This window comes from Pelmatolapia mariae, linkage group LG23, assembly GCF_036321145.2.
Source record: "Pelmatolapia mariae isolate MD_Pm_ZW linkage group LG23, Pm_UMD_F_2, whole genome shotgun sequence".
NCBI classification, from domain to species: Eukaryota; Metazoa; Chordata; class Actinopteri; order Cichliformes; family Cichlidae; genus Pelmatolapia; species Pelmatolapia mariae.
Window position 1 is genome coordinate 22743590 of NC_086246.1, and position 144179 is coordinate 22887768.

General features: G+C 40.5%; 1 protein-coding gene across 1 annotated transcript; it reads left to right on the plus strand.

Moving 5' to 3' along the window:
- The first annotated feature begins 71409 nt into the window (after positions 1-71409).
- On the plus strand, positions 71410-113215 carry prox1a (prospero homeobox 1a). Its single transcript, XM_063466909.1, has 7 exons — positions 71410-72239; positions 75254-75675; positions 75858-76481; positions 76840-78063; positions 82189-82296; positions 93004-93198; positions 111098-113215. Exons 2-7 carry the CDS (start codon positions 75325-75327, stop codon positions 111281-111283), a joined length of 2688 nt encoding a protein of 895 aa, XP_063322979.1. The 5' UTR covers positions 71410-72239; positions 75254-75324; the 3' UTR covers positions 111284-113215.
- Positions 113216-144179: the final 30964 nt, after the last annotated feature.

Here is a 144179-nt window from a genome sequence, read left to right on the forward strand (position 1 = left end):
TGTTCGACTCCAGCCTTGAGACCGCAGCTGGCGCCGAAGGGGAATCCGCATGAAGTGATGGTGGTTTTTACTTTAGTGCGAACAACTCATATGAATTTCAAAGCTGTTCTTAACACTCCGACACTGGTCTCTCAATCTCCCGTTGGAGAGCCGTGAGCTTCTCCATGATGTTATCAAACTTACGCTCCGTGATGTTGTCATTCTTGTGCTCAAAGAGCCGATTCTGAGAACTCACGACCGCAGTGAGCTTCTCCAAGATGTGATCCAATTTGCGCTCAGAGGTGTTTTTCTGAGTATTCACGGCAGCCTTAAGCTTCTCCAAGATCTTATCCGTGCTGCACTCAATGAGCCCATTTTGAGAACTCACGCCTCGTCCCATCATTTCAATCCCAGCGGGCAGCCTTGTGGGGGTTTGAACAGCCGGTTCCGCTTTCTTAATTCTTCGATAAGTCAGGGCCAAGCCAGCTCTGATCAGCAAGAACCCTGTTTTCATGGTTCTGATTAGGTAGATATCTTCAGCACTCACACTCACCCGAGCCCAGACTTCTCGTTGAGAAAAGGGTGTCAATTGCATTCAGGGACCAGATTGATCAAATCCATAATTCCTCTTTTAGGTTTTAGAGAACAGACTGTGAGAGAGTGTTCCAGGGAAAGTAATACAAAAAACACGAGACTAGACAAGACACAAGAGGCTAAGCAGGGAAGATAAGGGAGAGGAGGAGGAGGAGAGGAGAAAAGTGCGACCGCCTTCGTCAAGAGCAAGTAAGAACTACATCAATACTCTGTTATCAAAACTAAATGTGACTTTTTTTAATGAAAATAATTGTTCTTAACTAATAAGTTAATCTATTCAATGTCAATATGTACCTAAATAATGAGTTCATACTTAAAACGCACTTTTCTAATTGATTTGAGCACTTTATCAGAAAAACATTCAGAAAAGCGCCTTTTTTAGATTTTTCCTAACATTTGCACACACAAATGTGTGCACACACACCTGAAGTTGCCCCGATCGTAGTCACACTACGATCGGGGCAACTTCAGGTTCAGTATCTTGCCCAAGGACAGACTAAAGGAGCAAGGGATGGAACCAGCAACCTTTCGATTAGTAGACCTGTCCCTCACATATGTTTATGTACACGATAAAATAATGTCTGCTCATCACCCAGTATCCATTTTACATCCTTAACTCCGGCCTCACACCTCTTTTACTATCTGTCGTGTAAATCATAGTCGTAACTGTGCAATAATGAGTTGAGTATGTGGGCAGGGGTGAACACTGTGTATGTGCGCTGTGTGTTTATATGTGTTTGTGTGCGTGTGTAGTTTTGCATTTGAATGGACTCTGAAGAGCCCCAGTGTGTTTCCCTAGCACTCTGCATAAACATAGCTAGTGTTTTTATAGACACCTTTCACACCTCCTCAAGTGTATCAGTGTCCATGCAGGTGTGTGTTCAGGGACATTATCGGTGGTGAAAATAACAAGGATATGGGCTGTTTTCACAATCGGAGATGGTAACATGAATTGTCTTTTGTTTTCATTCCCAGCCGAGGTGAATCTGATACAGAGTAAAAGAAAGGATGAACCTGAAAACCCCCAAAGAAAAAAATCTTAATCTATGATTAATAAAAAATTGTTATAATTTCATCAAAATCTAACATTGAGTGATTGTTGAGATAGAAAATCTAAAAAAAAAAGTCTCATGGCAAAGACCAAAATCAGCAATCTTAAAATTTTCTTAACATTTTCTGACATGTCTACCCTGAGGCACCTCACCCCAAGCCTGCTAGTTGCGGCTGATGATATTTATCTTTAAATATGCATTGTGATTGTTAGGAGACATGACTCAAACCGGAGTAAGTAATTTACTTTGCTGGGGAGCAGCAGACAGGTGAACAGGGGGGCTGAACAAGCAGCTACCAACCGTTGGCCTGAATAATTAATCTAACACACAAGTGCCAAAAACTCCAGGTCCTCAAGTGGCCACTTGAGACTGGTACATAGACTCCTGTGTAAAAATATCCAACTTTGCAGTACAAATAAACATGTTTACAGCCCGTTATATAAAGTCAGTGTTTCATTTCTGATGAGTGAAAGCCCAACATTTTGTTAGTTTCGCACTAGCATTACTTTGCATTTGCTAATAACGTAGCACTCCACCCTTTTGGTCACTTTTCTTTCCTAGCTCCAGTTTGCCTGCGATGGTGATAGACAGGCTAACAGATGAGGTCACAGATGTGGTTTGGACACAAAGTTAGAGAAAGACAAGGCTGAGATGGTTTGGACATCGACAGAAACAGGAGGAAAAGAGGAGTTTCAGAGGAGGTTCGTGGATGTAGTGAACAAAGACATGCTGAGGTTTGGTGTGACACAGGAGGATACTAGGAATAGAATGAGATGGACAACAGCACATTTTGACTGCCTTGTTGTCTGCTGCCTATTACTGTGAAGTTGGGAGATGACTAAAAAATGTAAAGGTTTAGCAAGAGGCTAGGAAGAGTGAGAGAAAGGACCTAGCAAAAGCATAGAAGACACCAGAGAAAATGATTTTCGAGAAGATGTGTAAAAGAAAAAATAGGGGAAAGGCAGAGGAACAACAGTGTCAGGGGGCTGGATCTGTAATCCAGCATTTTAAGTTTATTTTGTATTTTTGACATCTGTTATGTTGGAGTTCTTGTGTTATTATTTAGTTAGGGTTTAGTTGAGCTAAGTGCTTGCATCTCCCTTATCTGTTCTCACGTGTCTCTCTTTGCGTCCTGTGTCTCCCCAGTAACACAGTCACACAGAGCAAAGAATGAGAAAAAATAGGATAAATAAGGAGAAAATGTAAAAAGAAAAACAACAACACTCAAAACAAAACAAAACAAAACAAGAAGGGCAACACCAGGAGACCCAAAACAGAACGCAACAGAGAGAGAAGGAGCATGTGCTGATTCAGTTATCTCAGCCTCTCAGTGTTAGCTGATAGAATTGAAGTGTTTAGCATTTATGTTAATCATTCACACAGGCACCGGATTATCACTCGGCTCTGCCAAGAGTCCCCTCTCCCCCACCCTCTCCTCTGGCACTACTTTGCTCGTCACCTTTTCCACAGATACACCTGGGTATCTCTCCGTTTGTTTACTTCACCCTATTTCTCGTTTTTTCCATGCCTTCCCTCAATCTTCCCTATTTTTCTCCAGTCTTTCCTCCATGCTTTCCTTATTTTAAAAACTGTCCCTCTGTTATAATGATTTACACTCTACAAGACGCTTCTCTACAAGTCGAACGCAACAGCAAGAGTTTTACATCTGATGGACGCTCGCGCATGTAGGGATTGGCTCAATTCAGGCTAATAATAGACGATTGGCCATCGTGGGTGGTGAGCTGAGGAAAGCCCATGCGAGGAGTTGAAAAAATGAATATATTAGAGGGGGAGAAAGAGTAAGCTCAGCCGCTGTTTTCAGTCCAAGAGGATCCAGTTCAAGCTCTGAGGTTATCTCACTCATCCATAGTGGCCACTGTGCAAATATTTTACCCAAAGATTTCATGGCAACACATAAGGGTGGGGGGTGGGGTGTTAACTGTTTCAGGGAGGCAGTTCTGGACCAGCTGGCTCCCGACTCCTTCCAGGGAATTATAGTTTTGCATGTGTGTGTCGTAATTGTTGTTGTTGGTGGCTCTGTTTTAACTACATGTGACTGAAGTCCTGCACATGTTCTGTTCTTATCATTATTAAATCATTAGTGATCAAAATGGTTTCACAAACTTCTATGCATATATTAAAAAGAAGAACCAACAGTGAGTCTCAGTCCCACAGGCCTAGAGACCAGTTGGCAACCACCCTGAGTCTGCTTGGCAAGTGGTAGTTGGAGGTTGCTTCCAGGGACTGTTACAATGATTGCTAAACCCTCATTCACATGGGGCAAGAGACAGTGATCCTCTGACAACCAACAGCTACTGAAGAAAAGTCTGTATTGTGCGACTGGTTGGCAAGTGGTTCTTGGAGGTTGCTGGCAATTGCTAGAGTGAACTCAGTCACTAAGTATACAGTGCTGCACTGAAAACCTCATTGCAATTGCTTTGAATTGCTAGCAGATTGTCACGGGCACCACTAGCTTGCATGGAAGACAGCAACACGTCTGCAAAGTGCTCAGCAAGCAGGAGAGGAACTGTAAAAAGTGCAATATAAACTAGCTCTTTCATACAAACTACAGGTGGCCAAAGAAATCAGCCAAAGACATTTTGCTTTTAAAACTAAACAATTAAGAACACTTCTAGCTAAAACCAACTGACTAATGCAGTAACCAGGAGCTGAAAATAGTCCTGAAAAATGCACTACATAATTCTGTTTTTCAACAATGAAAAACGGCAAAAGCTGATTGACTATCAGTAACCTGATTTACTCAATACACCTATTGTTGTTGATTTATACACACACACACACACATATATATATATATATATGTATATATATATAGTTTTCTACTTTATTTAAAACAGAGGAGCTTCAAGCTTCATCAAATTTATCTTTCAGAGATACAAGAGGACTACTTGCTTGCACTATGATCACATGTAAAAGGGCATATACCAAGTAGTCTTTAGTAACCTTTAGGCTCAGATTCAGCTTATATTCAAGCAATGATGTGCTATTAAATCCATACATGCAGTATTCATAGAGAAGACAACTGTCAGCAAATGCAGATTGAGGAAAGACGACAGCACATCTTTCTTCAGTTACAACACTTCCACTGGCAACATAGAGGTATGGTATGGGCACACACACACACACACACACACATACACATACATACACACACACACACACACACACAGAGGAGGATATATATGCAGACATAAAGGGTATTTATAAATATGTGGATAACGAAGTTGCCTTGTGATTGGAGGGGAATGATTTGTCATGGGATCAGCAGATGCACCACGCGCACTTACAAACACAAATTTTTGCTTATTATTCTTCTTTCATCGCCCTCGGGCTGTTTGTGTCTTCTGCAAGGCAGCGTTTCCTTAAACGTCAGCTGTAATAGCTTTGAATGATGTCTGTGCATGCTTGAAACACAAAAAACAAACCTTGACCCATTAGTGTCCATTTGGATTAAACGCGTTTGTCTCCTGCTCTGAGATTTTTGTTTCTCTCAAAGCTCAACCTTCACACGCAAACATATTGGAGACAGACAAGCACTGGCATAGCCAGTGCACATGAGCGCAGACAGCTGACACATATTTATACAGAAATATATTGAAAAGAATGAAATAAAGGAAAAGTCTATGTGATAATTACTAAGATAGTCTTGCTGAGATCATGGATTATAATTTAAAAGAAGAAAAAGTGTTACTACAGGAATATTCTCTGGGGAATCCTTGTTCCTACTCTAGAGTGTACAGCGAGATCAGCACCATGGACAGCGCCTGTCCCAACTTGTGTCTCTCAGCTTTACATCACTTATGATAAGACTGTATCAAAGCCAGGCCAAGATAACCCAGTTTAAGATTTATGCACCTTACAGCAAAGTGTTTTAAACCTGTTAACTGACCTTTTTTCCTCACTGTATATACACACACACTTGTCATTTTATGAGGCACTTCACGCTAGTACCTCGTTGGACCCTCTTTTGCTTTTTTAACTGTACTACTCATGAGTACAGTGAACTCGTTGTTATGCTCAAGGAAACAGTTTGAGATGATCTGAACCTCAGGGTGCACTGTGGTCATAAAGGGATGGACAGTAACAATCCTCAGGTAAGCTGTGATGTTTAAATGATACTCAGTTGGTACTAAAGGGTCAAGAAAATATCCTCCCACTCTGTTACACCACCATCAACAGCTTGAACTGTTGATACAAAACAAGATGGATCCATGCTTTCATGTTGCTTATGCCAGATTCTGACCCTGCCATCTGCATTTCACAGGAAAAATTAAGAAGTGGCACCTGGTGTGGTCTTCTGCTGCTATAGCATTCAGCATATGTTGTGCATTCAGAGATTCTCTTCTGCATACTTTGGTTGTGATGTGTGGTTATTTGAGCTACTGCTGATTTCCCATCAGCTTAGCTTTTTGAGACCATTCTCTATAAACCCTCACACAAGATACTTGTATGGGAAAATTGCAGTAGATGAGCAGTTTCTGAAACACTCAGAGCAACAACCATACCACGTTCAAAGCCTTTATTCACCATTCTGACGCTCAGTGTGAACTCCCACGGCCCGTCTTGAATATGGCAGAAAATCATGCCTAAATGGATTGAGTTGCTGCTATATGATTGGGTGATTAGATATTAGGATATTAGGTATACCTAATTTGTGACACAGTCCTGAAGAAATCACAGAAACAGACAAAACACCACTCTAAGTTTCAGCCTTGTTTACTTTTGGGTCTCATTCTGTTTCATTTTTCATTCCACAGAATTAAAAAGACACAGAAGTCAAGTTTTTGTGAAAGCTGCCTGGCAACAGCAGAGTCTTTAACTTTTATCCATCACTTAAATCATTCATCAGTTCCACAGTTTTTTCCTCAATTTCCCCAATCCATGGAAGGCTCTAGGTTTAACAGACTATTGGTGAATCCAATACATGTATTTACCAACAGTATTTCACGAAAGAGGCATAAAGCTTTATTCTCTAACTCTTGTTCCTTCTGCCAGACCAGCTATGTTACATTAGGATGTTAAATGTTAAAAGATCAGCTTACAGATACACTGTAAACCCGGATAAGTTCAATACACTTAAATCGTTTGAGGAAACCGATTCCCTTCAAATGATTTGAGTAATCAACCCAAAACAAAAAATTAACTGATTTAGTCAAGTAAACTTAAAAGTAAAATTGTCACAATTTACTATATTGAGTCATCGCTACCTAAAGTGTTTAAGTATTCAATATTTCAAAAATAATTTGTTTAAGTACAGTTAACTTAATACTAATAGAAAAAACTAATTTGTTTAAGTGGTGCTAATATTACAAAACTCACTTTTTTGCGTAGTGTTTAATTAAAAGCGTCTTTTAATTAAATGTATTATTATTACTAAAACTTAATATGTCAAGGCAAACACACTCAAAACCAAAGACCACTAAAGTGTTTCTTGTTTTTTTTGTTACTTTATTTATAACAAAACAAGACTTTTGTTTTCCTTTGAACAGTATTCCAATTTTTACACATGGCGCTTCTAAGAAGACATTTCTTTCAGAAACAAACACAATATTTCAGTTGTTCCTAGCCACTTTTTGACAAGAATTTATTTGTGGTCTCTGAGGTAGTTTTTTTTGAACAGTAAGTTTTTTGTTTGCACAATTGGACTTCCAATAAAACATTTTCTTTAAAACAATCCTTTTAAACAGATAAAACTGTGTATCACAAGTAAAGAACTTTGGTGCGACACTCTGGGTAACAAGTTGTAACAGTAAAACTTATTTTCACAAATATTTTAACTTGGAAAAATAAAAACTATGAAATAAGGAATGACCCCAGCGAGACAATGAAATTAAAGGAATAGTTCACTGATTTTACATAATAAGATATGTTCTTACCTTAGCTTTGACGAGTTGATGTGTACCAGTCTTGTCTTTGTGCGTGCCCTCAGTCATGCAAATGGAGCAAAGCCTCTCACATATATTCCAAATACCTCCACTTTTTGCTCCTTTTAGAAGCTACCGAGCTCCCCCACGTTTTCCCTATTTATGTAAAATTACATGAAAAGTGACACTCTCCAAGTTTAGTTTAACTAAATTTAACGTGTGGATTTTCTAAGCCGATAAGAAGGGGTACTATATTACAAGGTGTAATAACACTGTAGGAGCACTTCTTCATCCCCCCAGTAACTCAGTCTATGCTCCAGAGTGCACTAGGGTTACTGCGCACTTGTAATATAGTGCCCCTTTTTATCGGCTCAAAAAATCTATACGTTAAATTTAGTGAAACTAAACTTAGATAGTGTAACTTTTCATGTAATTTTACATAAATAGGGAAAACGTGGAGGAGCTCGGTAGCTTCTAAAAGGAGCAAAAAGTGGAGGAAGTTGGAATATATGGGAGAGCCTTTCTCTCGCACAAAGACAAGACAGGTATGCATCAACTCTTCAAAGCTAAGGTAAGAACATATCTCAGTATGTAAAATCAGTGAACTACTCCTTTAAGCCCTGGTTTTGCCATCCACTAAAAACAAAAAAAGACAATTACAAACACAATAATGACTTCCTGAACTTGAGAAAAAGCTGCTCAATGAAGAGTGAACATTCAATGTATCTATGCACACATTGAAAGCTCATTTTTTAGCCTTTGGAGTTTTGGAGGAGGATCGTTTCGTCCCAGATTCAGCATAATCTGCTGGATAAACAGGAATGTATTCTTCATGCACTTTGGGTACTCCAAATGGAGTGCATAAGTCAGTCCAAACAGGAGACACATTGCCAAAGGAAGACTGCAGATGGAATCCATTACCACATTGCCCTCTAGAAGGATCCCCAGCTGGGAGGGGTTCAGTTCTTGCTCTGGACTTCCGTTTTCACCATTGAAGATGATTCCTATTGGGATTTCAAGGTCACCATCAGCAGCATTCTACAGAGGGGGGGAAAAAACTGTGAGTTAACCTGTTGGTGGAGAGTAACACAAGTATAAAAGGTCAAAGTATTGTATTTCTATAAATGCTCTTTATTATTTAACTACAAGTTAATTGTTCAAATAAAAAAATAAAAAACAGGAAAATTTCCACAATGGAACCGCGCGGTTTGGATGGACGAGGAAGATGCTAGAACCATTACGCATGAGCAGGGGTTAAGGCTGTGAGGGTTACAACCTTAAAACATTTATAATAAATACTTTTCACTACTTTGCGGATTTCACTTATTGCGGGTTGTTTTTGGGACGTAACCCCCGCGGTAAACGAGGGTTCACTGTAGATTGAATTAGCGTGCACATTTGCGTAATGTAACATGCAACTATTTTTGCTTAAAGTTGAAATACAAAGATTTAACTCACCAGTTTGCGTGGAGGTTTGAGGAAAAGTACTCCCTATCGACTGTAGACTGAAACAAACATGTCCAATCCCAGGCAAAACCACCAAAAACGACTTGTCTTAATTTTTTCTGACAAACAAGTCCAGACGTGTCTTCGGTTCCAGTGCCGGGAAAAATATGGGAGGGGCAACAAAAACTTAAAAATAGTGAAAGTGCTTTCAACTAAACATAATCAGTAAACATCAAATTTACTTTTATTATTTGAGTGTTGAGTTTAAAACTTATTCTCTTATAAAAAATTGAACTTAAACTATTTATTAGAATAAACTTAAAATAGAAAGGACCATGTTAAATGTATTCATTTTAGTGCATCACATGCAAAACAATATAGGTTAAGTGCAAAAAGCTTCCACCAATGAGTTCTGTCTGACACAGTTATATGATTTTAGTTTTACAAAGAAAATTAATTACCATCAGTGATTATAGCTAAACCATTTGAATGCAAATAACTTTTGGGATTACAGTGTACTTAAAGGATTAAGAAATGCAGAATCAGACACAGCAGAATGATAAACGGAAAAGATTTGCTCTCTTGCCATTAATAACTGCCCCATGGGTCACTTCATCCAAACTTCCTTTACTCTGGCCTGGACCAAGTTCTGATTGAACAATAAAATCTTGGACTCCTGTTCATTTGACACAGCTGCCTATTGTTCTGACATCTGGGTAACACCACCACACTGCTCTAACATCGTCGCATGGGAAATAAAATAGATGTTTTACATGTAGATAAATAACTGTTAGGCATGTTGGAAAATAAAAGGTGAACATGCCCGACATGCTTTTGTATCACGGTGCGAAACTCAACTGAGCAGTCGGTCCATTACAATAGAAAGTTTAAGTATGATCAAAGCAGCTGAGACGATTTTTGGGTTCTTTTTTTGCCTTTGATTTCCTGTTTTGGTAAACACAAACATGCTGTGACAGTGATGTATTGGCTTTTTCTCTGTGTGCAATATCTACAGTTTTCTCTCTCAGCCTGCTATCTCCCTCTGTCTTGGCATCTTTTCCCTCCCTCCCTCCCCTGTTCCTCCATCTTTCTGCCCACCACCCTATTTCATCTCTCTCTCCCCTCTCCTCAGTCGCCGTATGTCTCTCGCCCTCCTTGCTGATAGTGGCAGACTACAGCAGGGGCCTGGTGCGAGGTCACAGGCAGCCTTCTTGTAGCATATGGACTTGTTTCCTTCCAAGAAAACCCTGGCCAGATGAGACCACACACACACACATGCGCACGCACACACAATAACAAGCAGACTGACAGCACAGAGAATTCTAAGAAAGAAATACAACATAAAAGAAAAAAAAACCCTCCATGCAGACACAACTATGCACTACTTTAAATACACAAACACTGACACACTCGCAGTTTAAGTGTGTGAGATTAAAGAATCTGATCGTGTTTCTCATCTTCTCTTTGACCCGAGGGTTCAATCTACTTGACTTGCCGTAATCTTAGTGTTAAGACACAAATACACACACACACACACACACATTCCAGTAATCCATCGAAGACCGGCTGAAGAAGTGTCCGTAAACACACGCTCACAATTAATCGTGCACATAAGTGGAAATATGGGGTCATCTATTAATCTGGCACAGAAATCACTGACTTCTTAAAACATGCTGAGCATTTTTGATGCACATGGACACACACAAATGGCACACACACATATGCACACACCCCAACAGAGCCTTGGTAATCTTAAATACATGTCTCGAACATGCACAGAAATTAAATGGTATCGAATAATCTTTAGCAGACTTCACTGTGAGGTCTTGGACACACACACACGCTCGACCATATGTAGAAGTATACACAGATACAGTATAAACACACACACACACACACACACACACACAGAGCGAGAGAGAGCTGGTAATCTTCCAGCCAGCTGAAGTGTAATCAAGAAGGAGACAGCCATATGTCTGAGGGTGCTGAGCCTTGGCCTCGCTCTCTCGCAGTCTTTCAGTTTTCCTTTTCAGTCTCCGTTTCTCTACTTTTGTTTTTCAGCATTCAACTTTTGATCCTTTTTGTTTGCTTCCTCCTTTTTCCTATCAGTTTCTGCCACAAATAGTGGAGACAGCACAAGGTTGAGCCACCTCAAACCACTTTAGCTCTGTTTTAGGACTGAATAAATCCAGAATATGGATAGAATATGGTTAAAAACATGAAAGTCAAGCTGTATTCATACACTGGGTTAGTTCTGTGAGTCATTCAGTCATGTTATATTTTTAGAAATTCCTTCACTTCCTTCATGATCTTAGCTGTCCTTTTACTCGTCATCTTTTATGAACTCTGTCATGAATATCATCTGTTTTTCCAATTAAAAGGTGATTTGGTTTGCATTAATGTATGTAGCAGGCTGTGAGTGCCTCTGCACGTGTGCATGTGTGTGTCTGAGTGTGCATGTGTGTCCTGGTCCCCTGTGTGGGGACAGCTGGTGTGTCAGTGACCCTGGCTAGAAGGAAGCCTCATGCTTCTTCTTGTCTTCCTTTCCAGAATTCCCGAGGCCATTTTGGGTCCTTGCAGCCTTCAAGTGCCAGTTCTTGTGACGGCGAGGGTGCTGCTGTTTATGGATTTAGAAATATAAAACATATACATACATAAACCAATGTTTAAATAGTCCCTGATTGTAAAGATTAAGTCCAATTTCATAAAAGCAAAAAGCCAAAATGATTTTCTGCCTTCTCCTTCGCGCTATCCCTCAATCCCCTCGTCCATCTCACTTTCTTATCATCTATTCTTTTAGCCTTTTCTTAATCCTCCACCCGGCCGCTCCCCTGTCTGATGAAATGACCATATCTAATCCTCTGTTCCCCTTGGGAGAGTTGTAACTGTATTAAGACAGCAAATCCACGTCCTTACAAGTACTACAGATGTCTTTCTTTATTATCCCCTCTTTCTCTTTCGATCACTGTCTCTCCCTCTGTCTCGTCACATCTTTCTCTTAAACCTTCTAAATCTGCTCTTCATAATCTGAATTATTTTTTTTCCTGAGCTCCAAAAATGGTACACGTATAATCTCACATTATGTTTTTGTGGATTTATTTGTGTGTGTGTGTGTGTGTTTCTGCTTTATAATTCCTTACTGTCTAAAGTTTAGCAATGGTGAAAACCCAAAGCACAGACGGGCTGCTTGTTTGGATATTTACACACACACACACACACACACACACACACACACACACACACACACACACACACATATATATTTACCTCTGTACCTCTCTCTCTACATATATATATATATAGTTAGCGAGAGATAAATTCCCCACCCACCCTGGCAGTCTTTATCCCTCAAGCTCGGGTCCTGGGAGCTTGAGTGTCCTGTGCAGTATTTCTGCTGTTCCCAGGACTGCGCTCTTCTGGACAGGGATCTCAGATGTTGTTCCTGAGATCTGCTAGAGCCACTTGCCCAGTGTGGGGTCTCTGCCTTGAGTGCTCCGATTACCACTGGGACCACTGTTACTTTGGTACTTCGCCAGCTTCTCGTGTTCCTTTTTTCCTATTGTTCTTGTCTTGCTGTCACTCGGTGTAGCTACATCTATCACTATGCCCGTCTTCCTCTGCTTGTCCATCACTATTATGTCTGGCTGGTTAGCCATCACCACTAAGTAACCAGTGTTGGCTTTTTTCACGCATGAATTTTGACTGAAAGTGAAATCAAAGTAAAAGATGGACTGTGAATTACAGTAAATATTTGAAAAAGATGCAGAGAATTGTGGGAAAGACAGACACTTATAGAAACTTGAGAAAACAAGGTTGACAACTGGCTTAATACTTGTCAAGTGTAAAAACCTGACATCTCAAAAGTACACAGTAGCGCTTTGGGTCAGCTTCTGTTGTTTAAACATGCTGTAGGCTATATATAAAATAGACATGACAGTTAACACAAAAAGGTTCAGACATTTTTCATAGTCTGTGTTTCAGGAATATTTTTTTCTTTTCCAGACAAATAATTTATTTAGCACTACTCAGTGGGCTAAATACTGAACTTAAAGGATAGAATCAAAATATCGACCCTATCACACTAGTATCGATCCAATAGCAATACCAGCGCTTGTATTGATACTATCGATGTTTATGCTATTACCTAAAGTTCAACCACAACAACATATTCCACATTTCCCAATGCAAAACACTAAAAATAATCCTTTTCCTCAGGCTGAGGATCTACAACGTGACTCCAGCTGCTGACACATAACGTACATCTTTATTATCCCCTTTTGTCTCTCTTCCCCCACCAGGATCACAGCAGCTACGTGCAGATGTGTCTTTTCTTCTTCATTACACAGCATACACTCAGTCTAGTGGACAGTGAGCGCGAGCGTGTGTTTCTTCTGGAGTCCTTCCAGGTGTCTCAGTGATGCCCTGCTGATCGGACAAGCAGAAGAAAAGCTCAGTGTTTTTCTGCTCCATCGGCTGCAGCCGCTGCTTCACTCCTGTAAGCAGGTGCCAAAGATGCAAAGTGAGAAGACCGCTGACTGGTGCAGCTTGTGTTTTGTGCCCCTATTCTCATTGTGTCGGCATATTAAGATTTAGTCTTATCAGGTAACAGTCAGTCTTTATATATAATTATCTATAGAGTCTTTATCAGTGTACACATTACACTATCCTGATTTAAATTTTATTAGTTAAAACAGAAAAAGAGTTAAGCTGGTAGCTTTCTAGATTTTAACAAATAAAAAGAGATTCAAAGGCACGAGCAGGGATATGTGAAAAAGAAGAAAGACGTAAAGGAAACAATAAGACAAAGCAGTTTAAAGCAGCTAGAAAAAGAGTGACGAGGTTGGACTGGAAAATATATTCATATTCAAATATATTTCATATAAATAGATATTGATATAAATCATGATATAAATCAAATCATTATTACTGTCAAGCTTAAAGGTTCCTTTTTACTTAATAAGTGAGATGTGAAGATATTTTGGTTTAAATTTCACCTGTTTTTTTTTTTCAGAAGTTTGACATGATAAAAGAAACATTATACAAGTGTATTTTTAATAAATAAAATAAGCACAACTTAACAAACTTATTAGACCATTTGTCATAAATACAAGAAAACAAATATTTTAGAAATTTGTCAGAAACATATTTAAAACTAAAAATGACTAAATTTACTGGAGTGAACTTTGAGCCGGCAGAAACTGATCAAGTGTAACATTCAAACACTAAAACAATTTTTTTTCTGTTCAGGAATGCAGATAAATAACTGTAATTTGGCATTTTAATCATAAAATAATGATGATTTATTTCCTGCATTTGGTCATAAAAAATTCACATATAAAAATAATCATATTTTACCGTAAAACATATCATTTTGATTAAAGAGTGTGTTCATACTGATGGATTAACCATCGCAGAAACATAAACCTTGGGTTTGTTAAACACAGAATAATAACCTACAGTCTTAATTCCGATCAGTCAAAAGCTTCAAGTTTCACAGAGAAACACAAACAAAATGAGTTATTCATTCAGTTTCAAGTAAAGAAAGTAAGTATTAAAATCAGCAAAGAAAACCAAAAACTCTGCTTTGAGGTCTGCTTTATGGTCCAAGGCCAAAAAACAAACAAATCCACCACCACAACCAAAAAAAAAAATGCTGTGTATGTTTTTTGTAAAATATCTCCTTGCTACCAAATTCTTTGCACACTTCTTTCAACAATGTCCTCGTCTTTTGAGCATTGGGTTTTGTCAACAAAGTAAAATGTGGGGCAAACATTGTACCTGTGTGGGACAAAAGTGGGACATTTTGTCTACTGAAGATGTACTCAGAAAATTCCACACCTAACTTAAAAATAAAAATGCTGTTCTAGTAGTCACATGTGATTTTGCCGTTTGCTGTCTCCTGAGAAATCTCAGCCCATTCTTTTTTGGCAAATGTCTCAAGCTCTTCCAGATTTGATGGTCTTGGACCTTGGTCTTCAGTTCTTCCCACAGGTTTTCAGTGGGATTTGAGTCAGGATTTTGTACAGGGCAGTCAGTAACATTTGCTTTGGTCTCCTATATGTAGTTCTTCACCAGTAGTGATGTATATTTTGGGTCACTGTCGTGCTGGAAGATGACAAGTGCCGACTCAGAACCAGTTTTATTGTTGACTGTTTGAGGTTTTATTTCTAAATCTTCATATTTCCTTCTGTCTTCATGATTCCTTCCACCTTGACGAGATTCCCATTTCCAGATCCACCGAAGCATCCTCACAGCATAATACTGCCACTACTGTGCTTCACTGTGAGGACGCTGTTTTTTTGGTTGTACGCCTCTACCTTCTTTCTAAAAACCTAAGCATTGTCTCTGTGGCCACAGAGCTCTAGTTTAATTTTATCTTACCAAAGGACATGCTTTTACTATGCATACTCTTTCTCCAGGTTGGCTTTAGCAAATTTGATTCTGGCTTGAAGATGTCTCTTCTACAAAGTGGAGTTTTTTCTGATCTGCCACCTTGCAGTTTATTCCTGACTCGAGTTATTCACTCATGTGAAGTTATTCACTCATGAACGAGTTATTCACTCATGTCTTTGCAGTTGCTCTGGGGTCTTTAGACACATCTCTCACTTGTTTTCTTTCCAGAGTCTTTCAACTCTTTTGCTCGTGCCATCAGCCTCAGACTTTTATGTACAGTATGCAAAAAACTCTGATTTTAACACGATTTTCAGATTAATGATGTGAGTAAAGGATATAATCTGGACATATATCTCATCTTAACAGATATACTAGAATTTAAACAGATAATCTGACAACTTTCTGTCATTGCTTTCACCTTCTTGTCCTTTGGAAATACCAACAAACACAGAAAAACGATGTTACTATTGACAAAGGAAATGTCCTTGAGAAAGCCCTTTATGGACAAAAACATGATCTGATCTGCTCCAGCAGAGCACACAGGTTACAGTTAGATATAAATACATATTAGGATTTCAGCTGGCTATTTCTAAGATGTAGGGTGGGTAATCAGGCTTTTCAGATCAATTGAACATCAAACACAGCTCAGTGTGTGAATTTGATCCTGTAAACGCACACGCGCGCACACACAGCTGCTGGTCAATCGAAGGCAGAAAAGACATAAACACAAAAGACCGACAGGTGTCTTCTGTTTGGGTTTTAAGACAGCATTACTAGCTCAGACCTACAGAACTCCTGTCCACAATAAGACTGTGTGTCTTCCATGCAGACACATGGAAGTCAAGAGATAATGCAGATAACATATCTATAGTCTATTTTTTATTACTTACCCACTGTGCCGAGGGCATGGCTATTTTAAGGGCGTTTTCACACCTATAGTTCATTTACACTGGCCCGAATCGGTTGATGACTTTATAAACTTGTAGCTTTTCCTCCTGATTTGGTTTGATTTCACACAGAGAAAAATCAAAGTGAACCTCTACAAACCACACGAAAACGGAGAAAACCGAGAATTAACGTTCATTTCACAGCTAGTTGATAGCCCGTACAGACCTTTGTACATCTATAGTGTCTTCCTGCATTGAGAATATAGAGCATACGTGGCAACGGGATGTTTTTTAGCCCATACTTACAACGTACATCTGGAAGTTGGTTCGGATTATGGTCCGCTTATGTTCACAAGATAAATAGAGTGGTCTGGAGTTTGTTTGGGACCGTATCATGACCACCTCCAGCAGTGGGTCTCAGTGCGGTTGTTTTGGTCTGCACCTGAGTGTGATTACTGTGTTCACACCTGCACAAAACGAACTGGAGTTCGATTTAAAGTTCCACAGTCACCTCATTCTCTAATTTGAGTCAGTGAATTACGTTTCCACCATGACTGAGGTTTTAGTAAGTTGTTTTAAGTATGGCCATTCCAGAAGACTGCGCTCCAGTTTTTACGAGTAAAATTTTAGTTTTTTATTTAACACTAAGGAGCAGGTACATAGGTTTGTGAGTTGGGCCCATACCCTAACCAGGCTTGTTAGAATTAATTTATAACTTTGTACTTCACCCTCACACTTGGTCACTTCTACTACAGAAAAACAACATGATGTCTATGCTAGAACCTTGAATTGTGGAGTGCAGAAATCAATGGATCATGCCATATCTTTTATATACAGTCTATGGTTCAGTCACAGAACTCTATGATTTATACATGCAAGAGAAATCACTTTATTTATGAGGAATTCATAATTTGGACATCAAAATGGGAAATGCTTACTGTCTGTAGGATTACACCTCTGTATTGGGCTGACAGTATGTTGTATCCACTTACAGATGATTTGATACCTTGATTATTAAAGCTGCCCTCACAAGAAAATCCTGGGAACAGGCAGAAAACTGGGCAATAGGCATGTAAATCAACTCTATTAAACACAATTCAAACTCTTCAAATCCAGCTTGAAATACAAATGTGTGCATACTGATTGTTATTTTGTGATGTAAATAAAATGACCTACCTGCTCATAAAGATTAAGACAAGTAGTAATTATCAGGTAAGAGGTTTAAATCAGGTTTGATAAGTGAAATCCCTCTGTGGACCTCTACATTACACAATGAACAGCTGCAGTGTCTGACCTTGTAAAAATAATAAAGTGAACACAAAGATGCAAGTGTCTGTCATACTGTATGCATCCTATGTAGTCCATCTTTATTAGATGTAGTAGATTTCATTCATGGTCCCGTTTTTCATTCTTTGGGTGATAAAAGGGTTAATAAACTAGCAACTGCAATTGAAACCAGCAGAGCTTTAAACATCCAATATTTCCATCTGAAGAATCATCACAATATACACTTGAAAGTACCTAAGTTTTGTGTCAATGACATCATGTCTACTACTTTATGACATACAACATATATCACATAACAAAAAACCCCACTGAAATGCAAAAACATGAGAAAAAAAGAAGCTAGATTAATCTACTCTCTTATTTCACGGGGTCACCATGACAGGTAGCTCTGCATGGTTGGAAGTCCTTCCTAGCAAAACCCAGGGGATTTGTGATTCTGGTTGAAATCTAACCAGTGATGTTTCTGACCCAGCTTTTTGAGTTCTTGTGTTTTTGTTTTTTTTATATTATGGTTTATGTTTTGAGTCCTTTGTTGTACTGTGTTTGTTATTTCCCTAGGTTTCAGTTATGGTTATCATAGGTTTATTTCTTAGGTTTTGTAATATGGCTTCCCTGTGTTCCATGTTGTGTCTACTGTGCCTTTCTGTACCATGTTTCAGATTCCTATGTTCTGTCTCTCCAGTTGCTGTTAAGTTTACATGTCTAGAGTTCAGTCAGTGTGTTTCCTGTTTTACTTTGAAGGTCCGTGTCTCATGTCAGTGTTTCTAGTTTTGCTTCCCTTGTCTCTCCAGCCTGATTACTCCCAGCTGTGCTCTCCTTCTGTGTCTCATTCCCTCGTTATCCCTCTGTGTATTTAAGCCCTGTGTCGTAGTCTCCCTCATGGCTGTGTTTCCCTGTGTGTCAGTTTATCCATGTCCCAGTTTAGTTTTGTTATATTTTTTTGTGCCATTCTGCAATAAAGCAGCTTTTTGAGTTTAATTCCTGCGTGGTGAGTTTTGCGTTTGGGTCCTTCTCCTGCCTGCACACAGCCGAAACATGACAGTTTCCCAAGTCAAGCAAATGGGTTAACCACAATACAATAAAGGCACAAAAACATTAGAAATAAACATTTTTTTTTATTATTTATTTAATCACTGGTATTCAATTTGACTGCATCCAAGATCATCAGTCTTTGAGCTCGTTTCCTTCTTCATCTTCCTCCACTGCTGCTCTGTTTCCTTTACCATTTTCTGGAGCCCTTCAGTGGCCCTCTGTAGTACGCTCTGTAGTAGATGTACTCTACTCTTTGCATGGGCCTGGGCATTGTGGCCTTCCTTCATCCACAGTGTTGCAGAGATCAAGCTTCACACACGGAACATTTTAAAATATTTAATGTAAAAAAGTCATTTTCATGGGCTAATCAGGGCCTCTAAGACTGACTCAGACTTGTTCAATGACAGTGGCCAAACGTTGGAAGTGAACATTTTCCAAATGGTGTCTGTGCTCTTCTTTAAAGATGGGGAAGAAGCTCAGTGATTGGGCACAGAGTTGAGCTCCACAGTGAATGGACTCAGGTAGGGTATTTTGGGCATGCCTAAATGGGAGGAAGCCCTGGACCAGAAACAGGACACACTGGAGAGATTATGTCTCTTGGCTGGCTTGGGAATGACTTGGTGCCTCCCCAGAAGAGCTTGAAACGTTATAAGTTAAGCAGAATGCAGACCCAAATGCACACTGTAAGACAGACTTTAAGAACAGAAAAGGCAACTTTACTTAGGTTGTGTCAGTAAATCCACAAGGCAGGAAGAAACTGAGTTCAATATTCACAACTATAACATGAGGAAACACAAGACAGATAAACAGCATGACTAAACTGAGGGTTTAACTACACACGTAGGCTACTAAGGGAGACGGAAAACACCAGGGAACACAGCTAAACCTAATCATGGAAAACAAGACAGAGGAAGCAAAACTAAATACAATGCACACAAGACAAGAGAATAAAACCGGGAATAACTAAACAAAGGGAATATCTAATATGACAACAGGAACTTGTCATATTATGTATCCATGATGTATGGATGGATATTGAAATACTTCTAAGGAAATGTTCCATTTAGGGTGTGGTAGTTCAGCATCGCACCTCTACAGAAAAACTGCAAGGAGACACTTCACAAAAGGGTTTTCATGTGACATGGAATGAAGAGAATGGGCAGTGTATGTCCTGTGATATATACAAAGAACAAAGTAAAACACAAAGAGGCATTAAGGGAGATTTTGACAGAGACATACCGACTGCTAAAAGATGCAACACACTTGTGCAGTTCAGGGGTCTTTCACACATATATGCTGTGTTTAGGCAGCAATCAAAATGGTCCTCTTTGGGCTCTCGCACTCTGGGGCCTCTGGATGTCCGGGGCCTGGATCTCCTCCATGCCTGCTTCATGCAGTGGGGGACGGGGCTATGGCTCCCCACACCCTCTAGCAGATCGTTACATGGAGAAACCTTTTGAATACAAGCACGCTCATCCACACAGGTGTGCACACAGCTGTACACATGGGTGTTCACAGACACAAACTACACCTTTCTTGACTGCTACCTCAAAGCACATTGTGTGCTGTCGGTCCTGCGTGCTGCACAATAACATTCAGTATTTAGTTTCTACTGTTATTTGCTGTTAGCTAGATTATTGCGATGGTGTTGTGTTTATTATGTTGCTTTTTTGCTTGTTTTCTCTTCTGTTTTTTCTGCTCTCAACAGGTGATCCAGGTGATTTTTTTTCAAGTGCCTTTTCTCACTGTCCCTCTTTCCCTCTGTTTTTCTTTCCCTCTCTCTCTCTCTTTCTTTCTTTCTTTCTTCCCTATCCCCCAGTCATGTCTGTCCCACAGTTTGGATTTGGGAGACCTTCTTTACTTTCAAAATCAGGCTAAAAACAATCTGTTTGGATATAGAATATAGTTAGGGCTTGATCAGGTGACCCTGAATCTTCCCTTATTATACTTTAATAGGTTTATTCTGCTGCAAGCTTCTCATGAAGCAGTTTTTCTTCTTCACTCACTTGTGTTTATACACTTGCCTGCATTTAATCATTACTTCCACAGTGTGTCTTTTGTCTGTCTCCCTCCCCTCACACCCAGCCGGCTGCCCCTACCTGAGCTTGAGTCTGCAGGATGTTTCTTCCTGTTAAAAGGAAATTTCTTTCTTCCCATTGTTGCTAAATGCTTGTTCATAGTGGGGGCATCTGTTTGTTGGGGTTTTCTTTGTATTATGGTATTACTACCTTACACTAGGAAAGAACTTTGAGGTGACTGTTGATGTGAATTTTATATAAATAAAGTTAAATTGAATTGCCAATCAACTTAACTGAGCATCCTATGACTGTGGGAGTAAGCTGGAGTACCTGGAAAAACCCTAGCAGACCTGAGGGGAACATGCAAACCCCACACAGAAAGGTCCCAGCTGGGCTGTGGATTCAAACCTAGGACCTTCTTGCTGTGAGCCTGCACCTAACCACTGTACCACTGTGCTGCCCTATATTACATTTGACAAAAGCCCACATAAAATCTACATAGGCTGTCAATTATTAATGTAGACAGCAGCAGCTTTCAGTTTCAGTGTACAGTGTGCTGCTGTGCACTCACTGCTCAGTGTTTCAACTTTATACACAACTGAATTTAGCAAAAATCCCTTTGAGTATGATAAAGTCAGTAAAGAATTAATTCAACAACATGTGCTTTAAGTTATATAAGAACAAAAAATGGATGCACTTGCAGCATTTTCAGTAAAGTGACGTCTTCCTTAACAGGACGGTTGACTGTCATTCTTATTTTACAGCAGGAGCTAAGAGAATTCAGCCATATTTATACTTTAATCATTATACTGCATTGCACTTACCTTAGGAAAAGATTTTAAAACACTGCCACATAGAGAAATCTAGGACATAACTAACAAGGCGTGTCTTTTTCCATTTTTAATTTGAGGATCTTGTGCGTCAATGCTTGCGAACAAAGGAAACTCCTGGTGAGTTGCCAGGAGGTCTACTCAGAAATGCTGAACTCTTGTTATCCTTTGGCCCAACGTCAAATATGAATTTGTCTTTTTCTTTTGGCAATTCGGCCTAAATGCCAAATGTGCCGACTGGCTATTTGGGTTAGTATTCCAATTTAAAATCCTGAAATTGTTAGACAGATGTGTTTTGTTTTTGTTTTTTTTGTTAAAAATGATTTCCAAGTGGATACCTTTGGAAAGCCAGTTTAATGCCATTAGGGACACACAGGCTTGGTGATTTCCTCACACAAGATGCATATAATGGGTGTTGACAGATTTACTCTTCCTGATGTTTAACAAAGTAAAAGGATGCACGCCACACCTACAGTGCGCTGGTGCGATTGCATGAATTGCACAAATCTACTTGTAGGCCGCAAGTCAACTGTCGTGATTTCAACACAGGAAATACTGGGTTTGTCTTAAAACCTGCATTAAGGACAGTAAGCCCCTGTGGATAACACAGGGTAGTGTTTTATAGAGGTATTGTTCTGGACAGTTCAGATGAAGTTCAGGATGTACCGTTAGGATGACTGCGTGCACTTTCAACTGCTGACTGGGATAAGTGAACAGAGCGAGAGTTTTTGAAAACATGTGAAAGTCCCAGCTAAACCTCAAGTTTTACCCAACCTAATGTTATATTTCTCAACATAGAAATGACTGCACAGCATACATTACATGTACAAAACACGTCCTAACAGTCGGTCTACTTGCAAACTTTCCTGTTTGGGCAAGACAGGAGGTGTAACAACTTTTACTTCCTGGGTCAGAGGTTGGGGGTAGGTGATCGGCCTGCAGCTGCATCCGTCAGGATATGGCAAACTGTGATCTCGTGCTATGGTGGGTGTGTTTTTGAAACCTCAACTAGAAGCCATAAGACATTGTGATTGAGCCCATATGGAAAAGATATATATAAATCTTATAAAGTTTGTATCTGTCTTGTGTGAAACTCGTATGAAAAGCATACAAGAGTGAAAACAGATATAAGATCCCTTGAAAAATTATATAAATGAAACGTGTATGTTTTTGGATACTTCCTAAAACAATATATGAAAGTAATGAGAAAGTGGACACTTTCATGAGTAAATCATATAAGCCCTATATGATTCACTATATGAAGCAAGCCAAATCTGATGCAAGTCTTTTATAAATTTTTTCTATTTCTTTTCCATATGGAAAATCCAGACAACACACACACACACACACACACACACACACACACACACACACACACACACACACACACACACATAAAATGAAGCTCATTTAGATGCAGTCAAGCACATAACAGGAGAAGTTCTTGCTCTTTAAATGTGGCTGTGTGTATGATGTGAAGTCTTTTGTGCGTCTGTGTTGTGCTTGTTCGTGACAGAATTCATGCACTTTAATGTGTGCATATTGTCATGTAACTCACTGGGGTAGTGTGGAGGAATACACATGAGTTACCACACACACACACACACACAATTTACCATTGATTGAAGCAACTCAATACACTCACAGACAGTGCCGGCTTGAAGCAGGAGGACAGAGCCTGTGGCAAGGTGATTGAGAGAGCACTCTGTGTGTGTGTCCATGTGTGTGCTCGGCAGGCAAGAACAACTGGTGACATCCGCAGATGAGCGGCAGTCTACATACAGTACCTGTCTTTCTTTTCTTTGTCTTCCCACAGCTATATATCGATATTTATTACACACATCTATCTATCCGGCCATTTATCTATTGCCCTTCTCCTTTCTCTCTCTCAGATGTGTCGGGGTCTTTAGTAGTGTGATCCAGAATCGCCTGCCGCATGCTCTTTGGGCTTCAAACACACAAGGTGAGATCAGCACACATGAAACGATCATAGAGAGGGACAAAAAGATGGTGGGAGGGATGGAGGGACAGAGAAAGGCAGGTGGGAGGGAGAGGATGTGGGGAAGGGAAAAATCATAGGGAGTCTGACAGCAGGAAAGGATGAAAGTGGAGAGAGGGATGAAGGAAGAGAGAGAGACATTTATTTCCATTTTAATTTCTTTTGTATTGTAGATAATGTTGAAAATAAAAGTGCTCGTTTTAAAGTCACAAATTAAAGAAGTTTTTGGAACAAGCACAGGACATTAGCTCTGTTACAGGGAGATTAGATTTTTCTGTTAGATTTCCAAGCTATTCAGCTGAGTGTGTGCTTAATTAGAAATTTGAAGCAGGAGACTCATGATCTAACTCTCTTTAGAGAGTTTAGTGTGTTTCTTAGAAAGAAGAATTTACAAGGGCTTAATTAAGTTTAACCTCCTCAAAGACCCTGACAGCCATCCCTGAATCAGGTTTAGATCTCAGCCCTACCAACATAGGATATTTTTAAGACTGATACCAATACCGATACTTGGTGATTTAAAACTGTGAAATATCGGCTGATATTTTTCTTCTGTCAGACACATAAAAATTAACTCAAAATGTGCGCCCTCTGGTGGACAAACTGTTTAAAATCATTATTCATAGCGTGGTTAAAGGGTATCCCCCCCACCCCCCTCCTTCTCGTCTTTATGTTTTATATTTTCAACTATGGGCTATTAAAGATTGCAGACAACCATATATCGGCAAATAGCTCATATCAATTGATATATCGGTCGATATATTGACCGATATATTGTTCAAACTCGCTGAGTTACTGAGGTTAAATAAAAGTCACGCAATGTTTAGTTAAATGCACAAATTAGATCTATTATTACTGCATTCAAGTGCTGGTTAGCTGGTTGAAAATTAGCTTAACTACAAACCAAATCTTGAAGAAGTTACAAAAAAATAAGAGAGGTTTTTTGTTTTTTGCTGAAGGCTACAATTCTGAAGAATATCTAACTATAGGTGTAGCATGAGTAGCAGGTTGGCAGACAGGCAGCAGCTCCGGTGCTCTGATTTTCTTCAGGTCAAGCTTAAGACAATAAAAAACAAGTCATATGTCATCTGTTTCTGTGAAGACACAGTTCAGATGGCTTTTATCTTCCATTTAAATGCAGTTCGATCAGTGCTGAAGTGCAAATACACATGTAAACACAGCAGTAATCCTTAAACCATGTCGAGTGAGTGTTTTTCCATCCTTCTGTTTTTACCCACATTTTCAACTGAAGCATAACAAACAACTTAAACTTAAACTGCTTAAAAAATCAGATACTATAAAAGTAGAACTTCAAATTAACATCTGTAGGACTAATCATTTTGATCACTTCTTTTTACACCGTCACACACAGAAGAAGAATTGCTGTTGTTGTTTACCTGAGTCACGCAAGGTTTGGGGGGGATTTTTACATGTCTGAGAAGCTGCTGTTCACACCAGGATTGTTGTTTTTGGTAATGACAGTTTCTCTGCCTGGCTCACAGCAGTCGTGGCCATAGCAAAGCTCTGGGCAAAGGGAAGTGAAGGGCACCGCTAGCTCAAGGCAAAGCCCAGTAGGTACCATAACTCACACAGAACAGACACAACACACACACAGGCATCTGGTAACTTTTACACTCACTGCTGCTTTGCTGTTCTTTAATTCTTAATTGTCCATGTTTTATAGAGCATATTAATTGCTATTTTAGCATCTTAAATGCTCCTTTGTTTGAACACAAAAGACATCAGAGGTGTGGATGCCGTTTAGAAAGGTCATACCATCTATTTCGCATTGAATTTTCCAGTTGTTAAATGCAGTCACTGTAGCCCTGGAGTAAAATATGCTCAAAAGCACTGCGTCTAATCATGACTTCTTTTGAAATCTGTGTTATCCAAAAGTTAGCCAAATATCGGCTACAATTTTAAATGAGCAATGTAATGCTAATAGTTGCACATTTCCTGCTGTGCTCGTTGCATGACCTGTCTGAGAGCCAACCTTTGGCTCTCAGACAGACGACCTCATATTTGAGTCTAGAATATTTTTGAATACTTTTGTTCTTGGGTTTGTTGCAGTTTCTTTGAGCATTACACAGTCGAATCTTTGGGTGGATTTGCTGGGATGTCCACTTTTGTGAAGATTGGCAGCTGTCTTGAATGTTTTCCACTTGTGAATGATCTTTTTCTCTGTAGAATGATGGTGTTCATTGGCATTGAATGAATGACTGCTCCAGACCAGCAAATTACCCGAGGAAGGTGGTCACACTTGCTGTTTACCAGTTAATCGAGTGCATTTCATTAGCAGCACCTGGCTACTACTTAACCCTGTAAATTCCTATGGAAGCAGCAATGGTGTACTTAGTTCTTCACACACTGCTCCTGCATTTAGGCTTATTTTTTATTAAATAAATAATGACATGGTGTGATATATCATGTTTTGTTTTAAGGCCTGGTAAAGACCTGATTATTTTGATTATGTATTGATAAAACTCAGTAAAAACTGAAAGAAAGTGCAATTTCTTTGTATCCTGACTGTAAATGCCATATTAGGTGGACGCCGCAGTCACAGGCATAAACAATTATAAGCATTTATTTATAGAAAAATTATGTTAATCCCTCTTAAGAACATTTTACTGTTTGGGACTTTTTTTTAATTGTGCAAAAAGTAATATGTAAAGAAATATTTTTTCTCAGGCTAGCCATATAGCATATTAAAGCCTTTTGGATTTTGCTAAATAGAGTAAAATGATCAAAACTGAGATAATGTACAAGCTGCTCCTTTAAGGAACACAAACCGATCGAGCCACGTGTTTACTGCTTGTCATTTCTGTTCTGGATCGGGTCCTCAATGCTGCTGATAAGAGATTATTATTCTAATGCTAACAGCATTGCTAGCCTTCCGAGGTTCACGGTGTCAGCGTTCCTCACGTGAACCGAGACACTCTGCGAAATGTCAGCCTCCGCCTCCTGGGTGGATGTGTGTGTACATACGTGTGTTGAAGAGAGATGACTTGAGATAAAGGAGAGTCGCCCGCAAGTGCGTAAAGAGGCACACAAGCGACGCGCACATGCACACTCCCACACACATGCACGTCTGCAAGCTTTAAAACCCAGCTCAGATATTAATTAAAGTTCATTGCTTCAGTAATTAGCAGGGCAGGATAATACCAATAAGTGACTTATTGCCCCCCCCAGGTTCAGCTCTCCCTCGAACTTTAATTGAATGAGTGACATTAAAACTTCAGTGGCCATTTGGCAAGGTTGACTAAACAGTCGTAAACAGCAAAGGAAACACTTCAAGCATGAAGGAAAGGCTTCTTAGAAACCAAAAGGTGCCCTATTCCTTTAGCTCTGTGGAATCCATAATCAATAATGAGTACGCTTAAACGTTATATACTGAGATTTACATACTATGCAATATGTTGCCAGTTTGGTAAATGGTAAACAGACTGGTACTTATATACCCGTTTTCTGTTCTAAGGTGTAACTGTGAAGTGGGCTTTTTATTACAAGCTTCAATCATATAAGTGCTTTTTTCCTACACCAGCACTTTATTTAACATTCACATTCACACTCACATGGATGCATCAGAAGCAACTTAGGGTTCAGTATCTTTTCCCAAGTTCTTTTTTTCTTCTGGATGAATGCTTCTGGTCCCAAAATGTAAAACAACTAGGTTTAAAAATAGCTTTGTCGTAGCAGCAATTACTCAGATGAACAAATGATACTTTTGACCATTAGTGAGGGGCGATATTAGGCCCAAGTTTTAGTTATTGTTTCAGTATTTTGTATTATGTGCAAATGTTGTCTGTTGTGGCTTTGTTGAGAGTGAGCATGTGATGATGGATGACCCATGACTGCAGCACAAATCTGCCTACAGGTACAAATAAAGTATCCTGAACCAGGGAATCAGTCTCCGACCTTGTCGATGCTAGATGACCCGTGGTCCCTCCTCATCCACAACCACCCGAGCAGCTGTGCCGAGTTAAGAACAGAAAACTTAGAGGATTTTTAAAGCCCAGGTTTTGCTCTCAGAGACAAATCATTGCTATTCTCTAAGTAAAAATTGGGTCTGGTGTAACTGACAGCATTAAATAGAAGCTAACTGCAAGAATTGGGAGCATGCAGATTTACTGCCATGGCGCGGCTTACCGGGACCCTTGATGGAAGTGAAGCCATGGTAAATCAACTTTGTTTAATCTATATTTTCCCTGCAGTGACAAGTTAATATGTCTGCTGTGAAAAAAGCTCTTTTGGATTGCATAATGTTCTACAAGGCTATATAATAAACTATTATAGGCGCTCCCACCAGGTGAAGAAAAAGAAATGTCTGGCAAATTATAGCACTTGACCAGAGGCAAGTGAAATCAGCTCTCCTGGCCCTGCCATTTAAAAAAAATGTATTTATTAACACATTATATCTAAAGCTTGTGTTTCACATCAAGTCTTTCAGTCTTTCAACACACTCCAGTAATAAGAATTGAGAATATACCGCAAATGCTGAACTAATAGAGTCTTAAAGACTTCAAAGTCTTCATAACATTTTTAAATCACCCTTTTATTAAAATGTTTATTTTAATCATAGTTTATCTTCAATTCTTTTCTTTGCATTTCCTCTCATTCTCTCTCTCTCTTAGCGTCAAGCCAATCAATCATCATCCATTTTGTGGCTCTCCTGTCACAACCTCAAATCCTATACATCCCCCTCCCACACACACAGAGATATGCACAGATAGACGCGCATGCTGTATGTCCTCATATACACGTATACAAAGGCATGCACACAATCACACGCGCACAGAACACACTGTTTCTGCTGCGCCTTTGTGCTCCTTTAACCTTGAGGTCTGCAAGCGCCCCACTGAGATAATCTCTCAGACTGCCTTCATTACTGTTATAGGACATAGACACACACACACACACAGACACACACACACAGACAAGCATCAAGGAAAAGCACATACGTTTAAGTCCCACCACATCTACTACACACTTGCGGACCCACACGCAGGTAAAAGAGGTGGAGCATTTAAAATCCCTTTTTTCTCACTATTGACTTGAATCAGCATTAGGCTCATCAGATAGTCAGGCCAGTGTTGGGTGTCTGTGTGTGTGTGCGTGCGTGCGTGTGTGCGTTATTGGCTGTCCTCCGCCTAACTGGCTAGACGGACACAGCCTCCAGGAATGTCAAACCTCCAACCTGCATTTTGATGTGGGCACCCGCAGTCACTTGTACACCATCGCCCACCACGTGCTACTGTGTGTGTGTGTGTGTGTGTGTGTGTGGTATACTCTCTGACTGACAGGCCCTGGGCATCACAATAACCAGACAGGTAGAGTAACAGTGTATAGCAAGGGAACTTTTAATAACACATCATTATGTGTATGTGTATGTGTGTGTGTGTGTGTGTGTGTGTGTGTTGTTTATTGTTGGTGAGTCCTAGAAAAAAACTATTTCTTGTATTTTTTTGTCAGAATGTATTTTTTTATATTTTTATAATACCGTCATGATTCACCTGTAACTTGTGTTTTCCACCCTTGTGTGAACATACTGAGAGAAGTGGGATTTGTTTGCATCTGTGTGTGTGTGTGTGTGTGTGTGTGTGTGTGTGTGTGTGCGCCCTTTAAGTACCAGTGACAGTAGCTTGGCATGCGATCTACGCTGCCACTCAGTCACCTGCCGCTCCACCTATCTCTTTTATTTGCACTTTTCCTCGCCTTTCATCCTTTGGTTCACTCTGTGACAGAACCTGTAGTTTTTGAGAAAGTTTTGAATGTTTTATTCTTTTATCTTTTCGCTCATTATTCAGTATCAAAAATCACAATGAAAGACGCAAACGGGTTACGGCCTAGTCATTTAAAATTGGAGAGCGGAATTAATACCAAGGCTGTAAAGGCTTTCTTTAATGCACTCCAATCCTTTAAAACTCTCTTAACCCTAGAGAATACGTTCTGATTTTCTTTCCTCAGATGGCAAATATTTCAATAGGAGAAATAATGACTTTGTTTAAGAAAGATCAAATGTGACTGGCTTTCATGCTGGGAGAAATAGTCAGCGGCACTATGGAAACAAGTGTGTCTAAATAAATTAAAATATTGTAGAAAAAAATCTTTTTCTTTACTAATTCAATTCAAAAAGATAAACACTCAAGTATTCTGCATTCATTACATGTGAAGTAAAATATTTCAACCATTATTTTTGTTGAATTTTCATGATTATGGTTTATAGCTCTCGAAAAACAGAAATCCAGCATCTTAAACTGTTAGAAGATTTGCAGTGAATACACTTCTGAAAAGTATGCTCAATGTTTTTTACATTTGCATGGCATGGAGGCGATCAGGTTGTGGCGGTGCTGAGGTGCTGAAGGTGTAACCTTCAGTTTGTCTGTGTTTTGGGTCAGTGTTTCTCATCTTAATCTTGATAATAGGAGTTCTGTGGTTTTCTGGTCAGATGTGCTGGATGGCCAATCAATCACAGGAACATCATGGTCAGCAAACATCTTATTAATAATAAATTTTACTTGCTGGCACCTTTTTAAAACGCTCAAGGTCATCTTATAACACAAAACAAAAAGAACAGTATTAAAAAGAGCGGAACAATAAGAATGTAAAACACACAGAACACATAAAACTGGATGATTACAGCTGATATGGACATGAAGACCTTCAGAGATGAGGTGCAGTACAGCTAAAAACACAGAGATGTGAACAAAGTCTCAAAGACCAAATCAATGAGAGTTTTAAAGATGAGAAGCAAAATCTCAGACTGAGTATGTTGAAGAATAGGGAGCCGGTGAAACTGGATGAGAATTGGGGTAATATGGTCAATAGACTTGGTGCAGGTGAGTTGTGGACGATTTGGAGCCAACTGAGGAGTTGAGGAGACCAGAGAGAATGGCATTACAGTAATCCAGATGAGAGGTGGATTCAGGGCATGTACTAGGATTTCTGTGCTGATTGAGTGTCATCAATCCAATTAAACTTTTCAATGAAATTGTATTTATATAGCACCAAATCACAACAACAGTTGCCCCAAGGTACTTTATACTGTAAGATAAAAACCCAACAATAATACAGAGAAAACCCCAACAATGAGATGACCCTTTAGAAGCAAGTGCCTTGAGGACAGTGGGAAGACAAAACCTCATTTTAACAGGAAGAAAGCTCCAGCAGAACGAGGCTCGGGGAGGGGCGGCATCTGCTACGACCGTCTGGAGGTTAGGGGAGGAAGACTAAATTAGGGGGAAGAGAGGGTTAGGAATGGAAAGTATTCCCACTTCAGGTCACTTATGTGTAAACTGGCATTGCGCACACAACTTTGAATAAACTTTCACCGGCGAAGAAGACATCTTGTGTCCACATGAGTATTTGTAGTCACAGAATCTGATTTTTTTTATGAGGGGGGATGATTGGATTTCCAGACTGACCTATTTTTAATTAAATTTTTTTTAAATAAAAAAATCACACCTTTTTTGTTATCTGTGAAAATGGATATAATTTATGGCTATAATTTATTTCATTTAATTTCTTTTTCTTCTGGTCTTTGTTTAGTTTCCCACACCACCTGTCCCTGATTATCCAGCCAGTTTTCCCAGTACATATACCTTCCTTTTAGCAGACTGTCTTCTTACCCTGTGTAGTGACGCTTTCCAGTCATTTGATTTGTTTCTAGTTCAGATCTCAGACACTATATAGACAAAAGTACTGGGCCATACCTTTTAATCTCTCAATTCAACTGTTTTCAGTCCCATGGCCACAGGTGTATACAATCAATCACCCAGCCATGCAGTCTGCCTTTACAAACATTTGTGAAAGAATGGGTTCAAAAGAGCTCACTGAATTTGAGGTACTGTAATAGGATCGGATTTCTTCCCTCCTAGATATTCCATTACAGTGGTAAGTGATATTATTGCCAAGTGGAAGCATTTAACAACTATAGCAGCTCAGCACCAAAGTGGCAGACCATGTAAAGCTACAGAGCTGGGTCGCTGAGTGCTGAGTCATATGTATTTAGTGAATATGTAGTAATATCACATGTTGTGAATACATTTCTAGAGTTCCAGTAGAGTTTTAAACCTCCTCTTCCATTAACATCAGCATAAAAACTGTGCACCAGGAGCTTCGTGGCATAGAGTTCATGGCCGAGCAGCTCATGTAGGTGTAATGTTGCAGGCGCCCTGGTACCATTGTCACAAAGTGTATTTCCAGTCAGTGCTCCTTGTAATGGTCTCCTTTTACCCTGATTTTGGACACTTGCCAGTTTTGTTCACCTCTCTAACATATTTCAGGTGTATTTTTTTTTTAAGGCTTTTTAAGGCTTATATTAAAGCCTTAAGAGTTTTTGGTGTTTTGTTTCTGATGTCCTGCTTTTGGTTCCTTTGCCTTTGCTGTTCATCACATTACCCATCTTTATATAAAACCACCACATAGGTGACTCCCGGCCTATTTTTTAACCTTGTATGTTGAATTTTGTGCTCTTCTCCATAAAAGTGAGGGTTTTCAAGAAAATAATATGACTTTAAAATAACCAAAAAAGTTCATGTTATTGCGAGGTGTGTCATCGAACAAATATTCCTGGAACAAACAAAATTGTTTAAAGTAATTCAGATACTTAGGGGCAATGCTAATTATTTACTTAAAATTTGGTTTGAAACTTTGTGCTACCTTTACAAACTCAATTTACTTATAAATTTAAGATAAAAATAAGTGATTGCAAGAGAAAGAGTTCACATTATGACAAATATTTCAAAAGGAACAAAAGACAAGGGATTGAAACCCAGACAGTCACAGCTGGACTGCTGGTGATACAGAAATTCATGGGGAGAAGAGTGCGCCGTGAGCTTGGAGCCACTGTTAAGTTTTTCTTTAATTAATTTGTATTTCTCAAGTTTGAGTAAAGACCCTTTTTATCTGTTTAGCCACTGGAAAAAAACTAAAAAACTAAATCAAACTTTCTCACCTTCAGCTGCAGAACACCAACTTGCGCAGAGGCTTCCAAATAATCATTCTCCACCTTCAGAACAGCATTTAAAGCACATAAATGAATCTCCCATAAACAAAAACATATAAAATCGAGGCTGAGCGAGCCGAAGCAGTTCACCGTACGTGCATTTAGCCACAAAACGCCAATCTTTTCTCAATGCCCCGATGGCATCCTTGGAAAGATTTAATTTTCCCTCAAGTGCCTGCCTCCCATCTCTTAGAAAAGTATGCTGTCGCTTCTCCACAAGGTTTCCTCACTCGGAGGATACATCTCTCTTCAGTCTGAGTTCAAGTGTCTAATCTTCTGCGTCTCAAGGTCAGCATTTGTATGCACTCTTAAGGGTCTTGATTCAAACAAATGAGACAAGAAAATTAATCGGAGGCAATGCATGAAGTGTTGAGTGTGTGTGTGTAGAGGTATGAATGCAAATTACTATGTGTGTGTCCAACTGGAGTCGGTAGAGGGAGAGCTCAGCTGCTCGGGTCCTGGGCCCAACGGGACTGAACGAGGGATGAAAGCGAAGATAAAAGACAGCGAGAGAAAAGGTGAAAGAGGGAGACCGTGCACTGTGCAGAGCGGAACATTGTTCTCTTGATCACAGTCAGAAGGTTTCGTGTAAGTGTGTGTTTTTGTGTCTCTGCGCTATACCGTTTGCGTGCACGCCCGCTCATAAATATATGGCTGTTTGAGTCGATGCCTGCGTTTCATTGTGTTTAAGACTTTTTTCAATAGAAATCACATGAACGTTAAAATTTCTTAAAGTTTACTCTAAAAAATTTGCAAGGAAAAAAAACTACAAGGAAACCTCCTACCTTATTGTCAGTTCTATGTTCATTCTTAAATAGAGAGCTGGGTGGTGAAAGACAGTAGGAGGGGAACATTTTATCCCTGCCATCTATCCATCCCACCCTCACTCCCCTCCTCTTTTTTTATCCTCTTTTCCCTCACATCTATTATTCACCCCATTTGGCAGCCAGGCACACACCTAAATAAACCTCTAGCCATGTCATCTCTCCCTCCCTTCATCATGTTCACCTTTCATCAGCTCCACTCTTCTCTGTCTCCATCTACCTTCTGTAGAGGTCCATTCATTGAGAGATACACATATTTATATTTAATTTTAAACAGGCATCGGGTGAACACATAGGACAGAGGAATTTGGTAAGGTCTGACTCCTGATCTGCAGATTTCAGGAATGTGATCAAATATTTGCCTTAGCAGAGAGAGGTCAAAGGATATCTTTATATATATGGTGTTGCTCTGAATAAAATTACTAGACAGAGCATAAGTAGCATAAATAGCATAAGTAGAAGCTCGTGCTGCTAAACAAAAAGAAAAGAAAGAAAAAAAGTCTGTGTCCATTGTTTGGAGACATTTTTGGCTTTAGTCACGAGGACCTCAAACAAAAAGAAAACCACAAGACAAATAGTTTAGTGACAAAAAGTAATACGACCAATCTCCAAAATAAAGAATTTTATGCTTTAATAATGAATAAAATATGCATTAGTAAATTCATTTACGAATTCATCTTTTAATTCTTTTATTTATTTAAACATTACTAAAGTCATTTATTATTAAATTATTTCATTAAAAATAAAAACACAATTTATAAATCAATATTTCAAAATGGATAATTAATCTGTTAATAAACATCAAAATCAAAAATGGATTTCACAAAAAAAGAATTTAACTCTCAATAAAAAACTTATTTCAAAAACCAGTTCAAATTCCTTAAAAAAAGAGAAACAAGTAAATGGATTCAAAAATCAAAGATTTATTTCTGACATTTAAAATGATGATTCCACTCTTCATTTTCAAATCCATTTCCTCATTGTGTTTCCCTTTCCTGTTAGCTCAGAGATTAACTATTATATTAGCATATGGATTAGTTTTGGTATTAACTACTGGATTAGCTAACCCATTTCGCAATTCCGAGACGCTCCCGGTCCTAGAAAAAGCAATGAAAGGAGCTTCTGATTGGTTATAGAGATACATGGTAGCTGTCTGGATTTTTCTACACTGTTGTTTGTGGCGATAGCATTGCATTGCTAAGAAGTGTGTGTGCTTGTACAAAGGCCATTCAGCCTCCATATATGGACCAGAACAATATACATGCGTAAAATAATTACTCATCAATTGTAATCAAGGTAAAATGTTAGTTTGTTGATTAATAATGTTTATTAATGGTGATTTTAAGGTCATTTGCTCATTTTTGTTTTACCCTCACTCCCAACAGATCACAGCAAATGGTTGTCTGTCCCTGAGCCTGGTTCTATTGCAGCTTTCTTCCTGTTAAAAGGGAGTTTTTCCTTCCCTCTCCTGACTAATAATCATCTACTAATCAGAAGGTTGGTGGTTCAAACCCTGGCTGGTACAATTTGTATGCCAGTGTCCTTGGGCAAGACACTGAACTCAGAGTTGCTCTCAATGTGTTTATTGGATTGTGAGAGTTAAACAGAAAAAGCTTAGATGTAGATAAAAGTGCTTACATGAATGGCTGAAGGAGACATGTTGTAGAGTAGAAAAGCACTACATAAAAACCGGTCCATTTACCTCTGATTGTTGAGGTTTTCTCTCTAGCGTAAGGTCTTTACAATATAAAGTGCCTTGTGGCGACTGTTGTTGTGATTTACACACCGACAGAAAATATCAGGATCTTTCTCTAACACTGTCTTGGCAATAGAGCTGCACCCAAATATCTGGTCAATCTTATATTTATTTCTTGGGTAGATATTTGTTTTTTTATTAATTGGCCACCTCACTGCTACCAACAACTCAATTTTTGCTGGAGTTAGCAGCTTTTTGTTCCCACTCAGTATCACCTACAGAAAAAAAAGAATCTACATCTGCCACCACCCTTCCATGTTAATATCAAAAAAATCTGTAATTAGAATTTATAACAAAAAAACTACCAAGCGCCAAAATTAGTTTCTGAACACTTTCTACAATAAACACTGAAACCTGGCTTGAAAAACATTATGATAACCCACAAAATCAGGGTTAAAAGTCACCTGCTTCAGGGTGCAGGTTTAGCTTACTGCGTTGAGGCAACCACACGCCATAGGGATGGTGGTTGCCTCCGGGTTTGAATCCGACCCACAGCCCTTTGCCGCATGTCTTCCCCTGTCTCTGTCTGTCCCTGCTTTCCTGTTCTCTCTTCACTGTGTCTATCAAATAAAGCTGAAACAGGCCACACAAATATATATATATATATATATATATATATATATATATACATATATTTATATATATATGTATATATATATACATATATATATATGTATATATATATATACATATATATATATACATATATTTATATATATATGTATATATATATACATATATATATATGTATATATATATACATATATATATATATATATATATATATATATATATATGTATATATGTGTATATATATATATATACATATATATTAGGGGTGCAACGATACACAAAATTCACGGTTCGGTTCGGTTCGGTTCGATACTTTGGTGTCACGGTTTGATATTTTTTCGATACAAAAAAATGTTCATGCTTTTTTAATTTGTCATTTATTAAAATTATAAATATATATTTTAACTCAAAAGTACAGTTTTTAAATTTAATGTTGCTGAAACTACAAAGTAATAAAAACATAAATATCTGATGGAGAAATCCCTCATCTTTGGAAAAGAGAGTTTATTACAGAGAAATGGCTCTTTCCAAAATAAAAGCTATACTATACGCTTCTTCTGGGGTATACTCTCAGCAGCATATTAAACATATCAGGTCCCCATAAGGAGAATCATGTGCTAACGGCTGTCTAAATGACTCGGGTAAAGTTTGTAGCATGCGTGCTTGTTGTTTTTGTCTGCTTCCACTTGTCTTTGCACTAGGATGATGTCGGCGTAAATGTGCAGTCATATTCATTGTGTTCCCACTAGTGCTGTCAGCGTTAATCTGAAATGACGTTAACGCCACAACACGGCAAATCTCCGTTAACGAGCTACCGCGGATCGCCCCGTGCGTGGGGCTGGACGCCGTCAACACGTTAACGAGCAAACTGCGCTAACGCAGTAGTTCCCACCGATGTAATTGAGCATTGCGTGGCACATCCGACATACTGTTTTACTTTTGTCCATGACGCGCTTACCTTCAGGGTCATACTTCACATGAAGACCAAAATAGTTCCAAAGGCCAGATCTGAATGAGGGTGGGGGAGGTTCAATTTGCCATGTTGCAACGAGCTAAGCTTCTGTCTTGCTAGCTTGCGCTGCGCTCAGTGGATCTGCGCTCGACAGTGCAGCCTAGGCGGAGTAGTCGAACGCAGATCCACTGAGCTCTCAACACAGACAGCATCGTCAGAAGAAAAGTTGATAAAATAAATTAAAAATTTTGTATTGTTCGATACACATGTGTACCAAACCGAAAGCACTGTATCGAACGGTTCAATATCGATACGAGTATCGTTGCACCCCTAATATATATATGTGTATATATATATATATATATATTTATATACATATATATATGTATATTAAGAAAACATCTGGTGGACTCTCTAATTTGTCAAATTCCTTAAATATTGCACTACGTTTTACGTGAAAATTACCTTTAACTATGTCTTTTTCTTCTATCAGTTGAAGAAGACATTTCCTAAATAATAGAGAACATTTTGCAAAGACACTTGTATCTGTACCATTTCATGCTACATTTAAAGTTCTGCTTCCTGCATTCATTTGCTAATCTTTTCTATAAAATATATCTTCATTTTATTTATTTGGTCAGTATTACAAATGTAAACCAAAATTTCACCCACAAATTGGCTTCATATCCACAGCACAAGGATGTACAAGTGAACACACAGCATGAATGGAGAGTCAGCCCAACAAATGAGAAACTGAATCGAGACTGAACACAAATCCTGTTCTTGACCTGTAGAAAAAGCCCTGCCTGTACGTGCACATGGCCTAGAAAGATGCATGACAGCACAAAGGAATTACATTACAATTTAAACACTTGTTGTCTACCTCTCTCAGCTGCCACTTGTGGTTGGAGCTGAGCTGAAAATCGTCTGTGACATTACCTATTAAAAATGTGTGGGCATGTGACACTAGGTTTTCCCACATGTGCCAATTCCAGATGGCCTCAAAGAGACAACAGGTGATGCCAACATCACACACGCATACAAAGTGATGACCCACCCCTGAGAGCCCTCTAACCAGGCTTTATGCAGAGATCAAAAAACAAAGTATAAAAGAAGAAATCAGAACTGATGTCAGTGAAGGCTCAACAGTAAGAGAGAGAGAGAGGAAACAACCTGTCTTACAATGAGAGGAAAGATATGTGTGAGCGCATCAAAGCAATGTCAAGAGTGCCTGTGTGCTCATGCACATGTGCTCACATCAGAAAGACAAAGATTCAAATCACACCCTCCTTCACTTCATACCCCACTTTCACAGTTACACGCCACTGGACAAACTCCCTTAAACTTAATGCCGTGTACAACTACAAGACAACGAATTCCACCACTTCACCAGTAACGAACTTAACATGTGGTTATTTCCTCCTGGAAGTTTTGACTGGTTTTAATAAACAAGGTAACTCGACGCTTTAATGTAACTTTAAAAACACAAAGCTAGCACACATTTGAAAGGCTCAAAGAAGTGTTTGCACTTATTAATAAAATCTCTTAGCGGGAATCTGTGGGCACAAACGAATCGTCATTAAAAATCTCTTTTCACAGATATCCCCGTAAAAGCACATGTGTAAATGATCAGATTAATGATGCGTGCATTTTGCTGCTTTAGCTCCAGTCCTGTTGTTTGCTCACACTTTATTTAAAGGCACTTCATGAGCGTATACTTGAGGCTTTTCCTAACATGACTTACCAAACTGTCTGCTCTGGAAGAAGACAGAAGTCATTATTCTTTACTTTCTGTGATTAAAGACAAAAAAAGCATTTTACAGTTTGTCCTATTGATAAAGACCCTCCGCCACAGCCATTCATACTACACCACAGTAATAAATAAATAATTAAATTACAGAATTTTTTTTTTTAATTTTTTTAATACGTTTTTTTTTTACAATGTGTCCACGGTAAAATAAATAAACTAATAAAACAGGACACTTTTTGGAATTTAACAAAAAGTTTTTGCTTTATAATTACAGGCAATGAGCTACCAGAAGCTTTTCTGTAATTTTACACATTTATTTCTTACAGTTTAAGTGCAAAGAGTCACTTTTTTTTAAATTAAATAAAAACGGCATTTATTTTAAATAACGTAAAGTTCTTTTTCATATTTTAAGATATCACAGGGAGTAAATGTGCAGCTAAACTTCTTTACACCAGCGAAAGGCAAAGTGGGCTGTATGTGCCCACTGAATGAGTTTTGAGATCTCTGTACTAAGTACAGGAGCCAGGAAGTTCATGTTTTCTCTGCGAAAGTCTTTAAATCCTAAACCATGAAATAATTTTCATATGTGGTTATTAAACCTTCTGACAAATAAAAAGGCTAATAATAATAATTAAATATTAATATGCATATATGAGTTTTTATTTATATCATATTTGCTATATCTGGCTTTTTTTGCAATGAATTGCTTAAAATGTATTGTGCAATTTGTTTAGGTTTGTCATTGGGAAAAAAGTCACAAAGATGATGTATTAGTCTGAAAAAACTCACAAAAATTCATGTATCAAATATGATACATTAGCTGTTTAGGGGTTACATTTATGCAGGCTGTACAATGATGCACAAAACTGTTCCTTTTCATTGGGGAGTTGCATAAGTTATGTGAATATACAATTAAACTTTCCTCGCCTTTCCTACTTGCATCTCTGGTGGGGGGACTGTGATGAGAGGAGACAAGGAAAGGAATCACATAAGGACTCAAGCATGTGATTCAGCACCAATGCACCAACATCTTAGATGATTGATTTTCAATATAAATTATACACGGTACTTTGATTACATTAAAGAGCTACAGTTTATTGTTCTAAATTGTTTATATTTAAAAAAAAAAAAAAAAGCTGTTATTGAAGTAAGTTCAGTTTTGAAGTTATTCAGGTGATCATCGTCTCATTTTTTTTAAGTTCCTGCCTGTGTTGCTAGGTGACATATGCAAAAACACTGTTCTCTGTGATCAGTCAGTAGTTTCGCTGCCACATCAAGCACATTCCTAAACAAGCACAAAGTACAAAGAAGAAAATAAAGACGGAGACAGAACTTTAAGCCACAGCAACACTAAAGGAACTCAGTTGCCAGGTTGACTCTTTTGTCCATCAGGACACTCTGAGCGAGCTGATGAAAGAAAAAGATCAACTTGAAGATCAGCTGGTTTCCTCTCAGTTCAAACAACACGTTTCATTGTAGACATATTGCTGCAAGAGGAAGATCAAAGCGCTGGAAACTGAGCTAAAATAAGCGCACCATGACCTGAACAACTCTCAAAACAAAGAAACAAGTCTTACCTTAACACTGGAAATGGAAAAGCAGAAACTGAAGCACCCAACAAGACTCGTGAAGAAGTGCAAGGCCAAACTGCAGTCCAGTGCAGACCGACCTGAGGACGCTGAAGAAGAGGTCCTGACTTTGAAAAAGGGCATAGTTGATTAAACAAGGGACTTTAACGATGAAGGCCATGACGTTGTGGATAAAAGCACCACCCTGCAGACTCACAATGGCCAGGGTGCAGAGAGTTAGAAGCTAAACTTCCAACTTCCAAAGCTTTAGATGCAGTTTCTCTGGCAGGCCGTCAGCCTGAAGAGCATTGAGAAGGAGAAAAGAACTCCATGTTACTGAACCCACGGAGACAAGGAGCAGCAGACTGACTGGTAATGTTGCCTAAGAGCTGCAGATCAACAAGGATCAAAAGGATGTGAAGGTGGAGGCCGCCAGTAACCAGAACAACAAGAGTCCTGTGTTTGAAATCTTCAATGCTGACAAGGCCCTCACAATAAATAACCAAGCAAGGACCAGAGCAGTGGAGACTGAACTTCACCTAAGCTGGTGTCAAGGCTGCTCTGTTAAAAAATATGTCATCTGAACGAAAACCCAAAGGTGAATGTGGACTTCTGGGTGGAGCTGGAGAAAGCACGGCCATCCATGGTTCAACTGGAGCACCTAAACCAGGCGGACACTGAAGCAAAGGAGCAGCTGCAGCTTCATCAGTCGGTGCAAAGAAGAGTGTTTCTCTATGAAGAGGCACCGAAGGACTCCAGCAAATGGCAAAGGAAACAGAGCAGCAGTGGAGCAAAACAAGGAAGACAATCAATTTGTGAGATTGTTTTCCATCTTACTTCTTTTGATAATCGATAATCTCATGTCACAAAATCTGCGTGTATTCAACATGTACAGCATGTACTGTAACTACAACTGAGGAAAAATGTGGGTACTCTGAGTGTGTCCACAATTTGAATTTTGTTAGAATTTAGGCTTTAGTTCTACCGCAGTCAACGAATAGACGGTGCCATGTGAAAACAAAAGTTAGTGTCATTAATTTGCACCTTGAAAAACACTTAAATTCATTACACAAAAAGATCACTGACACAAATAGAATTTTTCTTTTACTTTTGTGTCTGTTCAGTCATTTTACTTAATAACAAATCTCATTTCTAGATTTTTATAAGTTGTTAAATATCCAAAACTGTCTCCCCACTAAGAGAGATTTATTATGATGATTTAAGATTTATTAGTCTTACATTTTTACTTCCTTGCTGTTTAGCGATGGCAGCTCCTATTTCAGAATCACTAATCTATTTGCAGCCTTGTTGGCACTCTTGCACTCCCGTGCTCGGGTTACATCACATCAGACTGGTTAACAGTGATGATCAAAAATCACATTCTCCAAATTACAAATGTTTAGTACAACCATTAAACACTAATCCACAGTTACATAGAAAAAAATAAATGAAATCATAAAATTTACAAAACGTATATCTATTTTTAAATATTTAAAATCCAACCGTGGAGCGAACTCGCTTGTCTTTTACCGTCCTTCTGTTTTCTGAGGGGGAAAAAATGGTCAACATAAGTTGCTCCTCACTAGGCCACGTAGATAAACGACTTTGCTTTTTAAGGTGCACGTTGACCTTTCTGAGCTGGAAAAGCAGAGCAAATACTAAATGACACAGCTAATTGTTTCACCCCAGAGTCCATTCTGCCTCTCTCACTCCTCTTTACTTCGACCAGTACCTTCCATCATTTCTTCTAATTTCTCTCAATTATTTTCTCCTTATGCTCTCTCCCATGAGGACGTGTTTGTGTGTGTATGTGTGTTTGGTTGACCTTCCTGAACTGTATGGCCATTAATGGAGATTAGATAAAGTTGTCTCTTGCCTGACTCATTGGCATGCATTAAGCAGAGTACAATAATAACATACACACACACACATTCAAAAACACACGCAGGCAGAGTTACACAAGAAGAACGTCTTAAATCGAGGATATAGGACCAAATTAAAGGTAAAAGCGCTCTTGGTCTCCTTCTTTTGTGAGACATCATCTGTTTTTCAAAAAGCCGTGTTCGGCGTCCTTTTCCCTCCCTCTAATGGATTTTTGATTTTTCCAGAGCATGCAACACAATTAGCTTGTCTTTCTTTTTTATTAATGACACATTTACTGTTTTCTTTCCCCCCGCTGTTGTTTATTCTTACACTAAATTGAGGAGCGAAGAGGTCTTAAAAGTGCATGGCGTGTCTGTGTGTATGAGTGTAAGTGTGCAGTAGTGTTATTTATTTGAACTAGCCTGTGGCTTCATTGTTCTTGTTTATTTTTATTTTTGTGAAACCTATGAAATTATCAGCGTTTATGTTAAATAAGAAGACACTATTCCTAAAGTTATTTTTTAATTTAAAAGATTTCATTGATTTCGGCGCGTGGGTTCGGCACCTTATTCACATTCACTTCCATTTTCTTTACCATTATATGTGCTTAGAGTGATGGGGCTGAAGCCAAAGCGATCACGTCTACAACTGTGTAGATGCTGACTCTTCCTATCTTGACATGATGAAAGTACATCGCAGTTACAGAATATAATGCAATCACAGTCATACTGAAGGATGTGTCATAAAGAGAGAAGCTAATTAACAATTCCAAGGACAAGTGATCTGAGCTCACCTTGCAGTGACACATCTGATATCTACATACAAATAGCGAGACCTTCCTCCCACTCAAAAGCATGACCAATATAAGGGAAACGTGCTAATACAGCAAAGTTTAAATATGAAAATACTATGTTTCAATTAGTGTGACGAGGTCAATCTCTCAAAGCTAAGTTTGTCTTAATCAGAGCTAATATAAGGAGACTCATAAAGCAGAGGTTAGAGGGGATCGTCCTTATTTCCTCTCACATAAATATCCTACACAATGGTGAATGCTCATATTGAACACTGCCTAGTTAAAGTTTTCACAATGATTAGGTCAGTGTAGGTGTGAGTTTTACTACTCTTAGATTTGTATGGATTTGTCAATGAGTGTGAATATCCCTAATATAGTGAGATTTACATGCTTTTAAAGCCTTCAAACCTTTAAGAAGGGCATCTGATCTGAAGAATGTTGGCTTAAAGTTGGCTTACCTGTTTGCTTTGTGTGTATACAGTGTGTGTGTTAGAGAGGACAAAGGTCTAAAAACGTCTAAAAGCCTAAAGAGATCCTTCTGAGATCAAGTTACAGCGCAAAAATCTCGACCACCCCTTTGATATTTTGCCAGGAAAACTGGAAATTGATTGATTGAAACCTGCAAACATACAAGGAAATACAGAAGGGAAAGGCAAAAATAACTGAATGAAACTCTTGCCAATCAGATAATATTGCATGGTGGATCAAAATCTCACAGTACTTTTCTGCATCAATTTTATCAAGATCTCTAACACCACTGGCTTAAATGTAGTTCAAACCATGACAGAGCCTCCACTGTGTTTTACAGATGGCTGTAGGCGCTCTCTGTTGTATCTCTCTCCTGACCTCCTCCATCCATAGTGATGATGATTTGAACCAGAAATTTTAAATTTGGATTCATCTCTCCACCAGACATGTTGCCACTTACTCAGTCCAGTTCTTGTGTAATGTTCATACCTCAGCCTTTTCTCCCTGTTTCCCTTACTTAAAAACGGCTTCTTGACAGCCACCCTTTCATTGGGACCATTTCTGCTCTGGTTTCTGAGGAACAGCAGATGGATCATCTGTCACGGTCGATAGCAGGGACTCAAGCGCAGAGCAGGTTGACGTTTCCAAACACAGTTTATTTACAACACCAGTGCAGAATATATACAGTGAGGGGGAAAATCCAGAGTTCCAAAGGTCCAAGGGGAAGCTCTCTCACACTCGTTCTCGTCTTCATGCCCAAACTCACACACGTTCGCACAGCACGAAGGTCACAGGTCCGGGGAGGAAAACTATCGCACAGGAGAGGGAAATTACTCACAAGTCACAAAACACTTAAGCACAGATCCACGGGAGCTGAGAGGATCACTAACGTGTCTCGCACAATCATCCAGCGACGAGAGGATCTGCGTCCCAGCCTCAAATAGTGGACAGGTAATGACAGCTAATCGCGAACAGGTGTGTGGGCCAGTGAGCTCCGCCCAAGCAGAGAGGAGAGAGAGGGAGAGAAAGAAGACAAAACACATGTAGCCTTGCAGGGCCGGCTGGGAAGACACGGGGACCATGACATCAACTACACTGGTCCATACCTTGATTGAGGTGCTGTTTTTATGAGTGGCTTAATAAACAAAAAACATTCCTGTGAAAATGTTCGGGTACAAGGACTGGATTGAAAATGAGCAAAAAAGCAGCCAATGTCCAAAGCAAAACTTGTTCAACACCAGTTTAGAAAAAAATATAAAGAAATGAATGGTGACTCAAGACTTTTGCACAGTACTTGAGACTGTTTTGAAGCTGAGGAAATCCCTTCAAGCTCATACTGGTGCCATGACTGATACGGTCTTTAGTAGCAAGTATAGCTTAATCTTTTAAAAATGTGAAGGAATGTTTTGACATAAAGCAGAAACCCAAGTAATTCACATGATGAAATTAAGTATTTTACTTATTAATGGGGTCATCATCCAAGGATATTACTGCTAATGCTAATGTTGTGTAGCTGTAATAATGAAGTAAATGAAAACATGACTCCTTTATTGTAATCAAACTTACCCAAACAGAGAAAACTTTACCTGTTTTTCCTGAATGTGTCAAGTCTTTCCATGTGCTTCACACTTCGCTCTTCAATGTAGTGTCTGGTTTGACCTCATATTCCAACCTTACCATTTATTTCTTCCTCCAACAAACACTCACACTAGTATTTTTTTGTACCTTTGCCCTTTTTCCATCTTGTCTTTCACACTAATTCCTCTTCCTACCACCTCTCGTATGTCACAGTGCTACACAGATATACACTCAGAGAATCCCACTAAGATACAGACACCCAAAATGAAATCAAGCCGAGCCTCCCTCTGGGTCCATGTCCCACTTTCTCGCCAGGCAGTACATGACCATACTGCCGCCGTGAGACTGACGGACCTCTGGCACAGAACAGCACAGTGCCGGACACAAAATCCCTCTCAAGGAGCAGATGCTTGCTTCCTCTTGACATATGCCCCTGAGATAGAGCAGGGTGAGGGGGGGACGAAATGGAGGGTAAGGCTGAAGATAATAGAGGGCGGGGGTGAAGGAGGGAGAGCTTAATTCTGGAGGAACAGTGAGGGAGCTGAAAAAGGAGGAAGGGAAGGCTATGGTTAGAAAAATGCAAGTCGAAGGCAAGGACTCAGAAGAAAAATCTGAGGTCTAATTTAATTGTAAATAATACTCCAATAATACTTCATTCAAAGGCCATTTTGCCTCAATTATGTCAAAGCTCCTTGAGGCCAATAAGCATGAGTGCGTAAAGGAAAAAAAACAAACTTTTTAAAAAAAAAATCGAGCCAAGGGCACAAGGCCAGGTCAGAGTGTCAGAGAATGAGCTCAGAAGAAGAGCTAAAGATGAACAGATGGCGTTGAGCTGTGAAAGAAGAGATGTGATGGGAAGAGCAGGATGAGGCGGGAGAGGAAAGGAGGAGGGGATTTTGAAAAAGCATTGCCACATTTGTATCCTCTCCATGTCTCTTGGCTTCGTTTTCACTCTTTAAATATTCCTGACAGGTGACCAAACTACACTCAAAAGAAAGCAACTCGGTTTTAATTCACTGGGAGATGGTAATTAAAATCCATGCAATGGTCAGTAAGAAATATAGGGAGAAATTACATGGGTTATCAGTGGCTTTTGCAGCCTGATAGCTATTGGCAGTGGTATTTTATGAAAATGGATACCAATAGTCACTTTGAAAATCATATATTTTCCACGAATGATGAATTACTGTGTGAGGAATGTACATGAGGGGTTATGGTCTGTATTCACAGCAAGATTATTTCATCAGTAGTTCTTTTCAGAGACTTCACATTACACTTACCTTGAGATTTCAATTTTAACTGAGTATTCAAAGTAAAGAAAGCCATGATAATCATATTTATATATTTTCATGCAGAAGGTCAGGTCGAGGGAAATACAAAAGCAAAATCTTACGTAGCTCTGAATATATAATCGTAGAAAGACATCATTGTAATTGAGAAATTTTGCTAAGTACAAGATGCCAAAACCTAAAATCTGTACTGATAGAAAACTAAAACGATCACCAAAACCAGTAATAATAGCATTTACAACCACAGTAAAAGGCTTGGGATCTGATATGCTACAAATATTGAGCCTGTGGTAAACCATATGCCTGTGTCTTTATCTTACAGACTGAAGTTCTTCCAGCTTTTAAATTCCAAAGAAGACAGACAGCCTTCATTTGTGTTACCTGAGTTCCTTCAGGGTCTCAGAATTCAAAGAGAGTAGTGATAGCTATCATTTGTTGATACCAGTGTCAATTAAAAAAGCCATAACAAGGGTCATGGCTACTTTTGAGCCATTCTCAAGCTAATTTTCATCAGTCCAGGTCTGTGATCTCTACAGAAAGCAGTAACAACAAGAAGCAATGCAAAAGTTATCTTCACTTATGTGAACTATGCAGAATTTATCAGTTGTCACTATGCTAGGTAGTGACTGCTGAGCTCACAGTACTGAAACCAACTCATTTCCATTTTAAATGTGCAGTTTGGGAGTTTTTTTAATGGAAAAAAATGAATATTATACTCATAAATATACACTAATTAGTGTCTAACTACGTCTTCCAACAAACTGACTTCTTATAAACTTAAAATTGATCCTATGAAAATAGGCGCTGACCCCAGTTTGTGGAAGCCACCATCTTACCCCGGCATCTTGAATAGACTTATAGATGGACATCGCTGATCTGCATAAATGTGTTTTATGTAAATGGTTATAGACAGGCTACATACAAAGTACACCAAAGCTGGAGGTAAGGAGAATTCATACACGTGGGTGACCATGAGGCACCTTCAGACTCAGCATATGAAGGATCATACCTATGATTTATCATCTGAGAAGTGGTCCTTATCACCAAAAACACACATCATCTCCACCAATCACCTTAAATCTGATTTTTCTTCCTCTTGTCAAATATTCATACCTGTATCTTTCACTGAGAAACAACCGATACTGTACAGACACACACGCTGCACAAGTACTTGAACACACAAACACTTACAACAACCCCTAGTATTGCAAGGTGAAATCTGTTCATTAAAGAAAACAAACAAGCAGAGTACACACACACACACACACACTTGAGCACATAGTCTTTCATTAATACACACAAGAATTTAATTAACGTCTATTGATAAGCTCCGTCTGTCTTAAGGACATGTTTGTTTGTGAATATGTATATGTGTGTGGGTGTGTGTCTGTGTATCTTAAGGACATGCTCGTTATGCAGTCATTATACAGTTATCTTCTTGATTTGTGAAGCATGAAGAGGAGAAGCACACACACACACACACTTGCGAAGTGTAAGCTATAAACACGGTGTGTTGACGGATTAGATGGGAGTTTTTAATCATCTTAATTAAACCCAACTGTTATTTGTTGAATATTTGGCATTTATGAAGTTCACGGGGATATAAAGGCAGATTGAATACTAATTGAAATACAAGATCTCTATTTTATTACAAGACTCTGTCAAGAAGTGGGAGATGTTCAGTGCTGGTTTCATGGAAATGAGAGGTTAAAAACAACAACTAGAACAACTGAGACTCTGAAATGTATTTAATATTCTTTGTTATGTTTTCATTCATCAAAAGATAGTCGCTGTCAGCTCCCAGGCTAGAAACCGCTGGACCGGTTTTTTGTTGAACAAGCATCACAACATCCTGAACCTTTAATAGCAAAGAGGAACCTTAGTAGCAGAGTTGAATTTAAAATCCTTCTGACATATTGTAGCCACATCTTATTCACAACAGAAGACAGAAAACATCCAATGATCAAACCAGTGTAAGAAAAATATTAGCTCATTTTCAATTTGAGGGCGGCAACATATATCCGCAAAGTTGGGTTGGGTTGACCATCGGGATTGTCATCATCACTCAGTCCAAAAGGCTGCATGCCTGATGATATGGCAGTGCATTAGTTTCTATGGAATTGGCACCTTGCACATCTGAAAAGGGTCCGTCAGTGCTGAAAGGAACATACGGGGTTTTATCTTTCCCCTCATATGCAACGACCAGTCAAAAACAGATGGCTGTCCCCTCTAAGCCTGGTTCTGCTTGAGGCTTTTTCCTGTTCAAAGGGATTTCTTAGTTCTCGCCATCGCCAAGAGTTTGATCACAGGGGATCGTCTGATTGTCAGGGGTTTCTAAATGGAGTCATTCTTATTCTACGCGAGCACTCAAACATGCCTTATTCACACCCACAAGCACGTTTTTCTATGCTTTCTATCTGACATTCACACTGATAGATATATCAGAGAGCAGCCAGGGATCGAACCTCCGCTGTGAAATTTATGGTTTTCGGGGTTTTTATCATTAACTCGGTTTCCCTGGGTCTTTTCCTGTGTTGTAGTTGTGCGTCTTATTTTGAAAGAAATATTTACGCGTTACCATAGCGACCAGAGATCATTAAGGGGCAGACAGGAGGATGTTACTCTCAATGTTGTTGGCACATTTCAGGATGCTGCTGCTAATAAAGTTACACAATTACACAGTGAATTCGCGTTTATTATTGTATTTATAAAATACAACAGTTTTTGTCTTGGTCGTATCATTTTATTTTGATGTATTTATCCGCGACACCTTAAAGGCTGGTCTGTGAAAATATTGTCTGACGTTAAACCGGTCCGTGGCGCAAAAAAGGTTGGGGACCGCTGCTGTATATCACTGTGAATTGGTACCACATTAACTGAAGTGAACTGAGCTGATCTGCACAGAGAGCACACAGAGTGATATGTTATGTTAGATGGGTTTAGGGGGGTCTATAATACAAGAGTAAAATTTATACTTTGAAGATATTGTGAGTGTGTGAGAGAGAGTGTGTGTGTTAAAAGATGCTTGTCTGATTCTACTGTGGCTGGCAAGAGCCTTTCTAGAACAGTAATTACAGACAATCGTGTCCCTGGAAGATGATCCAGGAGTGCACACACACAAACACACACACAAGCGCTTGCCAAAAGACAACACCCAGGACTCCTCTTCTAAATGCACCTGAGAATAGAGTAACTCTTAACACACACACACACACACACACATCCTAGCACCTGAGTACGCTCACGTGCCAGCAAAAGGCCACAGCACCGTCTGTTCCCGCCACATAGACTCAGTCTCTCTCTTTCTCTTTCACACTAATACACACACACACTTGAACACACACACAGACTAATTGTCTGGTAAGTTTCTTCTCCAAATTTGCTATAAACACATATGATGGAAGAATCTGTTAACAGGATTCACAGTGACACCACATCTATAGGCCTTTATACGGTGGCCCTGAGAGACCAAACGGACTGCAACTAAGGAAAACACCAGCAATAACAAAAACGCTGCAAAAGCACACAAAACACAATGGAAATAGGAAAAATGGAAATGGAAATAGGAAAAAAGAATAAAACAAAAAGAGGAAAAAACTGATTTCCAAAAGCACAAGGGCAGTGTTTCTGGGGAGACAATAACCCAACGGACCAATTGCAGGAACCAAAATATGCTAAGAACTGTGCTGGGAGACACTTAAAAGAAGTGGAGGATCTGTCAGTTTTGTGAGGAAAGATGAGAGGTAAGTGTGTTAGCCTAAAAATCCGTCATCAGTATTATATGAATCATGCGATTAAAACACACTTACCTAGCATGTTTTGATTCCTGCAACTGGTCCGTCGGGTTATTGTCTCCCCAGAAACACTTCCCTTGTGCTTTTGGAAATCTGTTTTTTCCTATTTCCGTTTTTCCTATTTCTGTTTTCTTTTTTCTTATTTCCGTTTTTGTTTTTCTCTTAAGTTGTTCTCTTAAGTTGCAGTCCGTTTGGCCTCTCAGGGTCACCGTACCTTTACACACCTTACACGTAAAATGTGGGTAAATATTTTGGGTCCTCAAAATATTTTTCTGACCCACCTATTCTTAATTCACACTGACTGTGTAATTTAGAAAGCATTTATTTCTTTGAATCAACCTTGATTTTTCATATCTGAATAAACACATATGACCAATCAGACCACTACATTTGGCAACAAGTGCGCTTCTGGCTCAAAACGTGCACAGTACTGAATATATGATGTTATGGAAATAGTAAAATAATACTATTTTACCTCAGACACAGCTAAATGCTGCTCTGGGTCAACTGGTTCTCTGAAATATTTCTCTGCCTTCTCTGACGTGGTCCCAACTCTGTCCACAACAGTTCAAACTGTCCCACTGACATCCTGGAAAACGTACAAACGCGATCATAATACAGCTTCAGCTCCTGGATCAAAGCATGAAATTCTTCCTGCTGGTAAATTGGATGTTTAGAAACTTTAGACCAGCTCATCATTGTGTACACATTTTTCCCACGAACATAATGTATTCGCTGTGTTTTCACATTACACGACAAGTTAAGATTGAACACAGGTTGCGCAACAAGCTCAGTTTTTAATGTGTTAATTCTACTTTGCTGACACAGAGCTGAAGTTTGATATACAGTGGCCAGGTAGTCATTCCTGTCATACTTCTCTGAGGTCCACCACCTGGTGAATGTGCACGTAGCACACTGCAATGTAGTGTCTATAGTGAGGTTACAACAGATTGGAAGGCACAAAGACATTCACATGGATCCTGATGAAATTTGCATCACTAGCATCACCCAAGCAGACTCAAATGGACCCTAGTGGACTTGTTGATGTGGAAAGTAATAATCGATGAGTAACTCCTTGGAGCCTGACCCCTGGTGTTTGTGTTTGACATGTCTCTGATGCAGCTCCATCCTTCATGTGGTTTAAACTCACACCTGGCTGGTTAGGGAAGCAGAGCATTTAGTCTGAACGGCGTCTCTTTTACTTTGAAAATCTGTGTGCCATTCCCGTGTCTGACTTTCTACGTATCTTAACCTGCTTCGTGCAGTTTTACCTGTCAAAAGTATACCAGGTGCTATTTTAAAAGATGCAGATTGGAGAGCAGTTTCCAGGATGTCTCTCAAATGCATGCCTGGTAGATTATAGGCAGTGTGTATAGCGGACGTGATATCAGTTCCAGTGGCTAAAACGTAACACAGATGCACCCTGTGTACTCCTGTGTTTAGTTGGAGATGTCTTTAAGGAAATGTGAAGCCTTACCGCATGTTTTTTTTAATCTTCCTGTTAACAATCATGAACCTTTTACTCTTGTGACTAATGAGTAAAATAGTAACTGACTGAAATCTGTACAGTTTTAAAGAGGATAACAGACTTCACCGTGAGGTCCACAACTGTGAGCGTATTGTGTTAAATATTAAAAAAAGAAGAGAAAAGAAAAACCCTGAGTTAAAAAAATGGGTGGAGCCAAGAGGCGGTTAATGCCAACACAGAGTACAATCTGGCAACCCTTTGGAAGCTCAATCAGGGAACGGGCATACATATGGATAGATCTGGAGAAATCTGGAGTAGTACAATAAGTAATTTTCTTTCTTTCTTTTTTCACACTGACTCATTTCACTAACTAACGATCAATGACTTTAGCTTATACATGTAAACGAGTCCTCACCGAGTACTTCTACATCAACATAAGTAAACAGGATTTAATTAAAAAAAAGACTTATCAGTTTTATTGATTTGCTACACTGGAAAACAAAATAGTACTACTGACACAAGATTTTCAAACCCAATAGCCTCAGTAAAAGTTGAGGCCCTGTGATATGTGGTATATTTTTTGTTTCAAAGTAGAGAAAACAACCAGTCTGTGGAGTTAAATTCAGTCATCTTATTTTGTTAAAATTATCAATGCAGCCCTTAAAGTCAGTTTAATCCAAACAGTTTTAAAGGTTTTAACTCATACTGTGTGTGCATGTTGGACAGATGTTAACTAAAAAAGCTGAGCGAGCAGGTGTCAGTAAACATCGGTGTCTTGTGTGTTCATCTCTCAAGAAGTGAGACGTCTTCATGCACAAACACAAACACACACAAACACACACACACTATTTAGCAGGTTGACACCTTAACCCAGTTGGTGCACATACACACACAATCTCACACACACATTTGGCACATTTAGCACCTTGTCAAAAAACCCTGGTGGCCCAGAAGAAATCACAAACAGATTGAAGATGGGAGGACATGAGGAGGAGGAGGCGGTGGAAATGATATGAAGCGGGAGGAAGACACACCTGTTATTAGCTTTTCTCCATACGGTGGTTCAGATGGAAGCTAGGACAGGCGAATGGAAGAAGGGACAATGAGAAGTATGACGGGGGGACAGAAGGAGATCCTGGGAGAGAAAATAAGAGATTGTCAGGCATTAATAATGGATGGCAGATCCTTAGAGACCATGTTCAGACATTAATAATGAATAAGACTCAGCTGGAGGGGGCAAGGAAACGCCTCAGCAGAATTTACCTGAGGTAAGACGAACGACATGAAGTAGATGTATAACATTTGATCATGAATTCTAAACTTTCCGGATTCCAGTTGTTATAGGGTGACAACCATTTTTATTCTTTTTTCTTTTTTTTTTAATCTCATTATTTAGAGTACTGTGCAAAAGTCTTAAACCACCAATCACTATTTAGGCAAATGGGAATTAAGTGCATAAGTTTGTTAAATCAACTTACTTCTTACGCCACCTAACACTGACCTATGCATTCAAGTATAAAAAGTCACCTAATTTAAGCAGTGTTGTGTCTACACATAACAGACAACTTTTAAATTGTATCTTTAGACACTTTGTTACTAGCAACCTGTCAAAAAATAAATACTTTCTGTAGGATATCTAAAATTCCAACGATGACGCCATTTAACAGATATCTAAAAATATTTTGCACCAACAAGATGAGTTCCAAATTTTAAATTCCTCCTGCTTTTTTGCCACACTTTTTCTTACTTATTTTCTCCATCTTTTACTTATTATTAGAGTGTTAGTTTGTTTTAATAACATTATTACATAATTTACTTAGGGATTAACAAAGTATTCTGATTCTGTTAGCTGAAAACTTGACATATCTCAGCGTGGTGTGCAGTGAGTCCTTAAAAAATTTGAGGAAACTGGACAAGTGGAGGACAAAAGAAGAAATTGTAGACCTAAAAAAGTGAAGTCCTGAAGAAATAGGGAAAAAAAGAGCAAAGACCTGACATAGGACCTAAGATATTTGAAATGTTTTTGTCCAAACTGTTATCATTATTTACGGTTAAGGTCAGGAGAGAGGAACAGCAGTGAATATCACAGTAAAACACAGTCATGTATTTTACCCTGTGGTGCTTACTCAAAATTGATGGAATTATGAACCCAGAAAAGTACCATCAAACTTTGATCCAACATCTGGAAAGTATCTGATTGGCAACAGCTTCATTTTATTAGCATGACAATGATCCAGGCCTCCCCAGAGCCCGGACCTCAACATTATTGAAGCAGTGTGGGATCATGCTGACAGAGAACAGAAGAAAAAGCAAAAACATCCAAAGAAGAGCTTTAAATGTCCTTCAATAAGCCTGAAGAACTATTCCTGAAGACTACTTAAAGAAATGAGAAAGAGAGTTAGCTGCGTTCAGACTATGATGAAGAATAAAGGAGGTCAGACAAAATATTGATATCCAAAATTGTTACAATCGCACATTTTTTTCAATGTGCATTTGCATGTTCACTGCACCTTTTTCTTATTTTCCTAGTAAAATATAAAGAAATGAGTGGTGGCTCAAGATATTTCTGTGTGTCTTTAAAAATACTTTTTACAAAGTAATGTCCCTTAAAATAGCTGTACAGGGTGGGCCATTTATATGGATACACCGTAATAAAATGGGAGTGGTTGGTGATATTATAGTCCTGTTTGTGGCACATTAGTATATGTGAGGGGGCAAACTCCTCAAGATGGGTGGTGACCATGCTGGTCATTTAGAAGTCGGCCATCTTGGATACAACTTTTGTTTTTTCAATAGGAAGAGGGCCATGTGACACATCAAACTTATTGGTAATGTCACAAGAAAAACAATGGTGTGCTTGGTTTCAACGTAACTTTATTCTTTCATGAGTTATTTACAAGTTTCTGACCACTTATAAAATGTGTTCAATGTGCTGCCCATTGTGTTGGATTGTCAATGCAACCCTCTTCTCCCACTCTTCACACACTGATAGCAACACCGCAGGAGAAATGCCAGCACAGGCATCCAGTATCCGTAGTTTCAGGTGCTGCACATCTCGTATCTTCACACCATAGACAATTGCCTTCAGATGACCCCAAAGATAAAAGTCTCAGATCGGGAGACCTTGGGGGCCATTCAACTGGCCCACGACGACCAACCCACTTTCCAGGAAACTGTTCATCTGGGAATGCTCGGACCTGGCACCCATAATGTGGTGGTGCACCATCTTGCTGGAAAAACTCAGGGAACGTGCCAGCTTCAGTGCATAAAGAGGGAAACACATCATCATGTAGCAATTTCAAATATCCAGTGGCCTTGAGGTTTCCATTGATGAAGAATGGACCCACTATTGTTGTACCCCATATACCACACCAAACCATCACTTTTGTTGTTCCAACAGTCTTGGAGGGATCCATCCAATGTGGGTTAGTGTCAGACCAATAGCGGTGGTTTTGTTTGTTAACTTCACCATTCACATAAAAGTTTGCCTCATCACTGAACGTCTGCGTGAACTGAGGGTCCTGTTCCAATTTTTGTTTTGCCCATTCTGCAAATTCTGTGCGCCGATCTGGGTCATCCTCGTTGAGATGCTGCAGTAGCTGGAGTTTGTAAGGGTGCCAGTGTGAGTAGCTAATATCCACCGAAGGGATGTTCGACTAATGCCACTCTTCAGTGACATGCAGCGAGTGCTATGCTGTGGGCTCTTGCTGAATGAAGCTAGGACAGCCACTGATGTTTCTTCATTAGTGACAGTTTTCTTGCGTCCACATTTTGGCAAATCCAACACTGAACCAGTTTCACGAAACTTAGCAAGCAGTTTGCTAACTGTAGCATGGGAGATGGTTGGTCTCGTAGGGTGTCTTGCATTGAAATCTGCTGCAATGACCCGGTTACTGCGTTCACCAGATATCAACACAATTTCGATCCGCTCCTCACGTGTTAACCTCTTCGACATGTCAATGGCTGTGAACAAAGAGAAACTTGTAAATAACTCATGAAAGAATAAAGTTACGTTGAAACCAAGCACACCATTGTTTTTCTTGTGACATTACCAATAAGTTTGATGTGTCACATGGCCCTCTTCCTATTGAAAAAACCAAAGTTGTATCCAAGATGGCCGACTTCTAAATGGCCACCATGGTCACCACCCATCTTGAGGAGTTTGCCCCCTCACATATACTAATGTGCCACAAACAGGACTTTAATATCACCAACCATTCCCATTTTATTACGGTGTATCCATATAAATGGCCCACCCTGTAGAACAAGTAAATTGAAAAAAAAAAGTGAAATTTAAAAAAAAAAATTCATCCTTTTAAATCAGAAAGATGCTAAAAATAATCAAGCAGCAAAACATTTCCCTGAAAGAGGCCAGCGGTGGAGTTACAACATCACCAGTGAGAGCGGTTGTATGACATGTTCAAAATCAGAAAACTCAAAAATGTGTGCATGAGAGGATACGAGCACACTATCACTAACAAAGGGCCTGACATGTATAAACACATGAACACACAGCGGCTTAACAACACCAATGTCAGATAACCAAAAAAAAAATCCAGATGTTTTCACACAAACACACCATTTTTAATTTTTATGTACACATTAAAACCCACGAGGTTTAGTGGTGTGCCAGAAGGTTGGTGTCACTGAGAAAGACCACCACGTACACTCTTTGCTGCATTGTCTCTACCTCTGTATTTCACATCTTCTCATCTTTTTTGCACACACACACTCGCTTCCTCTTTATGCATGTCCTCACACACACACACAGGCAAATGAGCAGCACACTCAAACTAAATGGGTGGCCTGATGGTGAATCACTGTCATTTAGCAACAAAGACCTCAGCTTGTTGTCCCTTCATCCCTCTCTCCCCTCATCTGCCTTTTTTTTCTTTCTGCGTCTCTTTCTCTCTCTTTTTGGCCAGTATGTGTGTGTAATTGTTATTGCATGGAAAGCAAAACACAACTGTATACACAGATTAACACACAAACACATGTATTCCACTTGCACGTCTACCGTCACACATGCATACATGCATGAAACACACACACACACCGTACGGGTGTATAATTACAGAGAGTGAAGCAGCACTAAGGAATAATTACAGAGGCTGGTTGCTGTTGTTGTTGTTGATTCCAACAAATAAACCAGTACACAAACAAGATGGAGGGGTGAGAAGCAGGTCAAGCCATTTTTGTGATACAGCACCATCTCCCTCATATCCATGTGTTTTAGTTTCATTTTGGTTTGTCTTTATCTGAACAAATGAAAGTACGCAGACACCTAAACGTTGCACCCAAGACTTAAATTTATATAGAGCAAAATCACAACAAAAGTTGCCTCAAGGTCCTTTGTATTGTAAGTTAAAGGCTATACGATAATACAGAAATAACCAGAACAATAAGATGACACTCTTTGAGCAAACACTTTAGTGACAGTGGGAAGGAAAAACTCCCTTTTAATAGAAAGAAACCTCTGGCAGAACCAGGCTCAGGGAGGGTCGGGCATCTGTTGAGACCGGTTAGTGGTGAGGGGAGGAAGGCAGGACAAAAGAAGATGTGGAATACATGTGTTGGCAACACATTCTCGCTCCAGGATGGTCAGGACCCCTACTTGTTGCTTTTTTATGCATTAGATGCCCATTTAGCATTGATTTCTGCCATCTAGGCTACTGCTACTTGCCTTTTTCTTTTCGAGTTAGGTTTTGGAACCAAAGCTATCTTTTACAGGAAGATTGTACTTTGACTAAAAACACACATTTTCAAAAGCATCTTCCAGGCAGTCAAAGGTGACCTCCTCCAGTCTGCAACAATCCTGTCCACCATTTCCTCGAGTAACATGATCATGCATGCCACAAGAATGATCACCAAAGTATTTCCTCCAGTCTCAAGGCCATGCTACACACAAGATTTGTTCCCACTGAGTGATAAGAACATTAGTGGGAGGAGACCTGGCTCAGTCTGGACTCCAGTTCAAACTAAGAACTGTGGTACATGGGTTCGTTTGCTTTGTGCATGGTGTATGGTCACAATTATTCTAGGTGAGATGCATGGCAGTAACCTGTGATGTCAACATTACAAGAGCACTCAGAAAGTCCAACTCCCCCCAAAAGGCAAGGGCCACAATCTTAGGATATCATATTGAAAAGCTCTGTCCGTGACCTTTCATGTGATCCATTACTTGATATGGTTTCTTTACATTTTTTTCGAGGTTAGCTATGACCTTGGGTGCTAACAAGGTCACATGCTTCACCAACCTATGTACTTATGTCCCCCCAAGGTCCCGCATATAAAAAATTGTGCATAATATAACGTTTTTGCTGAATTTTACATTTGGTGTGACCTTGACTCAATTTTCACCAAAGTTAAATGAGCTGGAGTATTGGTATTTACCATCACACAAAATTAGAAAATGATAATTGTGGATGCCAGACTGCTAACTAACAGACACACAAACAAACAAACAAACAAACAGAACCAGTTACATACTTCCTTTCTTCAGGGGGAGAACAAGGGAATTCCAGTGGACTCATAATATACCACCGGACATAGCAAGATCACTGGAATCTAACTGGATTGTAAGGTCTCAGAGGTAGCGCAGATGGCAGAAGTAAGGATGCAAGGCAGGCCTACTCGCAAAGCTAAGGAAACAGCCACACAAACCCCCGCTACCCCTGCAAGCATTTTCCCCACCAACACCATTTTGTTTATTTTGTCCACAAAATAAGAGAACTGGAGCTACAAATTGCTAGAATGTTACTATGTTTGTGACTGCTGTGAGATAATTATAAAGGAGACCTGGATACAGCCACTCATCCTGGACGGTACAGTACAGCTGGCCGACCGCTCCACCCACTGTTACGATAGGAACAGAGGCTCCAGCAAGCGCAGAGGGGGGGGGGGGCCTTGTACATAATGAGTGATGCACTAATGGTAAGATCATTCTCAACCACCGCTCTTCTCACTTGGAAGTAATGTCTGTCATGTGTAGACCCTTCTAGCTGTCTAGAGAGCTCACAGCGGTAACCATAACTGCTGTATATATATGTCGCACCTGATGCTAACGTTAACACATCTCTTTCCCATCTGTACAAAACTATAAGCAGAAAACAGCAACCTCACCGAGAGGGAGTGCACATCGCTGTTGGGTATTTTAATCAAGCTTTCCTAAAAACTGTGCTTCCCAAATTTCAATAACACGTACAATGTCCCACCAGAAAGAAGAACACACTGGACCACATCTATTCCAACGTAAAGCATACAAAGTCTACAGAGCCCATACCGCTTCCACAGTTATAAGGATGGGTCAGAGTTGGTCTAAGGGTTGCTTTGCACACACAAAGCTGATTGATGGTGAATACGAAAAAAGCTGCAGGACTTAATGGTGTACTTGGCAAGACATTAAAAGCTTGTGCTGACAGGCTATCAGGGGTTTGAACCATGATTTTCAATCTTTCCCTGACTTGAGCTACCATCCTATCTTGTCTCAAGTCAACCGGTATGATTATAACAGCCTAAACAACTACCTAACTTTGACCCATATGTCCATATCTCCATTGCCTTCCACTTAGAATACCCAGTGAACTATGTCACAATGCTCTTTGTTGATTACACTCCCTCCTTCATCATAATCATCCCATATAATGGATGACAAGCTATCTGACTGTCTCTGCTTGGATTAAAGACTTTCTTACCAACTGTTCACAAATTTACAGTTGCTGAGTCCTTTGCTGCACCACTTTACCAACACATTTCTTAAATTTGCTAAATGCTCTACTGCAGCTGGGGTCACATCTGGAGGCAATGAGTCAGTGTACAGAGATGAGATACAGAAGGTGTCTGTGTGGTGCTCACCAGTAAAACCAAGGCGATGGTCAAAGACTACAGCAGTCTCGTGAATGATCTCTTGGGGTCTGCCAACTTTACAGCAGTAGTTAAAAATCCTCATCAGAGACCGCATCTCAAGTCTGGTGTTAGTGGCCTTCTACTGCTCCATCATTGAGAGTGTACAGATGTGCTGCATCACAGTGTGGTAAGCTGGAAAACTGTGCAGAGGGCTATCAACCATCAGCTGCCAACTGCCCTCGCTCGAGGACATCTCCAGCTTTCAGTGCCTCAGCAGGGCAAAGAAAATAACCGAAGCCCCTTTCCACCCTGGACAGCACTTCCTCAACCTCGTACCCTGTGGGAGGTGGTGCAGGTGCCTAAAGAGCCACACGTTTCTTCCCCCGGCTCATCAGAAATCTCAAACGCTGCAAATAAAAGAATGCAATACTTCTTCTGCAGTGAACAGGGTCCCTTGAAAGCCCAGTCATGTCTTAAATATGCAAATGTGTGTCTCCTCTTCATACTCTTATTTTTTTTATATTATTTATATATTATTATATGGTTTTAATGTAATGTAATGACAATAAACACTTCATTCCAGTCACTAGGTGGGATCAAACAACCTTTTCAAGCTCTTACATTATCTGCTTTAGGATTCCCCTTAATCAGTGGATACAGACTTGTCAAAACCATAAAAATGGCTACAGATAAGGCATGTCCACATGTTACTGGCCTCATATATTGTTCTGTCTCTAATTAACCTCTCATTCATCTGTACTTTTACTCTTATTTTTTAAGGGCTTAATATCTCTTTTCATTCCCTGCATGGTATCAAAAGTTTTCCATCTACCACTCCAATATTTTCCCATCTTCCCCACATATACACACAAATACCCACACGCACACACACACACACATACCCTTATACACACATACTCATACACGAACACACCGTGCCCAGCTCAGTCACCTGCACTGAAGGTAAATGGAGTGTGAGGTTTTACTGGCGCCGTGATTGCAGGGTTTGGCTCGGGAGGAAATAAGTGTTTCGTTTGTTTATGTACTATCAGACAGCAGGTGGCGGAGTCAGCACACCACCTCCCGACCTGTAGCGAGGGAGAGAGGTGGACAGAGGTGGAAGCAGGGGCGGTGAGTCGAGGGTGGGACTCACAAAACTTAAGTCTAAACATCACTGTGACAAGAAGGAAAATACCCACCGGAAACATGGTGGAAAACTGACCCCACGATCCACGACACACTGTCGCAGAATCTCAACAAAAAGGGAATGTGAAGATAAGTGCGTGTCCATCTGGCAAGGAAAGTGTGCGTGTGTGTCTGTGTGTGCGCTATTCGTGAATGCGTGTGAATCAGTAGGGGAGGTGCGAGGTTGTGAGGGTGAGGGTTATCCCACTGTGTCACAGAGAAAGAGTAAAACAGGGAGGGAGGGAGATCTCTTGCATGTGGAAAAAGCAGGGAGATGAAAAATGGACGATAGATGAGTGCCGTGCGAGGTGGCTTTGTTCTACTGAAGGGCTGGGTTCACCGGCAGATGAAGAGCTAACTCTTACCGGGAAATCACAGCTTGGCACAATCCTCTGTCTTTCATTTTTTTGTGCTCTTTATTTCTGTTCCTATCTCTCAGTTTTTCTTTTACTTTCTGGTCTCTTTGCTAACCACTTTTAATTTTTCTTGCCCTGTCTACGCGTATTAATTTAAACTCATCTTCTCGGCATCGCTATTCTTTCTGCCCTCATCCCAGTCAAACTCCATCAGCTTGTTTGTTCTCATTTTAATCTTGATCTGCGCACATCTGAGTCGACCTATCTTGCCTATGCAACACCCATTGATCTACACCATTTTTTCTCTACTCAGAAACCAGACTTTTAAACTTGTTCCTTCAAAGATAGCCTCTATCGATCCCTCCACTCTTTTCTCCTGCCTAATCTGTACTTCCAATTCTTGCTAGAACCATTAAAGTGTCCACAGAGTCTCATTTATGGATGTACCAATTCATCTTTGCCTCTCTTTGTACAGATTCTGATACCTAAACTCACAGTATCTGGTAACACACAGTACCAGTCCAGTAGGTGAGGCAAATATTATGCACCAATATCATGGTCTGATAGGACATATTTCACATTAGAAAAATCACACGGCACACCACCAAACAAAAATGTCACAAAAAGCATATTGATATTTTTTCCCTGTCCACCAGGTGTAGCAGAATTGGCTCGGTTTGTCCCCAGTATACCTTTTTTGCTTTCTTCTGAACACTACACATGCTAGGGCCTTCATCTGGGTCAGAATTTTCTCCAGGACCCAGGTCAGACTGACTACTTTTTCTTTTCAAATATTTATCTATTGCTATTACCAGCTGCGTCATCTCGCATCATGAGTATTATGTAATTTCTTCTTCATCTTCTTCTGTTTTACTGGCAGTTGGCAACCCATTTAATTAGAGCAGGTAGTTGTACTGCCTTCTAGTGGAAGAGAATGTAATTGTTCTGTCCATTACTCACGCCGATTGCTTAAAGTACTAATCAGGTGGAACCAGATAATCTTTCACGGCACACCTGATCATTTCTCTGCACAGTGGTTGGGAAACACTGGTCTAAACATGACATGGGAAAATTTTGTTTCACACATGTGATTTCTCACTCTTATGTCATACAGAAAAAACTAATTCGATTTAAGTAATTTGGCTGGAAGAAACCTTTGGTTAATGGCGCAAATTCATATACTACATCAGGATGTAAACATGACTTGATATCCACATGTAGTCACCTAGACTTTAGTAGAAAAGTTATTCATTGGCATTAAACCTGATAACAAGTTAAGTAAAGCATCAAATACTGAAAGCAGCTCTTGAAAATGTGCTTTAAACTCAATGCAACATATTCTTCTCTATGTTAGGACCTCTTTCTGAAACACCAACATCCAAAGAAAGACTCCCCAACTCAGGAAGCTGAACATCTGAGTAGCACTTACCGTTATTCTGAGAAACCACAGCACTGAGAATTAAAGCTGCCCAGGTACACATTTAAACAGCAGGGGATCAATAAGTAAAGAAACTATACCAGGTGTCTTGACAGTGGGAAGAAACCATCTAGAAACCTTCACACATGAACAGTAAAAACAAAAGAAAACACAAAAAACAATAAAAAGAAATTTTTTGATTTTGAATACATGTTTGTTGTAGTGTGAATGTTCTCCAGTCATGAGTAGACGAGGTTCCTATTTAATAATTTTAGAAAGACAAAACTCATTGTCTAGATGAAATTTCTCTGATTAAAGTGAAATTAATGTAGAGATTAATAAATTCAAATATCCTTGGACTAAATAAAAAAATTCATGGGAACCTGCAACAAATCCCTCTGATCAGATTAATATAATTCCACATGCTAAATGAGGCTGGAATTAAAAGCAATGTGGAAAACATAACTCTGTAAATTGGTCGCAATGTTTCCTAAATGAAGCAACTATCAGTGTCATCAGCGCTGCCATTAATCACTGTCAAAGTAGCTACTATATTATGATAGATAGATAGATAGATAGATAGATAGATAGATAGATAGATAGATAGATAGATAGATAGATAGATAGATAGATAGATAGATAGATAGATAGATAGATAGATAGATAGATATGCAGTAAAATAAAAAGGCCAACATAAAAAAATAAATTTAAAAAGCTGGAGTCACCGCGTTAGTAATGATGTGACCATCAGTCACGATCTTAAAAGAATTCCTTCTAGACACGTTTACTTCAGCTACACTGAGCTTTACCATTTAACTATCGTGCTAATTCAGCTTATGTGTGTTATAGTTTCATGAGTGCCCATGCTGCTGCGTTTAATAACCTAAGAACCCCATTATTGGCCGTGTTTTTACCCCAAACTTCTCTGGGTAAATGAGAGCGCCGGGCTGCTTCGGATCAGCCCGAGGCCTTTCCTTGCGTGCTCGGTAAAAGGGGCGGGAGGTAAACCTATGTTATTCAATTTCAATTAAAGTACAGAAGAAGAGGAAGCTTTAATTGATTGCCGCCATGCCAAAGCTCGCTCTCTCTCTCTTCCTGTGTGTGTGTGTGTATGAGAGAGAGAGCCATGCTGACTATAGACACACACACACACAGATGTCCTACTTTTATCCTTGCTTGATTATACTCAGCTTGCTTCCTGTTTATGCTGGGGAACCAAGCATGACATTTCAGATTACCACTGCATTTTATTTATTATAATTATATAATTTTACATGAAATGCAAGAAAAAAAATGTAATTAGTTATGTCTGCTTCGTGTTTTCTCTTGCCCCCCTCCCCACCCACATCTGCTAAATGACTGAAAAACGGCTCCGAACAGCGATGTGCACGAGATAAAAGAAACGCTGAGAGGTTAATTCATTTTTATCTGTTGTGATTTTTTATTAAATAAAAAGAAAAAAAGTCAACAAACTCAACCCAACTGTTTGTTTAAGCCTCTGTCCCTGTCCAGAGCTTATTCTAATGTGCCAAGGGCTATCATTATAATACCCCATGCAAATATGGCCATGGTATTACATCGAGTGTAGTTTGATCCCCAAAGTGATGGCGACTCAAAACATCCTGAAAGTCTGCCTGCCTGTTACATTGTTTGCAAAATGACACGGGTCAATAGGCAGATCTGAAAAAGGGTAAAAAAGGAAGAGAGAAAACTGCTTTTACTAAGTTTGTTTTTGCCCTTTTTTTGTCTTTTTTATCCTTTGTTTGTTTGCATTATTTGTGCTGGGATTTTTCTATTCTGCACCTCCTCGTCCCTCCTCGTGCTTTTTTGGCTGAGCTACAAGGTGTTAATGAAAGCGTTTCAGGCAAACATGTTGATTTTTGTTTCCATGGGGATCCAGAAGGCCTCACAATGTCACAGAGGCTTCGGCCAACAGACTGGCGAAAAGCACTGCTGTCTCTTTTTTTTTCGCCCCTCTTTTATTCGCCGTTTCTTCTTCTCCACTCTCCATTTTCTTTTCTTCTCTTTTTTTAATGAATTCTTTCTGTTGGTTTAACTCTTCAGCCTCCCCCTCTGTGTCTCTGCTTTTACCATTTGTTTTCCCTTATCCGTCTTTTTAAAGCATCTCTGTTTCTCTTTTTCGCTGCCACTTTTTCCTCTCACTCTTTTTTCCTCTTCCTGACCCTCTCTACTCCGCTTACCCCCTTTCTTCTTTTGTTGTCATTTATGTGTGAAGAGCACTGATAAATGAAGACAAACACAGCAGTGTCTGTGTGTGTGTGGGTGTGTGTCTGAGAGACGGACGCCAGCTCTCTGATAGCATTGTTAGCCTCTCCACCTCTCCTCACTCCACTGCACATCCAGCTACAGGCTTTCTTCCCCCCTCCTCTCCATCCATCCAGGCCCTGAGCCAAGAAGGCAGCTTCGGGGGCCAAGTCAGGCCAGGATGGAGGCTTCATTGTGGGGCTGCAGAGGGCGTTGGTGCTGGAGGATGAGGACCGGGGATCCAGGCCAAGTCCCAGACCCAAGACCCTGATCTGGCTTGCCAGTCGACCCACTAAAGGGCCTTCGTGGCTGGGCACAACATCAGGACAAGAGGGGAGGAGCTGGAGGCTGGAGGTCTCAGCAGCGGTAATGGCGGTGGCTAGATTAAGACCTTCTCTTAGAATCGGCACAATGGAGAAGGTCTACAGCGAAGCTCCGCGCAGACACACACACACATGCACACATACACAGCGCCTCTATTCAGCTTCGTCCATGTTGCTCATCAGAGGCAGAAAAGCATGAATAAATACATGAGCAGCGTTGAGGCTCCATAGGTCTGATAAAAAGAAAGAACACACATGAATTACTGGGACTGAAAGAAAGAATGGTAAATTGAAAAGAGGAACAGATGAATAATTTCGATGGTTTTGTACTACAGTAATTGTGATGGAAGAAAAAAAAAACGAGGGGTAAGGAGGAGGATGAATTATGAAAATCCTCGATTCCCCTGAGCTCACAAAATGGAATAATTAGGAAAAGTTAGGAAAGAGCCAGTTTGAAAATTAATTGCAACAACAAACTTTCTGAGCTGTGGTGGAAGTTATATCAGGGTTACTGCAGCACACACACGCACGCACACACAACACTTGCTGCTGATGGTTGTGCTCTTCAATCGCAACATGCAGCTATTCTTTAAAAATCTTACTAGATGGTCCCCCTGCGCTACTTGTGACAACTGTAATCATTTTAACAGACTGGTTCTGTTGCAAGTGTTATCAAATCGGTTTCTAATTCATTATAGCAGATAATGCAGTGTTATTTGTGCTGCAGTTCTTTCTAAACATCTGCTCCAATCACCACAGCTAATATAATTAACAGCACAACCACTAGCTTCTGTATCACTAAGCATGACAGGTTGTATATGAATATGTCATGCATAAGCAGAAAACGTTTGTCTCCGCACCGGCTTCCTGAAGACATCAAGGTTCAATTTGGTTTCTGTCTTTCTGGATGTTTCCTAATTTACCCCACTGTCCACCCGCCTGTGGTACTTAATGTAAGGTACAGTGTAAACCCGAAAAGGTCAGAACTTTATTTAGTAGCTTAATATGCAAAATAGTTGAAATTGATCATGAATAGTACATTGAACTAACTCAAATAGAAGGAAATGTTTGATAAACTATTTGAGTCAGTAGGACTGTTTTTTATCATCACTTAATTTATGTAAGCATTGAGGTTTACAGTGTATGTAAATCATATCGATTTGATATAAACTTTAAAAATTAATACTTAAAAATTAATGCTTTACATATTATGTCTGTTACTTCATCCTTTTTGCGCGTGTATTTACAGTAACACAAGCTTTAACGCGATGCTACCTGAAACAGAGAAATTCAGTGTTGTGTTTGTTCGCTGCTTGATGTTGTCAGCCTTTATTTTCCTATATATTTCTACCTTATATATTATCCATCACTCATCTGTTTGTTAAAACTATGTGTAACATACAGGGTTTATCTAACAGAATCGTCTGCTGTGCTTTTAAGGCTGCAGCCGTTCACCAGGAACAATCCAAACACTTTTAGGAAAACTGGATACGTGAGTTTCACGATGCTTCCGGTTAGTAGCATAACAACTGCAGTGGCTGCAGACATGTTCACAGAACTGTGGGACAATTTGACACACATTTTGTATGTAAAGCTTTATATTCCACCATGTATTTTAACATTTACCACATGCTTTTATTTTTATTATTTAAAAAAAATTTTGAAATCAGATTATTCTTTTTGATACACCCTGTACTGTTTATATGTACTTCCACACATGAACACATTTTGCAATAGATATCACGTCCACAGGTCCATGTGCTCTAAAACACTAAACCATCTACCAGCTTATGATTTTAAGCAGCTTCCCTTGTAAGATCTTGAGAACTTCAGAGTTCGGCAGCTGCACAGCGCAGAAGTAACTGAAGCTGCGTGAGCATTTTAAGTGGTGCAGTCGAGTATATCAAGTCTTGTAACTATTCAATCTACAACTATAAAAGAACACGTGGGATTTTAACATTGCACAGTTACTCTACTTCCACCTTTTGTTTCTGAGAACTCGGGACAAGTTTTAGTCAGCCATCTGATTCCTGAAGTTTGATCCTCTTCTCTGTGGTTACAAACTTCTGAGGCTAACAGAATATAATGTATAATATAGTATTTAGACTGGACAAACAATTTTGTGAGCCTATTCCAACATGTTGTTCCTCTCACACATGCAACATGAGAAAAAAAAGCAACTTTTGAAGCGAAAGAAACACAAAGTTAAGTGTGTAAGTTTTAGTGTAGACAACCACAAACTTAGGACAAAGCAGTTTAAAAATGTTAACATCTAAACATCTAAAACAACAGTTGCTACTGAACTATGGTTAATTCTATATGAGGATTATACTGTTGCTTTCATGTGCCACGGTCAACATGAATTGGATTAGTATTAGTTTAGTTTACGTTATGATTCCTAGTCTAATCTTAGAATATTTAGTGATTTAGGATAACATGAAAATCTACATTGTATTTGCAGTATATTATTTGATCTTTGGACCCATACAAATAAGCTGTGGTTAGCTTCTGGGGAGCCCCATTTCACAAATAATTGTCTAATACATCAGGGGTGACAAAGACCCTAAACTGGCCCACGTGACTGATTGGGAAATGTGAAGGAGGGCATAAATGTTGGCCTTTTAACTGTATTTTCATAAGTCTTAAAGCTTTTTCTTCTGATAAAGACTGCTCACGTAGCCATTCGTATTACACCAAAGTAATTAAGTCATAGATAAACAAATAAATGACAGCAAGGGTTCTCTTATCCCACCATCTACTATAAAAATGTGTTTTTTTAAACAATGCATTCAAAGAAAAAGAAAAAAAAACCAGGACATTTTCAGTTTTATGATTTATGATTGAGTTTTTTGCTTTATGATTTTTTTCTCATATCAAAGATCTTTCTTCTTTACAGTGTGGAAGTGGGAGTTTCACTGGTCTGGAGTTTGACATGCCTGTTACACATTATCATGTTGGAATTTGTATTTTCCTTGATTTAAACTGAACTATTAAGGCATTCACATTAGAAATAACTGAAAGACTCCAACAGTTTACGACACATTTAAGGCTGTCTGCATCATTTCTAGTCTACCTGATGAGTAGAATAAAGCAAATACAGATAAATGCATCAACACTGTTCCTAATTTGCTCACTTTGGTGCAACTTTAAATATTTTTAGATGCATTACGAGTGGCAGGATGAAGAAAACACGTGGAAAGCAAAGCGAAGAGAGAGAAGATCAGAAAGTTCACAAGTATAAATAGACCCGCGGGGACACCGTGTGTTGCTTTATTGAGCACTGTTCGTTTCCTTTGTGCCAGCTAATGTCTGTGTTTCTGCTCACAGAGGAGAGTAGAGGAGCCGAGATACCTGGTAATGTCTGCAATAAGACCTTTTCACCACCTCTTACCTCTTCACCTATACTATACGCTACTTCTGTAGTCAAAGTGTGCGTTCGTGCTCGCGTGCGTGTGTGTGCGTTTGCATCAGAGCTCTCTCAGAAAGGACCCTGGGACCCTCCTCGACAGTGAGAGCTTTTAGCTCTTCTTCGCTAATGTCCTGAATAATGGCATCTTGATGGAGAGCAGACGAAAAGAGACAGGAGAAAGAGAGAAAGGGTGAGGACAGGGAGAGAGAAAGAGTGCGTCAGGAGGAGGGGGGGGGACAGAATGAGAAACCTCTGCATCCATCTGTCTTTACCTCCAGACCTCCATCAGTAGCAGGCCTATCATTATTCCCTCACTATGCCCTTCTATTTTCATTATTCCCTTTTTGTGTATTTTTTCAGCGCCATGATAATCCACATATATCTTGTTCTTGCAAAAAGACACAGTGCCAGTGTGTGTGTGTGCACATAAGGAGTCCTTACATGACATAGCAAGCCTTTTAGCAAAGTGAACTTTTGATGACATTCAAGTATTATTTGGAAGAAAAAGGGACTATGCCGTTTTTAGCGACATTAGCCGAAGCCACTGCAGCAAATCCTCCAGATGCACCTTTAATAACGGCTGCTAGAAAAAATCTACCTCTCTACTTAAAGTGCAGAGAAAAAGATTCTTTTGTGTGTGTGTCCCCCACTCCACCCACACCCTTCTTCTGTACATAATTTGGATCTCAAGATCTAACGTAAGTGCACTGAGCAGCAGATCTGATGTCGCCGCTTCTTCAGTCTGTGGCTGAAACAGAAAAGTGGAACTGGGAGAAAACTGTCTGAGGCATGCGAGATAACGCAGGTTCCTCTTTAGTGCCAAAAAGAAAAGCATCACTTTTTCCTTCCAAATCTGAACCTGTGGTAAATTCCATTTATTGCAACTGTTTTCTTCTTCTTTAGCGTCACCTCTCACATTAAAGACGTGTACTCGCTGCTCTTTGACGACAATTAAAACTACGGTTGTGCTGTGACTCACAGAGCCAGCTTTAACATGTTGGAGCTTCTTCCACGTGTGCGCCTGCAGACTCTGATTCCTCCACAGTGTTTGAGATTGACTGGTTTCAGGCTGCCTCAGGTGGTGTTTTCAACTATTTCCCTTCCCTGCCGTGGATCCGAGCTCTAAAGGTGACTTGCACTGTGGCCTGTTTGACCACGACTTGTGTTTGGACAGTCAGTTTGGCTCTTTGGCTAAATCCTAAAAAAAAAAACCAGAAACAACAACAAAAAAACCGAGCAGTGGGGTCAGTTTGATTAAAAGCCTCAGTGTTGCTGTTTGGGTTGTAAGGTCACACTGGGATGTACTGAGTAAACTGTAGAGACTGATCATGGTGACTGACCGTGACCGAAACACACACACACACACACTTTCTCTTTCACACAGTTCACACAACTTCCACCTCCTATCCCCCCCCTCTCTCTCTATCTGTTTCACTCAAGTCTCTCTCTCTCCCTCATTGAGTCTTCTCGCCCGTTTGCGCGCTCCCGCTCTCTCGCTCCAGCACCAGGCGCGCACACAAGAGACACGAGTTTTTTTTTTGTTTTTTTTTTGGGAGGGGGGGTCATCGCCACATCAGGCAAGTAAATAAAAGGGAAGTCAGCGAGTTAAACATTAAAGCGTTTATTTTCAACCCATCGCAGTGAGAAACATTCTTCGTGTCTGTGTTACTGCTGTGGGTTTAAATGACAGCACGTCATTACCACGACACGCTTTATTTAAAAATATATATTTGTATTACTATATTAGTATTTCTAATTATTATATTTGAAATTTAACAGCAGCTTCTCTCAGTTTGACATTTTTTTTTCTTTTCCCGCTGTTTACAGTTTTCAGCAGCAGCACCGTCTCCTCCTCTTCTGTAAGATAAGATCATTATTCTCCATCTGTTCTGGCCTCACACTGAGGATTTTTATTATTTTATTAGTATTTTATTTTTTTTGGTACAGGCTAAAAGGGTTTTTTTTCTTATCTCTTCAACTTTCTGCGCCTGTGTCCGGGTCTCCCAGATTGGCGCAAATTCGCGTGCTCATTTTCTTAAGACAAAACAATAATGTGGAAGTTAGCGAACTTCTAAATGGCATCACCCAGTGCGCCGTGGCTCAAATAGGTCATAGCTTTTACAGCTTATTGTTAAGTGTGTGTGTGTGTGTGTGTGTGTGTGTGAGTGAGAGAGAGAGAGAGAGAGAGAGAGAGTGGGGGGTTGGTTAAAAAAAAGGAGATCTGTGTGCTGCATTCTGGTGAAGTTCAGCTGCCGTTTCTCTTTGTGCTTAATAATGTGGCAGCCGATCATTAGAAAAAGAAAAAGAAAAAATGAAATAAGAGGCCCTGAATGCCTCTGCACGCGAGGACAACCGGCATGGCACGAAACACACTCGTGTCTCCTCGGGGGGGATTTCTTTTTTCAACCTCTCGCTGATTTGTAATTTAATATTTGTTTGTTTTCTGCATCACGAAGCTGCCACAGAGCGCTTTGAATAATTGCGCCATGACGGAAATGTCCACTTCTTTAATTGAATTAAGTGACGCTGAGGTTTAATTCTGGGGGGAAATTAAAAGGCGGGATTTTGAAAAAGCACCTTTGGAGATGGGATTTTTAGAGAAGGAAATCTTTCACATGCGAAACGTGTAATAAAAAGAGAGCGCAGGAATCTCCAGCCTCGCCTCTAAGGAAGTTTTTTTTAAAATTTTTTTTTAAATCGAATTCGTCTTAAAACGTTTTTCATTATTATTATTATTATTATTTTATTAAGCCAAATAGTTAAATTGTGTGTCTTTTTTTCTTGGGTTTCATTCAGTTTTTATTTTAAGTCCTCCCATAAGAAGTGATGTAGACTTCCAAACACTGTATAAAATTAAAAGACTCATTTTGAGACTCTTAAAAAAATCACTGGTGTTTTTCATTAACCTCTTGTGATTCGGATTTACTCGTCTGATCTGTGGAAACGGTCAGTGAAGTTCCGTGAACCTCCACACTGTAGGAACGTGACGGCAGTAGCAAACACACATCTCCAACAGATTTTTCCTTCTGCAAATAATTTACACCTCTCACATAAAAACCGCAGTAAAAGCTAAAAACTTTGAAGCGATGGTTCAAATCTGGGTGAATCTCCTGGATCTGTGAGCAGCTCGTGGCTTTTTAAAGGCCCACGTGCGTGATTTAAGCTTAGAAATATTATGTGTTCCCCCCCCCCGTTATTCTGTTTTATTTACAACTCTGCCTGCTAGAGGACAGACACCGGCACAAACACAGAGTCCTCCAGCTCTTAAGCCTCTGCTCTGCTGAAGTGCCCTTGAGCAACAGCGCGTCCCTCGCAGCTCCAGGTGTTCCCTGACCTCCGATCTCTGGATAAGAAGGGAGTTTTCCCATCAACCAGCAGCAGCGGGGTGTTTGTCTGAGTCTCGGTAACTTTCTTTACGCTGAGCGGCACAGGGGTCTCCGATTGCGCACGCGCAATTAAAGATGAACAAAAAGCAGAAAATGAATGTTTTTTTAATGCAGAAGATGAACGCAAAGAAACATTAAACGAATTAAAGCCAGTGTTTATTGAATCGTTAATGACACAGCTGAGAACATCCAGCACCAAACCAGCTGTCACTCAAACTCTTTTTTATTTAAAAGCAAATTATTTTTTAAATCCTGCTATTAACCATATTTAATCAAATAAAAGTCAGGTGATGCCTTTTAGATTGAACTCAAAGTATACATTTATTCTAGAAAAACTAAAAAAAGGAACTTTTGGAGAAAGACTGGTGAACTGACTTTCAGTTTACCCGCCGCGTGCTCCTCTCTCCTCTCCTCGCTCTGGGAGCGCGCTGTTAACCGCGGGGCTCCTTATAAATAAAATCCACCGTCCCCGGCTCCCCTTCCTTATTGGTCAGGTGGAGCCATTACCTCACTGTGTCGGCCGGTGACGCAGCGTCTTCACGTATCCTTCACGCGCGTCTCTTCTTGTTTCTTCACTGAGAGTCTTGCCGTCGGTCAGAGACGAGCCGAGGAGTGCCGGACGGAGCGGGTGCGCTCGATACTAAACACTTCCCATCCCGGGAGGAGAGCGGCGCTCTCTCTCCCCCTCTCGCTCTCTCTCTCTCTCTCTCATTCTCCGCATCTTTCCTATCGCTCTCTATCGTGCGCACACTTCTCCGCGAGCGTCTCTCTCTTGTCTCCCTCTCTCTCCCGCACACACAGACACGCTCACGCCCGCGCGCGCGCACGCTCTTGCATACGTCTCCACTTTGCCATAGTAAATTACGGCATTGATCTCAACGGCGAGCGCGGATCTGTCTCTCGTGTTCGCCTCCCGTTTCTTTTTTTCTCCCCTTCTCGACGGAGCGACTTGGAGAAAGGCTCGAGAGAGAGAAGTAAGTACAAACTCTTATTCTCCGTGTTTGTGTCTGCTGCCTGTTAGGAACACGCGTGGCTGTGAATAACCCGAGTGCAACTTCACTCGCACTGCCTCCAGTTCGTGGACATCTTTTGCCTCACAGCTTCGATCCAGATAGCTCGGTTTAATCTCGGGACTGTTTTACAATCTGCTTCTGCTGAAAAACAAAACGCAAAAACAGGCCGACTGTGAGGAAGGACTTTTGAAAAAATGATACATGAAAGTTTGTTTGAATTTTGAACTCAGACTCTTGGTTTTATTTGGTTTTGTCAGCGCGTGCGCGCGCACACACCTTCCCTTCTTTCGCGTTTTATGACAGGTTGATGGATAATTTTTATTTTTGAAATGGTAAAAAATCCAGTTTCTTGTTATCAGTTTTGCAATTAAAGCCAAACGCGGGCGGGTTTCTCTCTTCCCTCTTTGATCTTTTTTCCAGTTCCAAACTTTAAACTGAGAGAATAAACGGCGGGGTGAGTGGAAAAGCCCGTGTCGTGTCATGATCGTGGGCTAATGGTTGTTTGGAATATGACTAAGATCTCTGTGTAAGTGTCGTCCACAGTCTGCTTCCCCCTCGGACTGTGCACGGCTTCGCTTTCCGCTCAGAGCGCACACAGCGAGCTGCAGCAACAAGCTGTGATCGCCTTCACTTTTTAAGCTTTCCGCGTTTTTAACTCAATCGAGACAAAACGAACTAAAAGAAGGAACAAAACAAGTGTAATATTTAATTGTTTTGTAAGTATTTAGGATTTGGAACTATTACATTTAAATTATGAAGGCAAAGGCATTTAAACGGCAGTTTAAAGTTAAAAGGTCACCTAACGCTTTGTATTCCTTTGTGAATTGAAATCTAACATTTACACGTATTAATCACTAACTTCCCATTTCAGTTCTCAATTACAGAGCCAGTTATTCCTGCCCTTTAATTTCAGATTAAAACAAAAGTTTCAGTTTTGATCCAAAAAAGCCACACACACACGCAAACACTCTCACATCTCTTTTTTCTCCACCTCACCTTCAACAGAAGCTCATTAAAAAAAAAGAAAGAAAAGTTCATCCAACTTCTATTAAAATTCATCTGTGAGTAGATGAACCTTTGGAGCTGCTGTGTATTTCTGAGGTGTCCCTGTCTTCTGTTTGTTTAGTGTTTTATTAAAGCGGTCAGACCCGGGCACTCTCAACTTGAACTAAGACGCCAGTTTCAAAATAGGTTGTCGAGCTCTTTGGACCTCACTAATGTAAACTGTTTGTGTCCCTGTGTGTGTGTGTGTGTGTGTGTGCATGTGTGTGTGACAGACCTCTGCACAGAGTAATGCTGAAGAACCAATAATGCAAACACAGACCAATGTGTGTATCCATGCATGCTCAGTATATGTGTGTGTGTGTGTATCTGGGTCAGTCCCTGGCTCTGTGCTGAGGGGATGTGTTTTTCCTGAACACCTAACAGCAGCAGAACTGGCATAAGTCATATTCAAACTAACCATTCTCATTTGGTAATGGCCCCAGCAGGAACACACCGGGGTCTGCTTTGATCGGCTGCTGTTGACTGATGCAAAAGCATCTTGTTTCTCCGAGCGTATGCGTGTGTGTGTGTGTTTAGTCTTTTTAAATCCTTTCTGCAGCAGTGTTTGAGTGTATTTTGCAGATGGGCCTGAAATCGTACCCATTTCTAGCCGATGTACGAGCTGCAGAACTGTTGTTGTAAAGCTGGACACTCTTAATTTGTGAATCATTTCCCTAGTCTAGAAACTGAAATCCTTTGCAAAACAGATGCAAACACGTAACATGGGAAACACTGTCTGTGTTCACCAGTGCAGGTACAAGTGCAAACAATTTGCGCCTGCTTGAAAACAGACGAGCTGAAATTTTTTAATTGTTTTTTTTTTCCTGCACAGTATGAAAACTTTGTGGTTTGCACTCTTGTGCATCTCATTTTGTGTGATTCAGCTATGAGGCGACTTGTAGGAATGAAAAGCAACCTATTGCACAGGTAGTGAAAGCTCTGGGTGTTTCCAATGCTTCAGCAGAGAAACTTAACCTTTCACGGTCACTGTGCGTGCCCCTCTTTGTGTTTGCCGTATAGCAGATAAGCCCCACTCACACATGGCAGCACGAGAAACCCAGTTTTAATTATTCAGCTCATACAGCATGTGTTAATAACTTCTTCTTTTTTGTGTGTGTGTGTGGGGGTGGGGGGGGGGGTAAAAATAAAATAATTTCACAAACAACTAAATTCACTGCAAAATACAACATAAAAATGTATTTCTTCCAAATCAAAAAGAAGCAGACAAAAATCAGGAAGATCATAAAGTGAGGGGGAAAAAAACGGGTTTATTTTTCTTCACAGTGGAGTTGAATGCCCTCTGACAATACGAGAGAGCTTGTCAATTCTTCACAGCTTCTCACAAGATGCAGAAATCAAGGTTAGCCCTCAGGAGACGAGGAGGAAATGGGAAATTATTTTGGTTATTACAGGCAGGTGTTACTTCTCTGCGGGAATATCTCCTTGAACTATTTTAAAGAGTGTGTTGTTTCTCGCTGTGGTTCCCTTGGCTTTTGGTCAAGAAATGAACCGTGTCCTGTTTTTGTATTTCTCCAACTGTTAGATCAATAAAAGAAAGAGCTTCTCCTCTTTTTCTTTAAATTCCTTTAATTATTGTGTACTCTGATGCTTCATAAAGACGACAGAGATAGGTTTTTCTTGTTTTTTAACAGCAGATTCCTTTTTTATTACCTGTCGTCATCCAGTGTCTCTAAAATGTGTTAAATTTACATTGTTAGTGTAATTTTCTAATTCAAAATGAAAGTTTTTTTGGAGAGAAGGCCACTGATTTTTTGTCTTTAAATATAATTACCAATTTCAGCGAGTGGGCTTCTTTCAGATCCTTCCTGTCTGTAAAACCGGAGCCACGTAAGACAGATCAGAGGTGGAAATGAGAAGTTTCATTAACTGCCAGTAAAAGGTGTTTCCTCGTGTTTGTTGTTGTTGATCAGGTAACTCCTCTGATCCTGTGTGCGTGTGTCTGTGAGGACCCCTGGTCATGTCTGCTTAGCTGCCCTGCGTGATGCCTGATCATGACAGCACCACCCTCCTAACAAGACAGACCAAGCGCCGACGTGTTGACATCGGGGTGAAAAGGACTGTGGGTAGCGCGATATTCGCCCGCGCCAGGGACACCCTGATCGACAGAATGAACCAATCCCACGGCCCCGATCAGGACGGCGACTGCTCGCTGGTCAGTCACAGCCACGGGGCAACCAACGGTGACGGCGAGAAGTCGAACGTTCTGAGAAAGCTGCTGAAGAGGGCGAACTCATACGAGGACGCCATAATGCCTTTCCCTGGGGCTACGATCATCTCTCAGCTCTTGAAAAACAACATGGGGAAGAACGGAGGCAGTGACTCGGGTTTTCAGGTACAGAGAAACACACGGAAACAGGAAGTAGTTAGAAAATGAATAAATGTCACTATTTATTCATTGAATCTTTCTCTCTTTTTACCCTTCCAATCAACCAAGAATGTAGTCTTAAGTCCTCCTTCATGGATCTGTTAAATTATTCATTGTTATTAAGTCAGTGCTGCTGTCCTTCATCACAGGGGAGTGGTGCTCTGTCCAGTGGAGGCTCAGAGATCCAGGCCGAGGACGCCTGCAGCAACTCCTCCCGTGATCGGGACAGCCCATCTGACTGCCTCTCTCCTGGGCCTCCTCTGCCCCCTCCATCTTCCTCCTCCTCCTTCGGGCGGCCACCCCCTCCTACAAGCCTCAACTCCCACGCTCCCTCTCAGCCCCTCTCCCTTTCCTCCTTCGAATTGGACCGGCTGTCCGACGAGCACCTTCGTGCCAAGCGCGCCCGTGTGGAAAACATCATCCGTGGCATGAGCCACTCTCCGCTGGTCCGACCCAATGCCGGCGACCACAACCAAGAGAGCAACCGCGAAAATGAGAACAGCAGCAACAACAGCAACAGCAGTAACGACAACAGAGGCGACGGCAACGGCCACAGCACCGGCAGTCACAGCCGGAGCGACTGCCCCTCTTCTCTGCTGAGCTCGCCTGGCTCGCGGGGTGGCATGGTTGGAGTCGGCGAGGTCTACAGGGAGAATAAGAGAAAGCAGCGCCTGCCACAGCAGCAGCACAGCTTCACCCAGCTGGTGTGTTCCAGGCAGGAGCAGAGGCAGGAAGAAAGAAGGCAGCTCAAGCTACAGCTGGAAGACATGCAGGTTGGTAGTTGAGTAGTTACTAAAATATAACAAATACATTGTCTGTCCCTTCCTCTGTAGTTTTTACGATTTAAAACTAGGATGTTCTCCAGAGTTTGAGGGTCTAGGCACCAAGAAACATGAAGCTTTAACCTTTACAGTCTAATAAAGGGCCATTGTCTTTTAAGCATAACAAAGAATCAAACTTTTAATATATTAAAGTCGGCTCCTTTGCTCTTTACGACGAGAAAAATAAAATAGGTGATGCAGAAAAACATTGGGTTACTTATTAGCTGGTTAGGTACAAAACAGCAACAAGAAAATATTTTATGTCATGAGTTGAAGAGGTTCTTCTTTGCATTCTCTTTCCTGTGCTCAGAAACAGCTCCGTCAGCTTCAGGAGAAGTTCTACCAGATCTACGACTCGGAGACTGAGGAGGAGGAAGACAATGGCGAGAACGGTGAGCCTGACCGAGGCGGAGAAAGAGAGGAGGACGGCAACTTGTCAGAGGACAGCATCCGCTCTGACGGCCTGGAGGAGCGGCACAGAGAGAGGGGCCGGCGCGGCCACGACGACCTCTCCGAGCTGGACCCGGGTCTGTTCCTGGACCGGGCACGGGCCCTCCTCCGAGAACAGGCCTTGATAGATGGAGAAATGGAGGAGGATGTGGACAGCAGGGAGGATGAGGAGAGGAACGGGGAGAGGGTAATGAAGAGGAGGGGGGCGGTGGGGGCAGGAGGAGGAGGGGGGAGGCAGTTAGCCGAGACTCTGAAGCAGGAGCTGAACTGTGCCGTGTCGCAGGTTGTCGACACCGTTGTCAAAGGCTTCTCCTCACCCAAACAGGCCATTAATCACCATCATGGCTGCCACAGCAGCACGCCTGCCGCGCCTTCCTCTTCCTCCAACTCGTCCTCCTCGTGCCCCCCGCCTTTTGGCCCCATGCCCTCCCTCACCCCTGACTCTCGATTCGGTGGCGGCGCTTTGGCCCTCAGTCTGAACGGCGATGGCAGTCCCACTCCTAACTACCACTCTTCCAACCAGAGGCTGCACTGCTTCGGGGACGTGATTGTCCCTAGCCCGCTGGATTCGTTCGGCGGGTTGAGCGGCAGACTAAGTGGTGTGCCAACACCCAACGACCAAACAGAAGCACTGCCGCTGGTGGTGCGAAAGAGCGGTGGAGGAGGAGGAGAGAACGCCGAACCCTCTCTTCCCCCTCCCCCTCCTCCTCACCATCCCTCTCTCCACCCCACTCCCCTCACAGCTTCGCTCGGGTTCAGCCCTCCATCCTTCCGCCATCCATTCCCTCTTCCCCTCATGGGCTATCCCTTTCAGAGCCCCCTGGGGTCACACGGGGGTGGAGCCGGGTACCCTCCGGGGCCCAAGGACCACCACCGGTCCTCTCCCGATTCGATGGACATATCTCGGGAAACCAGCCTCAGAACCAAAATGGCGTCCCTGGCGGGAGGCCATCTTAGTCACCATCACCACAGGCAGAGCTCCCCAAACCAACACGGCCCAGAGGGTCTGTCGCTATCCCTCATCAAGTCTGAGTGCGGGGACCTGCAAGACATGTCTGACATCTCGCCCTACTCTGGCAGCACCGTATCCTTATTCCTGAAAGGTTTAGCACTTGTGAGTCTGTGTGAGCGCCTGTGTTGCCTTACATCTGGAAACGCTTTAGCGTTAGAATCGAAAACATTGTGTTCATCCAAATTCTGCACCAGGCTTGAACTGTAGGCTGGTTTTGTGCATTAAAATTAGCAACAATCTGCCTACTTGAAACTTTTAATAGCAACACTTAGGCTTTAGAGTGTGTCGCTGATGGACGGCATAGTCCCACACTGCAGTGCACAAAGGAAATGAGGGGCTTCGCCGGTAGAAAAACAAAGATAGGATGGGAACAACAATGAGATTATTTTTTTGTTTTTCGCATTTGATCTTATTTCTCTTTCCCACATGAGTCACATCTTCAGTCAACACTGTCAAACACGGAGACATGTTAGAAGCAGCAGCAGCAGGAGGAGGCGGTGATAGTCACATAAATTCTTTAATATCAATTAATCTGCATTAATTGGTTCCTCGTCTGAGCCTCTTGTTTCCTAGCTGAGTGGGGAAGATGAAACGGACGCGCCCGGTCTTGCAAGAGGGGGAAGATTAAACAGGTCGCACGCTGCTCTCTCAAAGCCCTTTTAAGTCTATGCAGCAGGTTTTGGTGTTTAAAGGTGCTGAGAAAGGCTCGTGAGCTCCCTCTTCAACACACACACACACACACACACACACACACACACACACACACTGCTACCACTGTCTGAGACACTATTGTGCTGTTAGGTTCGCTTTCATCACAAAGACTTTGTACATAAACGCTCAAAGCAAATCATATTTCACTTTGTCTATGTGTGTGTGTGTGTGTGTGTGTGTGTGTGTGTGTGTGTGTGCAGGGTAGGTAAGACCTCGTACATAGGAGCTCAAAGCTAATCATATTTCAAAGAGCAGGAGAGGGGAACAGGCAAATGCTTGGCCTTACTGACAGACACTTTCTAAATGTGTGTTCTTCAACCTTGTGGGCACACATAAAGAGAAGTGTAATATCTCAAATGTACACTTTAGTTTCCTTTTTATGATTGTTAGCAGGTTGTTCTGGGACACTCCTACTCACTTTCATTTGTTGGCCTTCGGTCTCGGTGGCTCGACAGCTGTGTGTGTTTTGCTTCATACACACACACATGCACAAACACATCATCTTTCATGGCGTGTGCATGCGGACAGGTGTTTGCAGGTAGCTGTTTATCTTCTTGTTGCTAACCTTTCATATGGAGAGGGCTTCTCCCAGCCGCTGTGCACACACACACACACACACACACACAGTGACTCATGCATGCATGCATGCATGCATGCAAACACGGGGGCGTGCGTGAAAAACACGCGTTTGAACAACAAAGTGAAAAGAAAAATAAGACTTTGAACCCGATAAAATGGGAACTCCATGCAGCTGTGGTGGGGATTTGATCACAGCGTCGTCTTCAAAGCCAATTTAGATGTTGCTTTAATTAGAAAAAAAAACAAAAAGAGAGAAATATTTGACACGTCTCTTGATCCTGCTGAGCCGTTTCATTCCAAAATGCTCTCCCATTCATTTGGCCGAGAAAAAAGAGAAATCTTTGAAAGTGGACATTAGTATTTCAAACATACTGAGCACCACCCTTCAAACCCTCCTCCCTCCTTTCTTTCTTTAAACTATTCACTTTTATAAGAAATGCATCGTTTTGAATTTGACAAAGCGGAGAGAGCATTCACCTTGGGCTCAGGCTCACAAACTGTTGCTTTAAATAACACAGGAAAAGAGAAATAAGACCGTGAGGACACGTGTGTCTGTTTGTCAAACATACACATAATATGACAACAGTTCATAAAACAGATCTCATAAAACAGTCTGTCATGAATTTCAGTACGCAAATATAAAAGAATAAAATCAGGCCATGAGAAGAATTTTGGATATTTGAGGATTAAACTCAAACAGTTAAACTGCATTCAGTGAAAAAATGCATGTGTGCATGTAAGCGTCCAGTTCTGATAGCTGATTATCCTTACACTTGCAAATTACACACCGAACCGCCAGCCTACTTAAATTATTTGTCATTACATACAATTAACAAATAATTACATACAACATTTACTGTGCAAATTTGCTGAAGCAAACAGGAATGAGCACCAGATGTGCCACCAGGCTAACACTTTTATTTTCCTCGGGTATAAATCTAAAGCATACTCGTGTCATATATCTATCCAGATTGATTTGGAGTGGCGTTGCCCAGTTTTGGAGAAAGTGTCCGCCTTTTCTTGAACATAATTGCACTCAACCAACGATGTCTGCAAGTCATGACCTGGTTAACTAGAAAAAAAATCCACAAATCCTGCTGTGAACAGTCACATTTCTCACATTTGCCTTTTTTCATGTTGTTTTCTGTGTCTAGTATAAAGCAGAGTAGAGACGACATGGTGATTGCAATCTTGGTAGCTGTAAGGTCTTAAGAAAGACTTGCCTTTGCACTGATAATAGCTAACCTTAAAGACTCGCATGCACGCACGCACGCGCATGCACACTCAGGTCTGTGTGTCTTTAAGCCTTTGTGCGCAGCTGAGCAGATGTCCTCCATTCATTTATGAATTTATTCCCTCCTCAATCTTTTCTCCTCCCAATCCCCCCATTCACACACCATAACACACATACACCTGGTAACAAGGTCAAGTTACACCTGATACGGTGAGCCCCCACGTAAACCACTCTCTGTCCCTAAGCAGAAGTGGCAGGTACACACGCACGCGCACGTATAGGAAAGGAGGAGGAAGAGAAGTGAAAGAATAAAAGAAAAATGTGTTTATTCAGTGACTCACTTTAGCTACTATTACACGCACACAAACACACATGCACATCACTTGGCATTTATTCATTATTATATTGCTTCACACTGTTTACTCTGAGTCATGTTGGGCGTGTTTAAATGTGTATGCGTGTCCACAAAAAATAAGACAAAAAAAACCATTAGTTGACCTAAATGCACACACAGTGACAGGTTGGCATGAATGTTAACTAAGTGATGGTGTTGTTGTCCGCTGACCGGACGTATCTGCTGCTAAATGAATGATGGATGACAGCGAGGCTCACCTCTAGCTTCTGATATGGAGAGGCCTTTTTAACCGTGTTGTTGGGTCATGTTAATTAGTAGCACGAAGTCAGGACAGCTTTTTAGGTCGAGACAGACGACGGTGTGTCTTTTTTTCTTGTTTTTTTTTATTTTTTTTATTGGGCATTGAATGTTGACGGGTAGATACAACAACAAATTGCAAAAAGCTGACAAAGTTAAATCTCTTGTCCCAAAGCTGCTCTTTTTCTTTTCTTTTTTTCACGTCTTTTTTTTTTTTTTTTTACACTCTCCACTCCTGATTGCTGATGCTAGTCTCTCCCTCTTTCCAGCCATATAGGGCCCCTGGGGTTGTCTTTATGTGTGTATGTGTGTGTGTTTCTCTGTGTGCTAATTGACCTTGCAGGGGGTTCCATTGATTGCCTCATCTTCTCTGATAGATTATAGGGCTGTTAATGTGGTGGGGAAATGGCAGCGTGGTGGGGCACAGCTGTTGTCACGCACACACACGCATGCAAACACACACACGTGCGCATACACACCCACTCGGACACACGGATACTCTTGGCGCCCCTACAACCGGGGCCTGCACAATTATTATTTTCGTTGTTGAGACAGTGGGATGGGCAGAGTCTGCGAGATGCTGGGATTTGATCAAAAGCCAGCAGGTGCTTGTGTTTGATTTTTGCTCCACACCCGTCGCAGAAGTGGCTTTGACTTATCAGAGTTTCTGCATTTAAAACTAATCACTCCTTCCTCGCAATGTGGTAGTGAGCTTTTCCTCACAAATGCTTTTGAAAAAAGAAAATCATCCCCCTCTCATTGGTCGCTCTACAGTTACAGAGTTTGTGTTAGAAAAAGGAATACATACACAGTGAAAGGTTTTCAGACTTCAGGTGGGTTGGATGTTACATTCACATGTAACGAGTGTGGTCTCACTGCTGTCGTGGCAATTCCTTAGCCAAGCTTAGACAAGCATAATGTGGATTGTGTCAGAGGAAATGTCCCTCCCCTGTGTTCCTCAAAAGCTTTGGTCCACAAAAAACAAACTGTTTACTGGTTCCTTGACCCTGTTAATGCTCAGATTCAAGAGGGCCTGTCTCCGAACCACCTGAAGAAGGCCAAGCTGATGTTCTTCTACACCCGCTATCCCTCGTCCAACATGCTCAAAATGTTCTTCTCTGACGTCAAGGTAAGACCTCTTCCCTCCCTTTTCTTTTCCTTGTGTTTTTTTTAATGAACCTCCTGCAGCTGCTCTCTACAAATCTTATTTTTCTCTTTTATATCAGTCACATTCAAGTCCCCTGCTCAGTTTGTTGTATCATTTAACTTTAGTGATTTTAACACTTTTTTCCCACTGGATCCACAGTATGTACTTCTCTTGGGAATCAAGGATAATTATTTTAGTGAGGGCTTAAACTCCAAACTAAAGACAGATTATAGTTTGTAGTATCAAACTGATCTGTGTGCATAAGATTTTGTCTAAGTTGTTCAAACTATGCAAAATAAAAGTTGGGCTATGCGTTTTAATATGTTTCTGAATTCTCAAGGTGAAATCCTCAAGGCACACACATGCAATTGTCAGGAGAAGAGACAGACAAAGCCAGAAAAAAGTGAGTGACTTTAAATAAGAAGAGCTATGAGTACTGCAGTCGCTATCAGGTCAAATATGGACATTAATGTTGGGAATGTAACGGCATCCTTAGAGTCCGGCCTCCAAAAATGCACTGGTGTATTTTTCTGACTTGTGTGCATTTTGCTGTCTGATTATATTCAGCTATATCGCACCATTAAACTGTGTGTGTGCGTGTGTGTGTGTTTGTGCGGTGAGACCCTAGAGCGCAGATGGGTGCTCCAGTCTGTCACGTCTCTGTAGCATAATTAGAGTTTCTGGCCTTAATCGGCCAGGGGTAGGAAGGAGGGGTGCTAACGCCCACTTTCCCTCTCTCGACACACACACACACAAACTGTAAGAGCCCCCCCCCCCCCCCCCCCCCGAAACACTCATTTTATCTCCCTGCCACCCACAACCCATACATATACACTAATGCTTTCACTCTCACTCTTAGTAACGCAAAATGAGAAACTGAACTTTTCTTTAAACACGGACACACGGAAACAAGCACTGCGTGTGCGCTCTTTTGACATTTGATGGGATATGAACGGAAGTAATAGAGTAAAAATTATCAAGTACATAAAGTCAAGAAAAAGAGAAAAAAGTAGAAGACAAAGTGTGTGTGTGTGTGTGTGTGTATGTGTGTGTTGGACGGCTTTGAGAAAATGACAGAGGGGAGGGGAGAGCAAAATGAAATGGATGACAGAATAACAGAACAACAGCTTTAAAACAAAGACGCCGATTGTTTCGTGTTTACAGGCTGCTACGTGTTTTGCAAAGGAGCATACGGCTCCTCGACAGATTCAGGACGCTGTATTCAAATGAGCATAAACGCAGACACACACACCAGCTGGCCTTTGGCTCATATCTGCGGTGACCACTTCCTTGTGGCAGTGCCACATCCTCATTGGCTGCCATGGTAACAGGGGTCGCCGGGACACCAGGTTGCTAGGCAAACACAAGGTTGCTAAGCCTACCTGCTCCCAGTGTGTGAGACTGTGATTTGTCATTAATCTAGATCAGATTAGCCGATGTACCTTTACCGTCGAAATAAAAGCAAAGAAAGGAACATTTTATCAACGTGCTTTAAAGGTTTATCATCTCTCCAAGAGAATCTGTCACTGATGAGCCTGAACATGTTCTCAGAACTTACAAACATTACAATATTGCTGATTTGGCATAAGCTTCCATTAATTTCTTCTTTGCAGATTCTTTTAATTTCCAAGTACATTGCAGGAAATAAATAACGGGGCAATGTAAACAGTTGCCTCTACTGTGAGAGCCAACAGATCTCTCTGAACTTTCACAATAAAAGTGTAGGTTCACCCTCAGAGATGGTGGAAGACATACAAATAAATACAATTTAGCTGCCTGTAATATAAATGGTGACCAATCTAATCTTATAATCATATATACTAAACTAGGGGTGTCAAACATGTGGCCCGGGGGCCAGAATCGGCCCAGCAAATGCTCTAATCTGCCCCAATATACGGCTTTGGATCATCTTAAGATTCCTGTGAAGGTTTCTCTGAATTAATATAAATTATGTCTGTGCAGAGAGCTACCAGAACTTTACCTGTTTTTTTAAGTTTTCTGATTTATTTAATTTACTGCAGCAACATTTCTTTATCGTGTAGAAAAACTGATGAAAAACTGTTGAAATCATGCTTCTTTTTCTTAAATTAAATGGGATTCAATGTGTAGTTAAACATCTTTACACTGACAGAAAGGGGAGTTTCAGTATATGTCCCACGATGTAAAATGAGTTCTTCCTGTGAAAACTCTACATTTATATCCTCACGGTGACTGAACAACCACGATTCAAATGCATCATCCTAATAGGAGCCGGTGACTTGACAGGGGGTGTATTATAAATCACGTTCAGCGAGGTGCCTTCAGGTTTAACTCGGGGTTTAAAGTGTCATAGGAAGGGTTTGCATTTTTAAGGTGGTACACTGTCATCTTTACTTGTGCTGAACACCTGTACTGCTTGAGGACAGCTAACAAATCTACACGTATGAAAGTGCAGTGCACTGACGGTGCATTTCTAATAATGGGATCACTATTTGGAGAAGAACTATGGGTGGATTGTGAGAGGCTCTAACAATGTGCATCTACAGCTTTGGGTGGTATAGATTCTTAGTTAAGTAAACTGCTTTTTTTTGCAAGCTTATTTAAGTGCTTGATGATCTCAGAAGATTTGCAAGTAAGCCGACCTTCCTATGTAAATGATGTTTTTACAGTGCCGTTTACCTACACCAGGGTAAAAGTGGAGTTAATGTCCTACAACACATAAGAATACACAGATGTAAATACAGTCAAATCTACTTCTGCACTAATAATGGTTCATACCTTATGCTTCAACACGTCTTTGTACTTTTCCAGCTCTGGCTGCAGCAATTATGTTGCTTTTAGCTGGTTTAATATTTCTAAATTCCTCTGATTTGTTGTTCTTTTTATCAGAAAAGTGCAGCTCAATCCGGACAATGTTTGCAATTAGTCATCTAGTGGCAACAAATACACTGATTGATTCAGAAAACCTGGCTTTTACTTGCAGATTTGAAAATCCTCATCATAACAAGGCTTAGCCTGATTGCAGTTTTTAGGTTTAATGAAGCCAGATGAAGCAGAGATATCACAGGTATTTTCAGCTTGCTTCATAGTACAGGTGCCTGGGTGTGTTAGCTAGTGCCACACCCAGAGACACACAAACGAACAAGAAGAGACAGTTTAAAACTGCTACGTGCTGACATCGATATTATTCTATAATCAGCTTAACTCATATTTTCAATTATCTGAGTAATATCCTCAATATTTATGTGGCCAGTAAAATCTGGCTTTGGGGTTTAATTTGGAAAATGAATAAATTAGAACTAATGAGTTAATGCATAGCTTTGGTTCACGAGTTTGTCTTTTTGAGATTGATATTGGCTTTTAAAATTAATCTACTCTGCAATCTGTGGGTTTATCTTCAAAAAGATATCCAATTAATCTCTTCAGTCTCAACAAACGTGGATTTAGATTAGGAGACGTTTGCGTGCAGATACAGTATTTGAGCCTCGAACTGTAGGTGCAGTCAGAACCGCAAACAGTGGGAGTTAATGCAGTGTAAAGATACGAGTTTGTTGGCTGTTAAGGGACAGACAGTATGGTGTGTCATTGTCACATCACAACAGAGCCCTGGTGGAAGAGCTTAACATTAGACTTTTGAGAAGACTTCATACCTTATTTCCTGACATCCCTCATGCAGTGTGGAACAAAGTCAACAACAGACAAATCTGCTGCTTAGAGAGGGAGTTACTGAATGAAAATGCATTGGATGGCTTTTACAGCCAGACTGATATATCAGCAGAAACAATATGTTGGCCGATATTATTAGTCAGCCGATATATATATTGTGTCAGCTTTCATATTGGCCAATAAATGAAAATTGAAAAGGCAAAGAAGAAACAGGAGACACTATTGTATCGCAGACTTCCAATCAGGCAACTTGTTGTGACAAAAAAGCAGGATTAAATCGCACCATCACATTATCTTAGTAGGGACTCATAAATAACAGCAGACAACAAATTTTAGGGTAATCTGGGTTTTTTGTGTTTCTAAAAGAAGAAAAAATATCGACTGATATATCAGGTTTTTAAACGACAAAATATCGGTATTAGTATCGATCTTAAAGATCCTATTATGGTTGGCTCCAATGAAAATCTAAAGGATGCAATATTTTTATGACAAAAATAATTCTCATTGTATGAAATCCAGTTTAGAGCGAAATCGTCAATCTTACATGACGAATACGGTTATTTTCAGAAAGGCAACACATAAACTTGTAAAATGGTGCAGATTTTTCAGGACCTGTGTGTGTGTATGTGCTCTGTCAAAGAATTTGATTTAACTTGCGTTTGTTCCCAGACGACACTTGTTAGTGTTAGGATGCCTGGGTCGTTTATTATATCATTTATCATTTCTAGTCTTTGGTTTCTTTGTTAGAGTTCCGTCTTATGGTTTATGTCTCTGTGTTCTCTAGTTGCTCTGTCTCCCCTGTCAGCTGTATCCCCTTGTCAAGTTTGCGTCTCTGTGTTATGTTTCCTGTTTTACTTTGAAAGTCCGTGTCTCATGTAAATGCGTCTGATTTTGCTTCCTTTGTCTCGTTAGACCTGATTTGCCCCAGCTGTGTTTCCCTCCTGTTACCCATTCCCTGATTGCTCCCTCTGTGTTTCTCTGTGTCCGTGTGGCGATCTACCCTCATCCACCCTCACGCATGCTGTGTGTTTTGTTTTCCTGCCTGCGTTAATGTTTGTACCTTGGAAGTTTGTTACTTTGAGTCTAGCATTAAATCTGTTTTTTGAGTTCACGTCTGTCTCCGGAGTCTGCACTTTGGGTCCTTCTCCTGCCTGCACACAGCCGTTTCATAACAGTTAGTGAGAGCAACTTAAGGGATTTGCTGACAGTAAGAAGCACACATCTACAGAGTTAGCCTTTAAGAAATTATGGTTTCCTATTATTCATATTTTATGCAAATAATAGTTTGGTCAAATTTTGTTTTAATTGAGTCGTAATCCCACTTAATCCAGCATATTTCTGAGTGGGAGACATTACATTGCTTAATCAAAATGAATCATGGTTAATCCTATTTGTGATGAGTGAGGCTGTTCTTTTCAAGCCTTTGCTAGTGTGTGTGTGCGTGGAAGACTGAGCGAGTGAGCACACCCTGTTGCTGTCTGTCTGTCTGTGTGTGTGTCCTGTTTCATTGTCCCACTGCATTCATTATCCTCATCATTACCATGTCTCTGAAATCCGGGTCAGTGTCTCTTTCTCCTTTTTTTTTTCTCACCCTCTCTTTTACTCCTAGCCCCCCCCCCCCCCGATCCTTCCCAGGGAACAATAAGTAGCATGTGTTAGAAGGATCAGGCAGATTCACTGTAAGGGAATTAGGGCCCTGAATGGCTTTCCCTAATTGGACTTGAATGGACTTTGTCTATGGGAAACTGGTTCTTAAAGATGAGCCTCTTACACACAATGGTCTCCTCTCTCGGTATGGGAAGTGGGTTGAGCTGACAACTGTTTTAGCCACAGATGAGCAAGCACGCACATACACATGCGCGCCCGGGACATTAATTGCATTGTGCAAACCTCTTGCCTTCTGACCAGACAATCACACATATAAGCACAAGACGCTGAGGTCGCTGCCGTCTCGTCTTGAGAGAGTCAACGAGAATAATTAAGACCTCGTTAGGAGTGGAGGAGGATTAATTAGACGCTGGCTGGCTCGGGGAGCTCCGTCTAACTCGCACACTCTCACTTGCAAGTTGCCTGCCAGCTGAGGGTTTTTAACACTCTCGCTCGCTAATATGCATGCGCACACACACATTTATCAGCGAGAGCCCTGAAGACTCTTGCCTTGAGAGGCTGAAATAATATCTGGATGCCGCCATCTCAGCAGGAATCAATTAGTGTCCAGCCCGCCTCTCACCCGTCTTGTCAATTAGTTGCACGATGAGCAACACGGCCAATTTTGCCTTGTCAGGATATGAAGAGGAAAAAAGCTTTTTTTACTGATGCTGCTTAAACTGAACATCAGAAATGAACAATTTTATGAGCTTACTTAAATCTTTCCTAAGACCATGTAGTTACATTGAGCTGATGTTAATGCAAAACTATGTAACATGAAGCTGATTAACTATGCTTTTAATGATCTAATCTGTCTTTAAGCAAAAAATTTGACACAACAAAGATTAACCAATCAAACTGGATACAAGTGATTAAAATTTCTAAGCGGCTTATTGTTAAAGCAAGGATTCTGCACACTATTCCTTAAGCAGCTGCAGTCCCTACACTGTGTGCTGCATGGTAAAGCAGAAATGACCTACAACATAAATTGAACAAAAAGTTCCTACAACAGCTATTCCTCCAGGAATCACGAGACACCTTCAGTGCTACGACTCGCAGATTTCTGTTGACTGTGCACATTCACACCGTCCTCGGCAGAACTTGCCGAGCTACGGCGAATCTGGTTGAAGCGGGGGCAGGGGGGCAGATTCTTAAAGGATGTGTGCGTTTGCCCTTCGAATGTGGCCCGGGGGCAGGGGGTTGGGGTGTCACGGACCATCAAGGGAAGAAGAGTCGGGCCACCCTGACACTTTCTCTGACACTCTCTCTTTCCCCTTTTCACTGCAAACAGAAAACGGCATTCCTCCACCTCAGCGCTTTTTCTCTCTCTCTCTCCCCCCCCCCTTCTTTTTTTTGTGGTTTGTGCTGATTGTGATGAGCTTTATGACATAGTGGGTGGATAAGAGGGCAGGTGGTGACATGACTACATCTGACTACATGTGAAGTCGCTTCTACGCTTCTGATTTCAGGCTGTACCTACCCAAGTTACATTTTGTAGGCACCACCTTCAGTTCATATTGATAAACTCTACCTGAGGTGGTTTTATACATTAAGACAGAAAGGTAAAGAATTAAGAATAAACCATTTTATCAGTGTTGTATAGTTTGCCAACCAGAGGTCCAAGCAGAGTCGGGTTAGACATAAATGAATATACCATGACTTGTTGTGATCGATTATTTTTATCTAGCACCATCATGTTATCTCAGTATGAACTCATAAATAACAAATCTGTTTATGTTTCATGTTTGTGAAAGAAAAGAATATCAACCAGTGTATCAGACTTTTAAATCATCAAATATCGGTATTAGTATCGATCTTAAAAATCCTACATTGGCTTTATTTTCCAATGAAATTCTAAAGGATGCATTATTCTTAAGTTCAGTTGTGGAAGCAAAACTAATGCACATAAAGAAACAAAAAGTTTGTAGTGAAAATAATATGAAAATTATAATATCTATTTTCAATTCCTTTGGGTAATCAGGCTTTTTGAAGCACCTCCCACATTTGATTAGTCCGATGGGAACTTGTGGTGTACTGTTCCCACACCAGCTCAACAGAGCTGGGATCCGGTGCCTGTGCCGACTTCTCTTTTTATACACAAAATACCCCCGACTGCCTCTTCTTTAACCTCCTGAGACCAGACATCTTCTTTGGGATGCATTTTTAATTTCTTCTAGCTATCTATGATTAGTTGGAGTCATTAAGTATAAAAATACTAAGCATCATCTTAAATATGGGTTTGTTTATATTAATTCATTATAGACAGCATAACATGATAAAGTCACGACTGCTAAGGTTGAAACACTTTATTAAGCAGAGTGGAGGATAAGGTTTGGAAAACCCAAAATGTAATTTCCCCATATGATGACGCAAAGTTTAAGGGGGAAATTTCACCAGAATCAAGTGTTTGCTGTCGATGTTGAAGCTGCTGATTTTTGGGTACCAGTTAACAGAGCTGTTTCTCATACTAGACTCTCTGATGTACTCAGTTATACACTGATTAGAAACAGTTTGTGCCATTTTATTTTATTATACTGTCGTATAAAAAATTCACTGTTTTAACCATTTCTCACATTTCTTAGAAGAAAACTACTTTTGTTGACCTTTGTGAGACTGTAATTGAAGTCCAATGTTCTCCTTTAGTCATCAAAGCTGTTTTCAACTGTTCCAACATGGCTGGAAAATGGCTTTTATAATAATCAATTAGCCTTTTAACACGCTATGCTTACATTAGGTAGCCCAGTGTGGCACTGGAGCACGGTGTGATGGCTGCATGAAAATGACATATGAAGCCCATTAAAAGTCATAACCACTGTCAATGCCCTGATTATTTGTTATTGTTATTATTATTAAAAACAAAACTTTGATTACACAAAAAAACCAAGGCGATTTCTAAGTGACCCCAAACTTTTGAGCGAATCGTGTAATTATATTTGAGAATTTGTAAAATGCTGGCAATTTGAATTAAAATTAGGACTTAAATGATTATTTAATTGATGCCTATCACCTTTTACTTCAATGATCAGACAGTGAAGAAGCAAAATTTAGCTTTTCGAAAATTTTGCTGGATTTAAAATTCTTACATCAGCATGCGCAGATAAACTGTGATACATCTTCCAACTTCTTAGGTGGATCATATCTGGAAGCCTGTATGGTACAGATACACAAACAACTGCATTATTTCCTTTATTTATTTGTGAAAATAAGACTAAAATATGTTAATTATTAATGTGGGCATCCTTGTTATCCTACTTTGAGTTTGTGGCAGGATGGTTATGTTTTTTTTTTTTACAGATGACATCTTCTTGTATGTGTTAATTGCTGAGTTATCAGATTCCCTTCATGCTACTCTTTTGTGGGTCACCAACACACTCACACACACACTCTTCCCTCCTGTCACTATGCTCTTTAAAACCAACTCCCTTTCCTTCTCCTGCACACACACACAGCACCACGCTCTATTATGCTCCATTATGTCACCCCCTCTAACCGTTCCTGAAAAAATATCTCTTTCCCTTGGCCGTCCTCCGCTGCGCTCCCTCTCCATGCATTCCTATTTTTTTCTCCACGCTGCCTCGCACCATTCGGCTCGCTCTCCCCCGTCTGTCTTTCTTTCCCTCTATCTCTCTCGCTCATCCCTCGCTCCTGTGAGACAATGTCTTGTAACAATACTGAGCTTAATCTCTGTGTCAAAGCCATTTTTCCCCTCCACTGAGCACACACACAAACACACCACATACACTTTCACTGGGCTGTCGCTGCGCTTTTTTAAAAAAAAGTAATGTGTGGGGGTTTTTATTTCTTTTTTCCAGAGAATGATGAAAACTCAGACATATTTTATATGTAATGCTGCCTTAAAAACCTCCAAATGATTCTCTTAAAACTTGCAGAAATCTCTTAAAATATGTTCAGCCCTTCAAGTTTGTTGTGCATTTTCACACACAGTGTTCACTGTACATACTTCCTTCCTTTATTCCTTCTCTATATCCTGTGATACAAATATACAAGAAGTTTATCTATTTAAAAAATAATAATTTATTGGTGCAGGAAAATGATGATTTGCCAATTACGTGAAATTGTAGCTGTTTGTTTCCAAAGTCAAATTAGTATTTGATATCACTATAACTAGCTTGATGTTAATTTAGTAAAAGCTCAATTATTTAATAACTTCTTGAACATTTTGGTAAAAACAACTTTGCTAAACTAAAAAACTGGATCGGAACAGACGTTTTCCGCAGTGCTCGTAAGGCTGCAGGGCAGGATGAGGGTTTAACGAGTTGTTAATGTCAGTTTGGCTCTGTGTGAAAGCCCGCACTGGCATAACAATAAGTTAATATTTGGGATATTCTTGTGTGATTGCTGCAGTTTAAAGAGATGTTTTTTCTCCAGCGAGGAGCCTCAAGGTGTTCGTTGTACTAGTGGCTAATGAGGAGGACAAATACAGACGTGTGGAGAGGGGGTGGTTGATTGGGGCAGTAGTTCCTGTTTTTCTCTAACTTCCAGTGTACGTATACACACCCAAAAATTCATATAAAAAACAACACTATCTAGGTTGTATGTTATACCAGAAATCAACAGCAGATTATATTTGTAAAAAACATTCCTTCTTATTATTTAGTCACGGCACAGTGTTGACATACAATTAGAGCTATATTTGCATAGACTTGCATGGAAAATGTAGGCTGCAGAACAAAAAGCAAATTCATCTGAACATGTCGTGCCACAATCTAATGTGAGCATTCATACGGAGGCCCAGTTCAAGGCAAATTTGATGATAGAGCGTCAGGCAAATAAGTTCCAAAGAAAACATCAGCTGTGCTATGATACTTCTACATCAACAAACAGGAAGCAGCAATCAGCAGTTCGTCTTCTGCCTCTTTTCGAGATTTGTTACCTTGCAACCAAAAGTCATCAAAACTTGTTCAATTTCTGCGCAATGGATCGTGTTAATTGGTATGATTCAACAAAAAATACTTTAACACAACCTGATGCTGCTAAAAAGAGAACAAAAAAAATTAAATAAACTCCCTGAGGTTTCTTCCTGTTAAATGGCAGTTTATCCTTCCCACTGTCGCCAAATGCTTGCTCATAGTGGGTTGAGTGATTGTTGGAGCTTTCTCTGTATTATTGTAGGGTCTTTAATTTACAATTTAAAGCACCTCGAGGTGACTGTCGTTGTGATTATGTAAATAAAACTAAATTGAATTAGTTTTAATTAGTTTTAATTCAATTTAGTTGAATTAAAACACACAACATTAGAGGACATGTTGTGATTTTGCTATTAAGACCAACAGCGCTATTGCAGAACATGCGGAAAATCCCAGCTCTAACGGAAACATGTGGAAATGTAATGTTAAAGCTCTTTTTTTATATATTTATGATGCTCTTCTCGTACAGTTCAATCGATGCATCACCTCCCAGCTGATCAAGTGGTTCAGCAACTTCAGGGAGTTCTACTACATCCAGATGGAGAAGTTTGCTCGGCAGGCCATCAACGAGGGCGTGACCGCTGCCGAGGAGCTGACTGTGGGGCGAGATGCCGAACTCTTCAGGGCACTCAACATGCACTACAACAAGGCCAACGACTTTGAGGTAAGCTGGGCCGTCATTTTTAGGGGACGCCAGGTGTATTGATTTGTATAACAGGAAGTGGACGTTCCACTCAACGACATAAAATATGGAGCGAAAATGGCAAATAGGGAGGGAATCTCAAAGTAAGCAACAGTGGGAAACTGTCACTCTACAGCACGTCTGTACTACTTGATATGTTGTTTATCTATGATGCTGCATTAGTATCAGGGTAACTAAAAAATAGTAATACCCTTAAAAAGACAAAAAGCAGAACTTGTGTATTTATTCACTGTATCATGGTGTGTGTGTGTATGTGTGTGATATTTGTTTCATTTAATCAGCTCACTGATTTGCTTTGGCCGGCTGTCACTGTTTAGCATTGCTTTAGGTGCACCTGCACTAGTGTGTAGCTCACATATTGAAAGAGGAAGCAGTAAGATATATCGCTGTTTCAATATTGTGCTCCACCTTTAATGGTAAGCCCTCTTAAACTTATGTTTTATCTTTAGTGGTGTTCTCTTGCAAACTATAAAGTTTGGTGGTTTAACTTCTCTCTTAAACCCATACAAAATCTTCCAAAAACACGACATTTTTTGGAAAAGGTCCTTTTTTTGTTTGTTTGTTTGTTTGGTTTTTTTAATAAAAAATATCTGTGTTTGCCAAACTTTGGAATGCAACGTCATGTTGCCTTCAGTTTAATTAATGTACCATTTTTCTCCAAACATTTCAGAAATCAAAAGCATCCTCGATCTAGTGCACAAGACTGAAAAATTTCCCATACTTTCTGCCCGTTTCTCTCGTCACCGAATTATAACTGAATTCAGCGTAACTCAAACACACTCACTCACACAAATGTCCTCCACCAAGTCAGCTGTTCAGAGCGCAACAGTCACCTCACAATTCTGCTGAGGTGTGGATGTTGCTGTGTGTGTGCTCGATGAGGCGAGAGAGGACGCCGCTCGAGGCACGGGTGTCCTTGTCAAAGCGATTTGCAGAAGTCACATTCCCTCCCTCACTTTTCCTCTTCCAGTATTGGTCTAAGGGGACCTGAGGGCCCTTAAACTATCCAATGTAACATCAGCAGCATTTAGATGTCCATTAGCTTACACCTTATCGCTGACACACACACACTTCGTTTTTTCTTTTTTTGCTTAAGGATACAAATGCCAAAGCCTAAATGGATAAAGAGACTCGCAGACACGACACACCCTCATATTCATGCTGCAAAGGGTTTGTGATATTGAAGTAGGCTATTTGGAGAAATGAATAGCAAATGCTTTGCATAGTTTGCATAACAAGAGTCAGGTAGCATTTCACAGGTGTGTATGAAAAGAGCATGTACAGGAAGCGGACACACACATGCAAATAATGAGTATGTGTGATTATTTTTAGAGATAGGAGGGTCAGGTTTAAAGTTCAAACTGGGTCCAGGAGACCATTAAACCAGGGCTCAGTTGCACTTTTTTGGCCAAGGAGACAATCAAATTTGACTTTCTAGAGGAAGTAAAAGTCACAACAAGGTTTCTGTAGGTGAACCTGTGGTAGGATCATTACTAGCTGTTTTTTTTTTTGTAAATCATCAAAAGCTTTCAGTTAAGCTTTTGATGACAGAAAGTGTTTGATTTGAGTTTGTACCGTTCATGCATTCATTAGTTGTGGTCCATTTGACTGCACAGTGCAGTTTGAAAATCAACCCGCAGACTCTTTAAACCTGAAACTGAGCTATTAAAGCCATTAAACACGTTTTGTTAAGAATTAGCATGTGATATTGTGCATTTGGAACCAAACACTGTTAAAAATGATCTTATTTGTTCTTAGCTGCAGTTGATTAAACTTTAAAATAAGGGGACTACATTAAAGTACTGGAAAAACATCATTCACTGGCTAAGTTTTCGCTTACAAGACAAGCACAAAAACTAGAGCCTTATCGAGACCACAAACTTGACGTAAAAGATGGAGTCTTGAGTTGAGCATGCTCAGTAGTATGTACTAGTTTATTGCCAATTATATAACATATATATTATGTACCGCCAAAGCACAACAACAGCAACCTCAAGGTCCTTTATATTGTAAGGTAAAGACCCTACAATAATAAAGAGAAAACCCCTAAAATCAAGCAACCCCCTGTAAGCAAGCATTTGGTAAAAGGGGGAAGGAAAAACTCACTTTTAACAGGAAGATCCAGACTCAGGGAGGGGTAGCCATCAGCTGATCAACTATATTTCACTGCATCTATTTTAGCTTAACTGGGACAAATTTTACAAAATGAGCTTCATATTGTGTTCATTTTTCACTTTAAACTCACAATTGATAGACAGATAATAGAGAAATAAAACCCGGTTTAGGGTCATAGTGGGGCTGAAGTCTAGCTATTATAGTGAGGTGAGATACACCCTGAACAGTTCCCCAGCTTGTTGCAGGAATAACACATTCACACTAATGGCCAATTTAGAAGTGCCAGTTAAACCGACCCATGCACGTCTTTGTACTGTGGAGAAAATGCAAAATTCCACACAAAAAGACCCCAGCTGGCCGTGAGATTCAGACTCACGACCTTTTTTGCTGTGCCAACTGACTCCAATATACGGCGTGTCTGAGAGGTCAAATGAACTGCACCTTAAGAAAACACCAGCAAATAGAAAAATGCTGCAAAAGCACACAAAATACAAAAGAATGTGAATAAAACACAACAGAAGTGTTTCTGGGGATACAATAATGTGACGGACAAGCCGCGGAAGTGACAGAAATGAAAGAATGCAAAGGATTGAACTTGGTATTGACACGGTATAAATCAGTGTTGTTAGGGAGAAAATGATGCATTGAGTGTTTTAATCTTATGGTTCATATGAAATGAAGCTGTTTGCTGTTTGCTATTAGCCGTTTACTGTTAGCTTGTCGTTTCTGCCATGTTATTGTAAAACACTTGTTTTGTTATTTTTGTATTTTTTTTAGCATTTGCTGCGGTTTTTTTCGATTTCCGATGTATTTTATTCATCTTTTGTTCATTTTTTATCTGTTCCCATTATGCTTTTTGTGCTTTTCAGTGCATTTGCCCTCTCAGAGCCACCGTACCTATGTGATCTGCCTAATTTTTTGCATCGGAGTAGCTGCCCTCTGCTGGCCATGGGAAAGAATGCCGATTATGACAGGTTTTTGCAGTTGAAGGCAAGGGATGTGATTTTTTTGGTATCCGAAGCTTCAGTTTACATTTGTTGTCCAGCTGTTTTGGTCGCCACACAGTCAGTGTGGAGAGCGAGATACTTAAAACATATGCCAAATGGGTCCAGCACCTTGGTCTGGTGATTCAGCTTGTTTGGTAATTAGATGATAGATTGTTTTTCAGACCTGGAGGCCACATCCACCTTTAAATATATAGTCAATAACTTATTATTAGCCTAGTTGGTCATAACAGATGTCTGATTAAGAGGACTTGTGGTGAACAGTAAATATAGTAAATCAGTATAAATACACATTGTGTTAGAAGTTATGAAGGTTTATAGTTATACTATAAAGCTATAATGCTTGTAAGGACATTAGAAAAAGGTCGAGTGTTCTCCAAGCAATGAAGTGTTTGTAACTGTGCATATACATTTTCTTCCCCTACTTTGTCCCCTTTCCTGCCTGCCTCTTCCTCCTCCTCCTCTCCTCACCTCCCGCCTTCTTTTCCGCCCTGAGGGAACATTACTGGCTAGGGACCCTCTCGCTCTCTCTGTCTCCTTCTCTTTTCCCCTCTCTCTCTCCCCCTCTGTCAAACTCAGAGGCGTGAAACTGGAACCACGGCCGATTCAGCAAGTCTCCCGACGTGTACACACACACACACACACAGAAGTCTTCTCCTTTCGCCAAATTTAGCATCATCAGAGTTCCACCTTGGTTTGTCCCCATCGCACCTCCCTCCATCCCTCCTCTCCTTCCTCCACTTTTTGCTCTTTCCTTGCTCCCTCTCCTTCCTCCCCCTCTTCCTGCTGAATGTGTCCTCTATTGATATGTTCTCTTCGTCACCTCCTCTCCTTCGCATCCTCCTTTCATTTGCCTTTGTCCTCTCCTCTCCTCCTCTTTCTTATCGCCCTCCAATTCCTCCCCGTTGTCCCCTTAACTTTTCCCTCCACCTTTGCTCTAATTTTTGTTCTTCCCCTCCATAATTCTTCCATCCCATCTTATGTCTACCCTTCCTATTGTGTCATCATCTATATTATTATTACTTTTTACATCTTTGTACTTCCAAGGTTATGTTTTCCTGGTTAAAATGGACCCGAATCTTAACTAAAGCTCTATGTGGTGAATTTTTAAAATGGCCCATGCTTCGGTTGAGGAAACAAAAAAGCCTGTCATTAGTAAAGTTACAGGGCCAGCATTTTAAATAGTTATTGCAGTGGAAAGGTAAGTGATGTGTGTGTGTGTGTGTGTGTGTGTGTGTTGGCGTAAACAGGCCCCAGTAATTATAGCACCTTCATTAATTACCTTCTCCTCCAGCCACATTCTTTCAACTCTTCTTTCTTGTTTACCTCTCCCTCTCTCTCTCTGTCTCTCCATCCTTACTCTCTCCTCACCCCCCCCCCCCCCCCCAAAATCTCTGAAACAATTTTGTGCTAATTGCAGCTCTGCCCACCAACTAATGAGGAAGGCGAAAAGAAGAAGGAAACTGGAGAAAGAGAGAGAGGAAACAGGGAATAGTCTCATCTTCAAAAACAAAACCAAAAAAAAGACAGAGAGAGGTTTTCTTTGCCAGGACGCTCAGGGAAAGGTGTCAACTCCTACCTTCTGCCAGGAGGGAGAGAAATGTTTCCTCTTTTTTTTAATATACCGAGAACAGATTGACGAGTTGTTGGTTAAGGCTGCCAGCAGCATTAGGCGCGCCGCTCCTGACTTGCCTGAGAGTGTGTGTTTTGAACTTATTAAGGATTTATGCTTTGGTGGGTTAGGCCTGCCAGAGCAAACGGGAGCACATTCCTAAACATGCAGACTGACTCCACCAGTACCTGCTCAGCTCGGCTCGACTCGGCTCAGGTTTTAGGGTTTTCCATTAGGTGGCAGTGCCTGGTACCAGGAACATTTTTACCCCTCAGCCATAAAAGGCTGATGAGGTATTCTTCTCACCCTGCGGGGCGGGCAGCTGGGTGACTTGGACACCCAAGTTGGTGAATGCGATAAGTCCAGAACAAAGCGACATAGGAGTTTCAAGTTGATACCACAGGTGTATCTACTAAAAATCTCAGACGAGCTCGAATCTCAGTGACCTCGACCTTAAGGTCAGAGGTCAAGTTGTTTGAAAATCTTTTGAACACGATAACTCAATAAGGAAGTCACATAGGACTTTGATACCATAGGCATATCTACTTGGAGGCTGAGGCCAGAGTTCCAAGTGAGCTGAGTCGGTCTGAAAATGTGGCGTTAGCAGACTGCTCGCCACTGATTGGTGCCACTCAATGAGTCGTGAGAGCAACAAGAAAAATGACAGCATCGCCTTGATATCTGTGTTTGTGTTGCATACAAATGATGTCACGGGACTTTAATCGCATTGCTGTAATATCTCTGCACACATTAGGTGCTACACAGTTGAAATGGAAAATGTTGGAAACTGGGTCGAGTCCAGCCGAGTGGGAGCTAGTGGAAATGACACTTAACTGTGGAAAAATAGAGGCCTGGTGTGTGGATGGGGACGAGGCTGTCACGTTTCCATGTGTGAGAATTCAATGAGCGATAGGATGTACAATGAGATGTTTTTACGAAGCCTTCTAGAGGACGTTCTCATCTTTCCAGTTCAAGGATCCTTACTGTCTCTGTCAGCACAGCTGCACATCACACACACACAGACACACCTACACACACAAATACACACAGATACTCATTTGTATTTGTCTGAAAGAAGCAGAGATGCCCTCCCTTGAAGGGTGGGTGTGGTTTCTGCTAAAATCTACCCTTTGACTTTGAACGACACATACACACACTCACTCACAAACACCTGGAGGCCACAGGCTGGTCACACACTCACATTTCAGGGCTATCCGATTTCATAAGCTGTGCACTTCATGAAAGGCTAAACTCCTCATGTCTTTCTCCGCCGTTTTAGATTCTTTGTTACCCTTTCGCTCTCGTTATTCATCTATTCAATCGTCTTTTCCGCTTCTTCTTCACATGAGCCCGGTGAAAAGGGGGTCTGAGCTCGACTCCCAGGAATCGATTTTGGGACGTGTGTTTCTCTTCACACTGGTAACAACAAAAAAAAAAACCCTGAGTGCAGATTTTTTCCCCCATTTCTTAAATATGAATCAGCGTCAACCTTAAGTTTGTCATTTTTCCCTTAATTTTAATCAGTCTGTCTGCCGTTCTCACCTCTTCTAGTCATAACCTACCCAGACGGGGCAAACACACACACACACACACACAGTAATGGATCAGCCCTTTTGAGAGGAGGTGAATTTCAAAGACTACACCTGTCCTGCTTTCTTTCGCTCTCCACCCTCTTTTTTTTTCTTTTTTCTTCTCAGCTCTGATCTCTGCCTCATTCTGCATTCAGAGCTTTGGACTTGGTATTTAAAGTACACTCGCTGTGCTTCATGTGATGTTGGGTTTTGAGCACTTCTAGAGACACCAGCTTTTAATTTGACACCACCGCCAGGTATTTAATGTTTCCCGCCCCTGAAAAATATTAAAAGAACAAATTAAAATACAAATGTTTAAAAGGGCGTAAGGGAACCGGCTCAGATTAACAGTGCAAGCGTTAGTCCTCTATGAAGCTGTTAGACCATACTTATTTGCTTTACTGTGTATATGCCTGCGTAGGTCAGGGTGGAGGGGGATGGGCACTACAGAGGTCGGGACAGCGACACCTGACACCGGCATCCTGTAACACATTGTGAACTGCAGGCTATTGAAACACTTAGGAAAAGATCTGAGTCGTGCTAAAAGGTGAAGTCAAAACACTGAAGTGTGTCTAATTATGAGCAGACACAGTTTAACAAGAGTTTCCTCGTGACTTCACTTCTCTACAAAAGCCTTGACGTTTTGAAAGGTGCATTGTTTTAATTACTCGTTATAAGTTGTATATGTGACACTGCGTTTCTGTGAGACACACGCAGATCCATAAACCACATGAACACACACTCTCGAGGCTGCTGTCATTCCGAGAATGAGCTCCGAGTCTTCCCTGCCGTCTCTTGCTTTCTATTGCTGGTTGACAGAGAGCGGTATGCTGCAGACAATGCCACCTGCCAGTTTCTGTCACTATAATTATAGCTATCTGCCTGCAGTGTGTGTGTGTGTGTCTTAGTATTCCAGTCGAGAAGAAGAAGGCATCATCTTTGTCACTGAGCCTGATTGGAGTCACGAGGGGCGGTTTATGTGTGTGTTTGTGCATGTGTGTGACTGTGTATGGTCTTCCTGTAACTCTGTGTGTGTGTTGAGCATGCAGTGATTCCCTTCTCCTACCCCAGCTGTCTCCTTAGCTTTAACAATAGGCCTGGTAACAAAGACGTGGCCTTCAGCCTCTATCATGTGATGCTAGTGGTCTGCAGCCTCTCAGTCAGATGACCAAGGCTATTGTTCTTTATGGGTGACACACATAAACGCACGCACACAAGGAAGCATACACACACACATACACACACACACACACACACACACACACACACATCTGAGGAGGAACAGCACGTGTGTGAACAGGCACGCGCGAAACCGGAGCAGGCGGAGAAACGAAGACGCTTGTAATGATAGCACGCAAAATGCAGACACTGATGAGATAGTGACAACAGACACACACACACACAGGCCCAATCTCAGGACGCAGACCCTTCCTCTCAGTCACATGCCGTTTGAACAAAGAGAAACGTTATTGTCACTGTCCTGCTGACAGTGAGATCAGTGACTGATTGACAAAAGAGCAGCTGAGAAAGGAAACATATTGCCGATGTCCTGGAGGAGCCTCCAGTCTCCACTCTGACTTCTAATGTCACACTTACTGACTAAAAGCTCACACTCAGGTACTCATATTGTTGAGAAACAGATGAGACGCATCGATATGCCGTCAAATTGATATTTATTCACCTGTGTGAGGAAGCTGTGAATCAGCATCATGTTTCCTGATTTACGTGGGAATAGCCGCTACGTGCCCACTGCGAATGTCGGTGACTGTGTCAAAGAGCGACTTAGGTAGCTCTGTGTTATTTATGTGAAGTGTCTGGGAGGCTGAATGGTGTGTGGCTTTTTTTCAAAAGCTCCAAAATGTTCGGAGTCCCCAAACTCACAGCTTCTAAGGTGTGTCACGCTAAAATTATGCAACCAGAGGGCAAGATACAGACGCAGGTGAGCTTTAGGAGGCTTCTTTCTTAATGATGAACGGATAAGTTTGAACGTAGGAAAACAAAGGAATGCAGACGCAGATGGGATAAAAAGTCAACATCTTGGGGCACCTATAGCTCACTAGGTAGTGCAGGTGACCCATATGTCAGTAGGCTCGGATTCAAGCCTGGCCGGGACCCTTTACTATGTGTGGTTCCCTTTGTTTCTCTCTCTGTACAGTCCGGTCAAAAAGTTTATCTTCCAGCCAATATCTCTGACTCAGCGTTTAACCAAACGTTAGTCTTACAACTATGCTGAACGCTGTAACACTAAGCACCACAAGCTAAATCTAGACCGCTGTAAGATCCACCACAGGAAAATATGAAATAAAAAAGATTTTTTTCAAGACTGATCCAGAGTTAACAGGTAAGATTCAGGAATACCCACCAGCAAATGTGTCCGTCTGCATACACGTTTCCTTCCAGATGTTGATAGTTGACGAGTGGGTCCTGATAGAGAAGGGGGCGCCAGTGGAGCTCATCAGGAACAGGAGATTTATTCTCTATTGCACTGGATTGACACTCAGACTTACCAAGTGCCCATTTTTCCAATTTAAAAATGCCGTTAGATCTTTTTCTATATGTAGAAGAAAAGGAGATTCTACTGTCGTGCGTCACATGGTCAGAGCTCTGGACAGTCACATTGTCTAACATTAAGTAACATAACTCTGTGATGTGTTGGGCTCCCAGGCGTCTTACCACTTCCTCTTTAAAGCTTACCTGCTTTGGTTTCTCCCCTCAGCATATAACTGCGGAAATGCTGAAACAATGGCTAGCGGTGATGCATACATGTACCAAACTTTTACTTTTAAACTAGATTCAAATGCTTTTTTTTTTAAAAAAACCAGGGCAGCTCTGTGTCATTTAGATGTCTCTTAGACCTCTAATCAACAGAAGATTGCACTGAGCTGAAATACAGAATGTTCCTGTCGAAGGAGAAAGGGTGACAGGAAAAAGATGTAGAGGGAGAATGGACTCTCTTTGCTGGCTTTGTGTGTGTGTGTGTGTGCCTGCACATGTGCGTGTGTGTGTGTGTGTTTGTATTTTCCTGCCAGGGTGTGTGTGACCAAAGCCAGGTCTGATAGCAGTGAAAGCGAGAGACTGAGAGAGAAGGAAAAAGGAAGCAGATGCCTGTGTGTTGGCACAAAAAAAGATACGTCCACTCAGTGCCTCACACACACACACACACACACACACACACACACACACACACACACACACACACACACACACACACACACACACACACTCATATAACAGCATTTGCTCAGTCCACAGAAGGAGCAGCACATGAAAGAGTTCCAGTATTGTCTCCATGATAGAGAAATACTCCACTGACCGACAGCACAGTGGACCTCAAGGCCACAGAGCGAATGAATGGCAAAGAAGAAGAAGACCGTGAGTGTGTACGTGTGTTTGTTGTGAAATTAAAGAGACTAGAGAGGAGGTTTGAAAAAGACAAGCAAGGTGAAAAATGATCAATGATCAATGATCAAGCAAAGCACGTAAGTGAAAGCATTCAAGCGAATCCTGAAACAAATACAGACATCTCCTTCACTGATGGAGCGAAGCAGACAGACTTACAGAAAACAGGAGGAACAACACACACACACACAGTCTCTGTTTGCACACCTTCATAGTCAAACATATGGTGTTTGTATAGTGATTTCTTAAGAGCACAATCTGTGTGTTTCCTCTTTCTGTACAAGACAGTGAGTGAGGATGGAAAGGAAAAAACAACATAGATAGCAGAAGACATATGGAAAGCAGAGGCAGCTGACGACATGAAGACACACACACACACACACACACACAGAGCATATGCATCACTCTGGGGCTCATGGTGACAACATGAAGAGAAAAGGCATTAATCCTTCAGGATACGGGGAGCCAGAGGAAGAGGAGTGGCTTAAATTCAGAGGAAGCGGGAGGGAAAAGGAGAGAAAAGAAGGTGAGCAGGTGATGAGCGATGCAGAGGAAAGCATAAAAGGATGGAGGGAGGCGGTGCCATCACGGCTGCTGGGTGACTCTGATGTCCCAGTATTGTGACAACATCAGTGATATCAAATCAGTGACCTAAATTCATAATTTTCTGAACAACTGCCTTTTTGTTACCTCAGTTAGATGTTATCTTGCTTAGTTTTTATGCTAAAGACTAAGTACTGCCTGTTTTTAAAAGCACAACCTCGAAACAAGGATCACATCCTTTTATGTCAGCGGAGGTCGGTGGATTTTGCCAAATACGGATAAACATCGGCATCACATTGTAGGTGACGTGCATGGCAGACCATAAAACAAAAAAGAAAAAAAAAAACAGGAAGCAGAGGGTTAGAGCTGGTAAAATACGCCAAAGACTTCTTTCTTTGGAACGACAATGGCGTGACGCTCTCGCTGTTCTGATGCTGTCACTGCGGCCACCCGTCAGCAAGCAAATGCAGGAACAGTTGTTACCAAAGGTCTTCCTGTTCAACAGCATCTCCGAAACTTCTTTTAGGAGCCCTAAAGTAGGTGTACTAGGTGCAAAACACAAAAATGGCCTGTAGAGGCCTGGATGTCGGAGTTTTGATTCATAGTTTGTGTTAAATTGATTTTCTCCACTTGTTGAAAGCACAAGGTCACATCAGGCCTCACCTTATCTTAAAGACCTCATAGTACCATATCACCCCAGACTGTGGGTTAGGGTTACTTGTGGTTCCTAGAGTATTTAAAAGTAAAATGGGAGGCATAGCCTTCAGCTTTCAGGCCACTCCGCTGTGGATCCAGCTCCCAGTTTAGATTCAGACACCCTCTCTACTTTTAAGCTTGGGCTTAAGACTTAATAAAGCATATAGATGGGGCTGGACCAGGTGACCCTGAACCCACCCCCTTAGTATAGACTCAGCCTGCCGAAGGCCTCCCTTTCTCCCCTCACCAGTCACGGCAGATGGCCGTCCCCCTCTAAGCCTTGTTCTGCTGCAGGTTTCTTCCTGTTAAAAGGGAGTTTGTCCTTCCCACTGTCACCAAGTGTTTGCTCATATGAGTTTGCCTTATTGTTGGGGCTTCTCTCTGCATTATTGCTGGGTTTTACCTTACAATATAAAGCTCCTTGAGGCGACTGTTGTTGCATTGCTCTATAGTATATAAAGCTGAACTGAATTGAGGGGTTTATCACACTGTCGCTGACAGGATAAAGAACACAAAATGTAATCAGAGAAATCTTTATTTGTCAGGAAGTAATAATATTTTTCAGTTTTGCTCTTGCAGTTAATAACTAGAGTCTATTGAAAGCTTTCATGTTTTGGATGTGTTAAAATGGGACAAAGTATACATAAAAAAGTAACCCACTTATGAAGGGCTCTCCTTTATTCTAAAAATATTTTAATGCAACCTTGCCCTTTTGTGCTCGTAGCCCGCACTGTTAAAAAAGACTAAATTAGTAAACAGGCGTCACTGTTGCTAAGTGGTTACCGGTCGTGTTCGTGTTTTCAGGCCGGGGTGCTGACATTTTCTTTCGCTGGTGATCTTTCCTTTGTGTTTTCAGCCACAGCAGCCATCACCATGTTTGCCAACAGCACAGTTATCACAGTCTGAACTGAGTTGTTTTTACCGCAACTAGAAACACAAAACGCATCAGATTTAGGAGAAAAAAAATTCAAATTTTTTTGGGAAATCCCTACTTTTAAACTAGTATAGAAATGTACAAATGAAAGCAGAGAATAGATGGACTGCGATTAAATGTGTCAACAAAAGAAAAACAGCAGTTCAGATATTCACTAGAGTCTCTATAAGCGACGGTGATGAATTTGCACGACGATAAACACTCTGATTTCTCATAAGAATAAACTTCCAGGAAGAGATCAGGAAAGGATGAGCCTGTGAGGCGGATGATGAAGGGATAGAGCGAGTGGATGAGAGAAAAAGGAAGGAGACGAGGAACAAAAAAAGAGAAAAAGCAGGAGCAAGGGCGTCCCAGTAGGCCTCTTTGTTGGGCAGCGATTTAGAGATTTACAGGCTCTTGTCCTTCTGTGTGTGTGTGTGCGCACACATCTGTGTCTGTGTGTGTCTGTATCTGTGTGTGTGTGAAGAGAGAGTAATTGAGCCTCCCTTCATCCAATATTTACCCACCAAACCGGAGCAATCATGCGAATTATGTTTACTGGGAACGAAGTGTCTTTCTTCCTCTTTAGCTTTCTTTCTCCTTCCCACTTTCCCCCAATCCTCCGCCCTCTCTCTCTCTCCTGGCAACTAGATACCAAATCAAGATCCTAGCCAGGAGTAAATCACAAACACACACACGCACGCACACACACACACACACACACACACACACACACACAGGGAAAACATGCCCATCTGTATTGATGATGGCCTAATTTAGATCTCTTTATTGGACTGATTTACGATGGCCAGACAAATCTGGGCATCTGGACCGAAGTATGTGTCTGTGTGTGTGTGTGTTTGTATGTGTGTGTGTGCGTGCGTGCAGGGCTGTCCAGTTAAGCCGACACCAAACCGGACACACAATATCCTCCCTGCTTTGTTCCCTTCTTTTCTTCCTGCGTTTCTCCCCCTGCCTCTCTTTGAGTCAGCGGTGTCCTTTTTGTCGTCTTGCTTCAGCACTTTGAGTTCTCTCGCCGCTGCTGCGATGACACACGTCATCCCGAAAACATTTCAAAAACACACGGTGATCATCACGCTGAAGAGGCGCCCGCAGCAGGGCACTTATAGGTCAAGGTCAGCGAATGTCTCGCGGTGCAAGTGTGCAACTCGACAGTTTTTGCGATTTCAGATCATCAGTCACAAACAGCGGACGTCGGAAAACATTTCATTAGGTGCTAAAGGTGCATCTCAGACTACAACAGGCTCTACACCACTAACATACATGCAGAGAATATAAATGTCAGTGCGGAAATGCAATTTACGCAAGGAGATGTTGAAACGGAGGGGATCTGTGTTGGTTTAAGATAAGAGCCGATTTGAACAACTAAAGGATGAAGGGATGTGCTCTGGGAGGGAGAGGACGCCTCAAAGGCACATTCATCTTAAAGATCAAGCTCAGGTTTCAACTTTTATTTGTCCCACGGGCAGTTTCACAGCAACCATTAACCAGCATCTTGACTTAGTGGTTTTCTCTGATTTCCTGCAGAGCTAAAAAGCGAGTGTGTAGTAGTAGCACCTCCCGAGGTTTGATGGTTAAGCATAATCTAGTTTTTGCTATGAAAGGGAATTATATTGTATCCTTTATAAATGATGTCGTGGTTATAGCTTCTGTCTGTATTAATGTGGCTAAAAAGACTAAGAAATCCAAGATGATGTGATGGTTTTAGACCTGTCAGGCTAAGCCTGTACAGGAGCTGTAAAAGCAAATTTAAAGTTATAACAAAAATAGTTTTAAACAGTCCAGAAAGTTTGATCTATTGCCCTTTTTTAAGACATGCAGACACAAAGTTCTGCTAAGAGTTTGTTAATAATATTTTCAATGAATTGCTTTTACCCAGTTACAGTTTCCACTAAAAAATAACAAAAAATAATAAATATATTCTTCCCAAAATGCTGACTTTAACAACTTCCAAGTTTCCATGTATTTCTGTTACATTACTATGTATATAAGTATAAGTAATGTGAAATGTGAGATTTAATAGAATTTAGTCAAATGAAATTTACTTGATTGGTATCCATTCTGTTTATACCAAGCACATTAATAACATATTTGATTCATTATTAAATAAAAAAACTTTGGATTTTAGTTCATTTCATTTCATTTTAGTTTATTTCAGTTGCATTTTGTTTAAAATTTACATGTTTATTGAAGATGGAGAAACTTTTTTTTAGTGTAGATTAGTCAGCTAATAAAAGTATTGCTACAAAGCCAATAAAATGCAGTTAAAGTCAAACCAGAACTGAAAAAAAAACCAGTTTCAAGGTGCATGAAAAGCTGAAAGTGTTTTCTTGTGTTGACTAATTAATGTGGAAAACCCAGTCATTAAGTGGTTATTAAAATGTTTTCAGAATTTGCAGATTGATTATGATTCAGCTCATAAACCATGACCCACTGCTCTCCTCTACATAAGCTGCCTTTATAGGTTAAAGGTATCAGTATTGGTATCGGCAATACTGGCTTTGTATTCGCTTGATATTGGATCGATATCAAAATCTGTGCTATCGCACAGCGCTGACTTTCATTCAAGCTGGAAAATCTCAAGGATTTCCAAAGTTTATCCAAGCGTAGTTTTTAAACAGTTGTTGATGAGCCTGATGGAACCACATCAGGAAAGCAAGAGTGAGAGTTTGTTCCATCTCTGCATGCGATGCATCATGAATTTGGGAGGAGGTGGGATGTTTTGGGCTGTTTTGCAGGTGACACTGCTGGGGACTGATTAAGAATTCAATAGGCTCTCATCCAAACTGGTCACAACAACACTGCAAAAACACATCATCTCATTAGGTTTGCACTAAGCGGAGCCATCATTTGTTTTTCCAACAGGACACACCTCCAGCTGTCCAGTGTACTGTGTGTTTTTATGGGTCTCAAGACGTTTTCACCCTCCCTAGGCTGCAGGGCTTTCTAACTTATGAATTAAGCACTGAATTGAAGGACAGTTTAACCACAGAGAGTGACTGTGCACTGCATCTGGCCTCCACTGCAGAGTGAGGGGGAAAGCAGCCAACGCAAGTGCACCACACATGTGGACGTTCCTTTAAGAGTGTAAGGAAAGCATTCCAGGTGATGACCTCATGAAGCTCTGAGTGGATGCCAAGAGTTATCAACATGGAGGCAGCTACTATGAAGAATAAGATGTAAAGCATATTTTGCCTAAAAATTTTGCTTCCTACAAAATTCTGTGCATTATGCCACTTTTTATTTCTTCCACAGTGAGGTGGTAGGAGACCAGAATCAAAAAAGAAAAAGCAGATCTGATTTTAAAAGTAGATTCCTTCACTCTGTTGTAAGGACAGGTAGATGCTTCTTACAGGTAATGCTGATATTTGGCTTGTGCCAACTGTGCCAAAGTATTTTGTTCAACCTATAGCATCACTACAACTTAGGCCCCAATCACACAGGCCTAAGAGACCAGGCAACCACTGGTCGCTAGGGAAAAATGTGTACTCCCTGACTGACTCATGGAGATTAATGGCAGCAGGAAGGTAAAACTGGTCTGAAAGATAAATATCGTAACATACCCGTAGACCTCTAGACCAAAGTTTTCAGTGCAGACTCTCTGTGTAGGTGATTCTACATTGTAACAACTTGCAACCACTTGCCAACCAGTTGGGGAATAGTTGGTTGACAGGTGGTCTCTGACCTCTGTTACTGTGGCCTAAGTTGTAGTAATTCAAGAGGTTGAAAAAAATGGCCATCGTCCAGAAGAGCATAGTTGGAATAATTTGTGAAGCCAAATATCAGCATTATTCCCTAGCAAACAGTCTCAAGGCCTGTGTGACTGAGGCCTTACTTCCCACACAGACTCTCTCTCTGCCCTTTATATTACTTGATACGGTCTTAAGTGACCTGTGATTGGCTAAAGTCTCACCTATATGTTACATTTTCTAAAGCCTGAAAAAGACCTCAGTAGAGGTTTGACTACCCAAGCTTTAATCTACTGAAGACTCTTTACTGAGTAGGTGTGTCCAAACTTTTGATACCATCCTGGAAAGTTTTAACTTTTATGTGTGTGTGAGAGTAAGCGTGTATGTCATGTGTGTGTGTGTGTGTGTGTGTGTGTGTGTGTGTGTGTGTGTGTGTGTGTGTGTGTGTGTGTGTACAGTAGCGTCTACACTAAGACAATGACAGAGGGCCTCATTGAAATAACTGTGGTCTCAGGGGGCCAGCTAAAAAAGAGAGAGGGTAGGTTAGGGTAGACAGAGTATATGAGAGTCCAGGGAATCATTTAGACTGCGAGTGTGTGTGACTGCGTGTGCGTGTGTGTGCGTGTGTGTGCGTGTGTGTGCGTGGAGTGATTCATCCGTTCTGGTGGCAGCTAACCTTGGCATGTCCTGCCACGCGTGACGGGGGTTACACCCAGACAGCTCTGTGCCGTCCTCCACGTGTGTGTGTGAGCTTGTTGGGGTGTATAGGTGGGTGTACCTTGCCTTGAAGAGTCAACTGTGTGTGTTTGGGTGTGTGTGTGTGTTTGCATCTGCAAGAAAAAGAGCCAAAAAAGAAGAATAAAAGGAGACAGGGAGGAGGGAGAAGGGGGAGAATCCCAGTCAGGTTGTTTAGTGTCTTTGTATGATCTTGCCCCCGGGAGAAAGGGCAGGAGAAAAAGACTGAAAAATGTGTGTGTGTGTGTGTGTGTGTGTGTGTGTGTGTGTGTGTGTGTGTGTGTGTGTGTATGTGTATGTACCTCTCCGTGTGCCATTGTTCTGCTGTCAGAGTCACAATGACACACACACAGCATTAAAATCTACACACACATAAACACACTAAAAGCCTTGATGTCAGTATATTTAAGCTTGCACTGGAAACTACAACTGGAAGCCACACACACACAAACACACACAGTCTGACGGATCACACACCACTGCTCACCTGCCATCGTCAAAGACTGTGTGTTTGTGATCTGCCATTATGTGAGAGTGTGTGTGTGTCCACAAGGAGCATGCACACACACACACGCACATCTGGGGGTTGTTAAGAATGGGGAAGTACAGGGAAGGGAAGTTCTGAAGAACAGTTTACTGACAGGAATAGTAATATTTGGTCACCTGAAACAGCCGCACACTTAATTCTTCATCATTTTGCGTCATCAGCATTCTGGAAGCCGGCCTGCTCACTATTTAAAGATTTATACATCTCAGTTGTGTGTTGGTTTTCTCTATTTCAGTTCTCCCTTTTTTGACAGTGTATTGTTTAGTATTAGTCACGGCACATGTGTATCATGTCATATGGCATAAACCAACCTGTGGAAAAGATGAATGTTCAAACAGTTAGGCAAGAATGTGTCTTTTTTTTATTTTGAGTTCTTCTTCATTTATTTTATGGACTTTTATGGCCACGGAAATAAAATGATCTCATTTATAAAGAAAAAATAAAATTAGTTGATTAACTATAAAGTATGCGCATGACTTAAACTGAATAAAAACATAAAATAAATAATTTGCAATAATCCCCAACATGTGCGCATTTATTCTGAATCTCTGAGCACATTTCAAGTTCAAGTACATGTTCCTCCTTTTGTGCTGCTGTATCTTTTACATATTTTTCCAAAGACACGTCTCAAGTTGTCCTGTGATGTAACAGGATTTAATATGAATTTAAGATCAGCTACAATATTAACGCCCCTGATTCTCCTGTAGCTGTCCCTGCAGCAGAGCTCCAACATCTGGTGAGGACTGTTACAGCGGCAGATTAATATCCATAGTTTTGGCACTGGGTACTACAGTCACATCTGGCTGCAATGTTCTAATGTCCACATCATTTTTCAGTTACTTTCCCTCTTGCACTCCAGGTTTTCTGAGGTGGAAATGTGCTGTGCTTGTGCAGAAAGAAATGCAGAAACTCATTCAATCTTTCATTTACCGAGAAAAAAAATACAAGTGGGAAGTTTTTCCTTCAAAGATCAAAGTGGTGATATCACCCATGATATCATTTTTTCTCCTTTCAGGTTCCTGATCGATTCCTGGAGGTGGCCCAGGTGACCCTTCGTGAGTTCTTCAACGCCATCGTGGCTGGAAAGGATGCGGACCCATCCTGGAAGAAGGCCATCTACAAAGTGATCTGCAAACTGGACAGCGAGGTTCCTGAGGTCTTCAAATCCCCCAACTGTCTACAAGAGCTCCTCCATGACTGACTAGGCCGAGGGAAGAAGCAAAGCAAGCAAGACAGACCTCCGAGGACAGTGAGAAGACTGTAGGAAAATGCCGCCAAAGGCCCGGAGTTAGACTAGTCGGAGGTCTGTGATGAAATGCGATTGAAGGTTTGTGACGTTCATAAAGATATGCAGACTCTTGAGGCAGTTCTGTTCGGAGGGTGCCAGAGAGCTTCGCTTATGGTTATCATTTGGTCAGCCCGTCTTTTAAAAACAAGATGATCTATGAAGAAAAAAAGCTTTTCCTCTTACATGAGGTGCCGGGCTGCACCCCAGAGTGCGGTTGTGCTCAAGTTAACATATTTTGTCGGGGAAATGAAAAAGCAAAACGGTGAGAAACAGAATCGCATCGAACTGGCAGAGAAGCTCCTCGTCCTTGAAAACCCCCGTCTTCTCTTTTTCCTCCGCCTTGTTTAAACTTTTCCATCCTCCTCCGGAGGAACAAAGGTGCGATGAAGATGACGATTCGACCTGTGACTTCGAGTCAGGGGGCAGACTAAAAATTAAAGAAGATAATATATGAAAAAAATATCTTTTTATTGTGGATGTTTTTAAGTTACATGGACATTTTTGAGATAAAAAAGTGGTTTGTGTATTTTTTTTCTTTCCTTTGTATAAGCTTACATCCTCTCTTCTACGACCCCTCAGTGACTCACATGCACACAGATACACCCCTCATAGGAAAGCACAGTAGCATTCCCAAATCCTCACCTGAATCCAGGCAAACTGGGCAAAAAACCCACTTAGTTGTTGTTTATCTGATTCATTTCCCCTCCTGTTTTTACTTAAACCTCCTCTTACTGTACTGAGACTTACTGAGTGTCTATATTGACTGTGTGGCTCTCTCCCTGCCCCATCCCTCACCAGCTGCCCCCTTCTCTTCACATATCCAGAGCATCAGAGTTTCATCAGTACTGGGTTTTTTAGCAGATGCTAGAATTGACAGCTGCAAACATTTCAGATGAAAATCCACAGTAACTAAAAGAAAAAGTAAAAATCTGTTCTCATGCATTAATTCAGCAGCTGCATTTAGGTCCTAATGTCAGCAGACTGAAATGTTGCTGCTTTTTAAAAATGTTTTATTTGTTTGTTTGGACCAATCCTGTATCTCCATATGCTGTTTGCGCAGGCATTCCTTAAATTGTCTTCATTTGATCTGTACATGATCTGTACTGAACAGGCAAATAATCATTTCAGTTCCCTCTGGGGGACAAATGATATAATGCACGTTTCCTAATCTGCTGTTACATACGCACCAACGTCAAAACGATAAGATGAGTCACTGTTTTCTTTACAATACTTAAAAAACGTGGCGCTGATTCATGAAACAAATTCTTGTGATATGTTTGAGGCTTGGTTTTGTCCATGATGCCCCCCTTAAGGCCTTCACTTTAAACCACTGTGTCACATTTCTTTTTAATTAAAAGTGTTGAAGATGTTCATAGATGCAAACAAAACAACGGTATGTCTCAGATGGTGCTTTGGCCACAGACTAATCTTTGGAAAAAATTGAAATCTGTGTTACACAATCATGAAAAAATTTTTTTTAAGTAATCATTAAATGTCCTGATAAGCACCAAACCAGTTCCCCAGGTATTTCCTCTCTGCTCTGGACAGCTGAGAGGGGGCAGCTGCACCGGCCGGGTCATGTGTGAAGTGTTTAAGGTTTTAACAGCTGAAGAAAAAAAAAAAAAAACAAAGAAAAAAAAGAAGAAAAAAAAGACACAACAAAATGCTGATATTTGTAGCTTGTATAGATGTAATAAATACTCTGATCACTCTGATATTGTTATTATTTATAACTGAAATAATTATTCCTATTAATGTTATTCTGATGATGATGATTATTAATGCTTGCTACAGATTTGACCAGTGGTTTACTCATTGTTTATCCATCAAACTGCAACATGAAATAAATTATTCTTTGAACAAAAATCAGTCGGAGGTCGTTTGTAAGCTCGTCGCCACTTTCTTTCTGCTCTGTTTGCGCTCGGCTGAGGTGCGGAGGGCGTTGACCGCTTGAACGCACCAGCTCGCCGTCAACCCAAGCAGTAACTAGGCAACGCGATGGCCACTTTAACTCGGTCCATGCCCTCGTCCCCTCCCTCCCTCTCTCTCTCGCTCTCTGGATCCTGTATAGGGGGGGACATGTGATCCCTTGTTGTTGTTGCTGATGAATTGAAAAGAGGAGCGCTGTGTGATTATTGTCAGCACAAAAGCCTCAAAAAGCTGCTGACGCCTAGATTAGGCAGTACAAAGACGCAGGGACACACACGCACAACACACAAAAAGACATAGGTACAGGCTCTCAGTTGCGCACACAAAAACACGGGGACGAGGCCCGGCTGCCCTCGCTGCCCTACGCTGCTTCTCACTCCCCTGTTCTCTCCTCCGTTCATCCTCTCACACCCCTCCATCACTCCATCGCTGATATTACTCTCCTCCTCCCCTCTTTTATACCTCTACTGTCTCCTCTTCGCTTCCTATCGCACAGATTTTATTTCATCTACCCTCCTCTAACGCCACTTACCTCCCTAACACACACAAACACACACCATGCCCTCTGTGTGTTGGCGCCAAACACTAACTGGCATCACACAATGCCAACCACCATCACCAGCATGGGATTAAGTGCCAGCACTCAATGTGCTTCTTTTTTCCCCCCCTTTCTTTCTCTCTCTCACCGACGCACACACACAACAAATAAATACTGCCAGACCTCCAGCATAATAAAACAGTTTATAATTCTGTAAAGCTATGTCTCCTGTAATAATCCAGTCTCAATTAACATTTTTTGCCTCTATGTAGAAGTCAGAGGGGATTAAATTAAACAAAACAAAAATTCAGGGAAACTTTTGCTAAGCATGAAAATCTGAAACCACAAAGATGAGCACGGAGGTGGCTGTCGCTGGCTTTAATGTGACTGCTTTGCATTCAGCAAAACCAAAAGTACCTTCAAGAAGAGGCTGAATAGCCACAAAACAAGGCCATCAAGCGTCACTGTGACGGGGACGCTGTGTCCTTCGCCAACAAATGGCCGCTTGCTCGACAACAGAGACTTCAGCCGCAGGGAACGTCATTTCTACAATCGTGTCTTTGTTTTTTTAGCACAGCGTTTGATTGACAATTTGGTTGTGAAACATCTGATCAGACAGCCACATTAAACACAAACTAGAACTACCAGATTATTTTTTTTAATCCTTTCAAGGATATTCAAGGTTTTGTGGGAGTTTGACCAACCAGCCTACACATGCTTTAGTGGACTTTGACAGGGCATTTGACCAGGTTCCTCAGGAAGTGTCAGAGGGTTTCTACTTTGGTGGTTGCAGGATCACCTCATTGCTGTTTGCAGATGATGTGGTTCTCTTGGCTTAATCAGGTGATGACCTCCAGGTTGCAGCTGAATGTCAGAGGGGCGGGAATGAGACCAAGTCTGAGGTCCTAATGGAAGGGTGAAGCGCCATTTCTGGGTCGGCGAGAAGTTACTGCTCCAAGTGTAGAAGCCTAAATATCTAGGGACTTTGCTCATAAGTAGAGTATGAGATTGGCAGAAGGATAAGTGGGGCATCATCAATGATGCAGACAATGTACCGGTATGTTGTGGTGAAGAGAGAGTTGAGTGTGAAAGCACATCTGCTGATTTATTGGTCTAGCTACAGTCCTACAAAAAGAAAGAATGAAATATGAAAAAAGAAAAAGACAGATTTTATAAAATCATTTTTAATTGTGGGTACAAGCGGTGGAAATAAGCTTCCTCTGAAGGGCTCCTCAATCTCAACTCCAAGGGGCTTAGCATAAACATGCTACTCTTTCACAACAAAAGGATGCAGATGAGGATGTTTTTGGAGTATCTGGTTAGGTTGTACTGGGCACCTCGTTGGTGAGGCGTTTTGGACATGCACTAGTGGGAGGAGGTCCTGGGACAGACCCAGGACACACTGGTTAGATTAAATCCCTCAGCTGGCTGTCCTCCTTACAAAGTGCTGCAGGAGGGTCCAGGTAGAGGTCTCTGCTTAAAGCGCCAGTATGACATCATACATCATAAGCCGCTGCAGTATTCTCCTGAACAACAGGTGTCGCCACGCAGACAATACCACCACATGAGCGCTGATGAAGGAAGAGAAGAAGCCAAGCAAAGACTTTACAGAGTGTGTTCTTTTCCCTCAAAGTCTCAAGTTTTCAAACTGTTGCAACATCCCCCTCTGAATATCTGTATGTCTCTGAGCTTTTGTGCTGGAATATTATTAAAATGGCGGTAAAAACTGACACAATCGTACACTCCTGTCCTAAACCGAGCTGCGATGGCTAGGTTACAAATATTGAGAGGTGCACGACCAGCCAAAGCACCTCAAATACTGTGGTGCATGCCACATGATGGTGTAACATTCAGAGAGCATAAAAACACCCTTAGACTGCTACCCTTGCCACCCGGACCCACATAAATGGCAGAAAATAGATGTATGAATGAATGAATGAATAGTTGGATGACATCTTTTTAAATACTAAACAAAAAAAACCAAACACATTTGTCATTTATATCTACATGTCAGTTACACCCGTCACATCCCCCTGCACTATCACTGTGCACAACGGCTGGTTTGCTCAGTACAACATGTGTTGTTACAAGAGATGAGATTAAAAGTTTGATTCCACTTTGCAGGGGATGTTTTTTCTTCATTTTATTGCTGAAATTTGCAACAACAAAAAAAATTCTGTTTGTAGGTATATTAAAATTCTGGTAAACCAACTTGCTAGGACATCTTGGAAGGCTGTCCAGCTGTCCTCCATCCTGGCTGTTGAGGGCAAAAAGAGCTTCAAAGCAAATACAACATAAACATTTGACATCCTAATACTGAAGCTTTGCTAAGGTTTGAATGTGCTCAATGCTAAGAGGTTGGTGTCATGCAAATGAGTTTCTTTTAGCTTTTGTAGCATCTGCGCCGCAGATGGGGTTAATAAAGACACATTAAACAGAAACTTGCAGATTTCAGCTTAAAAAGAGCACAACACAGATACACGCGCAAGAAGGCGAAGGGTATCTTGTGCATTAGCTTACTCTGCCAAAGCCTTTCATTTGAACAGGAGGAGCTGAACAGGAGGTGGGGTCACTCTTTCTTCTATATGATCATGTACGCGCACACATGCCGTCTGCCTGTGAAAGCACATCTGAGCAGCGCAACAATAAAACAGCTGTGTTTGTGTTGGCCTGATGATTGTTTCATTCTCAATCACCCCATCATAAGCACAAACACACTTACGCAGACACAAACACACTTACTGTCCACAGAGATGGCATGACAGTGATTCATCTTGGGTAATAGCTGCTGTTATGGAGTAGGGAGACAGTTTATTATGAAGAAAATCTCTCCTCAACATTATTCTAATAGCTGCATCTTCTCTATGTTAACTGCTATTAAAGTGGACTGCAGTGTGTGTGCGTGTGTGTGTTTATTCACATCCACTGCAATACTGGGAGATGGATGCACTAGCCTGGGATGTAAGAGGAATAAAAAGTACAACACTTAGATTGAAGTTGCAGTTGAAGATAGATTTTTACACTCCAAAAAAACAAAAAAAAAACAAATTGTGCCCAAAGTGCTGACTTTAAGTTATTTGAGAACATGAAAATGAAAATTTTCCAAGTAATTTTGTTGCATAAGTACAATTTTAAAAATTTAATTTAATGGAATCTGGTCAAATACAATGTATTTGATTGATATACATTCAGTTTATACCAAGCATGTTTTCTTTAATCGTTTGACTAAATAAACCTTTAATTTTATATATTTTTGGAATATTTCACTTGCATTCAACTCAAAAGTATTGATGTATACTTACCAGTAATTTTAGGCTGGACAGATGGAGAGAAACTCTGTTTTCATCTACCAAAATTAAATGAAAGATTACTACTTTTTATGTGCATATTTCAGCTTAACAATGATCAAATATAAGATTTTATATGTGGGTATCTGAATTATGACCAAAACGTTTTGACTCCACCTTCAGGGAGCAGCAATAAACTGCTCCCACTGCTCATTCATGTTTATGTCAGTCCCTGGTTGTTCTCTGCTGACCACTTTCATGTGTGTGTATGTGTCAAACCCACGTAACCTTCATGCCGAGGATCATCACTGGTAATAAAAGATGTTTCTGCAGCCGGAACCCAGAGGCCAAACAGCCGTTTAACTGGAAGAGTCTGAAGAGTGTAAGCTTTGAGGTCTTTGGTAGCTGCGGCTCAGGAAGTAGAGCAGGTCATCTACCAACTGGAGGACAAGGATAGAACTAGTCAAAGTATCCATGAGCAAGCCCTGAGTTGTCTCTGATGTGTGTGTGTGGGTGTGTGCACATGCTAGACAAGGAGCTTAAGTATAGAAAAAAGCACTTGTATGAATGGATTAATGAGGCTTGTAGTAAAAAGCACTTTGAGTGCTCTGTTAGAGTAGAAAAGTGCTGTATAAGTACCAGTCCATTTACCAGGAACAAGCTCATTGCTTTTGGTTTCCAAAATCACAGCGTTGTGGACCATGAATTTCCCCCAGTGTTCTGACTGTGAGTGTGGAGTTCGACTCTGAGGTGTCTGAGGGAGAAAATGTGGCACAAACCACCTCGATGAGGGCTGCAATCTTGCCATCATGCTCTACATAACTAAAAAGTCTTTGCTCATCACCACCTTACTGTCCGCATTTGTCTCATAAGCAAAGAGGTTGCAGTTTTGACACGATGGAACAGATCCAGTGCACACGTGCAGAAGAGGGCTTCCAAGGAGGGATTTAACAACAGCAGCTGCTTGAGAAGTGCTTTAGGAGACAACATACAACATAAAAAGCACAGACATTTCATTACCATATTATACAGTTGGTGAGGGACCTAAAATGCCTGTCCTTATATTTTCAGATCAGATAAAGAACACCACCACCGCTGAATCACCCCAACCAACCAAGACAGACACACAAGCAGTAATGAAAGACCAGCACCTCAGAGACAACACAATCCCACTAAACCTCGAACTGGCAGATGGCTGCCCCTCCCTGAGCCTTGGTCTGCTGCAGGTTTCTTCCTGTTAAAAAGGAGTTTTTCCTTGCTACTGTCGCCAAGTGCTTGCTTATAAGATGTTGTCGGATTGTTGGAATTTTCTCTGTATCATTTTAGGGTCTTTACCTTTCAAAATAAAGTGACTTGATTTGAAAAATCAGAAAATGTAATGAGAGAGAATCTTTTTTACCTTTAGAAATAAAGGATATACAGCTCTTCTTTTCTCTTTAGCCTGAGTAAAATTACCCAGTAATGAGTTTTACAAGTGTTCACACAGTCACTTTCTTGATTACATAATTGTGTTCATTTTTTCAGTATATAATAACAAAAAATGTAACTTCTGTAGCGTAAATAATGAATCCGGTTATTAGTTGGACCCCCACAGTCTAGTGAACTTTGAAAATAGATCATAAGCATGGAGAACAACACTTCAGCTCTCAGCCCCTTTAAACTGTGATCACGGCTGCCAATAAAGATGATGTAGTTGGAAACTGACAAGTGTATTTCTTTGTGTAAACTGTCTCTGCTGCACCATTGCAGAACAGAGGTGGCTCTCCCATCGCTGTTTGATACTCGTTTCATTGTCTTTTCAGGCAACTCAGGTAGAACCTCGGCACCGTCTGACCTCAGTCTGACCTGTTGGAAAGCCAAAATCAGACTCTAATTATTACTTTAACAAACTGACATGAAAGCATCACTCAAATAAACGGCTGACTTAATCGGACCATCACAGCATACAACAATCACTGTTAGCTTGTTGAACAGACTTTAATCAGCCAGCTCTGCAGGTTTATTTGCATCAGTTCTTTAAGATGGCACCCAGGTGAATGGAGCTAATTGTTGTTTGGAACAGCTGCTGTAAAGCACTTTGACTTCTCCCAACACGCACCGCATCCCTGTGTTTCTCCATTAGGTTGGGCTCCCTTTAACCCCAGATTGAGTCTCTTTTCCATTGTACACCTTTCCCGTAGCATTTTTTGTCAAACATGAATCGTGTCTGAACAACCCTAGTCTATCATAAACTTCGAGGAAAAACTTTAAGTTGAAAGCATGCATCTCTACATCAACGGGCCTAACGCTTATCGTAATCCATCCATCCATACTTGAGTCATACAATCCATCCTTTTTTCTCCCTTTCCTTACAAACCGGAATCCATTTCCCCCTCCCTCATTCTTTCCTCCATCCCTCCTTCCATCAGCGGTCTGTTCGCTAATCAAACACCATCTGTCCTTCCATCCCCAACCTGTCAGGAACAGCTGCCAGCCGCTCTCTTAACAACACTTTTAACAACCCTGCCGCATCTTCCACGGCCCGCCGCCCGCCACCTCGACCAGGCAGACGTCGCCAGCGAGGGCCACCGCCTCCTTTACGGGCGCACACGACTGCAAACGACAGGATCGGTGGTGTGCGAAACCACGCATGTGTAACCTATTAAGAGATCAGGGTGTGAGACTCGCAGAGGAGAGAAGCAGTTATTAAGCAGAATAAAAAGGAGGTGAATGAAAAGGTGAACAAAGAGTCAGTCCTACTGACCTCTAATTGAACCTAAGTGAGATGATTATGAAGCACGGGCAAAGAAAATAAAATTCCAGAGAAAGAGGAATAAAGGACAGATAAAACCAAGGAGAGATGGTGCTCAGTAAACGAGTGCAAGTCCAAATAGTAATCAAGGGAAGAATCAGCCGCCTGCTCAAAAAAAAGAGTTTAGAGCTAATGGTGGGAAGTAAAAGCTCCCAGCACTCACACACAAGAATACAATTTCACACACAAATACTGTACAATCACCACTCACGCACCGGCATAAGAACGCAATTAGCTTAAACTCACAAACACGTCTTGTCGCGCAAACAATTCAATCATCCCTCACAAACACACACATCTTGAATATAATTAACAATACATGTTCACCCAGAAAACAGACACACACACACAGACACGCACACACGCTGCACAAACTGCACTGCTGTTGTCGTGAACATGCCAAGACATTTTCAAGTGTTATATCCTGAGGAACTTCCCCAACCAATCATTGGCACATAGGCCAGATGTTCACTGGTGCTTCAATGCAATGTTCTCCTGGCACTCGCACGCATTTATACACAGCGTAACATTCGCTGGCTTCTTTGTCTGTCTCCCTTTACGCATACGAGCTTTTGAAATGAAACTGAAACGCCAAGGCTGCACTTTTTCATCGCATAAAGGGAAGAGAAAAATGGGTTTAAGGGGAGAAAAATAGGAAGCAACAATAGGACAGACGAAAGAAAACCTTAAGAGATAGTCGTGAATAGAAGGCTAAGAAACAGAAGGCAGAAGTCAAAGGCAGAAAGGATTAAGAGAAAAAGATTCCTACTAGTAAGTATGGATGCAGTGGTTTATGTGCGGCTTTCAGGTAGGTGCTAATACCTTTCCATACCACCAAAAAGGAAAGTTCATGTACAGCCTCATAGCTGTTAATGATTACAGTGAACCGTACCAATCAAAGGTTTGGACATACCTACTCGTTAAAGGGTTTTTTTCTGTATTTTTAATATTTTCTGCATTGTTGTACAAAACTGAAGACATGAAATGAAATGAAGATACGAAATTGAAAAGGTCTCCAGATCGATTGCAATAAGTTCTCATCATCTGAAATTCTCATTGTGATGAAAATCGCTGATGTTACTTTGACAAAATGTTCTACGTTTAATAGCCTTCCCTGAATGAGCCATCATTTTAACAACACCCCCACATTTTCACAACCCAATCTAAGTGAGGCTGTTAGTTTTAACTTAGTTTAACATTTACAGTCGTGTGGAAAAAGAAGTACACCATCTTTCAATTCTAAAGTTTTACAAAAAATCTGGTCTTTACTATGTTCTAAACTAATTTAAATGCAGCCTCAGATGAACATATGACATATTACACAGTGTTATTTATTAAAAAAAATAAAGTAGAAAACATAAAAATAAAAAACTAAACCAAAATGCCAAAACAGTGTGTGAAAAACTAAGTACACCCCATGATTCAGTAGCTTGTAGAACCATTTTGCAGCAATAACTTGAAAAAATGATTTTCTGTATGACTTTTTCAGTCTCTCACATATCTGTGGAGGAATTGTGGCCGTCTCTTCTGCACGCCACTGCTTCAAATCATTGAGGTTTGTGGGCATACGTTTATCCATGGCTCTTTAAAAGTCCCACCACAGCATTTCAATCAGGTTGAGGTCTGGACTTCAGCCAGTTCGAGCCAAGTTTAGCTGTCAGACACATGGCCTCACAATTCTCTCTAGAATACTTTGGTATACAAAGGAGTCCCAGGTCCTGTGGCTGCAAAACAAGCCAAAATCCTGACCCCTCCACCACCGTGCTTGACAGTTGCTATAAGGTGTTTGTGCTAAACGCTTTTTGTTTTTTGCCAACACTTATGATCAAACATCTCCACTTTCTTCCGTTCAAAGAACATTGGCCCTCATTTACTTATACATGCATGGAAACATACTTACTCTACAGACCAAATAAGTACGTACACAAAAATACTGTTGTATATCTGAAACATGTGCGTCAGTCTATGCTGTTTTTACCAGCATGTGTATGTTGGTAGATCACAATCATTCTGATTAATAGGTACATAAACATTTTGTGTACTAAAATATTTCTTGAAGGAAACACATATTCAAAGGGCAAAAAGTGGTGATGTTGTAAGGTGTTGTAAGAGGAAAGTCAGCACCACTAAGGCGAGAAACCAGGAGAAAGTCTGACTGAATAAACTGAAACAATCGTGCCCAAGAGGAAGCCAGAGAAGGTGCAGATTTCCAAAGTGTCCGCCATCACCAAGAGTATGATTGAAATAACAGAAATTCTTGATATAATTTGCCCTGAGACACTCGATATGGCTCAAGTAAAGGAAAAATAAATAAATCATGCTTTCATGTGGAATTTCTGGTATTTCTCACCATAAAGCAAAGAGGTAGTGTGGTGTTTTAGTGAAACATTGGTATCTGATTACCTGGCCTACACATTCACTTCACCTAAACCCAACTGAGGTTGTTTGTAAGGAACTGGACTGCAGTGAATCAGAATATGGGCCACATACACATTAAACCTATCCCTATGTTTTCATTACAACTCATTCTAAATCCATATATCCATCCAAATATGGCTACAGCAGTGTTTCCCAACCACTGTGCCGTGGCATATAGGTGTGCCCTGAGAAATGATCAGGTGTGCCGTGGAAGATTATCTGGTTCCACCTGATTAGTACTCTAATCGGCGTGAGTAACAGGCAGAACAATTACATTCTCTTCCACTAGAGGGCAGTGCACCTACCTGCTCTAATTAAATGGGTTGCCAAATGCCAGTAAAACACAAGAAGACGAAGAAGAAATGGTCATGCTGTGAGACAACGCAGCAAGTAATAGCAATAGATAAATATCTGAAAAGAAAAAGTAATCAGTCTGACCTGGGTCCTGGAGAAAATTCCGACCCAAATGAAGGCCCTAGCATGAGTAGTGGTCAGAAGAAAGCAAAAAAGGTATACTGGGGACAAACCGAGCCAATTCTGCAATATCTGGTGTGCGGGGAAAAATTCTCTATATGCTTTTTGTTTGGTGGTGTGCTGTGTGGTTTTTCTAATGTCAAATATGTGCCGTGCCTCCAAAAGATTGGGAAACATTGGGCTACAGTATGTTTGTAAAGGCGGACAGCATGGCTACAGTAGGTGCTGGATTTTATACACATGTGGCACTGGGAGTGATAACACCTGTTCTAAAATGAAGAGCTGTGCAGTAATACTTTTGTCCATATAGAGTATGTGAAACTGCTTCAGCACTATTCAGACGTAAAGTTGGTTAAAAGAGACTAAAAAAAAAAGATATGCACAGCTGTAATCAAACCAAACAGACACTATGAAGAAACTAAATTAAACTCGTTTGGCTTATGTTAGTGAAGTATGTTTCACTCTAGTGCCATCCAAGATGCAACTCAGAGCACTGCCTATTAACTGAGTTAATTTAATTTTTCATCCAACATCTCTGAAATCACTTCTCCCTGGTAAAAGTAATCTATTGCAAGTCTTTTGGTTGTATTATTGCAAAGTTAGAATTTTTTTTTGCTGGTTTTGTCAAGTATTATATTACTTATTTTATTCTTTTGTATTTCGTTGTATTGTACACATCTGTAAAAGTATTTTGCTGTGAAGTTTTTGGACCTTGATTTTTTTTTTATTCCAAGCATTTTACAACATCTATAATAGTTGAATGATGAACAGCTGAATGATCCATTACAGTGACTTCAGTTCTTTTACTTTGAACCCTTCCTTTGACTGAAGTTTTCTTTACACTCAGAATTACAGAATCGTTGCACTTGCAGACACAGTCTTGACCAGAAAAAAGGTTCTACTATTAAACTGTACACATAAAAGTTTTTCATATAATTACAAGCATACTGAATTTGACTGTCCATGCTCACCCTTACATACAGGACTGTGCTTTTGAAATAATACTAAAATCACTTATCTGTAGTACTGTGCACAAGCACTGAGCCACCCCTCATAGGGATACAGGTGCAGCGATATACTGAAGAGTGCGCAGACATGGACGTGTGCAATGGCATCAGCCACACATGGGTAAAATCAGTCCATAAATTCACCTCATTAGTTTGGTTTGCAGTTATTTCAGTAATATAATCCATTAATGGCTTTACTTAAACCTAACAGTGATATTATAAAATGCGCACATAATAGCATTATGTGGTTTTTCTAAAAATGTTTTCTGTTATACTAATTATGTTTCTCTTTCTTTGGGTTACCTGGTTTACGGAGGTGGCTGTTTCCTGTCTGGGCAAAAGGCATGGCCAAGGGCTGTGGACTTTGAAAGCCCAATAGCTATGCCCCAATTCATAGGCTGCATCCTTCGGAGGACCCGGCCTTTGCCGTCTACGTGGGCTGGGTCCTTCGAAGACCGAAAGCGCCAGAAGTGCGAGGCTGTGAAATAGGACTGTCTAGCCTTGAGATTTGCTTCACCAGCTGTCTCGGTGGAGTTTAATAAACTTAGCCATCCACTCCTTGCTTGCTAATAAATAACACAACATTGGAGTAAATTCTCTACCATTTCACACTTCTGTTTAATCAGTTTTCTGTTTGACATTTATTCAGCTGTGTGAAAACTAAACTTTAATCTCAGCCAAACCGATTGACTCATGAACAAATAAAACACTAAAAAAAAGCCGAACATTAACATTTTTAAGTTATCGAAGTGACTTATATATCATGTTTAACCTGAGTAACGAAAGACAGCGGGAGGTCTGAAAACGATGTGCTGGGAGTCCGGTGTTCTCACCGGCTCTAGTGAGCATAGACCTCTCGGTCAGCTTTGAGCTGGTGAGTAACAGACGTCCCCGAAAACGTCAGAGCACTTTTGCAAATATGTGATGTCTTGATAAATCAAGCAGATATTTGAAGTTTACACAGCTACATTCTCACCTGAAAATATCTTAAAGTTTATTTTGTCACCCAGAAAGAGTAATATTAAAACAAATTAGCTGCCTCCATTGTTGGAAACTGGAATTGGCTGGGCCACGCTATGAATTCTGGGATTGGTTGGGCTATGAAGGATACACCTGACCCATCCTTCAAATTTGGGGAAATGAAGGATGCATTTGTCGGCCACATTTGGAGCAGCCTTTGAATTGGGACAGCCTTCGTCGCCTGGCTGTGACGTAATCGGCCTTCAAATGCGGCCTCCGAAGGATGCGGTCTAGGAATTGGGATACACCTATTGCCTGCTCAGCAGGACCAACCAAATGCTTGTCAGAAACAGGGGTGTTTTAGGTTTAGTTATATTATGTTGTGTTTACTTAGTATTGGTGTTTGTTTTTGTTTCCCCCTATTGTGTGTAAATGATTTGGCTAAACCACTGTGTCTTTGTGCTTAGGTCAGTTTGTGAGTTGTGTCTACTTTGTTCGGTTAAGTTTCTGGAAGTTACTTTTTGAGTAGTTATATTTAGCTGACCTGTTTTATGGGCCCACTAATGAAAGTTTGAACTGTGTCTTTTTGAACTTTTTGGGGGGATTAAAATTTAAAAAGCACATTTTGAAGACATTTTCCTGTGTCCTCTATGCCTTTGCTGCTTTGTCTCTCATAACGTGTATATGTCTACTGTACATGTATACCAGCGGTCCCCAACCCCCGGGCCTCGGACCGGTACCGGTCCGTGAGTCGTTTGGTACCGGGCCGCGAGAGTTGAGGCTCGGGTGTGAAATGTATGGTTTTCAGGGTTTTTATCGGTTTTCAGCGTTATTTTGTTATCGTTTTTTTATCGCTAACACAGTTTTCCTGGGTCTTTTCACGTGTGTTATGAATAAATCTTCTTTTTTCGGTACCGGTACTAGTTTTATTTTGTTGTATTTATCCGCGACACCTTAAAGGCCGGTCCGTGAAAATATTGTCGGGCATAAACCGGTCCGTGGCGCAAAAAAGGTTGGGGACCGCTGGTGTATACCACAGTATATACAGTACATAGACATACATAAGTTTAGATCATTCTAACAAGCTTGAAAGTCAATCTTTGGTGCGGCCATCTTTATTCTTTAACACAGTCTGAACTCCTAGGCAGCTTTCTTGTCACGTCTTTAAGTAGTCTTCAGGAATAGTTCTCCAGGCTTCTTGAAGGACATTCAAAGATCTTTGGATGTTTCTTCCTTTTGTTCTGTTCTCTGTCAACATGATCCCACACTGCTTCAATAATGTTGAGGTCCACTTTCAGATACTGTTAATATGCTGTAGATTGTTTTTAGTCCTCCATTTGTCCAGTTTTCTCAATTTTATAAGGACATACTGCACACCACGCTGATGTGCCAAGTTTTTAGCTAATACCTCTTTGGGAATCACCTAGTTGGTACAAAAATATGATTTTATGTCTGTCAAACTGATTCATTTTTTCACAGATTCAGCTAAAGAAAAGGGAACAAAGTACATCGTTTTTACACATACTGGTAGTAACAACGTGCCTAAAGATACAATTTAAAATAGGTTCTTTGTTAAATTGTCTGTTATATTTAGATACACTGGTTCATCCCTTAAGTTAGGTGCCAGTTTTTTTTGTATCTTTCAATGATTCATAGGTCACTGTTGAGTGGCTTAACAAACAAAAATGTCTGGTTCTTTGTTAGCAAAATATCAAGAAATGAGGAGTGACTCAACACTTTTGCATAATACAGTATATTGTGCTTACAAAGAAATTCATATCTAGATAGATGGATAGTTGGCTGGTAAAAACTAGCTGCAAACATTTACCATTTTGCAGCCACTCAGATTTTTGTACCTTCTATTTTTTCTTACGTATCTAATTTAATGAATGGTCAGAGCCCCTCAAAAACAATGACCATTCAAAGCATCCCAGTTGTCTTTTTCTTCAAAGAATGACTTAATTAATTAATTAAAAATGATATTTCGAGGACACCTGCGTCTTTTTTTACTTTTAGTGCTTTTTGATTAATGCTACCTGATAAGCTGTGCTCCATAGGTGTGTAAAGTCATTAAAACAATGTCACATTGTCAAAAATAACACTAAAGCAAAAAAAAAAAAAAGGCTATAAAACAATTTTGTCATTGCAGACCGCTTCAAAGATTCAATGAGAGGAAGTAATGCTTTTAGATAATAGCTTTTAGAGGTTATAACAAGATGAAAGTTTGCCATTAAAGATCAAAGCTTTTAAACTTTCAGTTGATCGAAAGATATTTTTTTCTTTTGACTGCCTGTTATCAGTCAGTGTGAGAGCAGCGACTGGACACCCTGTGATGGTAAAATTCATCCGAGCAGAGAAAAGAGACATCTGGTGGGGAAATCAATAAAGGCTCCCACAGAGCGCATACGGGAGCTCGCACACACATTAATACATGCTCATACATAAACACACTTCCAGCATTTGCTTGAGGGAGTGTGTCAGCCACGTGTCTCATATCCAATACGGGCATTAAGTCTGTCAATAAGAGCCTTTCAAGAATACCAGGGGTTCTACCAACTGACACACAGATGAAATATTTTTCATCTGCACACCCATAAAGACTAACTTCCTCATATTTGTCCTCTAACCAGACAAGTGGAGGACATGCACGGGGCTGTTCCATTTAAATCTACATCACCCCACCCCTGCTGCCACAGGTCAGAGAAGGGGCCATAGGTCAACCCTTTTTAAGTACTGTATGTGTTTAAAAGGTAATGTCAAACTCCAGAGTTGAATTTTTGACATGGCTCAGTGGTTAGTGCCTCAAAGCGGGTGCATATTCTCCTCATGCTTGTGTAGGCACTTCTCCAGGAGCTCTTGTTTCTCCCGCTATTCAACAAAACCCTTCTCTAGGCCACGATACTCTGCCAAAAGAGATTTTTGAGTTCAAGGGCTTTACTGTAAACGTTTTTAAAAAATGTACTTTTAAACTAAAATGAAATGCCAAAATCTGAGCACTTAAGAAATTATTTTCCAATGTAAGTAAACAAATAAATACCACTTTTATTTAGTGTTTTATTTACTTATTTAACGCCGTAGCAGGCATTTAAGGCCTTGGGTGAAATGACAAAAGTAGCAACACAGAGCAGGGCGAGAAGCTCAAACAATCACTTGCAATTATTTAAACAATCAAAATAGTTCCTGTTTTTTAATGATATTCAAATAATTTTAGCATGAACCTAGCTGGTTATGAATCTTCTACCAAAACTTAGTCCTAATCTTGTCTCAAAGTGTCAGGATGTGAAAGCATGTCTTTGGCTTTGGTTTGGTTTAGCAGTGCGGACCTTTATATCTCTGCATGTTGTCATTTTTTAAAACACTTGTATAGTTAAAGTTGAGGAAACTGTTAAACGGGATAACAAAAGAAATGTCAGGCTCCACCAAAAAACTGCAGCTGATAAACAGTGTCTGAAAGTCATCTCCTTAAGAAATGCCAGCATAGATCTTATACGGACTTGAGAGGTGCTTCTTGTCCTACAGAAGACCTTTGGAAAAAATCTTGAGGCATGCGGTGCTTGTGGAAAAATATGCATGTGATTGAAGACTAATAATGGGCCGGGTCTCTTAAGCTCAGTATCTGTGCTATGCCATTGTTAAAACCCCAGAGAGGGTGTAGGAATTTCATTTATCAAGATGTGGAAAGAGCTCCTAGAAGACCCCTCTTCAGAAACACACACAAACACTATAAATAACAAAACGAGAGAGCTACTGCTTGAAGTATGAGAGTAAAGTTACAGTAATAATAATAAGAAGAAAATGGTTTTTTAAGCATAATGAAAAAATAAAATCAACCAGCAGAAGAAGATAAAATGAAAATAATGGGCTGTTTGATAACTAGCATTAAAGAGGAGCGACAGAGGGGGAGGAATCTCAGGCCTCCCGTACTTGTCTTTCCACACACAGACAGACTACAAATAAGCTTGTGCAGATTCTTTGAACTTGCAGTGGTCAAGGTTCACTGGCAGGTCAGCTGAGTACTGAGGGAACAGAGCATGGAAAATAAAAGAGACACGGACACACACAAAGACACTTGTGGACAGCTGTCAATTGGCAGCTAAGCAAGTCTGAGGTGAAACAATGGGGTCGAAGGAGGACAGCAAAGTTAAAACAAGGTTAAGCTTTCAGGTTGGCGTGCGCCATTGTAAATCACTATGAGACATGGCAAGAGGCTTATGCGGGTTTAGATTATTCACATTCCACCGTCACCAATTATTTTTTCCAATCATTAGTGCAAACAATATAAACTGAAGACACTGAGCAAATTCAGTCTCTAAAACACTGAAATGGACTTTAAAAGGAAAGCGGAAAGCTTGAGCAGTGCTGGTCAACATGTTGGACACATCTAGTTAATAACAAAGCCATACAACGAGGCTTGTTAACTATGTAGTAAACAATAAAGTTCAAACAACATGATATGTCTGGAAATTTTAGATTCTTCATTCAACCTTTTGATCCAGGCGTTGCAATCATCATGACGTTATCACCTGAAACTTTTGCACCTGAAGACTTTCCACGTATGCCGACCACTTGCATTGCAGTCCAAGTAATCCCAAACCATTTCATATGGGGTTAAGTTATGGTGAAGGCCAGGGCATCTCACTCATTCCTGGTCAGGTAAAACTGACTTATGTCTAAATGCCTACACCAACGGGTCAAGTCTCAGTTGGCCAGGTCACTCTTGAAAGAGAGCTTTTTTAATCTCAGTGAGATTTTTACCCGGACAAATAAACTGCAGGAAAAAGATGCTATATCTTTAGTGTTCATAGAACAGGATTATCAGTTAACAATATAAACCTTAGGCTACCATTCCCACATGCCAACACAAATCCCAGTCCTAATGAGGACAAACATACAATCATTTAGTGGTTTAATATGAGCACAAAACCTACAACAAAAAGCAGATGAAAACCAGCCAAAAGAGACTTTGGAGCAATCACCACAACGATGGTACTTTAGAAATATCCACAGATAGAAATGATGGCTACAGAGTTACACTGACTGCTCATTACTGTCTCTGTTACCTGCTGAAGTTCAGGCTCTGACTGCAGGCCTGAACTTGGCATACACTCAGCTTTAAGGGCACAATGGATTCTTCGCTAATCATGCGTTAGCATGTTTGTGCAGATTCTTGCAAATAGCCAAAGTTGTGTTGTTTTTGTCCTGTCCTGTTTTTGTTGCAGTTTACCATCATCTTCTTGCCCTTTCTTGCAATAAAGATAAAAGTAATGTCCCTATCTTCACTCTGTAAAAGTTTTAGGTTGCTCCACCAATTTCCTCCTTGCTGAATCAGCTGAATGTAGCGCAAAGATGCAGGAAGAAAAGGGTACGTTTGACGTTTTTTTCCGCAGATAACTTAAGAAGCATTGTAATGCAAGTACAGACATAATTGTAACTGTAATGTAATTACTGAATTCAGTACAGTAAGATGTTGTAATGCTGCTTTAAAATGTAATATAATCGCAATAATGTGTTACTTTGGAACTTATAACATCTTATTGAAAAATGTAATGTAATTACGTGTTACATTTAATCTGTTATTGTGAATATAGATTTCAATAACAAGCTAATTTACTGTTATTGAAAAATGTACTGTAATTGCCATAACACATTACTTTGAAATGTGTTATAACCAACACTGGTGGGGACAGATGCATCAATGGCTAGCATACAATCGCACCATTCTCATTGATGTGCACTACTTTAGCAAGCCAATGCTCTCTGTTAAGTACCTGTGGAGCCTGGTTATCAATTTGGATTCTGCAATTTTTTTTTTTTAATGGAACTTGAATTTACTTATGTAGAAGGCATTATTGAGCAGAAGACATGAAACAGCTCTTCATATTTTTAACATCACCTTTTTTCCCTCAGTGTCTGACAAATATGCAGCAGTATTTAAGACTACGCAGAATTCTTCAGAATTTCTAGGTAAAAGCGACATTCTTGGAGCATTAGTGGTTGTGAAGAGAATTCTCAGAAATGCACAAATGCACAACTCAATAACACCACTACAACTCCTTACTTCACTGCAAAGGTCTCAACACAGGATTTTTCTCTTCTTCTTTGGTTTGGATCAGTGGGAAAATCCGGCACTTAAAGGAGGATTAGAAAAGCTGTCCACAATAGAAACAAGTCCAGGCCTCTGTATCAAGATACTTTCGTAAACCTCATACAAACGTGACAACTTTAAAACCAGCTTTTAAGAACTGTCTGGAGGTGCCATAAAAATGGTATCATAGCATAATAATCCAGGAATTTTAACAATATTTGTAATATGTACAATATTTTTTTCTGTCACTTTAAAACAGGTTAATTACAAAATCCAACGGCCACAAAAAACAACACAAACTGTCCTTTGAAATGAAAACAAACATCAATCAATTAAACAACGTATATATAAGTGCCAAGGATTTTTTTTTTCTGTTTGCTTTTTTTTACTCTAAGCCTCTTACAGTGCCAGGGCACTTTTCTGTATAATTCAGCAGGACACGCTGATGCATATTGCCATGTAATACTCTTACTGCTCCCTGCCTTTTCTTGGCAGTCCATATGAGATAAAGTGAACACAGACCGGAGTCCGGCACTACAACAGCGACAGAAAACACAAGCCAAAGGTATTGTTTTTGTCAGACAAGCTGAAGCTTTGACGAGGACAATAGAGACAAACATATGACGGAAATAAAGAGTTATTAAATTACTGGAACATTGGAACATTTACATTGCATCAGCCTTAAGGATCACGACTGACTAAAGTAGAGCACAGCAGAGAGAGTGTTATTGTGTTTTGTTTTCTTTTTTGTGGTCATTTCATTTAACTCATTCAGATATTTTTACACACTATGCCAAAATGCACCAACATTTGCAGCGTTTATCTTTCTCTGATAAAACTTCCCCAATAAACCAACTTAAGTTAGCTCCAAGTGGGCACACATGTGTGATCAAATTATGGTGGTAATAGAAAATAAAAGTAGAGCAGTGTTTTATAATAATCTCAAACTCTACAGATGATCTTTCTCTGAACCTTACCTCAGCTGATCTAATCCTAAATTCACTGTGATAGATTGGCTGGAAAAACCAGCCAATCTAAGTGACAAAGGCACCGCCCCTTTGTGTTGAGGGTGTTTTATTATCACTATTATTAATATTATGATAACAGTAAGAACATGTCTAATTCTGCCAAAAACTCTTGCGGTAGCACTAGCAACAACTCTGGCTTGACAGCTATATCAGATATATTTCTGTCAGGTACAAAATTAAAATCCTTACTAAAATCAACAAGCTCTCAGAAAGCTTAAACCTCCACCAGGCAGCTCATTCTCTTTCTCTTTACAATACGTTTTTTAAAGATGTAACACATTTTTGATTCAACTTGAAAGACAGGCAGGTGTGAAATCTAAAAGTGAGGTCAGAGGTCAAATGTGACTTGATTTTTAGATGCAAACTATATTGTGATCGTCACAAATCCCACATGCCAATATCATTTCCTTTTTACCAATACAAAAAATGTACTATAGTTTTAAAGATAAAATACATACACAAATTTGACCTTATTTGGCCCCATCTATCATTCCCTATATGCCTAAATGTTGTCAATACAAACACTGGCAGTAAGAAATATAGTTTTAAATGAGTTTCAAATCTTTTTGAGCTATTGTGTTTACAGACAGGATGACACGGACGCAAGCAAATGCTACCAAAAACATGACCTCCTTGGAGGAGCTAATAAAACAGAACAACTAAACATGCACTGAAGCCACAGCAACTTCTAACACACAGCACAGCAGCTGAACTCTAGTCACTCACAGGACTAGTTAACCTAGTAAAGGACCGAGGTACTGACCACAAAAACATGGGTGGACCAAGTCTTCATTAAGACCAGAGTAACTGGTGTCTTTAAGGGCATAAATACATGATGTGCTTCCATGTAGTCTTTGACCATGGGATGATTTGTGTTACCAATGTAAACAGTATACCTATATTACCACCACCCTATCCTTCGGTCTCCTTCTAGAGAGACCTATAGACACAAGCACTGCATTCAAGTCAACATTTTGAATAAGCAGTGTTAAAATATATGAAGCTTGTGATAGAATCAAATTTATTGTTAAACTCATCTATAACGTTTCATTTTATTTGGCAGTTAACACACAAAAGTCGCTTTTTGGGCAGCAAAGCCAAGTTTCAGGTTTAACACTGGTAAGGTGTGACAAGTGTGTGCTTGATTGTAAGAGGCCTTTGAAAGCCAAAAATCTCATGTTACTCACAATGTCGTCACTATTTCTCTTCATGATGTTTTTGATCAGGACTCTCTGCTGTAGCGTGTGACAAACTAAGGTTTGCTCTGATTATTGTATGTTTTATGTTTACCTTACAACATAAAGTTAATAAGCAGTGTACAGATACAACAGATGATGTACTACTATAGTGTAGTAACACAAACCAAAACACAACAAGTTCTATATTCCAACAAACTGCTAAATAATACACTTTTCTAGTACAAAGACAGACCAAATTCCAGAAACGCTCAAAATAAGACCGCATGCCAGGAATTAACAAAAAAACTGTTTCATAAATTTAATCCGAGTTTTAGCATTTGGTGACTTAAGGACATAATCTCCCCAGAGACTGCATGCTCGTCCTCTTGCCAATCCGACTTTTCCTCAAACGTACCCCCTCTTCTCCCCGCCATCTTTGGACCACGAGCTTACACACAACACACACACAAAAAATATTTCCATTTACTTCATCAGTGACATATCAGAGTTCAGTGCTGCTCCTGTTGGTCCCCGTTAACCAGAATGTACTGTTACAAGCGTCAGCACTCTTGGATTTTTTGAAGAACATCACACTCTTCTTTGTCCTCATGAGACACAACGAAGAAGTTTAACTGGTGTCATTTCAATAAATCATCCAGCTGTGTCTGTGCAGCTGCAGCTGTGTGTAGAAGTGCATATTATTTGGCCTTTTCTTTTATGATTTTCTGCAAATTTTGGATAAACATTCATCAGAAATGTGAGAAACTTTACTAATATTGCATTGAGATAAATGAGAAGTTTTTTAAATGTGCAAAATTGGAGCCAACCCAAAAAGTAAAATCCACTAAATATTAGGAGGCACAATGGTTAGCTCAGATAGCCGCACACACTGCAGCAGATAGAGCTATTACAAGTCTCCTTTGCTCTCCAGGTAGTTGAAGGAAGAGGGCAGTAACACAAACTGACAAAAAAGATGGCTACTGCATGCCTTCCTGATGGGAGCCTAAATTGAGTGGACACAGGTCTCAGATAACCCCGGCCGTGTGTTACCAGCGAAAGATTTTAAGAAGACGCGCCGAGACGATATTCAGTGATTGAATGCGGTCCTGCCACACCCCCCACCCCAGACACCGGCTTGTCATTATAACACAGTTTCTCCTTGAGAACTAAATCTACTTATGATTGTTTTTTTATATTTCTTTTTCATATATTCCTTATTGTTTTCTTTAATTCAGAACGACAATCTGGACATCGTAATCCATCATGGATTTAACAATTTCCCCATACGCTCCGCTGCCCCTCCTAGAGCCAAATAATCGTAATGATTTAGGACTTCGGGTATGACTCGAGGGGGACAGAAAGGAAAGAGAGATAAAAAAGAAAAAGAGAAAGCAAACCAAAAAAAGAGTGGAAAAAGAAAAAGATGATGTGCTAAAAGTGATATTACGACAAAGAGACAATAGAGATAAAGAGTGGGGGAGGGACAAGTTCGACAAAGTCTCTTAGTAATCAAGCAAGAAGTAAAACAAGGTTGCAATATTCATAAATGGGGCCCGAGCTGTGTACCCACCACCACATCCTCACCCCCACCCTTTCCCTTTGGCCTTGATAGTATTAGAAAAATGAAAACCAAATCTTTAGATTAGAAAGATTGGAAAAATTGAATTACAGTGGTTGCATGGGGGCCGGATGGATGAGCAGAGCCAAATCTTCATCTCGGATGGAGCAGGAGAGGAGGGGGGTTGGGGGGGGTGAAAATGATGAAAAATGAAATAGGGTATATCTGGAGGGGTGGGCGAGGAGCGATGGGGAGGCGGTGGGGGAGGGAGAAATAAGAATTTGGGGTCATCACCTATTTGGTTCGACCAGCTTTTCTTTCAATCTCAAATCCGGCAATCAGTTTAAGCTTTGACCAGATTGTAGAGCAGAGAGACGGGACGAAGGCAGCAGGGCGGCCTCACATTACCTACGAGAGCAGATTTAATGTTCCTGAAGGCAGTGATGCTATTTTCCACGTTAGCATCAAGAATCGCCGCTGTCGGCAAAGAAGCTTAACATCTATCGATCTAACTTCAGCTGTTTTTACCGAATAACGCATTAACGTTTTTTTTAAGTCCATGTAACTTTTTTCTAAAGATGATTTTTTTTTTAATATGCATTCCTCTTCTGGTTCAATCCTCTCAAATATGAGGAATTGCTGCTTTCTCCTGTCATAATTGGCAGAAAACAGAACATTAGCTGCAGGCTGTGAGGCATCTATTCAAAGTGGAAGAAACTCGTTCACGTGAAGGCCAGTGACCTTACACGTCCTGCAGCTTTAAACCAAATCCAGTTTCCTAAACAGCAGCACCCTCTAGAGGTTGAACCGGCAGGTTGCATGCATCAACAAATAGCACCCGTCAAAATTAATTCAGTAGTATTAAAAGGTTGCACTGTAGGCGTGTCAAACATAAGGCCCAAGGGCCAAAAGAGGGGCCCAGGAAAGCTTCCAATCCGGCCCACTGGATGACATTGGAAAATGTTTAGAAGAAGTGCATAAATTGTGAACTTAAGTGTATTTTAATACATTTTACAGCTTTTCCTGCTGGCACAGACCTTCTCCTTCACCATTCATACTTCAAACTAATTAAACAGTTAAACAACAGAAAAGTTCCTGTTATTTCCATTATCTAGTATAGAAATATCAAGTATTTTGTTTGTTTGATTGTTTTTGTTTTTGTTTTTTACAGAGGAAAAAAACTGGAAATTAATGTGAAATGAGTTTGACATAGTGCACAACATTTTTATAAATTGATAATTTAGGTAACATTTCTGTTTCTGTGCAAACATTTATGTTGTTCAAGTGAAAGACGAGTATCACGGGCAAGTCCTAGGCCACAAGATGTCACTGTAGACTACAGACCGGTGCCTCTTAATGTTTGACAACCCTTTTGGCACTAGGTTTCTGCATTTGGGTTTATTGAGTTGTGCTTTGTTCTGCAGGCCCTAAATGGGCTATAAATGCTTCCACCTTCCTGCAGACACCAGCCCTCCTACACTGACTAGTTTACCAGTTTTACAGCGAGGTTTCTTTCACATTGTATTCCATAATTTCTATCACAGGGCCTGCGTGCTTTGCACAGTTATGTTTTCTCTCTCTTTTTGGTCACAGTCTATGAGCCCAGCTGTGACACACACAACTGAGGGCCACACAATGTACTGTAAATACACACAGTGCAAACTCCTATTGTAAATACATGCAATGTGCCTTTTTGGAAGATGGTGGTTACTATTGATAATTCATTTATTTCTTCCTTTCATTCAGTCATTTCAGTGTTGTTTTGTAGTTTTAAGCATGAGTGAGGAGGCTGTTGTATATTCAGAGGCCGGCTTTATTTGCTAAAAACTAATCTGCTATTATAGCTATAATACAACAGGTCTTGTTCTGTGGTACTATTATGATGTAACACGAACTGTGGATAAATTAAATGTAGAGTAAATAAATGTTTCCAATGGCCAGGACTGGATTGCCGGGAGCACTTTGATAACCTTGACTAACAGAGCATTACTGAATCACCACTGAAGAACATAAAGATGCAATTTGACCTCCAAAAACAAATACGCAGATTCATTCAATGGAAATACACACAAAGAAAACGATAGGACTCAGAGTTGGGAGAAAACGAAACACCTGAAGTTATAACGGAGTCACAGCATCACCCTGCCTAAGACACAGAGGTGCTAGGTTGCATGTCAGACATATTAACACGGGTTATTTTATGCCCAACAGACTCTGTCTAGTCCACACTGCTTAGTAGTAGTAATCTGTAGATACACGGGAATGGAAATCTGGGGAAAACTACAGTAAAAATAAAGAAGAGCAATCAGAGAGCGCAACTTTGAAACCTGATGTTTCATTGTTAATATGTAAATCTGTGAAGTAATATAATGTTGTATATAATATATATTTTAAAGGCCTCAAAAAAGAAAGTGCGCATGCCCCCCAATGGAAACTAAAGCTTTTTCACTATTTCCTAATTTATGTGTCCCTGACCTTTGACCTATGACCTTGAAGCATTACATACTACAATGGTGTCATTTATTATCTTTATCCATATGATCAGAGCCGAACTGGCTGAAACCTTTGGCTTGAGATTTAAAGATATATTCATGGACTGTGTGACTTTGCAAACTTCATGGCGCCATTGTGACATTATGGATGTTGTATTGAAAAAGCGTGTTGTACAGCTCTCTCTGTGCTCTCTCATATGATATATCACACTTGAAAAAAATTGTTTTCAAGGTCAAATACTTAGCGAACTCAGGTGCTCATGTCTCTTGAGGTCTAGTATATTATTGTAAGGTTTGAAGACAATCCAGAAAAAACTGTGGGTAAAACTCTGATTCATTTTCTCCCTTTGATGTGATCGGTTTGTGCAGGTGTGAACACAGTAATAACACTTCAGTGTGGGCCAAAACGACCACACCGAGATTCAATTTAACCCAACTACCATGTGTGTGTTGCAAGTTCAAGCTAAACGCCTTCCTGTACCCATATATGCTTTGCCCTCTGGGATATGGCAGGGTACTACAGAGGAGCAAACAAAGGTCAACGCTGGCATGCAACAAGCTGCGAAATCAATGTAAAATTCTCCAGTACATTCTTCCTGGATCTACTTTCCCCAGACACATGTGACCAGAGACCAGAGTAATCAAACTATAGGTGTGAAAACACTGTTAGGCATCAGAGTCAAAAATCACAGTCCATAAACAACAATGGCATCCAACAAAGCCTTCAAACTAAAAATAAGGTTATGTGCTGACATGTTATTTTAAATATTCACAGCTGAGGGAATAAAACGACTGTTTTTCAAGTCAAGGGAACTCTGTAACACCAGTCTGACAGTAACAGCTGTATGATCTCACTGGCTTTCCTAATGAATGACCTGATGTGCAACCCTTACACTGATGTTTGAACTGAACCTGTTGTCTTCATGGCCTGTGTGATAATCTGACAGAGTTTCCTATGTGTAAGTGTGAGACTTTGGTCCCAGAATGAAATACTGAAGGCCAACATAGACTCAGTGAGTGACTTAAATCACTCCTGAGCTTCCTCAGCAGGTGGAAGTTTTCTTCTACAACACACACATGGCCTCATTTCAGCAAACCCTCTTGATTCCTGAAATTCTGCACTGTTTAAAACATGCACAACTACAGTGCAAGTATGCAGTTTCACGTTTCAGCTTGCAGTTCCCAAAGTCATCCACCAGGTGTCCCCACAGACCGATTATTATTTTACTGAGGCGCCATGCTCAGCTGCAGTGTTTTTTACAGTACGTGCATTTGTCGTTACATAACACGATTACTGTATTACCCTTTTAATTTATTAATCCCTATATGTTAAGATGGGGCATCAACCTCTTAGACGAGGTACTGTGATGGTGAAAGCAGCGGTCATTTGTTTGACTTTCTGGGATTTGTTTAATTGTGCAAAAATGTAAACGGATTAAGTTACTTGTAATCGCATTACAGTGCTGCTGTTACATCTGCAATATCTGATGGACAGAGAGAGACAGAGATAGGATTAAATCTATGGGCCACCAGGGGCCCTCAGTGGTCTGCAGTGATCTGTTTTTCTGCAGCTGCCAGCCAACAGCTCAGTCCTGTTTTCCACAGGATGCAAAAAGCTATTTCTGTATTTTGTCACGCAATTCCTGCAGCTATGCCGAGCGGCTGCTTGAATGGCCGCACGCGCGATTTCCAGCCAACAGCGCCTGCTGAAAACCATCGAGCAGCTGATTAATGCCTGTTGACTTGCGAGGATTATTGAGTGACAGGAAAATGAATGAAAAAATTTGCAGGATTCAATTAAGCATGACAGCTCCAACAACAACACGTCTGGTTGGCTATTTCCAATTATGTCTACTGCTTTCATTGACTGCCTTCATTCAGTGTCTGTTTCGCTTTATTATTATGCTGTTGTTGATTTTTTACAGATTTGAAACGAGGAAAAAAATGTTTAAAAAGTGCAACATTAAAGCAGACAGCAGGTGGAACGGGCAGGGACAGTGACAGATTGTGAAAGCTCAATCCTCGCAAAAAGCTTATGTAATCGAGTGTTCAGGGGCCCCCAGGGGCCGTACAGGCACACGCAATATGGCTCGGCCTGGAATGAAGCAGCAAAGGCAGGGAAAAGTCTCCATGTATTTGTGCTTTTGCATGGATTTAAACCAGCAACCTCACAGCTAACAGTGTCGTGACGCTGTCTGCTTTCATCCGCTCCACCCTTCACGCTGATTTATTACAGTTGTTTTCGTTAAGAACATATAAATTATTCTTTCCCTACAGGGCATGGAAATGTAAACCCGGATTAACGCATCATTAATCAAATGTACTTTTTTTTTAAATCCTGCAAAATGAATTACGCTCTCATATTTTTGTAAGAGATGCAGACAGAGAAACAAAGGGAGAAAGGGAAAGAGCCACGACTCGCATTAGAGATGCATGATGAATCGCACTGTGCTACTTGGAATTAAAATAACCATCTGAAATAAATATTTCAATAACGTGAACTTAAGAACAAAAAAACTAGCAGAGCTAAATGTCTGCTCTACATCCTGGACAGTCTACAGCCTGTGTTAACGTCTCACATCCATATAACAGAAACCAGGAGAACAGATCTGACAAATAAGGAAAAGCAGGACAATCAGAAATGGATCAGACAGCCAAGAAGACAAGTTTAGAAAAAAAGATCTAAAAAAAAAAAACAATGTGTGGGTTTTTTTTTGGTTATAACTATCTTTTTTACGCCACTTGTGTTTATATAGCATGATTGTGCGTCATTACCATCGCCTGTAGTTTGTGCTTTGTCCTGATTTTCATCCCTCTGTGCTCTTCTTTTCTGTTATCATTCACCACCAACCGGCCGAAGCAGATGGCTGGCTGCTCCTCCCTGAGCCTGCTTTCTTCTTTTCTGAGGTTTTTTTCTCGCCGCTGTTGCCAAGTCATTTAGATCACTGGGTGTTTAACATTAACGTTGCTAGGACTTGACCTTATGAGTGTCTCGGATGAGCATGGCTGTGTTTCGCTGCTATATAAAAAAGACCTGGCTGATTTAATTAACAAATTAGCTCAATGTGTTTTAAACATGCCATCCAGCTTGATTATGATCCAAATAACAGTCAATTTAATGTATTTTTCAATTAATACCACATCATTTACTGTGTTTGTACATTTCTGAGGGAATATTCGGACATCAAAGTGTGTCTGTTCTTAGCACTGTGGCACCAAAACAGACAGATCATAAATCCAAAGGCTGTTTTGAGCGCTCTGCAATTATGATGTTAACAGTAATTAATGGCATTACACTAAGCTGCTAAGCTGAAAGCTCCTGCCAGTCTACAGAGCTCATGAAATTAGAGCTGCAGCAATAAAATTAGTCAAAAGAACATTAAGGAGTACATTTTTAATTTTATCAAATGAAAATATTTTAAAAGTCTTGGAAGAGAAAGAAAAAAACAGCAATTAGCCAATAATAATCAATATTGTATTATAGAGCTCGACTGATATAGGATTTTTAAGACCGAAAACTGATACCGATAATTGGCGACTTAAAAATCCAATATTTTGGCTGATATTTCTTTTCTTTCAAACAAATGAAAAATAAATAACGGATTTTATGTGCAGCAAAAATAAAACAACAGTAGAGTTTAAAGATAATCTTGTTCGATGTCAACAAGCCACAGATTACTCACTAACACTGACACTGCACAGATCACTTGTGTTTGTGGCGTCCCAAACAAATGTTGCCAACATGGAAGTTGAAGAGTGCCCTCTGGTGGACAAACTATGTAACATCAGCATCCTTTCCTTTTTTTAATGTTAATTCCTCAGTATCAAAATTTGACATACATATACTGTCTCCATAGGCTAAAGTTCAATTGCCCGTGTTAATATTTAATTTGTATCTGCTGATATTGATATTGATATTGATAAACAGGAGCTTTGTTAGTGCGGCGAGGCTGTAAAAGTCAAGCTTCAAGCTTTTTATTCATGTATCGGTCAAATATTTCAGTGTCAAATGATTCCTGGGAACTTGTATATAAAACAGTATAAAAAGACAAACTGAGTCTTTCTAATAACCTCACGTTACCCGAGGAAATTACTCCTGAACTGATTGTTAACGGACAGATAGCAACTAAAACTAAAATACCAGCACTTTATTTATTTGCTACAATCAGGAAAATTAAAAACAGAAATCCCATCATGGATGAAATATGTTGGACACAGAAGTCCAAATACAGCAACCATGCTAAATACTTCTATCAAGTTTAGGTCAAAACTACAACAATCAGGGTCTGTGATACATTTCAGACCACATTAATCAACACAATAAATTAATTTCAGATGATCGGAATAACGAGATGCTTCACAGTTACTCTTAAAAATCTACCAACTCTATTCCAGGATCACCTCTCAGCCCAAAGCCATTTAAACTGTGTGCACTGTTCCTTTATTTGGTTGGCGAAACAAAGGATCTTTTCTCCTGTTGGCACCACTGAGCTCATACATGCATGCTCAAGCACTTTGTATTTTCCGCATGTTTCCACAGTCAGTAGTGAGTTTAGGAGAGAGTGTGAGAAAGAAACAGAGCGAAGAGGCAAGGCAGAGCGAGGCTGTGTGTGTGTTGGAGGGTCTGACCAACTGTGGTCTGTGGGAGATTGCATAACACGATTAGACTGCAGGAATCTGAGAAAGAAGTCCTATTGTTTCTAACCATGTGAGTGAGAGCAAGAGAGAGAGAGAGACTGCTGTTCAAATCCATGTGACAAAAGGTCAGAGTTCAAACACAAAGGAATGACAACACGAAGCCTGAGGCATCGCATTTCTCAACATCAATTTACTTTTCTCTGCAGCTCTGTCGCTATGCCTTCTTTTCCTCAGGAGATTATATTGATAAAATGACAAAACACACTCCAAAATGTCACAACACAAGTATTATTGTACAGACTACATAACTAGCAGCCTGAATGTGACGTTATTTGCATTGTTACTTATGAAATGCACCTGCTGAAATTGAAAAATAAAACTCTAAATAAACTCCAGTGAGACATAACTGAAAATGAGGCATTCAATTCAATTTTATTTATATAGTGCCACACCACAATAACAGTCACCTCAGGCGCTTTATATTGTAAGGTAAAGACCCTGCAATAAACCAGAGAAAACAGAGAAACCCAACAATCTTTAAACAAGCGCTTTGGCGACAGTGGGAAGGAAAAACTCCCTTTTAACAGGAAGAAAGTTCTGGCAGAACAAACTCAGGGAGGGGCCTCATCTGATGCAACGGGTTGGGCTCTGTCAGTGCGCCCCAGGGTGGCTGTGGCTACTATGTAGCTTGCCATCACCAGTGTGTGAATGTGTGTGTGAATGGGTGGATGTCTGGATATGTAAAGCGCTTTGGGGTCCTTAGGGACTAGTAAAAGCGCTATATAAATACAGGCCATTTACCATTAACAGCATAAAACAAATTTAAATGACTGTTTACCAAGGCCTACATTCCCCACAATCCCGCTTGCTTCATGCTGTTTCTTTTCTTTCTTTCTTTTTAAACAAATTCTTACTGTTTACTTCTAATAGTCAGAAAGCTCTGATTTCCCACAAACTCCACTCATCTAAAAGGAACCCCTGCTGCTAAAACTTGCCTCAATATCAGGCTTAAAGATGCAACACTGTGAGCTCGAGTGTGCTTCAGACCCTCAAGACCCAGCTGTGAGTGTTTAAGCATTTACTCTGTACACTGGTCTTTCTATAGTCCAGAAAAATAGGTGAATTTAACTAAAAAGACGGCCATGTTATCATTGTGTTACCCATGTTGTAGTCGGACACAGTCACTTATAGTACTACATAAATAATCTGATTTTCAGGGTGAAAGCATGAACGGAAAGCAGGTACGGATTAGGTAAGCAGTGTTGATGTAAAAGAAATAACGTGCATGTCTAACATCTTTGTCCTTTAAGTGATGGAAATAAACTATGTGTATGTGTCTGTGTGTGCAGTCTTGGCTTCCTGCTGCTCTTAACCTAAAAGCAGCAGGATCAGCCCCCCTTTGTCTATTAATAATTAAACTTTAATGGCCTATATAGCCTGAGGGGCTGAGAAGCTGCAAAGGAAACACCAGGGGATTTACACTGCACTGCACAAAGGTAGATAAAAGAGGGCCATGAGGTGACAAAGAGGAGTGATGATAAATTAAGGAAAAGACGAGCTATAAAAACACAAAACACAGTACCTGCTGACATTTTTTATTCCAAACTAGGGCTACAACGATTCGTCGACATAATCGAGTAAATCGACTGTAAAAATCTGGAATTTTATTGTCGATGCGTCACGAATACGTGTTTTTGTAACTGCAATACGCTACAGAAAGCTGTAGGGGCAGTGTTGCCTATACTGTCTGCAAAGAGTGCAGACAATACTAACAAAGAACGTAGCACGAACTGCTGATGCTTTCTTTATGTTAATGTTTGTACATTAATGTTTATGTTAGCTTAGCTGTCACAAACTTGCCAGGATGATGCTAGCTTAGCGACCACCATTTCAGTTCTTTTTAGCTAATGAGTGAAATGGAAACCATTTAACTGGAGTAGCCATAATGTCTCCTAGTTTTTTGTTTTTTCTTCTTCTCACATTAATATTAGCGTTTATTCTGAATAGTAAACCTCTTCCAACTAACGTGAGTCCATATCAATAATTAATTCTATAAAACCAGTTAAAAAGTTTAATTGGGATTAAATGCTACACCAACTGAGGAACCATGATATACAACCAAATTTGTGATTAGATATGGTCTTTTCTAATTCAGTTTTGTTCTGTTTTACTAGTACTAAGCACAGGCGTACAGGTGAGTTTGTCATGTAAAGATGCTCATGCACCTCCCAAACGGCTGAAGTCATGACAGAGAGGATCTTTAGCTCCTGGTTATCAGGAGCTGGGAACATCATCTGAAAGATGAGAGCAAGCCTCACTCCAGAGCATGTCCACTGCAATCATGACTTTATGAACTGAATCATCTGTAAACATCATGTGGAAACTTGTTATTTTGGACTGGAAAGTAAAATATTTTTTGATTTAAT

Bases quoted from the DNA above. Each gene is read 5' to 3' on its own strand.
- prox1a (XM_063466909.1), top strand. From the start codon at position 75,325: ATGCCTGATCATGACAGCACCACCCTCCTAACAAGACAGACCAAGCGC. The intron at 78,064-82,188 runs GTATCCTTATTC...GTTAATGCTCAG, and splicing joins CGCCCTACTCTGGCAGCACC to ATTCAAGAGGGCCTGTCTCC. The intron at 82,297-93,003 runs GTAAGACCTCTT...CTTCTCGTACAG, and splicing joins TGTTCTTCTCTGACGTCAAG to TTCAATCGATGCATCACCTC.